This window comes from Mauremys reevesii, linkage group 4 (assembly GCF_016161935.1).
Source record: "Mauremys reevesii isolate NIE-2019 linkage group 4, ASM1616193v1, whole genome shotgun sequence".
Classification (NCBI taxonomy): Eukaryota; Metazoa; Chordata; order Testudines; family Geoemydidae; genus Mauremys; species Mauremys reevesii.
This window is the reverse complement of record NC_052626.1, coordinates 141699247-141839204: the sequence shown is the minus strand read 5'-3', so window position 1 is coordinate 141839204 and position 139958 is coordinate 141699247. Positions and strand designations below refer to the sequence as shown.

Below are 139958 nucleotides of genomic sequence, written 5' to 3'. Positions count from 1 at the left end.
AACAGTGCCCTCCTGCTGGGCTGTACAGAGCAGGGCTGCTCCCGCATTGGTCCCAGCCCACCCTTCACTCTGGAGACTGACCATCCCGCCCTCCTGCACCTTGCCCCATGGGGGCCCACAAATATGTTTGGTGCCAGGCCCTCAAAAAGTTAATCCCGCCCTGGTCATCTCACCCTGAAACTCCCCCAATTGGTCAAATCTCCTCTTGGGGCAGTTCCTACAGGGGCTAAATTGATCCTGATTGGTAGAGGGCGGTGGGAGGAGTTCTTAGAGCGGTCACATGACATACCTCGCTCCCGTTCATGTGTTCGGCTTGACCTCGGAAGTAATACCCCCACGGGTGAAACGTCTGGGTATAGGTTGGTGGGGGCTTAAGTGATTAAGGGGCGGGGTTACTGTTTGATTGACAGTAGGGCCCTTATACTACTGACACAGGCCGGCTCATGATGCAATGTGTAACTCTTGTGTGGTGAAGGTGAGACAGGTGGCATTTATTGGGGAAGGATGTGGAAGGGGACAAGCTCTCTCTCGCCCAAAGGAGGTGTGATGAGCTGGTAGCCCAGCTACACATGATCAGTGATCAAAAGACGGCAGGATGTGGGTTTGGCACAATCGTTTCTGGTGCTGCCCCCCTTCCCCCAAACCCCTTTCCAGGAACCCAATCAGGTTCGGTTTTGATTACTCAGGGTGGTTCTTGCCTCCTCGGGAGGGGAGATGGAGGGGAGGATGTTTCTGTCCTGTGACCCCTTTTGTATGGTGTATGTGTATTGCCTTGATCCCTGTGTGGTGTGGTGCTGACTGGTTTGTGTGTACGTGTACGATCCCTGTGTTGTGGTAGTGGTGGTGGTGGTGGTGTTTGTGTGTATTGTTCTGATCCTTATGGTGTGGTGCTGCTCTGTCTCTTTGTCTATTGCCCTGCTGCATAGCAATCCCAGCCAGCACCAGCCCCCATTACCTGGAGTGAATGCCCCAGCCTCCCCACAAAACCTCACCCTAATTCCTACACACACTCCTTCTGGGGAAACAGAAACCAGCTGGACCCTGGCGCAGACAGAGGCAGTTTCTGTTCCCATTTCTCTAGTCACTTGCAGCAGATCAGGAAATGCCCCAGGGGAGGGCAGAGTCCAAATCCCCCTCCACCCCCCAGCTTTGCTGCTGTTCTCTGTTTGTCCTTTGCTGAGCACAAAAAAGGAGCAGAATTTATTCTTGCTCTTTCCCCTCCCTCCCTCCCTTCCCTGTCATAGCCTGTCCCCTCTGGACCCACACACAGAAGTGCTGCCCTTTACACTGCGCAGAGGGGGCTCCAGGAGTTACCTGGTGTTTCCACATAAGCAGCTGAGAGGCAACAGGTTCAGTGCAGAGAGTGAGAGTGTGGGGAGGGGCAGCTGGTTCACAGCAATCTCCCTACCCCAAATATCCACCTAGAGCAGGATCCCTGCTCCATGCCCCTGGTGAGACATACATGGTGCCCCAGTTCCATGGGGCAACAGCTCAGCACAGATGGCACTTTCGCTCCCTGCCCCCCAGGGGAGCTCTGCCAGCTTTGGATCCCCTCCATAGACCACCCTGAGTCTGCGTGAATTTCCCGTTACCTGCATTGCTTTGGCACAGTCATTCTAATAACCACCAAGAAACAGGGGTTGAGTTTAAGTGGACAGGGGGCTGCAGACAGGGGAGTTTGACAGAGGGAGGCCTACGATGGTGAGGAAGATCCACAACACCTGTGCCAGCACTGCTTCTGTCTCCTCCTCCTGCGCCTGTAGCTAGGTGCTTCTACCCAGATCCTGGTGTGGTTTTGCAGAGACTGTGACTTGCAATTCCCACTTGCTGACATCCAGGCTTGGGGGACCATCCTATGTGAAAGGTGCCTGCTGGTGGAATCTCTCAGGCAGCAGGTGGGAGAGCTACAGGAGGAGGTGGCTAGGTTGAGGAGCATCCAAATCCATGAGCAATTCCTGGACAGTGTCCATGTGGAGACAGCTGAGGTAGCTGTCCCAGTACACAGGACTGCTGACACACCACTGGTGGAGAAGGAGATGGCTCAGGGTGGACACAGGCAGCTGGTTACTTCTGGCAGCAGGCAGTGCTCCACCCCTGCTCCGAACCCTCCCACCGTGGTAATAGGAAACCATTATGCTCTTCTTGATACAGAAGGGAAGGAATCACCCCCTACAGCAGAGGAGGAGAAGCCTCGTACTCCTAAGGTTGGGAGGTCTGCTGCCACCACTGTGAATAGGAAACTTAGGGTAGTGTTGGTCAGAGAATCTCTTCTGAGGGGAATAGAGGCACCCATCTGTCACCCTAACATTGCATCTCGAGAGGTATGCTGCCTGCCAGGGGTCCATATCTGAGACGTTACGGAGGCATTGTCGAGGATTATCCAGCCCTCTGACTACTACCCCATGCTACTCATCCATGTGGGCACAAATGATACTGCAAAGTGTGACACTGAGTGGATCAAGAGTGACTACAGGGCTCTGGGAGTACGGGTGAAGGAGTTTGGAGTGCAAATGGTATTCTCTTCAATCCTTCCTGTCAAAGGTAGGGGCCCGGGCAGAGACAGGTCCATCAGGTGAATGCCTGGCTGCAAAGATGGTGTTGTCTGGGATTCCCTAACTGCGGCGGGCGATAGATGGAATGCATATCCCTATCTTGGCTCTGGCACACCAGGGCGGCCAGTACATAAACCACAAGGGGTACTTTTCCATGGTGCTGTAAGCACTGGTGTTTCACCGACAACAATATGGGATGGCCGGGAAAGGTGCATGAGGCTCGCATCTTCAGGAACTCTGGTCTTTTTGAACAGCTGCAAGAAGGGACTTATGTCTCAAACCAGAAAATTACTGTTGGGAATGTTGAAATGCCTACAATTATTCTCAGGGACCCAGCCTACCCCTTAATGCCATGGCTCATGAAGCCGTACACAGGCTCCCTGGCCAGTAGTAAGGAGCAGTTCAACTATAGGCTGAGCAACTGCAGAACGGTGGTAGAATGTGCTTTTGGATGTTTGAAAGCGCACTGGCGCAATTTACTGACTCAGTTAGTTCTCAGCACAACCGATATTCCAATTGTAATTGCTGCTTGTTGTGTGCTCCACAATATCTGTGAGAGTAAGGGGGAGACGTTTATGGTGGGGTGGGAGGTTGAGACAACTCGCCTGGTGGCCAATTTCGCACAGCCAGACAACAGGGCGATTAAAAGAGCACAGCAGGAGGAGAAAGGAAGGGTAGTATTTTAAAAGATACATTTCAGAGAACAAAGGGGACACTTTGGTGCAGGTAAGCCATCACATATGGCCAGGCCACACAAACCCCGGAGTAATTTCCAACTAAAGCTAAACAGCAAGTCATCACTTTATTCCTCTTTGGAAACAGTTGCCTAGTAAGAATCATCTCCAGTGCACTGGGCTACCTTTGTAAAGTAGGATTCAAATTAAGCGGCCTTCGCCCCATGGATCCTTCTCGGCATGGCTTGATCATTCTAACAGTGACCGTAGAATCAGCTCACACATGGTTTCTCTTGATCTTCGTTTCCACTCTGGGCACTGGGCACTGCACGTGGCTGGAGAGCACCATGAAACAAGAGACTAGAATTCAAAGTTCTCATTGTTCATGTGAATGGCCCAGGCAAATTTATCACGTTGGGCTTCGGTGTAGATTTCCTCCACTGGAACTTCCCATTTTTTACACCATGCCACAATGATCCTTGGGTCTATATAGTACAGTTTGGAGCTGTTCAAGTTTAGCTGTTTGTTTTCCTCCATCCTGCTCTTCACATCCAATTTCCTCAGTTCGTCGTCTTTTCTCTTCACATCATTCTTGAGCTCTTCTGTGTTGATGCCTTGCGTGGCTTGCTCTAGCTTTTTCTTTAACAGAGAAAGTTCCTCTCTGCTGGCCTCAGTTTTGTCTTGTAGCTCAAACCAATGCAGTTCAGTTTTTGTCCGCTGGTGGTTGCAGAGTTCTGCGACTTTTCTGTTGGCTTCGTTGAAGGACAAGACCTTGTTCTTGATGTGATGATGAGTGAGATTTTTCAGCTCCTGTTCCATTGTTATGCAGGCAATGTGTGTTCGAAAGACCTTTGTTGTCAAGCCCTTCATTAAACCTTTAAGATACGTATGCAGCACCTGGGGATTCACTTGATCAAATAGATCCGCTTCATCTTTCTCCCGCTTCTCCTCCTTAAACTGCTGGAGATTCCTAAACACCTTCTCTTCCACTGGCACCATTTTTTTGTATAGGATGGAACTTTTACCCATGAAATTAAACTCAACCTTTTTTGTTCCTCCTTTATGGTCTTCATGTAGTGTCACATGCTTCACTCTGAGGGAGCAGCAACCAAAAGTATTGGCCGTCATCCCTTCTTTAGTTTTATTACCTACTCTGAATGCAAACTTGTCAAGTAAGTAAAGCACAACCCCCCGCTGCCGCAGCGACTTGTCCTCAGAATCCCAGTCCTTGCGGTACTGCTCCTGAATCTGGGCTCTGTGGTGCTTCAGGCTTCGGGCAACTTCATATTTCTTCCAGTCCTTTTCTCCCATGAGTTTAGAGCTGGCATGTGGCATCATGTATTTGAGTTTTCCCGGCGGGCTTTCTTTCCAGGAGGCCAGCCAAATAACTGCAGGGTTATGCTGAACTTGTCCCCAGCGGTGTCCTGGCGGGGGCTCAGGAATCTCTTTCTCACTGCAGTTGATGGTGACATCTTCTGGCAGGATCTTCTTCTTCAGCTTTCCCCGGTTGGGTGAGTTCCTTCCAACTAACAAGCCAGGGGGGCTGATGTTATAGTTCCCAATTCTCTGTTTGTGGCCATCCAAGAAAAAATAGCCAAATTCCTGTTGTACTTTTTCATTGGTTTTCTTTCTTTTGTAGTAGGCAGCCATCTCTCTAAAATCACATTGATTCAAAGAAGCAATGACCTCCTTCACCTCCGGTGACATAGTGTCCTTCCAGTCAGTGAAGAAGTTTTTGCGAAAGGTCTCATCTCTGGTCAGCTCATGGTCCAGCATTTTGGCATAAAGGCTGGCAACCTCTTCTGCTTCCGAATTGAGTGTCACAATCTCCCCATTGTAATAAAACTTGATATTGTTGGGCAGTCGTTCATAGGGGGGAGGAAATGCTGGACCATTGTGTCTCAGGGACGTCCATTTGATGCCATCTTCATACTTCGGCTCCTCCTCCCACCATTTCCATATTTCCTCCTCCGTCATCTCTCTTCTCCGTGCCACAGGCTAGTGTCTGAAGAAACAAAAAAGAAAGGTCCATGATGCAGCTCTGCAGTTTGCAAGAGAGAAATCAAATGGCAAAAATCAAGAGAATAACAACACAAAGTCACTACACAAGAGCCTGAGACCCTGTCTACGGTATAAACATAAGCATGTCAAAGATCCTGGTTCAATCTGTGTAGCAAACACACAAGCCTTTCCACCGGTCATTGTGAAACTCAGGTAAGGTCCTTTGTACAAGAGCTTTCAGGGACTATGGTGATGACTAGAGGTGAGTGAAATGTTTTTTATGAATAGTTTATTTGCCAAATTATGCAGTTTCAGTCAACCTAAAACTCTTTAGGAATTTGACATTAATAGTTCCGGCCATTCACAAAATTGCCAGAAGAGAAGATGTTGATGGTGGAGTCACTGTTTTATCTCTCTCTCTCTCTCTCACACACACACACACACACACACACACACACACACAGTGGTTAGGGCACTCAGCTGGGATGTAGACAACCCAAGTTTGATCTGGAACAGGCTTGCAATGGACTTATTCAATTCACTGACTATGGCAAAAAAAAAAAAGAAAGAGAGAGAGAGATTTCATAGAATCATAAACTTTAATGTCAGAAGGGACCATTATGATCATCTAGTCTGACCTCCTGCACAATGCAGGCCACAGAATCTCACCCACCCACTCCTGTATAGTCTTCAAATCATGGTTTAAAGACTTAGGGCCTCTGCTAATCTGCCCTGGAGGAAAATTCCTTCCCGACCCCAAATATGGTGATCAGCTAAACCCTGAGCATGTGAGCAAGACTCACCAGCCAGACACCCAAGAAAGAATTATCTGTAGTAACTCAGATCCCACCACATCTAACATCCCATCACAGGCCACTGGGCATATTTACCGCTAGTAGTCAAACTACTCCCTTTGGAAGGCTGTTCCAGAACTTCACTCCTCTGATGGTTAGAAACCTTCATCTAATTTCAAGTCTAAACTTCCTGATGGCCAGTTTATATCCATTTTTCTTGTGTCCACATTGGTACTGAGCTTAAATAATTCCTCTTCCTCCCTGTATTTATTCCTCTGATATATTTATAGAGAGCAATCATATCTCCCCTCAGCCTTCTTTTGTTTAGTTTAAACAAGTGAAGCTCTTTGAGTCTCCTTTCATAAGACAGGTTTTCCATTCCTCAGATCATCCTAGTAGCCCTTCTCTGCACCTGTTCCAGTTTGAATTCATCCTTTTTAAACATGGGAGACCAGAACTGAACACAGTATTCCAGATGAGGTCTCACCAGGGCCTTGTATAATGGTACTAACACCTCTTTATTTCTACTGGAAATATCTCACCTGATGCATCCCAAGACTGCATTAGCTTTTTTCATGGCCATATCACATTGGCGACTCATAGTCATCCTGTGATCAACCAATACTCCGAGGTCCTTCTCCTCCTCTGTTACTTCCAACTGATGCGTCCCCAGTTTATAACAATAATTCTTGTTATTAATCCCTAAATGCATGACCTTGCACTTTTCACTATTAAATTTCATCCTATTACTATTACTCCAGTTTACGAGGTCATCTAGATCTTCCTGTAGGATATCCCGGTCCTTCTCTGTGTTAGCAATAGCTCCCACCTTTGTGTCTTCTGCAAACTTTATTAGCACATTCCCACTTTTTGTGCCAAGGTCAGTAATAAAAAGATTAAATAAGATTGGTCACAAAACCGATCCCTGAGGCGCTCCACTGGTAACCTCCCTCCAGTCTGACAGTTCACCTTTCAGTATGACTCGTTGTAGTCTCCCCTTTAACCAGTTCCTTATCCACCTTTCAATTTTCATATTGATCCCTATCTTTTCCAATTTAGCTAATAATTCCCCATGTGGAACCGTATCAAATGCCTTACTGAAATCAAGGTAAATTAGATCCACTATTAAATTTCATCCTATTACTATTACTCCAGTTTACGAGGTCATCTAGATCTTCCTGTAGGATATCCCGGTCCTTCTCTGTGTTAGCAATAGCTCCCACCTTTGTGTCTTCTGCAAACTTTATTAGCACATTCCCACTTTTTGTGCCAAGGTCAGTAATAAAAAGATTAAATAAGATTGGTCACAAAACCGATCCCTGAGGCGCTCCACTGGTAACCTCCCTCCAGTCTGACAGTTCACCTTTCAGTATGACTCGTTGTAGTCTCCCCTTTAACCAGTTCCTTATCCACCTTTCAATTTTCATATTGATCCCTATCTTTTCCAATTTAGTTAATAATTCCCCATGTGGAACCGTATCAAATGCCTTACTGAAATCAAGGTAAATTAGATCCGTTTCCTTTGTCTAAAAAATCTGTTACCTTTTCAAAGAAGGAGATCAGGTTGGTTTGGCACTATCTACCTTTTGAAAAAACGTTGTAATTTGTCCCAATTGCCATTGACCTCAATGTCCTTGACTACTTCTTCCTTCAATTTTTTTTCCAAGACCTTGCATACTACAGATGTCAAACTGGCTGGCCTGTAGTTGCCCAGATCACTTTTTTTTTCTTTCTTAAAGATAGAAACTATGTTAGCAATTCTCCAGTCGTACGGTACAACCCCTGAGTTTACTGATTTCATTAAAAATTCTTGCTAACGGGCTTGCAATTTCATGTGCTAGTTCCTTTAATATTCTTGGATGAAGATTATCTGGGCCCCTCGATGTAGTCCCATGAAGCTGGTCGAGTTTGGCTTCTACCTCGGATGTGGTAATCTCCACCCCCATATCCTCATTCCCATTTGTCATCCTACCATTATCCCTAAACTCCTCATTAAAGACTGAGGCAAAGTATTTGTTTAGATATTGGGCCATGCCTAGATCATCCTTAACCTCCACTCCATCCTCAGTGTTTAGCGGTCCCACTTCTTCTTTCTTTGTTTTCTTATTTATATGGCTATAGAACCTTTTACTATTGGTTTTAATTCCCTTTGCAAGGTCCAACGCTACATGGCTTTTGGCCTTTCTCACTTTATCCCTACATGTTCTGACCTCAATAAGGTAGCTTTCCTTGCTAATCCCTCCCATCTTCTATTCTTTGTAGGCTTTCTGCTTTTTTTTCTTAATCACCTCTCTGAGATGCTTGCTCATCCAGCTTGGTCTACAACTCCTGCCTGTGAATTTTTCCCCCTTTCTTGGGATGCAGGCTTCTGATCGTTTCTGCAACTTTGACTTGAAGTAATTCCAGGCTTCCTCCACCTTTAGTTCCCCACATTCTTCAGTCCAATCCACTTCCCTAACTAATTTCCTTAATTCTTTAAAGTTAGCCCTTTTGAAATAAAAAACCCTAGTCACAGATCTATTTTTGTTTATCCTTCCATCTAGTTTGAACTGAATTAGCTCATGATCACTCAAACCAAGGTTGTCCCCTATAACCATTTCTTCTATGAGGTCCTCACTACTCACCAAAACCAAATCTAAAATGGCATCCCCCCTTGTTGGTTCAGCAACTACTTGGTGAAGGAATCCTTCAGCTATCGCATCCAGGAAAATCTGAGCCCTATTATTATTACTAGCATTTGTCCTCCAGTCTATATCTGAGAAGTTAAAGTCTCCCATGATCACACAATTCCTATTAGTATTTACTTCATTAAAAATATTAAAGAGGTCTCTATCCATATCCAAATCAGATCCCAGCGGTCTATAGCACACCCCAAGCACTATCCCAGGGGAGGCTCTAGTAGCTTTCTTCCCCAATGTGATTTTTGCCCAGACAGACTCTGTCTTATCCATTCCATTCCTTCTTATTTCTTTACAGTCTACCTCATCAGTGATATACAATGCTACTCCGCCACCTTTGCCTTTAATTCTGTCTTTCCTAAACAGCACATACCCTTCAATACCTGTACTCCAGTCATGACAACTATTCCACCATGTTTCTGTTATCCCTATAATATCCGGTTTCACTTCCTGCACCAGTAACTCTATTTCCTCCATTTTGTTACCTAGGCTCCTCACATTGGTGTACAAACATCTTAATTCTTGCTGTTTGGTTTCACTCACATTCTTTACCCAGTTAGGCCCAGACATTCTACCACCAGCATCACCTATTAGACTGGTATCTACACTACCCTTCCCCCGTATGTCCAGTCTCCTACCCACAGCTGTATCCTTTCTTTGTTTTCTTCCCTCTCAATTCCTAGTTTAAAGCTCTCTTAATCAGTTGTGCTAGCCTCCAGCCTAGAAGTCTATTTCCCTCCCTACTCAGGTGAAGTCCATCCAGAGAGAACAGTCCTCTGTCCATGAATGCCACCCAGTGGCCATACATCCCAAAGCCCTCCTTATAGCGCCACTGCCTGAGCCATCTGTTGATCATCAGAATCTTGTCACATCTTTGTTGCCCTTCTCTAGGAACAGGCAGAATCTCACTGAAGATCATCTGTGCCTCGATTTCCTTAAGCGTCTTCCCCAGCCTGGCATAGTCTCCATCATTCATTCCCACATGAAGGACAATCAGTGGATTCTTTCCTGCTCCCATTAGGAGCCTCTTCAGCCTCAGGTCCACATCCCGTATCTTAGCACCCGACAGACAGTACACCCTTCTGTTCTCCGGATCAGCTCTGGTTACAGGTCTGTCTGTTCTTCTGAGTAAGGTGTCTCCAATCATGTAGACCTGCCTTTTCCTGGTGACGGTGCGATTCTCCGGTCTATCCCCTGTTCCCTCTGGCTGCAAGTCCTCTCGATTCCTATTCACCCTTGCAATCCTGCACAACCCATCCCGTATCCTCCTGGGGCTCATGTTTGGTGGTGTTCTCTCCATTGACTCCTCCCCTCTTCTTATAGGACTAGCTGGATTTACTTCAACCCAAACTATTTTTTTTTCAGAACTGCCACTGAACAATCAGTTATTTGCTCCGTTGTAGGCATGAGCACCCACAAGGCCCAGCTAAGACCAGGGACCCCAGTGGGCCAGGCACTATACAAACACAATAAGAGACAGGTCCTGCCCTGAAATACTTATAATCTCTTCAGTTTAACTCTTCCCCTCCCACGCCTGAGCTGCATTCACTGGGTGAGGTATCACTGTATTGAATGATGGAGGGCAGGGCCAGCTTTAAGCTGATTCCCCCGATTCCCCAGAATCGGGCCCTGTGCCTAAGAGGGCCCTGCGCCTAAGGCTTCTGTCATAAACAGATAGTTAAGGGTTAAAGTCTCTTTTACCTGTAAAGGGTTAACAAGCTCAGTAATCTGATGAACACCTGACCAGAGGACCAATCAAGGGACAGGATAATTTCAAATCCCTGTGGAGGGAAGGCTTTGTCTGTGTTCTTTGTTTGAGTTGTGTGCTCTCTTTGGATCTAAGAGAGGCCAGACATGTCTCCAAGTTCTCCTGGAGTATTTCCTACTATCCAGTATAGTGAGTATTAGAAAGGTGAATTAGTCTTATAATTTGATTTCTACATTTGCAATTGTGTGTTTGCTGGAGAAATATCTTTATTTCTGTTTGCTGTTACTTTGATTATTCTGAGAAAGGGGTGGGAGAGCCTCTCCAGGTTTATAAGTTAGACCCTGTATTTTTGCATCCTGGTAATACAGAGATAGTGTACTTTTTTTTTCTTTCTTTAATAAAATATTTTCTTTTTAGAACTTGATTGATTTCTTCCCTTGTTTGAATTTTCAGGGGAAGGGGAGGGGGGAAAAGTGAATCCCTCTTTGTTTGATTCAAGGAGTTTGAATCAAGGTATTTTCTCCAAGGACTAGGGGAAAGGGAGGGGGGGATAGGGAATTCCTCTTTGTTTGATTCAAGGAGTTTGAATCCAGGTATCTCTCCTAAGTACTAGGAGAGGGGGAAAAGTGAATCCTCTTTGTTTGATTCAAGGAATTTGAATCAGGTATCTCTCCTAAGTACTAGGAGAGGAGGGAAATGGATTATTTCCCTTTGTGTTGATATTCAAGGTGTTTGGATCTGTGTTCCCCAGGGGAAGTTTTTGGGGGAACAGGGAGTGTGTCAGACACTTAAAACTTGACTGGTGGCAGCGAGAACCAGATCTAAACTAGGATTTTAGTTTAGAGGAGTCCATGCAGGTCCCCATCTTGTGAACGCTAAAGTTCAAAGTGGGGAATAAACCTATGATAGTCTTTATTTTTTTTATTTTTTTTACTCAACCGGCATTTCGGTGGTGGGGTCCTTGGTGCCACAGAAGAGTCCCAGACCACGAATCGGGCCCTGCCATTCATAAAGCCGGCCCTGATGGAGGGATTAGCTGGAGCAGCTTGGCAGAGCTGTGATTGTGATAGGAGGTGATTGGAGGCTGAGGACCTCTGGGGGTGTATGCGAGTCCCTCTCCCTGCCCCCTGTATATGTGATCAAAGGAAAGTGGGGAATGGGTGCCTTGAAAGATCTCGTATTCCTCATTGCAACACTGTGTGGTATATGTTGTGTCACTAATGGGGGACAGGGGTTTTCTTGCCATGGGGATTGTTAGTAGTGAGCTGGGAGATTGATGCCAACTGACAGGGGGGATGCATAGAGTTTTACAGGCACCCCTTGGAGTGGCCATCTGCTTAATAATTCACTGAAGAATAGCATGTGAGGTCTATACTGAGAGCCTGTAGCCCACTGACCATCATAATCACTGTGAAATGTATGGACAGATAATATTTAAGGAGCTATGTGTCCTTACTAGAACTCATGTTCTTAAGGCAGGTAACCAGGAGATCACATGTCTCGGACACGTTTTTTTCAAGCAGGAGGTAATAGACACTTATCTTCCTATCTGGCCATGTGTGTGTATTGGGCGCTGTGTCTCTCCCCGTGGATACCTGTTTGCAAACTGAGCCAAATGCTAACCCTGAGTTTAATTAAGTCTTGGCTCTAGAATGCATGGTATGATATTATTTTATATGTAACCATTTGTTTCCAATATTTCTACTTGCTGCTACTTGAATCTCTGGGCTTTGTTAAATAAACTTATACTTGATTTCACTACAAACATATCTAAGTGCTGTGTGATCAGAGGTGAAATGGGTCACGTGTGTGTCCTGCTTCTCTAGGAGCAGCAAATTTGTGAATATGGCAAATGTCCAGTGGAGCAGGGGCTCGAGCCTCCAGGGCAGTGGTTCTCAACCTTTCTTGACTACTGTACCCCCTTCCAGGAGTCTGATTTGTCTTGCGTACCCCAAGTTTCACCTCACTGAAAAACTACTTGCTTACAAAATCAGACATAAAAATACAAAAGTGTCACAGCACACTATTACTGACAAATTGCTGACTTTCTTATTATTACCATATAATTATAAAATAAATCATTTGGGATATAAATACTGTACTTACATTTCAATGTATAGTATATAGAGCAGTATAAACAAGTCATTGTATGAAATGTTAGTTTGTACTGACTTCGCTAGTGCTTTTTATGCAGCCTGTTGTAAAACTAGGCAAATAGTTTGATGAGTTGATGTACCCCTTGGAAGACCTCTGCATACCCCCAGGGGTACATGTACCCCTGGTTGAGAACCACTGCTCCAGGGAGATGTTCAGAGGGCTGGACCGTGTCTATCACTAACTTGCAGAGACTGGTGTCTACTGAGGCCTGGAAGGCAAGGTTTGTGTTGCCTGTGGCTTGTGGAGCTGACCCTTTGCAGACACAGACAAGGCTCCCTCACTCAAAGGACAGCTGGTAGCGGGGTGCCTCCCCGCTGTAGGTACCCCCAGGAAGCATCCCAGAGATGAGGGTGGTCTGTGAGGTTAATGATGGCTAAGTGACAGTATCGTGTTAGATGCCATCATGTGCATGAGGGCAAAGGCGCTGTAAAACATAGCAGCTGTACTCTTCTTTCTGGGCAGTAGCCAAAGTGTTAGCATGTAGGGCTGGTGTAGTCTCCCCAGTTCCGTACAAGACACAGGCAGAATAGGTGTATGGGGCCAGCACTCAAAGAGGGCAGAGTTAGGATTACATGGGCGTGTACCTTAATGCTGTATTTCCTTATTTTCACCAGGTTGCGTTTCGCTGAATTCAGTGCCCTGGAAGGGCACAAGATACAACTTGGCAGCCTTCGTTCTTCATTAATGAGGTTTTTCTGCCATTTATTTACCTAGGGTTTTTTTTAACACAAAGTGAAATGTTGTGGGTAGGAGTTCGTAGGCATCTAGGCAGTTGTAATTATCATGTAGCTGTGTAGTTCAGATGCTTCTGTGACCAGGTCATGAGGATAATACCTAGCTCTTACCAGCAGCAGATCGTAAGGAGGAAACATCATTATCCCTATTGTACAGCTGCGGTAAATTAAGGCACAGAGTGGTGAAGTGACTTGACCAAAGACATCCCACAAGACAGTGGCAGAGCCCAGGTTTTCTGGGTCCCAGACAGCTGATAGGGGAGGGAATCGACAAGAGACAAGAGAAAAAGCAAGAAAACAACAAAAGTGATAGGAAGGAATTAAAGAGGACTACACGAGAGCAGTGAAGGGTGGAGCAGAAGACTAGGCAATGGGGCCAGAGTGTGGAGTGGCCTCAGCTGACACTGGGCAGTAGACTGGCCAGTCCATTGCAAGATGGGGAAGGCAGGATCTATTCCACCAGGGGAGGCTGGGAGACCCTCCTGGAGATGCATTTTAATGGAAAACGACAGCAGCTGTTGACTTTGTCGCCCCCTGCTCCAATACATTACAGGTTCCGCCCAGGGATAAGACCCAAACTACAATGATGCGACACACACAAGGCTTAGAGTTTGCAGTGAATCTGTCTGCGATTGAACCTCTTTCATCGGGGTCCAATCCTGCCAAACTCCTGCTGGCCACTGTAGCTAGACCAGGATCTGTTTGCTCTACTAAACGCAAACAGTAGTTTGCTCTACTAAACGCTGTGCTGGGGGACGAGGGGGAGATGTAGACAGAGCTCCAGGGAACTTCCAGTGTTTCAAGCACCCTGGTGTCTAACCTTGCTCAGAGCAGTTCTACTCGACAGCAGGGTGCTTTACATGCCTGTGGGTGCATTGTTACAAGAGGCGGTTGTGGTTAGCCAAGATCGCCGAGTGTAGGCACAACCCTGGATTTCCAGGGAGGTGCTTGCATGGGAAAACACTTCCCCCACCCCCCTGCATAAATCGGGATTTTCAGAATGGGCACCTTCACCTGATAGTCACCAGCCTGCCTCTAACCCTCTGATAGCTCCACCATCTATTGGTGTAAATAGCTCCCTCTTCCTTCCCTCCCGCTCTTCTTCCTAACCCCTCTGGCCTCAGGGTCTTGCCGATAACTAGGGCCCCACCAATTTCACAGCGGTGAAAAATGTGTCACAGCCCGTGAAATAAGCCCTTCCCTGTGAAATCTGATCTCCCCCATGCTGCTGGGAGTGTCCCAGGCGGGGCCTCCTCGCTGCAACTCCCAGCCAGGCTGGGGAGGCGTAGGACTTGTCCTTCCCTTTCATGCCTGTTCTCAGGGGGGGATCAGACTCACCTCCGCTCCAGGTGTCTCCCTTTGCTGCAGGAAGCTCTGGGGCTTCCCTGTTCTGCCCCCTCCCCTGAGCGCACCCCGCCCTCGCTTCTCCCCCTCCGCCCCAGCACCTCCTGCATGCCATGGAACAGCTGATCACAGTGGGCAGGAAGCACTGGGAGGGAGGAGGAGGAGTTGATAGATCGGGGGGGCTGCCTGTGGGTGCTGAGCACCCACCATTTGGAGCACCCACGGAGTTGGCGCCTATGGCTGCACCACTGCAGCACTACAGCGACAGGAGGGGTTTTCCCATCAGCATAAATGATTCACCGCCCTGAGAGATAGTAGCTAGGTGGATGGAGGAATTCTTCCATTGATGTAGCACTGTCTGCATGGGGTGGGGGCAGGATAGGTTAGCTTAACTATGTCACTCAGGGGTGTGGATTTTTCACACCCTGGGTGATGTAGCTGAGTCAACCTGACTTTTCAGTGAAGACTTGGCCTCACTCTTCTCTGCTAAGCTGCACCTGGGAATTTCAGGGATGACGGCTCGCTGGAACCCCGGAATGGGAAGACTGGTTAGTGTAGGCAGAACTTTGCAGATCAGAACAAGAGCTGCAGGGGGACCCTGGCTGGAAACCCTTTGCCAGGGGGAAGCGTTTTGTTTTCAATGGACTAAACTGTGCCTTCACTCCCAGCCACAAGCTAGGAGCGCAAACAGCCACACCCCAGGAGCCGCTGTTTGCTCCCTGCTTCCTCCTTGCTCTGGGAGAGGGAAAAGAGTTTGCTAACTATGCCAGCAGCAACTTAACAACATCCATGGCACAGGCACAACTGTGCTGGCTGGCGGAGGAGAGGGGAGAGGCCGGGGCAGAGCATAGCCTCTGCACATTCCCCACCCACTTCTGGGCCTATTTATCCACTCCACCCAGCCTCAATGGAACCTGAGTAGGGCTGGGTTTACTCTTCAGCTGAGTCACAATCCAGAGTGAAACACTGAACGTGAACTCCCAGGGTGATGCTGTGCCAAAAAGGGCTAATGTGAGCATTGGATATATTAACAGGGAAGTAGTAAGTAGGCAGGTGATTTTAGCTTTGTGTATGGCATTGGTGAGACCAATCCTGGAATACTGCATCCAGTTCTGGGGTCTGCAGTTCAAAAAGGATGTTGACAAACTGGAGAGGTTGCAGAAAAGAACTGCAAAAAAACAAACATATAAGGGCTGGAACGAATACCTGACAGCGAGAGATTCATAGAGCTCAAACTATTTTAGCTGATCAGAAAGAAGAACGAGAGGTGACTTGCTAACAGTAGAGGAACTGACACGGGGTGAAAATACCAGATACTAAAGGGTTCTTTAATCTAACAGGGAAAGGCAGAAGAAGAACCAGTAGCTGGCAGTTAAAGCCAGACAAATTCCAATTAGAAAGTAGGCACCAATGTTTGACAGTGAAGACAATTAGCCATAGGAGAATCCACCACTTTCCTACAGAGATTGTTTCATCTCGTGGTGTCTTCAGATCAAGACTGGATGCTGTTCTGGAAGATCTACTTTCCTTGAATCATAGAATCATGAAAATGTAGGGCTGGAACAGATGTTGAGAGGTCATCTAATCCAGCCCCCTGCGCTGAGGCAGGACCAAGTATCCCTACACTATCCCTGACATATTTGTCCAACCAGCTCTTAAAATGATGGGGATTCTACAACCTCCCTCGGCAACCTGTTCCAATGCTTCACTTATTATTAGCTTCATCCATTATTAGCGCTCCTTCACTGCTAAGTAGTGGACCTACAATTTCCTTCATCATTCTCTTGCTCCTAATGTATTTAAAGACCTCTTGGTACTTTCATTTCCCTTGCTAGGTGTAACTCATTTGTGCCTTAGCCTTTCTGATTTTGACCCTACGTGTTTGGGCTATTCTTTTGTACTCACCTTTAGCAATGTGTCCATGTTTTCACTTTTTGTAGGACTCCTTTCTGGTTTTTAGTTCATTCAAGAGCACCTGTCTTAGCCACACAAGTTATTGGGCTCAATACAGGGGTAACTGGGTGAGGTTCTCTGGCCTGTGTTACACAGAAGGTCAGACCACATGATCTAATGGTCCCTTCTGGCCTTGCAATAAATGAATTGAAGAAGATTTCTCTGAAGCCCTTCACCAGGATATCAGAGTACCTTGCATACACTAGTGGCTACACAAACCTGAGCATTCTTTTCTCCCTCTGTGTAGGAGCAGGTAATCAGACTTGTGCAGATCTCCACATCTTACCACAGAGGGCTTTGGGATGTATGGCCACTGGGAGGCATTCATGGACAGAGGACTGTTCTCTCGGGGTGGACTTCACCTGAGTAGGGAGGGAAATAGACTTCTAGGATGGAGGCTGGCACAACTGACTAAGAGAGCTTTAAACTAGGAATTGGGGGGAGATGGTTGGGAGATGTCCAGGTAATCTCCACGCCGGCAAAGGCAAAGGTGGTGGAGTAACATTGTATATCACTGATGAGGTTAACTGTAAAGAAATAAGAAGGGATGGAATGGATAAGACAGAGTCTGTCTGGGCAAAAATCACATTGGGGAAGAAAGCTACTAGAGCCTCCCCTGAGATAGTGCTTGGGGTGTGCTATAGACCACCGGGATCTGATTTGGATATGGATAGAGACCTCTTTAATGTTTTTAATGAAGTAAACACTAATGGGAATTGTGTGATCATGGGAGACTTTAACTTCCCAGATATAGACTGGAGGACAAGTGCTAGTAACAATAATAGGGCTCAGATTTTCCTAGATGCGATAGCTGATGGATTCCTTCACCGAGTAGTTGCTGAACCAAGAAGAGGGGATGCCATTTTAGATTTGGTTTTGGTGAGTAGCGAGAACCTCATAGAAGGTCCCAGAAGAGAGTTAGGAAGGTGTGACGCATGGCCATAAAGGGTTAAACATCCTGCAAAATAAATAACCCTCAAAAGACAATCATTGGGACCCCGGTCACAGAAGGTTTTGACCTTGATCTCCACTGATCGGGTGCAAATAATGATGCGAGAGGGGGAGGCTTCACAAGGAATTTAGAGGAGTAGAGCTTTGCCCTTGATAACTCTCCTCCTAACTGGAGGAAAACCAAACCTGGCAATGCTGACACACCAAATGTAGCCTACGAGTCATAATTTGTCCAACCCAGCAGCTCCTCAGGAGTGTGGGAAGCAGACTTTTGGGTGTTTCCATTGCTCAGTATAATTCTGATCTCCAGCCAATTCCTTCTATCCCAGGAGGAATGACTCATTTAAGGTGGATAGGTGCTTGTCAAACCAAAGCAAAGCATTGGTGCCTATGCTCTTGGGACCATCTCCAAGAACGGCTGCTATCTGATGTGTCAGTTGAAGGCAAAATGCGTGTGGTCAATTGTATAATGTTCTACATGGCAATGAGGTAAAAATATGTCTGCCAGAGACATCCGCCTCCCACAGTCTGAAGCCTGAGGTTTGGGTCATCCTCAGAGTTGTGGGAATAGCATTGAGGGAAATACTCCTCTGTCCCCTGCAGCCGGGGGACAGGCGCCCTCTTCTGGAAATTGGGGGGGTTGATGGATTGTTCCTGTGTTGATGGGGTCTGTTCCCCTAGGAGGATGCCTGTGTTAGGATCTTCTCCATCGTGCTCGTATCTCTGCCTGGACCAAGTGATGGAATTGCCATTCGTTCCTGGGAACACATGTATGAATGGGTCTTTGCCTCCTAAACCCAAACCACTGTTGTTCCATCCACAGTGCACTCCTGGTAAGTGTACTTCCTTGCACCAGTCCCAGTCTGGCACCATCCCACCTCCATGGGGGTCCTGCCTTCAGAGCCACAAGAGAACAGCACTGAGATGGGAGGGGCATACGGGTCCACCGGGCTGCCTTGGCAGGGGTTATTTCTACTGATCCAGCTGCAGGGAGCGTGTCTTCCTATCTCACAGACGGGCCATAGGCTGAATCATAGGGTCATGCACCAAAGCACAAAGTCACAATTGTCAGCTGGTGCTGAGTGTCACAGCTTTCTGACCATCAGCTGGTGTGATTAGAGGGCAGGCCAGGAAGCGTCTAGCATGTTGGATGTGTAGAGAGGAAGGATGGCTACTGACTGAGGTACTGGCCTGGGGAGTTGGGTTTATGTTCCTGGCTCGGCTCCTTACTCTGGCCTGGGCTTTATCAGCACAATCTAGCCACCAGACAACAACCTGGCCCAGGATTCCCCTTAACCAAAGGGAGGCCCAGAGTGGTACTTCTCTCCTCAAGCAATTTCTACTTAGTGGGGTCTGAAAGCAGCGGAGGAGTGGGGGGGATCAGGCTATCACGGGGGGTCCATGGGAAGGAGCAGGCATGTTTGACATGAAATGTGTTGAATCAGAGAGGAGCACGTGCACAAAGCCTGGAAAATTTCAGCCCCAAAAGTGACTGTTGCAGAAAGTTGTGAATCTCTGAAAATTGGAGGCTTACTATTGAAGCTGCTTTGACTCCCCCTACATTGACCATAACATCCCCATCCATCATCCTAGTGGATTTTCCTGGAAGCTCCCATCACAAACCTCACTGCCCTATATGACGCTTCCTAGGGATACCCAGGGCTGCAAGACACCTCGCTGCCACCTGCCCTTTCGGTCTGTGCCTGCTGGAGGCAAGCTCCCAACTCCACCTGCCATGGGCTACACAAGCACTCCTCCCTCAGCCTACTCCTCTGCAGACCAGCAATAGGTACACTCCAATTTCCACACCCTCTGAGCACCTCCCTGGAGCATCCAGCCCCTGCGCCACTGGACACTCACAGCTTTCCCAGTTTTCTTGCTCCCAAAGAAGCAATACACTCCAGCCTACCAGTTTCACCTCTGATTACTGGTCTGCTTGACACACAGCACTTAGATATGTTTACAGTGAAATCAAGTGAAAATTTATACATACATAACTCCTTAAACATTATCCATACGTACATTTTGCAATGATTATGATGATCAGTGTGCTCTTGGTAGAGATCTCACATGCCACCCTTTGGGAAATTTAATATGCATATACCTGTGAAACTAAGTACCCTTGTAGTCACACCCTGTAATAATCTTTGTACATTGCTATCAGTAAGCATCCATAATTCCTTATAAGGTGTCAATACATACAGCACACATTGATATTAATTACCAGTGTGTTGACATTCCCCTCTAGTGTTATCTGGCCCGGTGATCTGCTAGGTCACCCCAGTCCTTGACTCTGGGAGCCAGCCTTACCCTGCTCTGCTGTGAGAACCCCCACTCCTGGGCTGTTCACACACAGCCTCTGGCATGTCAGCTGCTCCCAGCTACGTGAGTGAGCACTTTTGGCCAGTCACTGCTTAGATTGTGCAACTGAATGACACTAGCCAATATTTCTTGTCCCAGACACAACCCTAGGAACCTCCGTCTTGCAGTGACCGGTCCTGCCCGCCGGATGCTGCAAGCTTCATCAATTTAATAAAGAAATTGATATGAACCAGGCTTGTTCTCCCAAGGGGAATCTCTGACACACTTCAAACCAAACACTCTGCTTCAGGTAGAATAAACAAACAGATTTATTAACTATAAAGGTAGATTTTAAGTGATTATGAGTTAAAGCATAACAAGTCAGAGTGGTTGCCGAAAGAAAAGCACGTAGTCTAAATGCCCAACCCTGTTAGACTGGGCAGCAACTAGATGAAGCAGTTTTTCTCACCCCACTGGATATTGCCGTCCTTTATACGGGCTTGTTCCTTAAAACTGGGCCGATCTCCTGTGTTAGAGTCTTGTCTTCTTCCCAGCGTCTTGGCTGCTTGCAGCAGAGGTGGGGGCAGGAGACAGGCCCCGTATGTGTCCACTCTGCCTGTTTTATACTCTCAGTCCATGGGCTTGTAGAACACACGTCCAGGCAGGTCTGGGTGGCATTGCTGAGTCTCTTTAAGCAAGGTTGAGCAATTCCCCTAATGTGGCCTCATGCAGATGAGTCATTGCGTTGTAGCTCCCTTATCGTGCAATGGCTGCTGTTAGGCTATTTGACACCCCACCCAGGCATTGGTTACTTTCCTTGCTGTTGCCTCTAGGGAGCTAATATCTGGCTGATTCCCCCAACTTACAGCATGTTTTAGTGACAACCGTACAACACAGTTCTCATAACTTCATATGCATTAATGATATACATATATGGAGAGAGAAATCACTTTCAGCAGGTCATAAGCTTTCCCCTGATACCTTACAAGGCCTGCTTTATATGTGAGATCACGATTACATAAAAACAAGGAATATGGGGGTTACAATACGCTCCCCCCAAGGTACAGAATGTCACAGTGTGTCATTAGCTCTCAGAAAAGACCTCACTCTATACACTTTTATAGTGCAGTAATATTCTATACAGTTGATTCAATGGCTTATCACTTGAGGTTCAGACCCTGTGTCTTTATGGACCACTGAACCTTTGCAGTGGATCCTCCTGAGGGTTAGCCCTCCACGTAAAGTTTATTCAAGCTGTGTGAGGAAGGCAACACGGAGTCTGGTAGGGAAGGAAGCGCCGTGCTCCTTCTTCCCCCCTGCGTTAGCATAACAGCTTTGTTTACCTAATGTGTACAAATGCACCTTCATTGTCTTTGCCTGAAGACTGGGCTGGTCAGAGACTCGAATACACATTCCAAGCCAGACCAGCTTACCAACTCCCCCCGCCCGACATGCCTGGCTTGAACACACATTAGTTCTCATTCCAGCCTGTATCCATGACTCTTACTCCATGGACATACATCACACATGGTTATTAGTGAGCAGTGAGTTATTCGTTTTCCAGTGATATCTCATGAGGCATATTTTGGTCAAAGATTATTACAATGGTGTGTAGGACGTGAATACAGGGGTGCTGAGTGTCACATCAGACCCAGCCCCTACACACCCCTTGTGCCCTCTGGCAAGAGGTTCCCAGGTCACACACTGCCGTAACAATGGCTAATTATTACAACAGCAACTAACCATTTGCTATTCACCCTCCCCACTCAGGCTTCATCTACGCTGGAGCAGCTGGTGTCATTTCTAGCTTTCCGTGCTATCTCTGATCGCGCCAGTGTGTTCAAAATAGCAGTGTAGCCACTGCAGCACAAGCGACGGGAGGGGCTAGCCACCCAAGTATGTACCTATGGTTTCAAATGGATCGTTCTCGGACAGCTCCCCCACCACCACCGCCACAACACACACCGGCGCGCACACATCCTGTGACGGAGCATCCGGAGGGAGAGATACTCAAAGAAAAAGTGTCTTGCCTTGCTCTCGGCTCGTCAGGCACAAGTAACGATGTGTGAGAGGGGAGGCTTCAGAGGGCATTTTAGAGGGACACGGAGCCCCACCATCCCCTGAGAGCTATCCCCACAAAACCACTTATAGAGACTTCAGAACGTTACCACATAAACTGCAGCCCATCTGCTGGAACTGCTGTCGCCCGGGAGCAGCTCAGAACCAGAGCTTCCTCTTTACCTTCCTGGGGAACCAGAGAATCAAAAGTTTCTACCCGTCTGTACAATTCTTATCTCTGACTATTAAACGCTGGGCTGGATGGGCACCAACGTCCCCTTTACCCCAGGGGTCCTCGCCCCACCCCCACCCCAGGCCCCTTCCCCACTCCACCCCTTTCCCCCAGCCCCTGCCCTGCCTCTTCCCGCCCCTGCTCCGCCAACACCCCGCCTCTTCCCACCCCCTCCCCGAGCGCGACCCATCCCCACTCCTCCCCTTCCCTCCCAGAGCCGCCCTGCACACCGTGAAACAGCTGTTGGCTGCGGGCAGGAGGCGCTGGGAGGGATTTGACTCTGCAACTTTCTTTTTAGAGGAAGAGCTGCCCAGAGCTCCTGTGCCTGTTTATTTCCCTTTCCTGCCTGCAGTGGCCCTGAGAGACCTCAGAAGTCTCCACTTTTTTTCTCAACTTTAAAATATAGAATTTTCTTGGTGTTTGGTTTTAATATTCTCCTGTGAGAACTGCAACCCAATTGCACAGGGCAGATGCAAGGAAGTTTCGTGCCCTAGGCAAAACTTCCACCTTGCGCCTCCCCTCCAGCCCTGCGGCAGCTCCCTCTCCCATCTGCCTTGAGGCGCCTCCCCCCACGGCAGCTCCCCACCCCAGCTCACCTCTGCTCCGCCTCCTCGCTGCCCCCGCTTTAATTCTCCTCCCCTCCCAGGCTTGCGGCGCCAAACAGCTGATTGGAGCTGCAAGCCTGGGAGGCGGGAGATGTGGAGCAGCAACTGCGCATTCGGGGAGGGGGTGTAGGAACGCTGTTAAAAAAAATTGAGGGCATCGCTTTTTAGCGCCCCCAAATCTTGGCGCCCTAGGCAACCGCCTAGTTTGCCTAAATGGTAGCACCGGCCCTGCAGGGACATATCAACACCTTTGACTCTGGGTCCATATATTCCATCAAGATTAATACAACAGGTATCGTGTTTGGCCTCCTTGAACTCTTCCTCTGTCGGGGTCTTTTGCTCTTTATACAACAACATGAGGAAAGCACACAGGCACAGCTGGGTCCCAGAAACCAGACCTGCCAAGCCTGCCGACTAACACCAGCGATTCTGGCAGGTTTGTGGCCACTAGAGGGCTCACCTCTTATTGAAAGGGACACCACCCTATCCTTGTACACCATACACACCTCCTCCCTTGAAAGACGTATTTCAAAGAGTTACAACCCCATTGCTGTCACTCATTGCACAACTTCAGTCTGAGAGGGGGCTGACGAGCTCCCTGGACAGCATCTCGTAGGCATCTCCACAGCATCTGGAGCAGCGTCTGCACTTTCTGCAGCAGCTGTAGGAGCAACAGCTCCCTGCTCCATGGCGTCAGGACCACTTGTAGCAGCATCAGGGACGAAGATCACCGGTGTGATCACACGTTACCGGCTTGGCTCTGTTGAAGACTTGGTATGTTCAATAGCTATCACTGGTGTGGAACGTCCTGCGGATCGGGTGTCCAGATGGCAAGAATAAAATACTGGGACCCATGGGGTGGGGGCAGTCACAGGCACACAGCCCCTATCAGAGCCATGGGGGAGGGGGGCGCACAGCCCAAGGAAGCCACAGGTCAGGGGTGCACGGCCCCAACAGCAGCCCCTATGCTGGGTTTACAATGGCACCAGTGGTGCCATGGAGCCAGGCCTATGCTCAGAAGGGGTCCTGGCCTGCTCCGCTTACACTGCACCCTGAGACCCCGCCAGCCCCCCAGCTTCTCCCCCGCCCATCATTTGCTCCTCTCGGCCTGCCCCCCGGCCACACCCACCGGCTTCTCTCTGCCTCCTGGCCAGACCCCAGTGCACCTCTGGCTCGGGGCAGTCTCTGCTTCCCACCACCTGTCTCCCCGGAGCTGAGCTGCCTGGGACTGGTGCAGAAGCCTGACCAGTCTCGGCCAGGTGGGGGAAGAGGGGGACGGTGTGTGTGGGGGGGCTTACCCTCCAGGGAAGTGGGTCCTGAGGGAGCCCAGCCAGGGCAGGCCCTGGCCTGGCTGATTGCACCATACACGAGGGGCTGGAGCGATTCTCTGCCCTGGGATCAGCTATGGCTGAGCTACCAACTCAGCCCGGCAGACACAGGCACCGCCCAGCGGGGCTGGTGAGTGTGGCTGGGAGGCAGGGCGTGGAGGAGTGGGTCTCTGGGGGGCCTGAGAGGGGGCGGTGAAGAGCTCTGTGTGTTGGGGCACTAGGGAATGGGGCTCCGTGTGGGATGCTAGGCAGTTAGGGTGGCGCTGTGGGCAGAGAGGTGCTGGGTGGGGTGGTGTTGTGCAAGGGGCTGTGCATTTGTAGCAGGGTCTGGGGGGCTCTGGCTATAGGTGAATCAGGGGGGTGTTCTGGTATTGGGAGGGGAGGCTGGGTGGCACAGCATAGGCCTGCCCCAATGGGAAGGGGCATGCTGACAGCACAGGGCCAGGCAGGCCATTGTGCATCTGGCAACTGCTGGTTTGTGTAAATAGTACCCTCACACTGGGCTGGGCAGAGCGGGGCCGGGCCTGGCCGGGACCTGGTCTTGTTCTGTAGTGCCCCAGAGGAGAATCTCATCTATGCACACCAGGACACCTTCAGTGCCATCCAATCAGTGTTGCAGGGTTCTGTGGAATACTTCAGGTGCAGAGCAAATTCCAAAAGGTAGGGGTCTGAGCGAGCCTCCACCAAAAGGAACATTAAAAGTACATAACCGTGAACTCTCATGTCCAGGGAACTTGCCAAAATGGTGAAAATTTGCACACACACACACACACCCCTCCCCGAGCTTTCATGTCTGGTCAGTATGTAATAATGCTCCCTGCTGTTAGCATTTAATTAATTGGGATTGAGACACAAGCGCAAAGATCCACATTTCTTTTGGACTATCACCTGTGAGTGCCCCAACTCTGTAGGTTCCTCAACACTTTAGTTCCATGGCTAGGAGATGCAGTGCTCACTGGAGTCTGCCGCTTAGGGCCACACCTACCTTCCTGGTGGTGTGTGTAACAGAGTTCGCACCCTTCTTCAAAGTGACTTTATGCCTGACTAGCCCTTTTCCCAAGCCTTTGAACACATCAGTATGTTTCTTCTCTAAGGTTCTGATGCCTTGCGGCAAGTTGTGTTCTATAGTCAACTGCTTGCACGTTAGTCCTAATTTTTTACTTGCATCCCAGCCCAATACAGGCATTCCTGTAACAATAACAAAGATGTGCTTAGTCTTCTCTTTATGGGTCAGACTGAGCTGGCCTCTGCCCCCCACAGGAATAGGGATCCCATTGCAAGCTGTTAAGACATTTGCCTGTTTCTCCTGGAGGGACTTAAATTTTAATGTTTGCCAGAGTTGTGCTGGGAGTACATTGGTGTCAGCACCTGTATCTACTTTATACGTGATTTGTGAGCCATGAGTGATGAACCAGTTCTTGGCTACTGGCAGGCATTGCTGTATGGCATCAACAGACGCTGGCTTCTCGGTGGAGGTCTCACCCTATTCCTGCATTGCATCCATGGTTTCCTGGTGTCTGCTGTGGTTAGCAAAATGGTTGTACTTGAAACATACTCTGCACTTTTGCCCAAATGCTGGGCATTGTCTGTCTGCAGGCTTGGGTCCACACTTGCCCCATGTGGGTTTGGGCTGGCCCTGCCAGAGAATGTTTTTTCCCACCCTCCCTTATATTGACTGTTGTCAGTGTATTGCTTTTTCATGTGGGTTTCCTTCTTGCCTTATTGTGCAGTGCAGTGACCCATGTGTCTTTGCTTAAATCCTGCACTTGCAGTTTTGCCTGGTCTGCTGATGTGCAGAGCTTGATGGCTTGTTCCAAAGTTAAGTCACTGTGTCTCAGCAGCTGCTCCTAGAGCTTTAGAATTACAGAACCACAGGGTTAGAAGGGACCACAAGGGCAGCCCTGGGGGCTACGCAATGGTCTTCCAGGGGGTACATCACCTCATCTAGATATTTGCCTAGATTTACAACAGGCTACATAAAAAGCACTAGCAAAGTCAATACAAACTAAAACTTCATACAGATGACTTGTGTAGAGGGCTCTATGTACTATACTCTGAAATGTAGGTATAATACTCCAATTGCTTTATTTTATAATTATACAGTTAAAATGAGAAAGTACATTTTTCAGTAATAGTAGGGCTATGACACTTGTATTTTTATATCTGATTCTGTGAGCAAGAGCTGAAACTTAGGGTACAGAAGACAAATGAGACTCCTGAAAGGGGTACAGTCAGCTGGAAAGGTTCAGCCACTGATCTAGTCTAACCCCCGCCCAAGAAGCAGGATTTATTGCGTCTATTTGCATCACTAGAGCCTGACATCAACCTACCTCTAATCAAGGAATCTCTTACAGGCCCTAAGGTGCAAGAATGATTCAAGTCTGTGATGTAATCCTCAATGCCGGTGTGTTCCTTGGGCATGGAAAAGAACTCTCTCTAGAAACGCAATGAGGCTCAGAGTGTGTTAAGACCTGTCCTCAGGGGAGAGCTGGAAGATGCTAAAAAGATCTAGAGCTTGCGCACCAGCTCCAGTTAGCCGTAAGGCTACGTTCTGGACTCTGCCCTCAAAGAGCAACAAGGGGGAAGAGGGAAAGAGGTGAATAAAACTTTTATTATAAAGGAACAAAAAGAAACCCAAAGGAAACTAAGTAAAAGCACCAAAATAAACTAAAAGAAATGATTAACAAGTATTCAGTGCATTACCGAAACAATGCTAGCTGGAGCAGCAGATGTTCCAGCACCCTCACTGGCAGCAAGAAGGAACCGAGGTTAGGGAGAGCCAGCAGCGTCCCTTATACTGTGCCATGTGGGCACCATTGCAGAGGATGCCAGAGCCAGTCCCCTACAGCTACTGGTGAGGGAAAAACTTCCAGCACCGCTGCAGGTGGGGAGTACACACCCCTAACATGGAATAGACATGAGCAAGCACGTCCTGATGGCCTGACCACTCGTGGCCGAGAAACGACCTGCTGAGACAGTCTGCAATCTCATTCTGCAGGCCTGGGAGACAGGATGCCTCCAGGTGAATAGAGTTGGCTATACAGAGATACCAAAGCTGAATCCACGCTGGTTGTTTATGTAAAACATGGCAGTGGTATTTGTTAGTCAACACGGCCACAGAGTGACCCTGAAGTCTGCCCTTGAAGGTCTGGCAGCCTCGTCTCAGCACTCTGAGTTCAGACCGCAACCACCTGCCCTGTATCTGTAGATGTCCTAGGTGGGCCCCCACAACCCATGGCTGATGCGTCCATGACCAAGGTCATGGACAGCTGAGGAGTACTAAATGGGACTCCTTTGCAAACCATGCGAGGGTCCAGCCACCAGCGTTAAGGTGTCTAGGACTCATCCCAGCACTGTTACTACCAAGTCCAAACTGTATCAGCCTGGGTGATAAACTGAGGTGAGCCAAGTCTGGCGTGGCCTGAGTCTCAGTCTGGCATGTCTGACTGCATAGGTGCAGGCTGCCATGTGACCAAGGAGACTCAGGCAAACCCTTGCAGTCATGGTGGGGTATCGCTTGAGAGGCTGAATGATTCCTGTTCGTGCTTGGAATTTGGACCCTGATAGGATCACTCTCACATGAGCCAAGGCTAGCACTGCCCCAATTAATTCTATTCTTTGGGTCGGTGACAGCGTCAACTTGTCCACATTGAGGAGGAGACCTAGTCTCTGGCAGGGTCTCTCTGACTAACCAGACCCTGGGACTCTACCTGCTCCCTGGAGCACCTCCACAGCAGCCAGTCATCATGGTAGTGATACACCTGTACCTGCCTCTTGCGGAGAAAGGCAACATACACTTGGTGAACTGGCAGCGCTTGTGATCGGCCACAAATCTCAGGAAACTTCTGTGGGCCAGACAAATGGCTACGTGGAAGTACACATCTGTCATGTCAAGGGCAGCATACCAGGGCCCCAGATCCAGTGAACAAATGATCGAGCTCAGGGAGACCATGCAGAACTTCAACTTTACCATAAAGAGTTGCGTCCTCACACGTCTAAGATGGGTCTGAGACCCCCCCTTGGCCTTGGGGATTTGGAAATAATGGGAGAAGAACCCCTTCCCCCTTAGCTCCTGAGGAATCTCCTCCACTGCCCCTAAGGGGAGGAGCAATTGCACCTTATGTGCAAGGAGTTGCTTGTGAGAAGGGTCCCTGAAGAGGGACGGGGAAGGGGGCTGGGAGGAAAGGGAGGAGCAGAATTGGAGAGAAAAGATGGTTACTCACCTGTGTAACTGTTGTTCTTCGAGATGCGCTGCTCATATCCATGCCAATTAGGTGTGCGCGCACCGCGTGCACGATCGTCAGAGAACTTTTACCCTAGCAACACTCGGTGGGTCAGCTGTGGAGCCCCCTGGAGTGGAACCTTCATGGCGCTGGATATATACACCCCAGTCCACCCAGCGCCCCCTCAGTTCCTTCTTGCCAGCTACTTAGAGAGGGGAAGGAGGGGAGGGTTGGAATGGATAGGAGCAACACATCTTTAAGAACAACAGTTACAAAGGTGAGTAACCATCTGTTCTGCTTCGAGTGCTTGCTCATATCGATTCCAATTAGGTGACTCCCAAGCCTTACCAAGGCAGTGGGGTCGGAGTGAGATATCGCTGAGTGCGGCACCGCTGACCCAAATGCAGCAGCATCTCTGGACTATCGCATAGGTGAGAGGCACAAGTGTGCACTGAAGACCAAGTGGCAGCGCTACAGATCTCCTGTATTGGAACCTGTGCCAGGAAAACAGCCAATGGAGGCTCGAGCCCTTGTGGAATGGGAGGTGAGGGGCTTGGCCAGGATGCCAGCCAGGTCGTAGCAAGCATGGATACAGGACATGATCCAAGAGGAGATGTGCTGTAAGGAGACCGGGAGGCCTTTCATCCAGTCAGCCACGGCAAAGAAGAGCTGGGTCGTCTTTCTGAACGGCTTTGTATGCTCAGTATAGAAGGCGAGGGCCCTACGAACGTCGAGGGAGTGAAGCCGTTGCTCCCGCCAAATAGCATGTGGCTTCAGATAGAAGACTGGGAGGAAAATATCCTGGTTGACATGAAAAGTTGATACCACCTTGGGAAGGAAAGCAGGGTGAGGGCGTAGCTGCACCTTGTCTTTATGGAAGACCATGTACAGTGGCTCCGAAGTGAGGGCTCCGATCTCGGATACGCACCTTGCCGAAGTGATAGCCACAAGGAAGGCTGTCTTCAAAAGAGGTACAGACGGGAGCACATGGCCATCGGCTCAAACGGGGCCCTCATAAGTTTGGAGAGGATCAGGTTAAGGTCCCAAGTGGGGACCAGTTGCCGCATCTGTGGGTAGAGACTGTCCAGTCCCTTAAGAAACCTACCGACCATAGGGTTTGGAGAAGACCGAGTGTCCATGTTCTCCTGGGTGGAAAGTCGAAATGGTTGCCAGGTGTACCCTAACAGAGGATATCGCCAGACCTTGCTGTTTTAGGGATAGGAGATAGTCCAAGATGAAAGGCACAGATGCATGCAGGGGGGACATGCCATGCTGGGCACACCAGCAGGAGAAGCGCTTCCATTTGGCCAGGTACATGGCTCGAGTGGAGGGTTTTTTGCTACCTAGTAGTACCTGGTGCGCCAAATGAGTTAGCCATGCAGCATCCATGCCATGAGGTGGAGGGATTGCAGGTCGGGGTGACAAAGACGGCCATGGTCTTGTGAGATCAGATCTGGCCAAAACAGGAGTGGAATCAGAGAGTCTATCGATATTTCCAGCAGTGTGGTGCACCAGTGTTGTCTGGGCCACACCAGGGTGACCAGAATCAGATGTGCTCTGTCCCTGCGCACCTTGAGCAGGGCCTTGTGGACCAGCGGGAATGGAGGGAAGGTGTAGAACAGCTGGCCCTTCCATGGGAACAGGAAGGCATCAGAGAGAACCCGGCGAGCATCCCTGGAGAGAGCAAAATATCTGGCACTTCCACTTGCTGCATGAGGCAAACAGGTCGACCTGGGGAAATCCTCACCTCAGGAAGATGGAGTGGATGACATCAGAACGAATCAACCACTCGTGGGACTGGAAGGACCTGATGGGGTGATCTGACAGTGTGTTTTGGACCCATTGGGAGGAAGGACACCACCAGATGGATAGAGTGGGCTATACAAAACTCAGAGGCGAATGGCTTCCTGACAGAGAGGGGAGGAGAGGGCTCCCCCTTGCTTGTTGATGTAAAACATGGCCGTGGTGTTGGCTGTGAGGACCGCCACGCAAGAGCCATGTAGTTGCTCCTGGAACATTTGGCACGCCAGGCGCACCGCCATCAGCTTTTGTACATTGATGTGTAGAGACAGTTCGGCTGCTGTCCATAGACCCTTTGTGCGGAAGTTCCCAAGATGGGTGCCTCATCCTAGGGATGAAACATCCGTGACCAGAGACAAGGAGGGTCGAGGAGTGTGGAATGGTACCCCTTCACATACTGTCCTGGGGTCTAACCACCAGCGGAGAGAGGTTAGGATTGTTTCCGGGATTGGGACCACCATGTTTAAGCTGTCTCGACCTGGGTGATAGACTGTTGTCAGCCAGGCCTGAAGTGGGTGGAGGCGCAGTCTGGCATGCAGGAGGCCAGGGGCCCCAGAAGGCTCAAGCATGTTCTCACCATTGAGGCTGGAAAACTTTGAAGGCTGCGGATAAGGTTCACCAACGAATGGAAGCGGGCGTCTGGTAGGAGAGCTCGGGCGAGTCTGGAGTTTAAGACTGCCCCAATGAACTCTATTCTCTGAATTGATTCCAGAGACGACTTTTCCACGTTGAAGAGGAGGCCTAATCGATGAAAAAGAGCCATGGTCGCTTGAACGTGGGACTGCCCCTGTTCTCTGGTGCAACCTCAAATAAGCCAAATCATTGAGATACGGGAATACTTGGATCCATTGTCAACAGAGGGAGGCTGCCATGACAGCCATACATTTGGTAAATACCCGGGGAGCCGTAGAAAGGCTGAAAGGAAGGACCGTGAACTGATAGTGTTCACAGTTGATCACAAAGCAAAGGAAACATCTGTGCGCCAGAAGAATTGCTACGTGGAAAGACACGTCCTTCATGTCGAGGGCAGCGTACCAGTCTCCAGGATCCAGGGAAGGTATGATGATCCCTAAGGACACCTTGCGGAACTTTAGCTTGATCATGAATTTGTTGAGTCCGCGTAGGTCCAGGATAGGCCGAAGCCCGCCCTTTGCTTTGGGGATTGGGACGTAACAGGAGTAAAAACCCCTACCCCTTAGCGCCTTTGGAATCTCCTCGATTGCTTCCATGGTTAAGAGCATCTGCACTTCCTGCATAAGGAGTTGCTCGTGAGAAGGGTCCCTGAAGAGGGACGGGGAGAGAGGAAGGGAGGGAGAGGAGAAAGAAAATTGGAGAGAATATCCCCTTTCCACTGTGCGAAGAATCCAACGGTCTGTAGTTACGAGAAACGATGCACAGTGGAACCGGGACAGACGATCCCAAAATAGAGGGGAAGGATCCCGGTTGGTGACTGGTATGTCTTCCTCGGCCGTACCTTCAAAAGTTTTGTTTGGGTCCTGCTGGTGGTTTAGCTGGGCCTTGGTTCTGCCTGGGCTGGTGGTTGGTGGATTTGCGCTGTGTGACCAGCGTGTGCATTCCTAGGAAGCGCATTATGGCCCTGGAATCTTTAAGACTTTGGAGCCTGGAATCAGTTTTATCTGAAAACAGGCCTTGCCCTTCAAATGGAAGATACTGTAGAGTTTGCTGCGTTCTGGCAGTAGGCCAGACACCTAAAGCCACGATGTGTGCATGGCTATTCCCAATGCAAGGGTCCGGGCAGCGAGTCTGCAGCATCTAATGAGGCCTGTAAGGAGTTCCTGGCCACCTTTTTGCCTTCCTCTACCAGGGCCCCCCCAACGCCTCTCTGGACTCTGGAGGTACTAGCGCCTTAAATTTTAACATGGAGTTCCATGAATTGTAGTCATAGCGGCTCAGGAGCACCTGCTGGTTCACGACCCTGAGCTGCAGCTCCCTGGAAAAGTATATCTTGTGCTCAAACAAATCAAGATGCCGGAGCCCGTTGCCCATGTCACTCCTTCTCATTCACCGAGGCCACCACTAGTGAACAGGGCTGAGGGCGAGTATACAGGTACTCATACTCCTTGGAGGGGACAAAGTATTGCCTCTTCACCCCCTTTAGCAGTTGGAGGGATGGATGCAGGCGTTTGCCAGATCATTATGGCTGTATAGTACAAATGAGTGGTAAAGCCACTCAGGATGGTGTCTCCACTGATAAAATGTCTACCAGTGGGTCCTCCAACTATCACCTCCTCTGCTTGGAGGTTCATGTTTCATGCCACTCTACGCAGGAGGCCCTGGTGGGCACGGAGGTCTATTGGAGGGGGACCCGAGATCGTTGTCCCCGCCATTGCCTCATCTGGGGAAGATGAGGAGGATGCCTCATCTGGGCTAGATGAGGAGGCGGCCACGGTGGTATCTCCTGCTGAGATGGATCGCGTCGCCCGGGGTCCATAACACCAGGGTCTGGGACCTGTCCAGAAGTTGGGGCTGCAGTTTCCTTTCCCCCTGGAGCAGGATGGCTTAAGGTGGCCTCTGGCACCCGAGGCTCTGAATGGGCTGAGCGGGAGACCTGACGGGGCACCTTGGGCTTGGTGGTACACCCACCGTGTCCAAAAGGGCCATTGGGAAGACCCTTGCACAGACTCATGGCCTTCTTCCTGCCAGGGGCCGGTATCACCCTCGCCGCGGCCAGGAGCTAAATAGCTGTGACGTGAGCCCACATCAGATTGCAACGAACGCGAGGCAGATCGTGAAGGCCAAGGTGGCGCCAAACCACCCAGGCGCGGTGGAGATCGGTAGCGGGCCGCCGGTGATCGGTGCCATGACTGTACTACTAAAAGGTTACAAGATGGAGGGAGAAAAATTGTTCTTAACCTCTGAGGATAGGACAAAGCAGCAATGGGCTTAGGTTGGTCATTATGAAAAGCTTTTGGTCAGGGTGGTTAAGCACTGGAATAAATGGCCTAGGGCGGTTGTGGAATCTCCATCATTGGAGATTTTTAAGAGCAGGTTAGACAAACACCTGTCGGAGATGGTCTAGATAATACTAAGGGTACGTCTATACTAGCTGCCAGATCGGCAGGTAGTAATTGATCTATTGGGGATCGATTTATCGCATCCAGATGAGATGCGATAAATCGCTCCATGAATCGACGCCTGTACGCCACCTCAGCAGGAGTAAGCAGCGTCGACGGGGGAGCCGTGGCAGTCGACTCGCCGCCATGAGGACAGCCAGGTAAATCGATCTAAGATATGCAACTTCAGCTATGCTATTCACATAGCTGAAGTCAGAGTATCTTAGATCGATTCCTCCCCCCAGTGTAGACCAGCCCTTAGTCCTACCACGAGTGCAGGGAACTGGACTAGCTGACCTCTCAAGGCCCCAGTCTAGACAAACATTTAAGAAGTTTCAGCATTGTCAAAATGCCTCCATTTAACATTTTCAAAACAAAAACCAAAAAAAATCAAGTTTCTGATTTAAAATGACTTAAAAAAACAGAGTAAAAATGTCAGAAGCCATGGTCAATAATTTTAGAAAATCATCAAAACAATGTTTTGGTTGATCCAAACCAAGTTTGTTTGTTTTTTAAATCCAAAACAGATTGACTCCATCCCAATATGGAATGAGAGGAGGAAGTTTTTCACACCCAGCTCTAATTACAAATGAACTGGAAAGTAGTATCCTCACTTTTGATGACACCTCCTTTCCAAATACAGACCAGAAATATATAGCGATGCAGAAAAGGCAGACATGTTCAATAACCATTTACTGTCTCCATCTGGAAATAGACATTTAAAAGGACCACTAAGATTCCCATTGTTCTCCACCTCCAGTATTTTAGCCCCCTCCAAATATCAATTGTCTACACTTTTGCCATCCACATCACTTTCCCCCCAGGCGCCATCTGTTATATAGAAATAATAATTTTACTTGCGGTCTTCAGTTCCCAACATGGAAGGGTTGTTCTCCGACTATTGTGACTTTTTGGACAGCTAGTAAATTCTTAACTCCCAATTTTGATTCACCTTTTTCCCATCTGAATTTTTGTTCACAAAGCCCATAGCCTTCTGCTTGGGGAAGCTGGCTCTTTGGCAGCACCAAGTATGTTAGCGGTTGGGACTGTCTGCAGTTCATCCATAATGAACGTAATCAGGTCACAATCACTCCTATCAGCAACCACCAGCTTCCAGGCCAGTGAGCAAGGCCTGTGTTTGAGAGTGGAGGCTGGACGCGTGCCACCACCTGTTGTGCTCTGTAACATGTTGTTAGACAAGGAGGAACCGTAACTGCTGAGGCCAAACCTTGAGTTCTGCAGTGTTACCTTCCATACTCAGCATGTCACTGCTCTCCAAGGTATTACAATGCAGCTGCAAAGCTAGCCCTTGCTTTTTGCTCCCCCACCCTATCAGTTCAATGACACCTTACCCACTGAAGCAGCTCTAAGTTAAATATTTTACCATGGAAGTTGATGATGGAGCCAGCTAAGAGACTCGGGGTCTGGCTCCTTGTTAACTCACATCACAGAAGAGGTCAACACAGTTGCTACAGGGCAGCAAGGTCAAGGACCCCCAACTGGATTTAAAACAGTGTCTTTCATAATGTTGGTTTTCCAACAGAGGCCATTGCAGAAGCCCACTGCACATTAACAGCATTGTGACTGCAAATGACATTTTTGTAATAGCTTTGTTTAAACAACCCCCTGGGGGCAGTTGCCTGCTATTCAGAGACTTGGGGGGCTTAAGAGCAACTGAGTTGGGCTGTTCAGAACTCCAGTTACTATATTGCTCCTGTGCATGGACGTGGTCGCCCCACCTAGGGGCAGCCTGTGGAAATTGGAGAGCAGAAGGGTTGTGGACAGAGAAAGAGGCATAGTGAGCCAAGAATTGGGACTGGCACTAGAGTCACTCATGGAAAGAGCCTGGACCTCACCCGTATGAGAGGGAGGGGACTGCGATAGGAGCTTTGCCATTAGCTAGTGGCCAGGCCCTTAAGAACAAGTCCAGGTAAGAGCTGTCTAGGAGGTCATGAAGTGCAGTTCCTTCTGTGATGTAAAGAGCTGGCTGCACCCAGCCCTGTGTGCGTGCAGAGTAAACATTTACTTAACAGCCAGCCAGCCAAACTAGCCCAGCTACCCCACAACTGACCCAGGAGTCAGGGGCGTGATACCGGTCCAAGGAATACTCCCCTGGGGAAGAGCTCCACCAACCCCTGCCTCACTGCCCCCCGGGGGAGGATTACAGGGGCCAGCTTGTGGTCAAGACTGCTGGTCACCAAAGGCCTCAGATCATGGGCACTGCCACTATTGGCAAGGGGACTCGCCCCAGCAGGCTAGATTACAGGGTTGAGGGTGAAACAAGGAGTAGCGTAAGCGGGATGTAGTGGGATGGTCTGCTGCTATGGGAATCTGGGATTAAAAAACCCATGCTGCTGAGCTAGGCTGACAAGTGCTTCTTTTGTAGCCAAGAGGGAGTGTTCTTATGGTGCTCAAAGTAGTGGCAACACACTGGCCTATGCTTCCCTAGAGGGCTCATACACCCTAGAAGGCAACATAAATTCTCTCTCACTCACCCCCCCCCGAGTAGATCCTAGCTGAGAATCGCTCAACAATGCATGGAAAGCAAGCTCAGGGGTGACCGAGCAGCAAGTGATCCATTGTTGGGCAAACTCAACTCTCTTCTGCCGAGGGTGCACGACTGGAGAGGACACTAGCAATGTAGCCCCTACTACACTCAGGGCAGGGCCAGACTGAACAGGGGAATGGTGCAGCTCTGGTTATGTGCCCAGCTCTAATTAATGCTGCACCTTTGGGCAGGTCTGTCTGCCTCTGGGCCTCAGTTTCTCCATCTGTAACAGGAAGATATTTCCCCACCTATATGAAGAGCTTGAGCTCAAATGGATGTGAAATGTTAAGGGTTGCTTTTAGCAATACTCCTGCCTGGCTCACCAGCAGTTTTGAATCAGGACCCCAAGCACCAAAGCCCGGTTTTCTAGCAGATCTCAGAAGTAGAGTCCATCCATGCTGCTAGGAGCAGTAGCAGAGAGATTTGTGAATTAGGAACATTCCACGCCAGCTAGGCCTACGGCCAAAGCAGTGTTGATGTGCACGGCTGTGCTATGTTGCCACCATTAGGTGACGAGTGGTGGGGACTGGACCTAGGACCTCTGCTATAAAGGTCTCTATTCCTTGGCATCCATTAATCCAGTAGCAGCTACAAGCAAAGCATAGGCCCAGTGTTTAGGGCACTAGCCGAGGACTTGAAGGAGTTGAATCGGGGGGGGGGGGGGTCCTCCACCTGCCACAGCCTCCTCATATGATCTTAGGCAAGTCCCTTAGTCCATGCCTCAGTTCCCCCCACCTGTACAATAGGGATAAACAGCATGGCCCTACCTCACAGGACTGCGTGAGGATCAAATACTGTAGCATCTGAGCTTCTCAGTCAGTTTTAATTGGGAGTCAGAATACTGGGTAAACCCCTTCCGTGGTCCTACCAGAGGACCAGCCCCACACTGGTTTGTCTTACCCTGGCACATGCCTCCAGCCAGTTCTGAAGGAGCAACTCCACTTTTCCCAGATACACACTTTAAAAACTTTATTTATATAAAAAATCATTTTGTTTTAAAAGCATTACAAGAGCGCGCGCAGGAATCAGACAAAGAACAGGTTCCCCGCACCCCAGAACAAGGGGTGCAGAAGAGAGCAAAATAGTCAGTTATTGGTTCCCCGCTGCAGGTGCTGAAGCAGTCTGTGGGGGAAAGGAGGAGTTTTTGGTTCATCTGGAATTAAAAAGGAATTAGTGTTTTACATACATACGAGTTAGACCCCAGAAAGACAGCTCGGATTTGTACTTCAGTCCCTTCCAAAGGAAAGAGGCTGGAAGCGACGAAGGTGGGGTTAGAGAGGCACAGATCTCCCAGCCCAGACCTTCTCCCTTGTGTAGTGCATGCACAGTGGGGGGAAAATGAGAATCCCATTTGACACACAAAACTAGAGCGATCCAGGTCCAGTTTGCGGCCTTAAGGGGAGGCTTACAGTTGCACTGTATGCAGAAGAGGGGCTAGGAACGTCTTCCATGGGGAGGCAAAGACACACCCCCTTCATCAGAGCACCCATGGTTTCCCCTTCCACCTGGCTGAATGGGGTGGGAAAGCCAAGACCACTTGGTGTTCCCATCCAAGTCCCTGAAGCTTCCCAGTCTCAGCAGGCAATCCCATTATGTGCAGGTTGACAATGCTCTTCCTTCCCTACCTCACTCCACTGAGGCTTTAGGTAGGACAGAGAAGGCCTTACTTATCCCCACAACCCAAACATTCCTGGGAATCCAGCTACCCCTTGTGTCCAGGGGAGGTAAGGCCAGAACCCCAAGTGGAGAGGAGAGCAGAAGCTAGTCTATGTCAGAGATCCCCAACTCCTTGACTCCAAAAACACACTCCTCCTCTACCAGGCAAGAGAGCCTACAACTTGGAAGAAACTGTTTCACAGTGGCAAAGAAAGGCACGTGTCGAGAGACCGACAGACACTGCTGCATTCACCCGATGTGTTATGGGATGGGGATAGTAGTTACAAGCCAGTTTTTGCTTCCTATCACCACCCCTCTCAACCCATCACCCCCCTCCTCCCTGCATACCCTATGCCATGGCACCTCTCAGACTTAGGACAGTTAATGAAACAGTGCATCTCTTAAAAAAACCCGACATCTTTTTCCCATCAGAGAGCCAGCTCTGCCCCTGCTACATACCAGGATCTTTTCCCCTCACATCCCTCGCCACTTTCTCCCAAGCTGGCTCCTCTCTCAAATACCTGCTCCTGAACAACCCATCCGGATGAACACTCACCCAGGCCCCACTAGAGAGTGGGAAGCAAAGTGATCCAATCCCCACCCTTGCACATCCATTTACACACCTCTCCTTCCCGGTATAAGAGGCGATAGGCCAACCAAACAGAAGTCTGCTCAGGACAGACCTCCCCTCCCCAACAACTAGCTGGCATCCAAATGCAAATCAATCAATCATGAGACAGGAGTATTGTGATTTCCCCCTCCAGCAACTGCCAGTCCCGACCCCTCCCATCACCACTGCCTGGAATGTTCCCGTATTCCCAGCATCCTTTGTTGCAAAGTGATCACACACAAAAATATATTCTATAGGCTAAGAGGCGGCCGTGGGCTTTGACCCCTGCCTCCAGGAGCAGAGCTGATGTCTCTTAAAGGAAAAGCAGTCCCAGTATAACAGGGCTCCACTGAGATCCACCCTGCGCTGTGAGTGCAGCAGGAGATTGAGGCGTCAGAGGAGGAGTTCCTTGAAGAGCCTGCCTTAGTTGCTCCAGTGAGATCCCTCAGAAGTATTTGGTCTGCAGGAGTTGCTCTTGGAAGGAAAGATAAAAGGCGTCCAAGGATCGAGGGGCAGCTGTCTACAGAAGGGAGTGAGGGGGCCCTGTCCGGATGTCCCCCACCCCCAGGCAGAAGGGGTGCAGAGGGCCAATCATTTGGCTGGGTAGTTGGCACAAAGAGTCCAGCAAAAGTAAGGTAAAAATCAGTCCATTCCACCACAAAGAAAGAGTTGTATATAACATACTATAAACCCAAACTGAGCGGAGGCAGGGAGGAGACTAGATCTTCTGCTGTGGAGAGAGAGATGAGAACAGGTTAGCACCGGGCGGGAGGAGTTGTCATCAAGCAGGAGCACAATGCACACCAAGCAAAACAAAACAAATCAAGGTAGATTATGGTCACGGATCAGCTAGTGATTGGGATCTGGAATAGAGTATGATTTGACTGGCCAAGCACCACCAGAATGCCCAAGAAGGTTATCTTCCAGCTTCCTGGTGTACATGAGCAGGAGACTCAAAGCGAGTCTGGAACATACCATAGGGGGATAAGCCAACAGGTCGTCATCCTCCTCATACAGGGATTTCTGCCTTTCATCCTCCTGCAGACACACATTGTTAGTGGGGTGTGGGGAAGGATGCAAGACACAGGAAGGGGAAAAGGGACGCTGAGCTTGATGGGTTGAGGGGAAAGACAGGGACTGTCCAGTCAGCAGATAGGGCAGAGCAGTAAAGCAGAGTCATCTGACACAGCCTGGGTCCTCTCCGTGGCGCCTTCCAACACAGAGGCCAACAAGTATCCCTCTTCCAGTTTGCCTGTCCTGACCCCCTAGGTCCAGAGCCCTTCCCTCCCCACCTGCCCCAGGTTTCCGGGATTCAGGCGAGCAGAGCAGAGGTAGCAGGGGACTAAGGAGACTCAAAAGGGGTAGCAGGTCTTACCATCAACGGTGCTCCCTTCAGCGGCTCCACATCGCTCAGGTCTCCAGACCTGTCTAGGGTCCTATTGTGGTCTCTCTCCTCCAGTGTGGTGTAGTTGTTGTCTGGATTAGGAGGACACACGGCAAGTGAGACAGACCCCTCCAACTACCAGCTTCATGTGGCCTAAGCTCCCAGCTGCTAGTGTGGGTCAGGAGCTATTTACAATGACTTTCCTGACCCTTTACACATTCCCTCCCTCTCCAGTGTTAGCTCAGGTCTAAGCAGCAGGACATGTTCTAGGCAGATCCCCACATACTCTAGTCTGTGTGTCTGTGCCATAAGCCAGCTGCCAGTTTCTCACCTGGTCCCATGTTGCTCATCTGGATCTCCTCTCGGGAGGATTTCTTATCTAGAGGAAAAGGATGGGAGTTTCAGACACCAGACCTCAAGGGTACTCACTCAGCCAGGCAAACTCTCAGGTGAAGTCAGCTGGCTCACAAACCCAATGCAAGATGCTACAGGGCCTTTACAAACACCACCTACATTCTCAGTCTAATCCATGGACTCTTAAAAGTTTGCTCAACACCTCTGGCAATGTCTGTGCTCCAAACAGCTCCCAGTGAAACCACCAAGAGTGAGGTGCAGAGGCAGCTCTTGGAACATGGAGCCCACTAACTGCACTGGACAACATGTTGGGTTTTGCAGCAAAAGCAACTGAAGCAATCTGAACATAGGGGGTCAGCAGGTATGACTGGACTTGTGAGGGCTGCACAGCTGTCTACAGGGCATGACATACCTGCTTTTTGGTTCCTGTCAATGAGGGGCAAGGTGCTGTCATCGAACGAGTTACCTCCCTGGCTCCGAGAGGCATTGTTTAGATTCACCTGAAACAGGAGAGGGGCCTGTAACATCCATGACCCCGCACATCCCAGTTGCTAGATCACACAGACATAGGTCCCTTAGCCTGCCACACCAAGACACCTAGGCCTCTACTGTTGGAGCCCAGCAAAAGCAGAATCTGGACTGATCCAAGTGTGCTCCCCTCTAGCATCTGAAGGCCTGAAGAGAGGTCAAGCCCATGCCAGGGAAGGCTGCATGCCACTGACAGGAGAGATTCAATATGCAGTGGAAGATAGGATTTGGCCTGGTGAATAAGCTTCTCTGCATTTTGACTCTTCTCCAAGTTGTGAGAACAGCTGTCTATCAAGGGAGAAGTTTAGTGCCATCTAGGAACTTGCTCAGATACTGGATCCCACATACACATGAACCTCAGATACTGATCTCACACTTATGAAGCTCTGCGGAAAGGCAGGAAGTGCCCATCCCCATCTATCAAATGGGAACCAGACAGGGATTAAAGCTAGATTTCTAAAATCTGTTCCTAGAAAAGTAACCACATTGTCTGGAGTTCTCAGCACCCAACAGTATCTATTGAAAATAAGAACCTTCCCAGCCGCACTGAAAATGGGAGCTGCTGGCTTCCAAGTATCTGGCCCCACAACTTGCCCAAGGTCACACAAGGAGAGCTGGGAACTGAACCCAGATGTCCAGAGTCCCAGTCCCGTGCCTTAGCCACAGGATGGCCTTCCTCTACAGGATTTCATATAAACACAGCTAGGATTCAGCAGGGCTACTGGGGACACCAGGAGAGCAGGACCAGCTTGTGTCCAGAAGGCTGGCCACTGCTTATCAGCAACAGGGAAGGAGTCTAAACATGAAGCATTGTTAGAAACATGCTAAAAAGGTCCAGGGGAGTTTCCCTCCCCAAATACGAACCTTGTCTCTCCCCACCCTCTGAAAGCCGATGACCCCTCCTCACCAACAACCTCCCAGTCACCTCAGGTACCTGGAAGTCAGATTTCTTCCATCCTTCTTTCTCCAGTGGCTTCCGCAGTTCTTTATACCCCCAAATTGTCTGCAAGACAAGGGCAGCGGCTCGGACTTCCCTCTCTGATCTGTTCCTGGAAAGAGCAAGACAAGACTGTGAAGATGCAGTACAGGGTAATATCCAGTCCCCTCTAAGTCAACCATGAAAAGACAGAGGGTGGGGAGAAAGGGGGGAGGAAGTCTCAGGCAAGATTCCAGCATACCCTTCCCCTAGGACACACCTACCCAGATTTGTTGATCAGCACCAGCTTCTCAATGCCTTGAGTCTCACGCAGTTTTTTGGCGGCCTCTAGATTGTCCACAATGACCTCGTTGATCGTGTTCAGGATTGACACCACTGTGTCCTCAGACAGGTTCTTGGCTGGGGTCTGCTGCCCACCTGGCAGGTTCTTCACTAGGTTGGGGATGGCATGTTTACCTGGAGTGGGGGCAGATGGGAGAATCAGGTCAGTCAGAAGTGGATCAGAAGGCATGAGGAACACTAAGCAGCCAAATGAATTGGGGGAGCCACGCAGGAGGAAAGATGAGTCCAGAGGATCATCATGGATGGACTGAAGTGTTTGGTCCTTCTTGGTTCTGATGTTTTTCCCCCCTCCCTCCACAAAGCCTGCTGGAGGCATTCTGAAAGTTAGCACAGCACCCCCTGCCTCATGTTAGATGTGACTGGGGCCAGAGGAATGGAGGGGCAGTTTCCAGAGGAATGAGGGGCATCACAGTACCCTTGAGGAGGCAAGGGCAACAAGCAAGAATAATGACAACTCCCGGCTGATGCAGAGACAAGACATGCCCTCTGAGTGGAGGGCAGCTACAGAGCAAACATGCCTCCACAGCTCTTACCTATCAGTTCTTTGTTGCGAGAGTCCACTGCCAGGTTACGCAAGGCTCCAGATGCTGCTTTCACCACCCGCTCACTGTCGTGCGTCAGGAGGTCAGCGACAGCAGAGAGCCCCTTTTCCTGGCGCAGAGCCGAACGGATGTACCGGCCATACTGCAGGAGGACGAGAGCAGGGTGCCATGGGGTTACAAGAGAAGGCAGGTGACAGGTCCCCATTGACAGCATTATGCCTTCCCCTCTTCCATCTCTAGGGCTGGCACCCAGCCCCATACATGCTTCCACTGAACCACTCCCCCCAACACCATGCAAGGAGGGACCTCCCCAGGAGGCCTACAGGAATCATCCCACCCAAGCAGTCTGGTATTGAAAAGCCAACACTAGATGCTACCAAGGTGGGCAATGCCCCTTAACAGCCCTAATCAATGCAATACTACAGCAGAACAGAAGTGTCCATTATGGCGCTTCTCACACCTTCATCTGACACAGCTAGCCTGATCACATCAGAGACAGGATACACTGCTGGAGAGACCACTGCCTGACATTTGTATTGCAAGAGCATGGCAGAGACCTCAACCAACTCAGGAGTCCACTGTGCTAGACATGTGGCAAGGGACATATCTGTCCCAGAGAGTTTGAGCCAAGAATACAATGGCTTCGTTAATGGGGAGAGAAATCTTGGCTGAGGCGGATGGTTGGAGGATTTGTAGCACTTTGTGCTGCTTCTCTTGTACCTCCTCTAGTGTGATCTCCTGGCTGACTGCCACCCTGTTTCGGGAAGTCAAAGCTCACTTCCTTGAGGTTTTGGAAGGCTGAGGATTCACTTTGCCAGAAGTTCTGCTGGTCTGTGACGAGTTGTTGGTGTCTCCTGAGACGGCTGCAGGGACTTTTCCATCATAATCATTTTAATGTGGAGATCTGTCTCACCATGACCTTGCTTTTAAATTGTACAATGATTACATTTCTGGGGGATATGAGTTTCCGCCAGGCAGCAGACACAAGATGCGTGGCCATCAGAGACGGGGATTGCTTTGTGGTAGGAGTAGCATCTCTGAAAACCAGGTGAGCCAGGCATATTGTGTCAATGATTTTTCCCCACAACTAGGATGTGAAATTTGAAGAAAAAAAATGTAGAAATTGGTTAAACGAAAACTATTTCTACTGCTAATCTAAGAAACTAAAACTGAAGGGAATGAAAAAGAAAAATCTCCCCTGCACCTCCAGCCGCCCAAAATAACTGGCTAAGTAAACTCAAATCAAACTATCAAAGCTACAACTACCATGTAAACTATTTTCTTTTCTAAAGATTTTCAAAGCAGCAGCACTGCCACTGAGCTGCATCTGCAGCTGAGCACTGAAGAGAAGGAACTGAAGGGGTCAGGTTGTGCACACGCTACAAGAGGCGCCACCACCAAGAGACAGCTGCTGCGCGCGCACACCACAACCAAGCACTGCTATCTAAAATCTCCAATTTCCAGCACAGGGATGCACCGACACCAAAAGCAGAGCACCCACAGGGACACTACTAGAAGAAATAAGAGCTCCTGATTGGTTTTCCCTGCAACATCACTCAGTCACATCTTCGGTCTCTCTCTTCCTACAGCAGGAACTGCTTAGCATTCCTGCATGAGGCTTAACCTCAGAGAGAACCCACCACCAGGTTGTGCAACCAGTTATATTGCACACTAATGCAGAGTTGATGCCAAGAGCACAGATGCCTGAAGACATTGGGCAGAAGGGGAGACGCTGACATTTATGCTGAAGGAGTGCACAGGCATGGCTCTGGAGGGAGAGGTATATGCTAGAATTAGTGTTAGTCTCTCTCCATGAGATTACCAGTGTCTTTGAGTGGGACATGGCTCCTACAGCAGCATTGATGCCATGGTAATGCTGGAAATCATCAGTTACACCAATGCCCAGGGGCCCCCAAAAAACTACACACCCCCACCCCATACAGTGGAAATCTGCTGCGGAAGGGGAAGCCCCAACAGCAGCGCCCACCCCTGGTCCCCAGAAGTGCCAGGCAGCCCCCAGCACCCCTCCCACACACACACTCAAGCCCCCACACCCCCCACCCATGCCTCATGGGCAGAAGCCTTGGGGCAGCAGGGGTGATGGGGGAAGCCCCAGCACATGGACACCCCTTGCAGAGCTCCTCCAGGGCTGCTCTCACCGCTGCAGCTGTAGGGCCAATGCACAAGGATAGAGCTTCTTGGGGCTGAAGTGGGGGGTGGACCCTGGGTGGAACAGGGGTTGGCCCTGGGAAGGGGCAGAAACGCCCCCCCCCCCCACACACACACACACACTTGCTCTGGCCCAGGAAACCTTAATCTGCCTCTGGGTGCCTGGACCCCCTATACCAGTACAAGATGGATGATCCCTCCTTTCTGATGTGCCCTTGCCCCAGCCAGCTCCAAGGCTTCATTCACTTCTCATTTTTAAGATCAGGTTCCCAGTCTGTCTCTCCTTGGAAGTGACTCACTGTCCAGCGACCAGCACACAGGTTCTGGATGGCTCCTGCTGAGGCCTCTAGGATGGCAGGGGTCTTGCTCTCCTTCAGCAGCGAGATATATATCCGGACTACTTCTGGTTGGAAGAGGAGCTCATACCCTAGAAAGTGAGACAGAGTAACAGGTAGGGCTTATCCGAGAGGTTCATTAAGTAACCGAGTAAACAATGGCCTATCCAGTAGGTTAGACAATTGAAACAAGATGTAGGTTTTGCCTCTCCCTTTCCCAAGTGACTAGAAGTATAAGAACTAGATCAAAACAGTTTAGCTTTTAAACCATTGCCCCATAGCACTGGAAACCCGGACAGCACAGCGGCTGCCACTCCTGCACTAGCCCAGACAGTTACTTCAGTCAATGAAGTGGTGTGACTGCAATTCAGGCAGCAGAGCACTGACAGGTGCTAGAATAATTTTTAAATCTAAGGTGTTACTAATAAAGGGTAAGGTTTAGCCATTTGATATGGCATTCCCCTTTAAGCCAGCGCTCTTACACCAGGCCAGATTTAGGCGAGGTAATGGTCACAGCAGCCAACCACAGCAGTGTCTGAAAGCTTGATACAGGGAAAACAGGGAGGACTCAAGCCTAATCATCAGTACATACTCTTGGCACCTACAGAGCTAGTTCAAGCAACTGTAATGTTTACAAAAGCCTTTCCTGCCTACACATGAGCACAGCAGGGACACTTCAACAGTGTTCACAGCCACAACTGCACAGAACAGGTCTTCAAGCCAGATCAGCTGGAAGTGCTGGTGTTGCAGTGACATCAGGCAGAGGGGTTTGGTCTCCGGTCCTGTGAAGCGCTTTACTGAAAAAGACTCTGCACCCTTACTAGTGGGTAGACAAGTCTCATGAGAATCTGTTGAGTAGGGCTGATGACATTTAATTTGAAATTCTTTTTTTAAAATGGCCTTTTTGAAAGCCAAAGTTTCTGCAAAAAAAAAATTCTGAATTTTCTCATTTTGTCAAAAATGGAGTTTAGGTTTATTTCTCCTCCACACCTCATTTTCCAGTGGGGAACGGAGAGAGAAAGCCAAAAATTCACATGTTTGAAGAGAGTTCTTCGAATTTTTCAAAGAGTTTTCATTCCGTGGGTTTCAAACCCTCCACCTTTCCCAACCAGTTCTAGTTCTGAATGCCTGCAGCTCCTGGAGTTTAACACTCACTATTTGTTTTACCAAAAAGGTGTAATGTGCACAGTGTCTTCCTGGTTTCAAAAGAATCCAGAACGTTTGCCAATACCACTACTGCACTTGTTTTGCACAGCAGGAAAGTTAAAAGTTAACAGTAGCTACTGGACACTTGCCATGACAGAGGTATACCTGTTATCGCCCTTACCTTACCTAAGTCATGTGTAGCTCCAGTCACCCATGGTGCTTTCCGTTTCCCCCACACACCCCAAATCACCATAGTATCTGAGCACCTCATACTCTAATATATTTATGCTCAACACCCCTGGGGAGGCAGGGTAGTGTTATCCCTGTACAGATTGGGAACTGAGGCCAAGTTACTTTCCCAAGGTCACAGTATGGCATAGCAAGAAATTACCGCAAGTCCTAGGCAGTGCCCTGACCACTGCACCATCCTGCTTCTTATAAGCTAAGTAGGGGCTCTTCCCAGAACTGGTGTGTGTCATGGCTTTATTACACTACATCTCCACCCCTCGTAAAACCAGTCTTTATTTAACTGGCTTCTATTTAATGGAGTTTGAGATAAGATCACCCAGAGCTGGAGGAGGAGAGAAGGGTAGAGCAAATGCACCAGGGAATATACCTTTTGCAGGGCTTGTTCTTTTGGGAAAGTCCACTGTATCAGCACCAGGCTCTTCTAGAGGCTTTTTGCCTTCAAAAGGAATGAAAAGTAGTGAATACAAGGTATTAGCATAGCTTATTCCACCACCTCCCAGCCAGATTCCTCATTACAGTTGCTCCAATTAGTGAGAGAACCAGAATAAATCTAGAGGTGCTGTTGGGATAGAGTGGGCATCTCCTACAGAGAGCATTCCTTAGCCAGTGTTGTGAACATCCACCCCACATGCACCCACTGGGAAGTGGGCAGAGGAGAGAACCCAAACTAACATGTAAGAGGGAAAAAGACAAGAGAGTGTACTCACCTCTGGAGAACCACTCGTCTATTGGTGAAGCAGAGAGAAGGACAGGAGAGAGAGGAAGCAGGAGAGGAGAGATACCAACAGGATCACAGGGTGGTTTGGCAGGAAAGCAAAGGGGCGGGGGGGGAGAGAGAGAGATGGAAAAGGCCTGAAATTAGTGGCAATCCTTCTGTCATTTCCCTGACAACACAGCATATCAACCCACCACAGGGCCCTGAAGACCAAGGGCTAGAGATACAGGCAGGGAGTCTCACTGCTGTCACAAGAGGTCTTGAGGAAAGCAGTGATTTAGCTTTCTTGCCAGGATTGTTAGTGCATGATAAGAAGCTTCATTTTCCTCCCGACTAAGACAGGCATTACCTTTGCCTTTCTTGGCACCAAAGCAGCTGGCAGCGTGGGGCCCAGCATTGTTGGCGGGGTTAAGAGGCGTCTCCTGGTAGCGCTCGGCATGCGGGATCTCACGGTGGACTTGATACGATAGGTTCCGCAGCAGGCAGACACAGTTCTCGACCAGCTGAAGGGGGGGAGCGGGAGAGAGGAAGAGCATCATTTACAGTGAGACACAGCTGGCTTACCGATCACCTGATACTTCATAGCCATAAGGGATGGTGTGAAGGTTCAGAGGTCACAGGGAAGAAGGGGCAACTGTTACTTGGCTTAGGGCAGTAGCTCTCCAGCACTTCCATGCTTCAGGCTACTGCTTAAGATAACTCCATCATTACCTCCCCTCCCCAGCCTCAGATCCCCCACCCCACTGCTTGATCCTCAGATTGTGCTTTGCTCTGTGAGCACCAAGGGCTCCCTCACCTGCTGGTAATCAACCCATGGACCAGTGTTTGGATACCATTAATTCAGAGCAGCCTCTACTTCCAAGCATAGAAATATCAATCCAGGTTTCAAACCATTCTGAAACTCCACCCCCCCATTCAAAACATCAGGTGGCTCCAGAATCTCTCCTCCCCTCCTGGCCCTAGAAGGAAGCGGATGCTGAAAAGGAGGAAGAAGAGTCACAGGAAGGAAAGGCAGCGACTGAAGACAGGTCAGTATTACATCTCTTCCTATAGGTACTGTCAGAAACAAAAGCAGAGCCAGATGCCAGCACAGGCACTGCTTTGGCTCCCGCAGCATGCTCCCATCTATTGGGGATGGGACAGTGTTGCTCCATTACCTTGCTGTTGCAGTCTTTCTGGCCAATCTCCGACTGGACAATGTATATCAAGGCATCCACCAAACCATCGCACTCACGCAGTTTCCGACGAGCCTCGCTCCGTTCAGAGCTCACGTTTCTAGAGGGGAAGAGAGCACTGGAGGGTGAGACAGCCACAGTGGCAGCACTTCAGAGAATCAGAAGGACTAGATTGCTCTCATGTTCCTTCTCCCCACCAAGCTGAACCACCCAAGTCTCTCCCTGACCTGGAGAAGAGCTGAGCTAGACAAGCCATAAGAGGCACACCAGGGACTGATCATGCATTGGAGAGGCGATGAATACCTTCTCATCACCAGCACTACCACTGCCATGCAATTCTGCCTCTAATCGCCCAGATACCAAGTCTAGGAATCACCCTCTCCCCAAAGAGCTGTGGTGAAGAAGAAGCAGCCACCAGCCTCCTGAGGGTGGGAGGGGAATTCCAGTTACAGCACAAGCTCAGCCTGATGTGCCACAGGCTCAGATGCCACCTTCCCATCCCAGCTCCCGCAAATACCTAAGGCAGCCAGCGGTGTTGGTGAGCACCGACCCCCACTCTATGTGGCGCGGCTTGGAGTCCTCGTTGGGCTCTCTTTCCCAGCCGGAGCATGGGATGATGACCTCGTCAGTGAGAGCATGCAGCGCGTGGTCCACAATGGCCATCTTTATAGAGTCATGAGAGGAGAGATTCCACAACGTCCCTGAGACGGAGCACATGCAGCCAGTGAGACCAAGGCACTACACAGGTCCCCTTCCCCAGCAACCACTCCCAGACCACCCATTACCTGTGATGACCTCAGTGAGGTCCATGTCACGGGCCTTGCGCAGCAGCCGCACCAGGGCAGGGACACCATCGCAGTTCTTGATAGCAATCTTGTTGTCCTGGTCTCGACCAAAGGAGATGTTCTTGAGGGCCCCACAGGCCCCATAGTGTACCTCTTTCTTGGGGTGGTCCAGCAGCCCCACCAGCACCGGGATGCCCTTCAGCTTTCGCACCTCTGTCTTCACTTTGTCATTGCGGTAGCACAGGTGCTGCAGGTAAGCCGCCGCGTTGGATTTAACCGCGTCCAGACGGAAATTCAGCATGGCAATCACCTCAGGCAGCTCTGGCTGGCGCCAGTTGGCTGGCAGGGGCCCTCCCTTCCGCAGGCTGTCCAGGCTCGCCAGGCTGCCGCGCTCATGCTGGGCCAGTGGGGCCCAGTAGTACTGATCAGGGGCCACCTCATCCACCAGCATATCCTCATAACTCCTGCAGAGAAGAGAGGAAGGAGTTAGAAAGAGGAACAGGGCATAAGCTCCATGAAGGGGAGCAGACCTCAGTCTCCAACCCCTAGCACTAGGAAAACAGCAGAACCAGAGAGGTTAACAACAGAAGTTCTACTGAGACACTGGGACTCTGAGAACGCTAGAAACCATATGCCTCTGCACAGGTAGTATCAGCATCACCTCATACAGGCCCCCAAGACTAGAGAGCTCCTTCCCTCTATCTTCATGGTTCTTGGCTTCTACAATGAAGCCTTTCTACTGACAATTGCTGTGAAGGGGGCCAGATGTGGGTTTTTGTCTGCTAGATGCTGGACTATGGCCAGACAGGTCCACGCCCTCTTCCCTTCAACATAAGCCATGTGATGGGAGAAGCTTCCTTTGCCTGGACGGATAAGTGTACAATAGCAGGACACATTGCCCAGGGCAATGGCAGCTACTCTTTCCTCTCTGCCCTTTGGGGCAGCATCTTACTAGGCTTATGGTGCCTGACTCAGAGCCCTAATCTCAGTCAGGGCACCTGGGTGTTACATCAGTATGTCATGACTAACCTCAGAGACCCTAGAAACACAGATGCAGCAGCTTTACTTTCTTAAGCCAGGGAAGGGTCTGATGAACAGTTCCATCCTCTGGCCATTAGAGGGCAATGTAAATCCAGATAAGTCAGAGACTGAAACAACCTATCAGGTCATTAAGCCTGCTCTCCCCACACTAGGGAAGGATCACACTTGTTTAGTATTCTCCAGAGCCTCGGCAGGCTGGTTCTAAATGTTTCATGCAAAGAGGACTACAGTATTAGAGAGTCATTAAGTGGGTACAGACTCCTGTTAGGTAGCTGAGTCAGATTTCAAGGGTACCCAATTCCTATGGGACACAATAAATAGTAATAGCGATGACTGTTTTGATCCAGCAGCAGCATCAAAACAATCAATTCCTCCCTTTCCCAGGAGTCATTATGTAATGACTTTGAAGATACCAACACGCACCGCTTAAGCGCAAAATTGCTTTTGACAAAATACTTTCAGAAGCCAAATATGGACAGAGATGTTTTCACATAACTAATGTTGAAGTGTTCACCCCATCATCTGGGGTGGGGGGAGACTTACAAAGCAAAAACAAACATTCTCTCTGAACAGAATGTGGCTCTGATCCTGGCCCAGGTGCTAACGCAATACAAAACAAAAATTACAGTGTTCCTACATGGGGACTAGCAAAGGAAAAGCCTATACGAATGTCAGCACTGGAGTGGGACTCTGGAGATTTCATGTCATTTCCCAGTCTTGACACAGACACGGTCACCCTGGCCAAGTCTCTGCACATCTGGGCTACCCCTGTTCTGCAGAGTGGAGAAAGAATACTTTTCTCCCATACTTTGACTTGGTCTGTTTAATCACACGACAGCCCTAGTTTGTTTCAATCCCTACAATGCTGAAATTAAATTTATCATCCCAAGCACAAAAATAGACTCCTACTTGCCTGCCCTTTATTATGAGAACAGAAAAGGTATTTGTCAAAAAAAGACAAATGGACAAAAATGATTTGCCCATTCGTAACCTGGATTGCAGATCTAAGAAGCCTAGTTTAAAAGTAAAGCCAGTCTTAAGAGGCATTGCAGTAAGAGGCTGCTTAAAATGCCTTGCACATGCAGTACCCATACAAAGCAGTGTTCACACAGGTGTCGACCAGGCCTGAAACATACCAGCACAGTTACGTTTGTATAAGCACTAGCATAGACATATCTATACTGACAAGAACTTTTACACCAGTATAGTTTGTCAGAGAACTAGTGTAAGCTATGCCAGTACACACTATTTTATGCCATGCTGTACAAGCTGCACCTACACTAGGAGGGCTTACCCGCAAAACTTTTCTAGTATACACAAGACCCCAGCTAGGTCCTGTACCTTGAATCAGCTTTGCCTAGAGGAGTATTTGACTGATCGTGCAATTGTCTCTTTGCATCTGATCAAGCATAGGACATGCCCACTCTTACATTACAACCATGGATTATCTGAAGGGTTTCTGATTCCACTCACTGGTAAGCATGCTAGATATGTATTAGCCAGAAGGAGTAACAGTCTGATCAGTGGTACAGCTTCATGTCAGGCCACTTACTCCTGTTGGGGTGGCAATTCTGTTTGAGAGTCACCCTCAGAAGCCATTTTGATTGGCAAGTTCTGGTCAATGGAGATTTTGCTGCTTCGCTACCATCAATGGTTACCCTGCAATCCTGTGCCCCACAGCCATGTGACACGGTGACAAGGTGTACAGAGACTGCAGAGGGTGACGTGGCAGGCAGTGACAAAAGGCTGAAGCTCTAGCACCGCAACACCTGATCTCAGTAACAAGCCACGCTGTAGACAGTTTGTTCCTATGCCATGGCTGTGGTCAAGATTGAGTACTCCTTAACTGTTCCATCTGCTAACTCCAGTTCAGCTGAGTATTAAGCATCCACCCTCAGTTGGGCTGCATCAGGACACTGGCAGTTCTGAATGCCTCTTGCTACTGTGAAAGGTCAACTTGTTTCTATTGACTCAGGACAGTCCAAGCGTTTCCATGGGAAAGCGAAGGAGGAAAGAATTCATCATCTACAGTGCTTTGATCTCATTCAGTTTTGCATGCCGAGGTTTTGTGCGTGCTTAACAAGTTGCAACTAGACATGCAAGATGAACCCATGTCCGTCATGGCTGATTATAGCCAGCAAAAGGGGGGGGGGGGAGGGAGGGCAGGAGAAGAGAAGGGATTGTTAATGACTTCCTTCAGGAGGGCAATTCGCCAAGTACGTGTCAACGTAAGTAACGTTTAGGACCTTCCTCAAAACAAACATCTTGGGGCTGTTAATCTTGCCAGGTACCATCCCCAAAAGTGGGAGATTTGAGACAAAAAGGTAATTGAGATAGTGGTGATGAGCCAACTCCAACAATGCTTGGATTCCATGGATTTCTGTGATCTTTATCAGCCAGTCTGTGGATAAAACAGAGCCTGTTCCACAGCTGGGGAGCTGGAGGACAAGGGCATGGCAGCCATACAGATTCTGCAGTTTGACACACCAGTGATGACAGTACTGCTAGCTGCCAGGTTCAAGGATGCAGACATGAAGCGACCCTTCAGTGAGTTCAGTCCTTCCCAGCTGAGAGCCCATGTGGCTGTGCTAGGAGATTGGGGCATGCTCTGGGGAGAGGAAGCAGAGTTCATCTAGTGCCCATTCCTGTTTGGTGTCTGCATGAAGCCACCAGGGAGCTTGAGAGCCCTTTGCAAGTGCTGCAGCAACCGCAGAACACCTGTCTGTATCATTCCTTTCACTGAGTATGGATCTTACAGCCTCCCACTCCTTCCAGACTGACGGACCTGACTAGAAGAGAGGCTGCTGCTCAGCCAGGTAAGACATCAAGATGCCAGAGGCCAGAATGGCTGCAGACAAGGTTACTCAGAAGAGGTTTCTCATTCCCAGTCCAGGCTCAGGACTAGCAAGTTTGATCCCTCTGTGCTGAGTGGCAGGGCTTCTAGCTTTTGGAATTCATTCCCCCTGGCAGCCCAGAGCCAGAGCTAAAAGACCTTCAGGGCTCAAAGAGATGCGAGCGCGGTGAACTGGATGCTGAACCAGGCCTTTATAGTTTCATTCTCTGCAATCAAAGACCAGCTCTACAACAACAAGCATGCTAGGAATTTTACTGAGCATTCAGCTTTGGGGCTCAGATCCCCTCAGACACAGCAGCACCAAGTAAACCTAGAGCTTCTCAGCTAAAAGGAGACAAGAGCACTTGCACAAAGCCAAAGCCTTTCCACAGTTCCCCCTCCTCCCCCCCCAGCAGGTTGGAGCATCAAATACTTAGATATTATCTAAGTGCAGGCAACAACTTCCTGTGGGGATGTTCCTGTCTGGTTCCCTTCCTCACATTCGCGCCTCAGTTTATTCTGTGTAATAGTACATTAGCAGCCCTCCTAGGGCAATACCGTCTCACAGAAGAAGCAATGCCAAACTTTTATAGGACCCCAGAGTGCAGTCAGCCAGTCAAAGCAACACTTGGCTAATCAGCTAGGGAAGGGACTGATCTGCACAAGGAACAGGGGAACCGACTGCTATTGTCAGATTTGACACCTTCTCCCCAACAGGGTGTGCCTTCAAGGGGCTGTGCACCCCAAGTCAGCCATCTGCGCAAGAATCAATCCTCCTCCAGCCTGAAACCTCACATCCTAGACTCCCAGCTCAGTGGTAGCTGCAAGTTTAAGCCAACGCTGCGCTGACAAGTTCGCATCTACATCGATGCACTGAAACAATGGCTTTGGTGCTGTTGTGCATGAACCAAAACGCAGTCTTTACTATCAAACTATTATTTTGTTCAACCCAAGCAGACTCAGGTATAGGGCCAGGCTCAGAGGAACAGAAACCCCTGCCAAACTGGCAGGTGGCATCTTGACACAACGCGGGGGAGGTGGGGGGGGTGCGCCAAGGAGTCGCAAGACTCAATCAATCCCTGTCTCTCTTATTAAACTTTGCCCACCAACATCAAAACCATGGGGCAAGCTATCAAGAGACAGTACATCCAGAACAAAAGCCTCTGGACAGTGCACAATAGCTCTGTAGAACTCATTGCTGCAGGAGGTTAATGCTGCAACTGTATAATTTAGGGTCAACTAGATGCCAATTGGGCAACCTCTGACAATTAGGCTCAGACACAGGAGTAACAACCACAGCCCCAACAAATACACAAAGCTATTAGTAGTTGCCTCATGGAGGTACACACCTTTGTTGGAATCACCCACTGCTGGGCACTAACGGGGGTGAGAGGAGGGGGCGCATAATACTCAGAGGACAAGTGGTCTGCTACAGTGCATAAAGCCTGCTGTTCCTACCTGAGTCGCCGCCTGGGGTCTGAGGGAGTCCCTGCCCGCCTGGCAGTGCCATAGTCTGGCATCATCCCATAGTCCATGTCTTCGTAGCCAATGCTGCGCTGGTCGTCTTCCAGCCCATACGGCTCTGGGTGAAAGCGGTTCAGGTCCGCGTTGCTCCCCCCTACCCGCACCTGTGGCTGGGGACCGTAGATATCCTGACGGCTCGGGGCCCGGTAGCCATCCATGGCGGGGCGGTAACGTTCATCGATACGGGTCACACGGGACAGGCTGCCATAGCTGTGGTCGCTGCCAGGGTAGCCGTCCTCATAGGGACGACCATAGCCATCTGGGTAGTGATAGTTGCGGGGGAGTGTGGCGGTGCCAGGCTGGCTCATGTAGCTCCCAGGTCCCCCATTGCCATTTTTACGGAAGTTCCTGTCCACTGTCTGGATGTAGTTATTGGAGACAGGAGAACCCTCCACAGGCAACCCATCTGGTCCAACGGGGACCTGCTGTACTGTCCGCGTGGTCACAGTCTTCACCACCTTCTTCACCTGAAGAGATGGGGGAAAGGATATGCTCTCAGATCACAAATGCAAGGGCTGCTGATGTCCCCTAATCATCCCAACTCCCCTGCTATCTCAGGCCTGGACTCCCCGACTCGGCTTGTGCCCCTCCATCTCAACCAGTAGCCCTCATCCCCAGCCTTAGTTAACAGTGCTACAGAAACATGCTGGATAGAAAGTTTAGTGCATATTCCATCTCACCAACCCCAGGGGAGGGCAGGCCAGATCAACACTACTGAATAAAAGAAAGGGGACTGTCTTGTCCGTCCCTCACCGTGGTCTCTGTGCGCCGGGTGGTCCCATCATCAGATGTCTCCACTGAGACAACAGACATGGCGCCCTCTGGGTCCTCCTCCATGGTATACGTCTCCTCCACAATCTGGCCTGGATCCTGCATCCTGGGGATCGTGCTGTAGAGGAGGTGGCTGCGGTCCTGGCATGAGGGAAGAGCACACCAAGTCAGCCCAGATTGCAAACAGTGCCAGATCCCACCCCCAGGAAACAGCATTTCTGTGACCTTAGCTCTAACTGTACTGTCTAGGCAAGGATGAGCCATCTCCTGGCTAGAGCAGCATTTCCAAAACAGTGGGTTGTGGGAAGAATTTAGGTGGGTCACCTGTCATTGCCCCCCGCACCCTCACAGGCCCCAGAAGCTCCCCCAACCCCATTCTCACTGTTGCTAGGCTGGCACTATAGGCAGTAGCATCTGGGGAGCAGCAGCCTGGAAGCAACGGTGGCCAGACCAGGTGGGGGTAGGGGGAAGCCAAGCAGGATGCTCTCCTCAGCTTGATGCGGGGGGAAGACTGAGTGCACGGTTCCCTTGTTGGGAGGGAGATGTGTGTCATTTGGGAGGTGGTGGATAAAGGAAATAGGAGGATCTCAGAGCCTGGAGGGCTGTTCTGTGTTTCCTGTTGGATCCGGTCTTCCATTCTCATTTAAAAGGAGTGATGACTGAACTACAAGGGTGTAGCAGGAGACCTTAGAGTTATCTATCCACAACATGGTCAGGGCAGGGAGGGGGTCCCCCCCCCCGCACTTTAAATGGAAACCACTGGCTACAAGAGGAGACTGGTCCTGTGCTGCTGCTGCCCCCCACCTCCATGTATGTGGTTGACCAGAGAGCCCAGCTCTCCAGCACACAGGCCAAGCCCCATCCCTCCAGCTGCCACTACCTGGGAGGAGTGCCCATGATGGAGGGATTTGTGGTAGGGTTTTCTGCCGAAAGTCAGAAAGCATCTATCCAAAGGAGAGAGGTTTCCCTGGTACCACTCTTGCTTGCTGGTAGCTGCAGAGAATGTACCACGGCACAGAGAGGGGTGGGGAAGCTTTGCCAACAACACCTAGAAAGATGGTCCCTTCCACAAGGAGGAAAGGTCAGTCACTAAACCCCTGAACTCAGGCCTTGCCCCCTCACCCCCAACAAGAGGTCCCAGCTCCTCCCAGAAGTCCCTTTACCGGTGGTCCGTTGAGTTTCAGATCTGGAAATTTCTGCCTCTCCAGGTCAGCATCGCCCAGGAAACGGCCGTTCTGAAACAAGCCACATCAGCTCATTATAATGCTTCCTAGTCCATTGCCTCAGATGCATCGTCCTCTTGCCTCCAAGCAAGGCCAGGCCCCATGCCCTTGAGGTTAGTGCCCCATTCCACCGTGTGAAGACTGTGCTGACTGTCTCATACTCTAGTCTCAGTTCCAGACTCCGCAGCGGCCAATTCCAGTGCCCCAGAGGTTAGCTGCAGGTAGAGGTGGTAAGAGCAGCCAGGACGATTCCATGCCCCGAGATCTCAATGCCCTTGGTGAAGTGACAAGATCTGGGCATGGTGCTGCAAAGGTTGGAGCTACACAGCCAAGCAAGAGACTGATGCTGTTCCCCAGTGCAGTCTGGGGAGTCCCCAGGAGGAGTTAATAAGCAGCCATCTCTAGTGCTCCACCCTCCAGACATCCCAGTGCTCCACATGGCTGCTAGACTATTCAGAACTCCATGTACCTCCTACCAGAAGGGCTAACGCTCCCTTCTGGGCACGCACACCCCAACTCCACCAGAGAGAGAAGAGACAAGACATTTCACATCTTCTTTTGATGTGGAAGCCACAGGCCACCAGATAACACATCCCAGGATCTCAGGGAGATTAGAGGGAACAGCATGGGGAGTAAAAAGCAGACCACAGAGTGTAATGGCTTTTCACTGCCTATGATCTTCACACACACTCACTTCTCCTCCTCCCACTTACGGCCCAGGGAACTGTTCCCCTCCCTCCCCCCACCTCTGAAGAATATAAATCCACTTGTTTAACTCCAGTGTGGCCTGGGAAGTTTCTCTCAGTAGCACCAGTATCCTCAGCCAGACAACCAAACCATCTATGCCCGACATCGCCAGTGCAGCTGTCCTCTGGCCCTTTAAAACAGAGCACAGAGGCTCTTGACTTCTACCTCTTAACAAAACCCAACAGAAGATAGCCACAAGAGCAGAAAAAAGATCAAGCCAGATCCACCGCAGCAAGAAGTACAAGTTAAGAGCCCTGGTGACTCAGGCAGACTCTCCCTTCATCCCCTCCTGGCACCTGCCCTGTCCCATTTGACTACTCCACATTTAAAGGTGGAGCCTGAGACTTCAGAGTAGGGTACTGAACCCCTAGGTCTCTGCCACAGACACCTGCATGACCCTGGGAAAGTCATTTGATCTCTTGGTCTCAGTCCCCCATCTGGAGCGATGGGGATAACAGCAGCTCTGCCTGCCACACAAGGCTAGGGGGGTGGATAAATACATTGAAGATTATGAGGTACCCAGCTACTTAGACAGTGGGGGCCACAATCACAACATGGCCTCTACATTGGTGCAGCAGCAGATTCGGGGGGGGGGCGAGGGGGGGAGTGTCTCACACTTAACTAGAGCCCAGAGTGCCACTCAAACCCCGCTGTGAGTTCCTGGACTCTGCCAGCCACATCCCCAGGGTGGCACGTTGCAAAACAGGCATCACATCACCAAGTTAGAAAGGATACCAGGCAAGCACCCCAGCAGAGCAGAGATGCCAATACCTCCTGCCTCACAACTAGTTACAGGGCTTTTGGGGCAAGGGAGCCGGAGGCCCCTGGTTTTCTGGGTAGGGCTGCACCTGTCATGGAGTCCCGATTGACAAGTCTACAGCACTATGGAGACTGGCCCATGTATCTGTTCCCTAGCACGCTAATCCGACACTCAGATGTATGGGGAGCCCTCCATGAATCAGTGAGGGTCAAGCACCCCCAGACCTGCAGTTCATCTGGTAAATTCTTACAGCAAACCCCTTAGGTGCGGAGACAGCTCCTCGGTGAGGGGTGCCAGTTGGGAGAGGGAAGGCCAGACGCTCCTCCCGCATCCACCATAGTTCATGCAGGAGCAGCCATAAGGGCTCTGCCGAGCCCCACGTGCCCACCTCTCCCCGGGGGTGGGGTTACCTGATGCCGGCGGGTGAGGGTGCCGTTGGCCATCGTCTGGCTGGCGTCCTGCGGGGAGACCCGGACGCGCTCCAGCTGCGCCGAGACGTGGCGCCGCTCCTCCTCCAGCGCTCGGGTCAGCTTCTCAAACTGCGCCTCCTGCTCCTTGACGGAGGCCAGGATGCTGGCAGTTGACTCCACTTCCGAGTCGTCCATGGTGATGAGGGCCCCACGCAGTGGGGGAGGGAGGGTGTAGGGCACGGGGTGTGTGAGAGAACCAGGGTCAGATGGGTGAGGGTGGGGAGAAAGAGGGGAAAGGAGCCCCTCACTTCATGACACACAGTTGAGGGAAGGAAGGAGAAAAGAGATCAGAGGAGACAGATGAAATATCAATCCCAAGGCCAAGTTCTCTCAGCACTCAAAGAAAGAACAAGCATCATTTCTGCCACCCTCCCCAGTGGACAATAGCAGCAGCTGGCCCAGGGCAACTGTCCTGCCATACATGGCAGAGTGTCACCTCTACTACTGGTTTCAGAGTAGGAGCCATGTTAGTCTGTGTCAGCAAAAACAACAAGGAATCCTTGTGGCACCTTAGAAACTAACAGATTTATTTGGGGATAAACTTTTGTGGGCTATAACCCACTTCATCAGAGGCATGGAGTGGAAAATACAGTAGGCAGGTATAAATACACAGCACATGAAAAGATGGGAGTTGCCTTACCAAGTGTGGCGGGGTCAGTGCTAACGAGCTAACTCAATTAAGGTGGAAGTGGCCTATTCTCAACAGTTGACAAAAAGGGGTGAATACCAAGGGAGGGGAAATCACATTTGTAGTGCTAATGAGGCTAATGCAATCAAGGTGACCCATTTCAAACAGTTGACAAAAAGGAGAGAGAGTATCAGCAGAGGGAAATTCATTTTTGTAGTGACCCATCCACTCCCAGGCTTTATTCAGGCCTACTTTGATGGTGTCCAGTTTGCAAATTAATTCCAGTTCTGCAGTTTCTCGTTGGAATCTGTTTTTGAAGTTTTTTTTGTTGAAGAACTGCCATTTTTAAGTCTGTTATTGAGTGTCCAGGGAGATTGAAGTGTTCTCTTACTGGTTTTTGAAGTTTATAATTCTTGATGTCTGATGTGTCTTTTTTTTTTTTTTTTTGCATAGAGACTGTCCGGTTTGGCTCGTTAGCACTTAAACACACGGTAAGGCAACTCCCATCTTTCCATATGCTGTGTATTTATACCTGCCTACTGTATGTTCCACTCCATGCATCTGATGAAGTGGGTTTTAGCCCACGAAAACTTATGCCCAAATAAATTTGTTAAGTCTCTAAAGGTGCCACAAGGACTCCTCGTTGTATTTGTCTCTACTACAGGAAACCCTGATCTGCGCACTCCGCTGCTCCTGCTCTCAAGTCTAGGAATGAGGCTTTTCAGTTTTCCTTCTTTGACGAAGGCCTCACCAGAATAGGATCTGTACAGGCAAGGCAGTTCTCTATGCCCCTGCCCCAGTCCTACCAGAGCCAATCTTTCACCCATGAAAGCTCATGCTCCAAAATGTCTGTTAGTCTATAAGGTGTCACAGGATTCTTTGCTGCTTTTGTAGTGCTTAAAACACTCACATTTTATTTGAGGGGCATCTAACACTTCCCTCTCATGAACTGGAGGAAGGAAGGGCGAGTGACACCGTCATAGGACAGGTGGTGATAAGTCCGTCTGGAAGGGAGAGAGGAATCATAGGCCCCTCCACCAGCTCCAGGTGAGAAGAGGCCCTCTAGGGAGGTGTTTTGACTAGAGTTTTGGTGGGTATGTGCGCTGGTAAGGGGAGAGGCTTCTTGCCACCCCATTCAGTGATGGAGGCAGAGTGCTGTAGTTTAGAGGATTACCTACTTGCCAGTCTATGCTAATTCAGGCAAGAGTTTCATAAACCCCATTAGAGACACTGTTCCCCTAATGGGTCTCTCCCCCATGAGGAACATTCATTCAGCTTCCACATTAACTTTAGCTGCTTTTACAGATCCAGGCTAACACGGCTACCCCTCTGATACTTTAGGCAATATGAATCTCAATCCAGTGAAACCTATGACACTAGGACAACCTGTGAGGAAGGTCTGTGACCCTAAATCCTAAAAGGGCAGGTGTCGCACTGCCCTCTGACCCACCGTCTGTATTTGAGAATTACATACATTGAAAAAAAAGGAAAAAAAAACCAAAAGATTTTAATTAAATATTAAAATAAATAGTTTTCCATACACACCTGTAAGGAAGGAAGGTCGGATTTGATTGGCTAAGGCACAGCACAGCCAGGTCTAGACGAAAAAAATCATGGGAGAAGCAGCCCAGCCACCACCAGTGAGGAAGCAGGAGGGAAGAGAGCTGTAGGCAGAGTCAGGGAAAACCAGAGTGAATATAATGAAGGGAAGGAGGGAGGCAGGCAACAGAGGGCAGGCTGGAACTAAACAGGAGTGAAGGGGATTTTGGGAGGGGACATGGAATTGCTCAATGTGACTTTCAAGTACCATTTCCACCCCCTTCTACAAGGGATTGGGATGGTCATGGGAAAAAAACGCCTCATCAGGGGGGGCTCCTCAGGGCCAGTATCCAACACAGCAGATCTTTACTTCCTGCTGCAAACTGGCTCTGACCAGACCTGCCCCAGTGCTGCCTACCCAATTCCAAAGGTCACCAGTCCCCACTACCTCATACCGTCGTCCAGATGCACACCCACCAGCTCACCAGGCACTGGCACCCTCAGCACCCACTCTCCTGAGAAACCTACATTGAAGTCAAGGGGTGGGCCCCCCTCCTTCACCCATGTCAGAGCCACTATGTCCCAGCATATCTGCTAAGATATTTTAGCAACAGATTCAGCCATGGCAGGGAGGGAGGGCGGGCGGGCATGCGGGGACTAGTCTGGCCTCTGCACCAGCTGCCTTGGCTCACTTTCCCACGCTCCCCAGCAAGAAACCAGCCTGTGGAGAGTGGGCTGTACGCAGGCTGCGCACCCAACGTTACAAGGAAGATCTAAGCACTGTTTGAAGAACAGACACGGGGTGCAGGGACAGGAAGTCTGTGCTGTATTTCTTCCTCCTGCTGATGTCCCCCAACCCATTGCAGCCTGCTATTCCAACCCTGGGCTCTACATATGCCCCTCAAACCCCATATACAGCAAACCCAGTTACTCCAATGCACGGATCTCTAAAGCAGAGGCCTTCCAGTCATTTCACTTGTGACAGTAAAACCAAGCCAGGCTTGCTCGTTTTAGCAGGTCTTATTCCTTCATCATCCAAGACCTCTTCAGACATGCAATAGCTTCCTTGGCTTCAGTTCTTATCAAGCACTACAGCACAGAGAGGACTTTGAGCCCAGCAAGAGATTTTCAGTTTGCTTTGGAGACTGTCTGAATTGCATTTTAACATTTGGTGGCCTCCGCCCTGTAATCTTCCTTCACCAATAAAAAAAATCCAGTTCTACTGCTGGGCATATGCTAAGCATGAGCAGACGAGACAACGATATGCATGCACACACCCATTCCCACCAGCACTTGCCTCCTCTCTCAACACACAAATCAGTTTGCTTTATCTTCCAGCACTCATCCTAGTCCAGTTGGGTTGCAATACAGCAAGCTGATCGGTACCTGCAAAACCTAACAGGCCTGCTGGGCTTTTGCAAGAGTGTGAGAGGGAGAGATCCCAGGATAAGCTAGAAAGTACCCAGAGCCCAGCTGCTGGCATCACGCAATATCAAGATCTTTAAAAAAAAAAAAAAAAGCGTAAACTAAAGTCTTATTTTTCAAGCCTTCATGATTAAGAAGGCCTTTGAGCTGTATCTTGATGCTGCGACACCTGTCTGAGTCCACAGAGAGCCTGACACAGCTTGGGAGCATGCAACAGTTTTCTTATGGCTTGCCAGAGTGGTCTTAGTGCCCCCACCCACCTCAGTGGGGGAATACTACCTCCTCCAGGATGGACCCCTTTTCCACATGTAAACTGGGTCATGGTTTTGGGGGTAAGAAAGAGGCCCCAGTCTGCCCAGAGATGAGTGATTGCAGGCAGCCTGCAAGCCCCAAATGGTTGGTGTGAGTGACTTTCCACAGCCACTCTAAGCAAGGGTGAGGGCTAGGCCCCAGCATTTATGGGATACTGGGGCAAACGGGGGTGGGGGGGGCATAGAGCTGTACTTAGAGAGACTGCAAGTCAAAACTTTGAGACAGGGCAGTGCTGCTAACTTGACAAACCTCCCCCCCTTCGCTATCTAATGGGCGAGGACTGCCCTGAGGTGCTAGCCAGTGAAACACAGGGAACCAGCTCCTTCTCCAAGGACTGAGCATAATCACACCCCGTGGGTCCCCATAAGCAAAGGGGCTTCTCAAAGCCACTGCCAGAACTTCTAACCTATTTGTTTTGCTTCTCCAGTGTTAGTTTCCTGAGCAGAATTTTGCCCTGTGCTCCATCCTGGAGAAAAAGCCACCCCATCCCCAGAGGCCATATATTTAGGGGTCTGCCACCCAATCCCAGAAGTGTCATTATTAGACAGCTACTCCTTGTCTTTTTATAGCAAATTTGTGACAACAGCTCCGCACCTTTCCTCCCTTGGCATCAGCTGCCCTGTTAGCCATGTGTAAGAGGTAGTTTTCAAAGCAGAAAGAAGGACAGTCCAGTAGTCAAGGGATGAGCCTAGGCTTGGGAGCCCTGCATTCGAGTCCCTCCTCTGCTACAGCCTTCCCGTCCAGACCTTGGGTGAGATTTATCTTTATTGTACAGGAGGGAACGGAGGCAGAGCAGCTAACAGTGCCAGTCTGCATCAGAGGAGTTGCAAGGATGACGTATGTAAAAGATTGTGAGGTGCACAAAATACTATGGTAAGAGGTACCTAAAAGATATTGCAGCCTTCTGCCTAGCTGCCATGTTAGGCCCAACCGGACAGGCATCTGTCGTCACTGGCATGACCTGCACAAGAGCATCCTTAGCAAGCCCAAGTCCTTTGGGAATCTGGTTTTAACAGATGTATTTAGCCTGTTCTTTAGTTCCTAACTTAATGCAGTGAACAGAATGGTTACGAGTAGGTTGTACAAGTTATGGGAATGTAGCAGTATCTGTTGGGTTTCCGGGAAACGGGGCAGGCAGAAGCCCGCCCCATGCTAACGGAACCCCCCCTCAGCCTAAGGGGAGGATCCACAGGGCCTCAGAAACCCACTAATTGCGGGGGACAACTAATAAAAGAACAGGGACAGGAGTGCGGTCAAAGGGTCATAAGAAGGGAGCCTGACGGGGACACCGAGCAGAGAACTCCGGACAGCGCCCCCTGCTCCTCGAAGGCGTCAAGGGAGCCAGCGGACGCCGCCCAGAGGAACTCTGCCCGGAGATGTGAACGGACTAAGGACCGGAAACAAGCCCCACAGTCGCAGGAGTCTCCATTGGCCAACCGCCTCTCCCTGGTCGCGTAGATGGCCATTTTAGCCAGGGCGAGGAGGAGGTTGACCAGGAGGTCCCGCGACTTCATGGGGCCACGGATAGGGAGTGCATGGAGAAGGAGGTGAGGGGAAAAGCGCAGCCAGAAGCAGTTTCCTTCCTGTCTCCTTCACCTTAGAGCCTGCGAGACACAAAGAAAAGGAGGGCGAAAATTCAGTTCCTCGCCCAGTGTCCTTATTCCTGTGCTATACCCAGTCATGTTGGGCTTCTCCAAGACTCAGCCAGGCACCCTTCTGACCAAAATGACAATCCCAGTGTTTTCCATGCAGTAGCCCACCCAAGGGTCAGACCTGCCATTACATTGAAGGAAAGGGATGGGGCTGTGACACCCTGAAAGCTAGGATCCCACCTCCGCTCAGGGGGAGAACCAGCACTGCAGAGAGATCAGCGTTCCCAGTCAGCCAGAGGGCACTTAACAAGATGGTGCCTTTGCTTCCCTCTACCCACGGTGGAATACATCTGTATGAGCAGCACTCCAGACGACAGACACCCACATGTCAGTCTGGTTCACTTGTTCAGGCTCAGCCTTGAGGACCAGACTGCATCAAACACACAGTCCACCAGATCAGGCCTGTCAAGTATCCATGACTAATGGATATAAACAGCCTCATGCTGGCACAAGTACTCCCCAATCAGAAACAAGGTACAATCTTCCTCCAGATGAGTGTGTGTAACATGGAACCTTGGCAGACCAAGTGTTCATGGCTATTACCCCTTTATCACAGTAGCACCTTGGAGCCCTGTTGTGCTAGGTCAGGGGTGGGCAAACTTCTTAGCCTGAGGACCACATCTCGGTATGGAAATTGTATGGCGGGCCATGAATGCTCACAAAATTGGGGGTTGTGTGCAGGAGGGGCTGAGGGCTCTGGAGTGGTGCTACAAACGAGGAGTTCAGGGTGTGGGAGCAGGCTCCAGGCTGGGGCTGGGATGCAGGAGGGGGTGAGGGCTCTAGGGTGGAGCCAGTAACGAGGGATTTGGGGTGTAGGAGGGTGCTCCAGGCTAGGCCTGAGGCTTGGAGGGCGGGGGAGAGATCAGGACTGGGGCAGAGGGTTGGGCGTGGGCTCCAGCTGGGGATGCAAGCTCTGGGGATGGGGGTGTAGAAGGGCGCTCCAGGCTGGGATCAAAGGGTTCAGAGGGCAGATGGAGGGGGAGGGAAGAGATCAGGGCTGGGGCATAGAGGGGAGCCTCAGGGGTGCAGGCTCCAGGTGGCACTTACCTTAAGCAGTTCCCAAAAACAGCAGCAGGTCCCCCACCCAGCTCCTACACAGAGGCATGGACAGGTGGTTCTGCGTGCTGCCCCATCTGCAGACACTGTCCCTGCAGCTCCCATTAGCTGTGGCTCCTGCTTCCAGAGCCCCCCGGAGCCACAGCACACACAGAACAGGGAAAGCCCCTAACCCCACCCCTTGGCTTGAGTGCTGGAGTGGGGCAAGCCCCCGATTCCACTCCCCAGCAGGAGCTTGAGTGCTGAAGTAAAAGGTCTGACAGGCCAGATGCGGCCCGTAGTTTGCCCACCTTGTGCTAGAATGTGGTTTAGAGTAGAATACCAGGAGAAAGATATCCTGATTGATGTGAAATTGCTTTCCTCCCGAAGGTTGTTTTGCAGGGTGGGGCCTGAGCTTAACCTTGTCCTTATAGAAATGGTGTAAGGAGGCTCTGATGTTCGGACCCTGAGCTCAGACACCCTCCTGGCCAAGGTTATTGCTACCGGGAGCACCACCGTGTAAGAAAGGTAGAAGAAGCAGCATGTCACTAACGGTTCAAAGTGCGGGGCCCATGAGTCTAGAGAGGACCAGGTTGAGGTCCCAGGCAGGGACAGGCTGATGGACATTAGGGTAGAGCCTGTCGAGTCCTTTTAAGAACTGGCTGACCATCTGGTTAGCGAACACAGAGCAGCTCTCCTCGTCTGGGTAAAAGGCCGAGATGGCGGCTAAGTGCACCCTTACTGAGGATAACTGAAGCCCCTGCTGCTTCAGATGGAGGAGGTAGTCCTGAATAAGCGTCACTGAGGCTAGCATCGGGGGCAAATGGTGCTGCGCTGACCAGATTGAAAATCTCTTCCACTTGGCAAGGTATGCGTCTCATAGAGGGTTTTCTGCTGCTAAGAAGTACTTGCCTAACCTGACAAGGAAAGCTCCATCGGGTTTAACCATGGCACTTCCATACCATGAGGTGAAGCGACTTGAGGTTTGGATGTTGAAGACAACCACGATCTTGTGATAGAAGGTCTGGGCAGAGTGATCGGGGTGTCTATAGACGACATGTCTAGAAGAGATGTGTACCAGTGCTGACGGGGCCAGGCTAGTGCTATCAATATGACCTGAGCTCGTTCCCTCTGGATTTTGAGTACCCTGTAAACGAGCGGTATGGGCAGAAAGGTGTAGACGAGGCAACCTCCCCAATGGAGGAGGAACGCATCTGCGCTGGAGCCCGAGCTGCAATTTTGCAAGGAGCAGAACTGCTGGCACTTCCTGTGGTATCAAGGGGCGAATAGGTCTATCTGGGGAAAGCCCCACCTCTGGAAGATTGAAATCTCAACGTCCAGGCGAAGGGACCACTTGTGGCTGTGAAATGACCTGCTGAGGTGGTCTGCCAGCTTGTTCCGTACCCTGGGGCGGTACAACGCCTGCAGGTATATTGAATGTTCTACACAGAAGTCCCACAGCTTGAGGGCTTCCTAGCATAGGGGAGAGGAGCGTGCACCCCACCCCTGTTTGTTAATATAGAACATTGCTGTAGCTTTGTCCGTCATGGATGATACATATTGTCCCATTAAGTATGCTCGGAAGGTCTGGCACGCCAGGCGCACAGTTCTCAGGTGTTGATGTGGAGAGCCAGATCCACCTGAGGCCCTGAGTCCCTGTGGTTTCCCAGATGTGCACCCCAGCCAAGTCTGATGCATCTGTCACTAGCAACAGAGATGGCTGGGGACTGGTGAAGGAGATGCCTGAGCATACCTCCCGAGGATCAAGCCACCAGAGGAGGGAGTTGAGGACCAGGTGAGGCAGGGTCACTACACAGGTATAGGCAGCTACAATGACTGAAAAACCTCAGGCAGTTTCTTGCTGTGGTAGTGGGAAATCAGTCAGGGCCTGAAATCTTGCTTGCGATAGGTATGCCCTGGCCTGGGTCGAGTCCAATATTGCCCCTATAAATTCTATCCTCTGGACCGGGGACAGAGTGGATTTTGCTTTATTTAGAAAACCCAGGTTGTCAAAGGTGGCTCAGATTCATCAGACTTGAGTTTCTACTTGGGTCTTGGAGCAGCCCCTGATCAGCCAGTCATCGAGGTAAGGATACACCTGTTCCTGGTGCCTTTGCAGAAATGCCATGCATGTGGTGAAGACATGAGGTGCTGCTGACAGGCCAAACGGAAGGACTGTAAATTGGTAGTGGGTATTGTTCACCACAAACCTGAGGTACTCTCTGTGGGATTGGGTGATCACGATATGAAAGTACACGTCCTTCAAGTCGAGGGTGGCATACCAGTCTGCTGGATCCAATGAGGGAAATGATGGAGGCCAGAGAGACCATGCAGAACTTGAGTTTCTTCACAAACTTGTTGAGTTCTAGGATGGGTCTGAGGCCACCTTTAGCTTTTGCTATTAGGAAGTACTGGGAATAGAAGCCCTCACCCCTGTGCTCCTGAGGAACCACAGAATTGGATGGCGTATCCCCCTCTCTACCGTGCAGAGCACCCATCGGTCCAAGGTGATACTGGACCATGCACAGTAGAAAGGGGATTTTCGGGACGAGATGGTAAGGTGGGATGGATCCATTGTTAGATGTGCTACACTGCCCTCGACCGTGCCTTCAAAAAGCCGGCTTAGACCTTGAAGATGGCTTGGGCTGTCCCAAGCCCTGTCCAGAAGGTTGGTGCTGCCTTCTCCTGCCATTACCATTCCTCCTTCTGGACCTGCCTTGGTTGTGTTGCTGAACGAACCGCTGCTGGGGCTATGGGCTATGTCTCTGCTGTGTTGATGGAGTATAGAGGTCCAGGGACCTGAGGGTGGCTCTGGAATCTTTAAGGCTGTTCAGCCTTTTGTCAGACTTTTCTGAGAAGAGTCTCACCCTCAAAAGGGCAGGTCTTAAATAGTTTGCTGTACTTCATAGGAGAGGCCAGAAACCTGGAGCCATGAGCCCCTTCTCCTGGCCACACCAGTAGCCATAACCCTGGTTGCTGCATCTGCCCCATCCAGTGTCGTTTGGAGAGGCTCTGGAGATCAGTCTCCCTTCCTCAACCAAAGCCGAAAATTCAGTGCAGGAGTCCGGGGGGAATAACTCCATAAATTTAGCCATTGCCGAGCAGGCACTGTAGGCGTATCTGCTGACAATGGCCTGTTGATTAGATATATGGAGTTGCAGTCCCCCTGTGGGGTAAACCTTTCACCCGAAAAGATCTAACTTTTTGGTGCCCCTATTCTTGGGCAAAGAGCCTTGAAATCCTTGTCTCTCCCGCTGGTTAGCGGCGTCCACCACCAGGGAATCAGGCTAGGGGTGAAAAGAGATGTTCATAGCCCTTGGAGGGCACAAAGTACTCATTGTGCTTGGCTGTAGGTGGCAGTGAGACTGGGGTGTGCCAAAGGGTCTTGTTCATGCCCGTATTGCTTTACAACTAACAAACAATAATGGACGAGGCCAGAGGGAGCCAGGATGTCCACCATAGGGTCCACATCATCCACAACTTCCTCTGAATTAATGCCCAGAACCTGGGTGACCCAGCACAGCAGCTCCTGCAACACTTTGGAGTCTTCCAGAGCTGGGGCAACTCATGTGCCCACTAGGGCCTCATCTGGTGAGGAGAAAGAGGAGACCACCAGGGTAGGTGGTTGCTCCCTACTGGACCCACCCGGGGGGATCTCTTGACCCAGGGGGAAAAGCAGATGTCTGGCCTGGTCCCACAGATGCAAAAGGCATGGGTGTCTGTGCCGGCATCTGGTGCAGCATGAGGTTCCTGTGAGCGCTGTGGCAGCTGGCACCAATGACAGAGGTGGTATCTGTGCTAGTGCCGGGGCTGCGTCTTGCGCCGAGGCTGTGATGGGGGCCACTGACACCTCCAGTGCTGAAGCGGTCGGTTGTGGTACTGCAGATGGCACCGGTGCCAAGAACAGTGCTGCAGGTGTCAGCGTTAATGCCTGAGGCACTAGTTCTGGTGCCAACCGTGGCGGGATGAACATCACGGAGGCCATTGATGCTGCACCTGAGCGGGATCCCTGGCTCCGACCCCAGGCTTGATGGAAGGCCCACGAAGTCCAAAAAGGCCACTGCTGTGGATTCTGCCACTGAGAGGCCCACTGCATTGGGCAGGACCACCTATGGTGCCATGAGGATCTTCTGCTCCTGCTATAGTCAGAGTGGTACGAGTCCAACACCAACTAGGACGACCAGGGTGGCGCTGCTCCTCTAGAAGTAGAGCATCGAGAAGCAGGGGACCGACTACACTCTCTGGATGGTGGAGCTGGCCAAAGTGATGGGGATCAGTGTGCCACCATCACTGGCTCTCTCTCAAAGAAATCACGGGGGTGTCAAGAGGAGACCTGCGGTGCCAGGACACACTCTCTTATTGGCTAGAACAGCACCGTGAGCCTCAACAGGTCCTGTGCTGCCTCAAAACCCTCAGGGGTGGACAGGAGCAGTAGATGCTCCAATGGGTGTGGTCAGCAAGATGGGCCTGGACTAGACTGCCTCACTTGGGCAGGAGTCAACGTGGCCCCGCTTTGAGTCCCTGAGTCATGGCCCAACTGATGTATCACTGGTGGCTGGTCCCTGGGTTTTGCCGAGAGAGATCGACCTCTTTCCGAACTTTCTTCTGCGCCAGCGATTGGGACTGGTGCCAAAGGCTCAAATGACCCGAAGAAGTTGCGGGACAGTGCCTAGTTTCCCTGCTAGCATCTTTCTTCAGCGCTGGATCTTTTGAAGACGGCGCTGGAGTGCTCTGCACCAAAGACAACTTGCTGAGAGCAGGATCCACGGTGCCTGGGTCTGACTGAGATCAGAGAGCTGCCTCCATAAGGAAGATTTTGAGATGCTGTTCCTTCTCCTTGATGGTTCTCGGTCAGAGCTCCTGACAGACCTTGCAAAGGTCTTTCTGGTGACCCTCACCAAGGCACCTTAAGCAGGTGGTGTGGGGGTCATTTTTCAGCATGCGCTTAGGAACTAAAACTTCTAATGAAACTACTGAAGTAAATATACTAACTAGTAAAAGCAAAGAGTCCTGTGGCACCTTATAGACTAACAGACGTTTTGGAGCATGAGCTTTCGTGGGTGAATACCCACTTAGTCGGATGCAACTTGCTCATGCTCCAAAACATCTGTTAGTCTATAAGGTGCCACAGGACTCTTTGCTGCTTTTACAGATCCAGACTAACACGGCTACCCCTCTGATACTATATTAACTAGTGGAAACTAACTATGCACAGCATACAGAGTACTGCTAATCCACTTGCCGAAGCAAGAGCAGAGCAAGGGGAAGTTCCAGCAACTGTCACTGGTGGCAAGAAGGAACTGGGAGGGGGGGGTGCACGGCATTGGCAGGGGTCTATATTGGATGTCATGAAGACGCGACTCCAGGTAGTGCCCAGCCCAACCCTACGGTCATTGCTGGAGGGGAGGGAAAAATAATCTTCCAGCTACCGTGCACACACCTGATTGGAACTGACATGAACAAGCACTCTTAGAATAACCTGTGTTTCAGAGGAATAACTAAAAAGAGATAAGCCTCGTCACTCAGACTCCAGCGCAAATTGCTGGAAGGAGTGAGTTCCAGAACTCAGGCCCTCCAGAGAATGCTTCACTACCAGCAGTGGAGAGTCTAAACCCAAGAATTTACAGATTAACCTAGCAGATTGTGGTTTACACAACAAGCCAGGAGAAGGGTGAATTAGAGAGATCTGTCAGATAACCAGGTCCCACAACACACAAAAGGCTCTACATGTGAAAACAAGCCCGTGTTCTAAAGCCGATCTACAGTGCCCCTGCCACTTGAGTTGGATGAACTGGTCCGAGCACACAAGTTGGGGTGTTCATTGTGTTCTAGAGATGAAGCTTCTAGGTTCCCTGAGGGTAGGGCCCCCAAGCCTTGAACCCCCAAAGGCAGCAATCTCTCGGACAAGGTCTGACTCAGAGGAAAATAGTCTAAAGCTGGCCTGAAAGCTGCAAGATGAGAACTACTGCACAACTGCTACCTGAGAACTGAGATGCAGCAATGGGGTCAGTGACCAAGAACCACAGTGGCAAAATGTTTGTCATACACAGCAGTGGGAGATGACCTCACCAACTCCCCTCCATGAACATCAACTTCCCCACTTCAGCACTCAGAGAGCACAAAAACAGCTCCACCCCAACTAAAGGAGACTGACACCTGGACAAGATGATGTTCTGTCATCCAAGGACCAGGACACCAGACACCCCTACAAAACCTCATGTCACAACCCTGGGGGTTTCTCCAAAGGAAGGAGAAATTCTCCTTCAAAGACCCCCAGGCAAGTTAGAAGAGCTTATTCTATCAGTGGCTTTCAACACCATAAGCAAGAATGGACACCTCACACACGCACAGCAATGGACTTCATAGATCAAGAATCCTTTATGTTACACCCCAACACCTGAAGCCAGGCTGGTGAGGCAGGAGACACCCATGATATCAACTTGAGACTGAGCTCTTTCCAAATAACCTCCTCCAGTGGTTTGAGACATGGTGTTTACTGGTTGAGTGTTATCAAGCAATAATTTTTAAAACAGCTGGTACAAGGTCAACCGCCACCCCATCTTCCCAAAAGAGATAACCCTCAGATTAGTGATAATGGAGCCCAGACCTTCCCTTTAATAACAGAAGCATCATGTTACCAAGATTCAAATCATGCTATGGTGCATTTTGTAAAAATTAAGCATAAATAATTAAAAACTGCATTTGTCAGTAAATTGAATACATGGTGGCACATTACTCTTGCTTACTTTGCACTGGCTCACCTCTGCTAATCCGGCAAAGTACCTAGTCATCAGGAGGTTGTCTTTTAAAAACCACACACAGAGAACTCCTTGGGACTTCTACCCATTTCCAAAACAGAGGCTCTGAAGAGGATTTTTTTTTTTTAAACAGACAGACAACATGAATCAATCATCACTCCCCTATGAGGGAAGTATTAACCCTAGCATACCACTGGGACACTACAGGCAAGTCTTATCTTACGCGGGGGTTTCATTCCACGGTTAGCGCGTAAAGCGAAAACCGCGTATACTCAAAATTACATCCAAGCCCTTTAAATCCCAGCCCGCAGCTGCGGCAGCCAGGCCAGGGCTGGCATTTAAAGGGCTCCTCCGGCGGGAGCTGCGGCCGCCGGAGCTGCGGGCTGGGATTTAAAGGGCTCCACCAGGCTTCCCACTGCAGCAGAGAGGCCGGAGGAGCCCTTTAAATGCCAGCCCCAGCCCGGCTGCCAAAGCTGCAGGCGGGATTTAAAGGGCTCCTTGGGTTCCGCACCGAGCCCCAGGAGCCCTTTAAATCCCACCCGCAGCTTTGGCAGCCGGGCTGGGGCTGGCATTTAAAAGGGCCCAGAGCTCCACGGTGGCTGGAGCCTCAGGCCCTTTAGTTTGCCCCAGGGGCTACCAGCCACTTCTGCAGCTGGGAGCCCCCGGGTGATTTAAAGGCCCTGGGACTCCCAGCCACAGCTGGTGCCCCAGGGCCTTTAAATCTTGAGACCATGCCCCCCAGGACTCTGGCCGTATAGCGTAAAGCTGAAATTGCACATGTTAAATGCGCGTAAGTTGCGACAGACCTGTAGTACCAAGAGGCAAACTGACTTGTGCAAGTCACACTGAATCAGTAAGAGAGCCTAGGAGTCCTGACCCGGTTCCAGTCTATAGAGTAATAGTAGATGGAGGGGGGGGGGGGGAAATCAACCTAATTTCCACACACTCAGTTCACAGTAGCACATGAAGTCAGTTTGTTTTGCCCCAACCCATCTGAAAGATCTAGAGACCCTCAATTCTGGTCCCCACTGATCTGATCAGGATTGGGGGGGCAGGGGAGGTGCACAACAAAATGTCTGACAAAACTCAATTTGTCACAAAAAATGTTTAACAGACAAAATTTCAGGTTAAGAAAGGTTAAGAAAAAAGTGTCAATTTCATAAGGGGAGGGGGACCAACTAGCAGCATAGCCCCACCCCAAAATGCAGAACAGACAACAAGCACCACCAGATCAGAAGCTTTGATTCACCAACACACTCTCAAAGTCTGGAACCAGCCAAGTTGCTAGAATAGGAACATTTTTGGCTTCAAATCTGACTGTTCAGTCTAGAAGTGACTCAGCACCCAGATACCAAGTGCCCATGAGGGAGTATGCACCTCAGAACACTACTTGCCTTTAGCTCTCTCCCTCCTAAAGGAGATTCTGGAATAGCCTGGAGGAAGAGAGCGGTAGATAATAATGGCATGTCTGTCAGCACAAAACTATTACCACATTACACCATGGCTGTTTGGTGGTCTGAGTGAAGTGAGCTGGGGCTCTGAGCTCAGTTCTCAGTGGACAGATGCTGCCACCAACACCTTCTTGTTTGCACTATCAGGAGCCATGCCAGGGAGAGCCTAGGCCATGGAAATGTCAAGGATTTTGGTCTCCACGGCTGCTGCTTTGACAGCTTTCAGATTCTCCAAGTGAACTTTGGTGCTTCTGGAACTCATCTTTGCTTTCTGTTTCATTCACTTGTTTCTCTGCTTCCCACTGTTTTTTTTTTTATTTTTTTTTTTTTTTTTTTTTTTTAAATTTTAAAAAAATTTTGCCACAGCAGCCGCTGGGTTCTCTGCACGAAACTACTGGTGTGGGTCTTAGCCAGAGATGATCAGTGAATTTGATGAGGAGACTTGGTGGTGACAACACTCTTCCCACAGAGAGGTCAGGTCAGTATAACTGTTGGTCTTGGAGATGCGTGGGCTTTTTTTGCAGTTGCCCAGTAGTAGTAGCACCCCTAGCTGAAGTATATAGATAGCATCATCATCAGCCCATCATCATCATCTTTTTTTCAGGGGGGCAGATATACTTCCTGTGTACGGGTGCTGGGATCAGACGCACCAGAACAGATCCACAACGACCAGTAACCTTGCAAGGTACTTGAGGCCTCACACCCTCCCCTAGTAAAGTAAAAAGGACTTTCCTAGGAAAGCTGTTCCAAAAAAACCACAACCAGTTTTTAAACACAACATGGGCTTTGCACTCCCTGATACCCCCCAGTCAGCTGCTTCCCCACTGGGAGGGCTGGATCCTCCACATGCAGGCATTTTAGACACTATGTACTCGTGCAAACGCTACAGAGCCCAGCCTCCTTGGAATGAGCCACACTTCAGCAATGACTAGATACAGGGCGTATCTCATGCTGAGCGGAGCACTGGCCTAGGACTGAAAGAGAAAGCTACTCCCTAGCGTGTGTCACACAACCAGGACTGGTCTAACTAGTCACACTGATATCAGAATGGTCTGGCTACCTCCCTCTCCCACACTCCCCGTCCCCTCCCAGAAATGATTACATACCTAAATGAGGAAGGCCTCCTGTGAGAGTTACCTGCATCCCTGCTTGCGCCCACACCACAGCCTCACCTTGCCTTATATGGGGAAGGCTCAGCGACTAGGAGAGGCTGATAAGAAAGGAGAGATAAGAAGGGCAGGGCACTTGGGGGGGGGGCTGAAGAAAAAGGGAGGGGGAGGAGGAAATAGATGCAACCCCTCCTCCCCCAAGAGGGAGAGACTCAAGAATGGGACTTTACTCTCCTGAAGTAGTCCGGTCTAGAGGATAAAGTTTCTACATGCAGGGGATTGAGCAGTCAGGCAAGGAATTGGAAGTAGAGATCACAGGAGAGAGGGAACAAATGACTAGACCAGTGGAGATCTCTGCTTCTCAGGGGAGGTTGTGGGAAGTGGAATGGGAGAGTCTGAGCCAGTTTGCTGCAGGTCCCTAAATCTGTCTCTGTTGCAGAGGGGAAACCCCTTTCAGTATCAGAGGGGTAGCCCCGTTAGTCCAACGAAGTGGGTATTCACCCACGAAAGCTCATGCTCCAATACATCTGTTAGTCTATAAGGTGCCACAGGACTCTTTGCTGCCCTTTCAGTAGTTCCCAAACTTTAGTACTGGTGACCCCTTTCACATAGGAAGCCTCTGCCCCCGCCCCCCCTTATAAATTAAAAAAACAAACAAAACAAAACAAACCCACTTTTATATATTTAAACACCATTATAAATGCTGGAGGCAAAGCAGGGTTAGGGTGGAGGCTGACAGCTTGCGACACTCCCCCTCCCCCCCACCATGCAATACCCTCACAACCTCCTGAAGGGTCCTGACCCCCAGTTTGAGAGTCGCTGCTTTAGACACACAAGAGACCCACCAAGTAACAGCGGGGATTCCCCCACACTATTGGGGTGCCCAGGAAATTCAATCTCTGCATTCATTCCACATGAAGCTTCTACAAACCTCTCCTCCGCCCCCATTTTCCTATCCCTCCAGGCCAAGGCAGTTCAGTCACCTTGCTCAGAAACACCATTGCAACAGGAGCACAACGGAGCGCTGACCTGTCCAGGCTGTAACTCAGTTACACCTCCTCTCGACTTGCAGGGGGAAGAGAAAACCAAGTGGGGCGGCAGAAGGGAAGGAAGCCAGGCGGGTCGGCAGCAGAACAGAGGGAAAAGATTGTTCCTCTGGTATGTCAGCAATCTGGCTCCAGGGCAGCTGTCCTCTCCGGCAGTGAAAGGCGGATTTGTATGCGTGTGTTCAAGGGCTGCCCTCCTTGGCAAGAGGCTGTGGGCTCAGCTACGCAAAACGCCTGAGATGCCCCCATTCCCTGCACAGCTGGGGACCCATACAGAGTGGGAGGGAAAAAAATGCAGAATAAAAAAAAGTTATTTATTCCATTTCTGTCTAGACAGAGATGAATTATCCTTGTGCAGGCACTTCCTGACTCCCCTCAGATATCGGAGAGCAAGCTCCTCTCCACATTCGGATTTGAGAGTAGCTATGCAGCAGAGAACTGGAGCGGGGCCTCACTGGCCATGGCAGGGCAGCCTGTCACAGGTTTCATGCTAACTGCTACTTGTTTCTCCCTGTACCCTCCTCCTGAAGGGCTCAATGCAGCTGTGAACAGAGTATATTAAGAGCTCCCGACTTGGAGAGGAAAGAGCAGTACCATACCGAAAGTGGCTCTGTGAGTAGCCAAACCACTACATTCTAGATATTATAGCCACAGGAAGTAGCCTCAGCTCCCCACTTCCTGCAGTACAGCCAGATCTATCCCCAGCCCCTAGAGGGCATGTGGATCCCATTGCACAATATCCACCCAGCCAGATCCTCCTCTACTTAAAATGCCACAGTGGAATACACCTTCCAACCTGAGCCATGTCCCAGGACACTAATGCCAGAGTCCATGTCCCAGCAGGAGCCATGTACCAGAGTGCTGGATTGATACCCCAGAGCTGCCTGCCCGCCCCACACCAGCAACCATGCACCCCGGCCTTCCTTCCAAGCGTAGCAGGATCCACAGAGCAGGCCATGGGCACCCACATCAAGAGTCACATGCCCAGCCCCCACCCAGCACAGGAGTTTCACATGTTGGAAACACTTTAGCAGCACAAAGGCAGCTCTCTCCTCTGTGGGAATGTGCAGCTGAGGCTGAGCTGCTCTCTGGGGACAAAGGGATTTCACAGGCACACACGCAGCCGTCTCCCGTCTCCCCCTCCCTCCCAGCTTTTCCACTTCCTGTCACAGTAGCACCAGACCTATGGCTCAGAAACAAACACAAAGTGCTAGATTCTGGGAAGTGGGCCAGAGCATTCCAGAGTGGCCCATCCGCCAATCACCAGCCAGAACTCCCACTTCGCCCAGTGCAGCTCCCTGTCAGGGAAAACAGCCCTTCCCTCCCCACTGCACTGCCCGCCACCCACACCCCTAGGGCCAGCCTGAGATGAGGCCATTTCACAACAAGCACAGCAGGTGAAGAATCAGGGACCCTGGGGTTGGGGGTGGGGAGAAGGTTACAGATTTACAGTTCAGCCCAACAGCTCCTGACACTGTGCCTACTCCTTATGAGACAGGAGAGAAGATAAGCTAGTTAAAACCCCAGATCCCATACTCCAACTCCTCCTCCCACCATGGCTCTGGGTCAGAGCCCTGTCCCATAGCAGCCTCAAAGCTTCTTGCCCCTTTTCCTCCTATAGCCTAAAAAAAACCATCACACCCCACACATTTCCATCTTCCTACAGCAGGGGTTCTCAAACTGGGGGTTGGGACCCCTCAGGGGGTCATGAGGTTATTACGGGGGGGGGGGGGGTCACGAGCTGTCAGCCTCCACTCCCAACTCTGCTTTGCCTCAAGCATTTAGAATGGTGTTAAATATATACACAAGTGTTTTTAATTTATAAGGGGGGGGTGTCACACTGAGGCTTGCTACGTGAAAGGGGTCACCAGTACAAAAGTTTGAGAACCATTGTCCTACAGGTTAGGATGTCCCTGGCCTTCATTCCCTGCTCTCCCCACTCCTCAAAAGATGCTCAATAGAGAAGTCCACACAGCCTCTCTAGCACAGCTTTATAGCAAACAGAGGCCCCCACATTCCTAGAGATAAGGCCTCTCCTATCAACTGCATGGGAGCAAAGTCCCTCAGGGTGAGGAGGGCTGATCCCTGGTGACGTTGCCAGTCAGGAGTGTGGCCTTCTCACACAGAGGAAGAGTGCAGCAGATGGGGAGGGCTAGCAGAGCCACAGCATCTAAGAGGGGATTTAGAGCAGCATATCACACTGGAAATAACAGTTAATGAGGGCTGTCTAGTTTAAGGGACATCTGCAGTCAAGGGACTGCACCGGACAAGCAGTGCCACCGGACAGCACGCACCAAGATGTCCCCATGGCACCAGCATCCCAAGACTATAGCTCTGCCAGTCACAACTGCCACCTAGCACTGCACCATGGGGAGAATATGGGAAGTCTGAGCAAAGCAACCAGAAGAGAAAGCAATTCAGCTGGTGGGCAGATGCCAAAGTTACATGGACTTCACTCCTGCCCCATTCACCTGCCATCACTAGACTTCAACCCTCCGTGCTCCCCACATCTCACCTACTGGGTTCAGGCCATTTCCTCTTTGGCCGCATGACATAAGGGAAACCACACAGCTATGGGGCAGAATAAGGTGCTGCAGCACAGGAGTGCTAATCTGACCAACTATTGTAGCCTGTATGCTGAGAGCTACCCTGCATCTGGTATGATGAGGGATCAGAGAACGTATGAAGGCACACGGGGAAATAGGATGAACCAGGAGTCGATTTGCAAGGGGCACTGCACAGCATGCGATGCACTGGCAAACTCCCTCATAGAGTAAAGCTTCCAAAGCTCCTGTCCGCCTTTAAGGGCCATATCAGACACCCAGAAGAGGGGTTTTGAATTACTGATGATCCTAAGCTAAATCAAAGAGATTCCAGAAGAACAGCAGTTGCAGGAATTGGACCACATGTTTCTGCCACCATCCCACTGACTGAAGAATGACTGATCCTCTCGGAAAGCCCTGCAGTTTTACTTTCCATTTACAAACTTCAGTCACGGAGGGACACCCTCCACTGCTGAACAGCTAGAAAAATAAGATTTTCAAAATTGATTTCTATCCATTCCCTCACCCAGACATGCACCTCCTCCTCTGAGCCTACCCCCCTCAAATGAAACCCTGCCAGTTAATTCACAAAGCTCCTGTTTCACCACTCTGAACAAACAGGCAGGTGTTTTAGAGAGGCTGAAGTCATCTTTTGTGTGGGAGTGGTGGGTAGGGAGTTGCTGAAATCAGTCTTATACAGCATTTCCAGGAAGGGGGAATCTGCAAAGTGAGGTGGTAATCGCCTTCCACACAAACCATGCCGCTGTGCTTGATACAAGCAAGGATGTGCTGTGGGTTGCCAAATCTCTGCCTCTCCTTCCCCCACCCCCCATATTCAGGTATGCTCACAAGCTGACTCAGCTCCAGTCACACAGGGTATCAGAAAGAGATGGTACAAGAAACCTAGCTCAATTCAGCATGACCTCATCAGAGGCTCCTTGTTCCAACTGTGTGCACTCGCATGCTCAGAGACAGATTTAGAAATCCTGATGAAAGACATGATTGGGTAAGGAAAGCAATTGGAGGAGCAGGATACAAGAGTCAAAGACTGAATCACCACTAAAGGGGAAGATTCACTTCACCACTTGGAACAGTAACCACCTTCCCTTAGGGGTGTGGAGCTGTAGTGGGCACTCTCAGCTCCTCACACCATGGATGTACCATCAGATATACCACCATCCTGGGGTCCTGCCGAGATCCACAACCGCTCACACACACACACACACACACACCCTCCCATAGAGGAGAGGAAAAACAGAACGGTCTTGGTGAACAGATTATCTGGCACAGTATTTGAGACCAGATCTCACAATTACATGTAACTGACTGTGAGCAAGGAGAAGGACTGGAACAACAGGATGTCATAGGTCAGGATTAAAGTGCATCAGCAAACTGGGATGAGGACAGAAGGAAGGAGACCTGCACAGCACCTGTCTATCCTATTCAAATAAGGACTGAACGGCATCATTATGGATGCCAGAGAACAAAAATACAATGCAAACAGGACAGAGAGTTTCCCGTCCCTTCAACAGCATTGGCACTGCCCTACCTCTACCTGCCCCAGGGCCCATGGCAAATGGGCTCTTGCTCTAGCACCTTTCCCCAGCCCTGCATCTGTATATCCATCCCCTCCCCCCCCCCCCCCCAACAGCTTTCCCTGCCCTCTGTAGAGGCAGAAGGGAAGGAAACCAGTATTTCCTGATCAGACAGGAAGTGACATTGTGCCTTTCCTTTCCCGCAAGGTTCTAAACACAACGTCCTGCCAAGCGCTGCTCCCTGCATCCTTCGAAGTGCAGAGAGGAGACCCCCTGGAGCCAATACAACAGAATGCTAGGCTTACCCACCCATTGCCCAGGCAGGCTATGCCCTCCCTTCCACAGGGCTGGAGACAGATATTGAACTATAAACCAAGGCTGCAACACAGACACTGCCATCTCTGCCACGAGGTATCCGCACAAGGGGAGAAGGAGCAAGAGTGAACCCTTAAGTCACCCACTACATCAGGTGCCAACAAAAAGATTCAGCTCTTCACTAAAAACTTACCCAACTCTCCACCCATCCCCTCAGAACAACGGGCAGCCAGCCCAGGCTACCTCCCCCTGCTGGAGAATGTCCCCTCTCCAAAGGGCATGCTAAATAGCCACCTTGCATTGCTAGGGCAGTGCACTCACACCTGAAACAGGAGTATCCTCTCTGGCACCACGCCCCCACATGGTTTTAGTGCCAGGGTATGTGTCAATGGAGTTACACTCCCCACTTGCGGCTATGTCCCACTTCCACCCACTACTGGCCTCCTTAAGCCTCTCACTTTATTGAAGCTAAAAGAATCTTTCAGGTGTGCAGCCCCTCATGTCTATCCATCATTGATGGATGACCCCAAATTTGGGGACACCTCCCCCTTAACCTCCCAAGCACCCCTTGGGGGGGGGGGGAACGGAGGAGAATTCCCACACTAGGCATAGTAGGAAATACTAGCAATGAAGCACTATTAGTTGTAACCTGGGATGCTGATCAGCTGCTAGAAGTGAATGCCTATGCTTGTTCCCAACAGCGTAAATCTGGGGAGCAAGAGCACCATGGAGACCCTCCTCCTTCCACCCTCTCCCCACCTGGCTTGTAGCCACATCTCCTGTTTTGCACACAAAGGTGAGCCCTTCTCAGACTGGCCACAGCAAGTGTTTGTGCACCAGCAGAGTGGCCTTCCAACCAGGCCATTTACTGGAGACAAACAGGGCGAGGCTTCAGGGGAGGGAGAGAAGGTTTCCTGTTTGTCACTCTCTGATGTAATCTCCCAAGGACCACATCCAGTAACAGGACACTGGTAATTAAAGGGACAAGAGGGAGTATTCAAAGGAGGTGGGGCTTGGGGTCCAAGCCTGTTTCCACAGAGGATCCCTCCAGGGAGTAGGCCCCTGATATGGGATTTTAGTTCATAAAAGGAAAAAAAAAAAAAGTGTCGCTCGCTTCACCCTCCCCCTTCCCTTCTAGACAAAAATCAACCTGCCTGACATCACATAGCTAGGTCGTAGCAGCAGCTTTGCATGCAGTAACACGCTCTGAAGAATGCACTCCTCCTACAGGGCACGGGCATGCCAGAAACACATGCAAACGAGATCAGTGAACTACTGATCTAATGAAGGAAAGAGGCCTTTGCGGTTATGTATTTTCTCAGGTTGATGTGACCCACCCACCCACCTGCAGAAGTTATCCATACAGTGTTGTTCTGGCTGAGAGAACCAGAGAGCCTGTCCAACTAAGGAGAGGAGTAGGGATGGCAGTGGAGAAGAAGACAGGGTGCAGAGGTTCCCCACTTAAGGGTTCAAGATGAGACAAGAGTCTCATCAAGGCCCACCAAGATTTGTTTTGCCACTTGCATTGATTAGAGAGACCCAAGGATTAGACGGAAAGCAGCGTGAGATGAGGTTGGTGAAGAATCCTCCCCAAGTTCTGGGGTTAGAGGCACTTCCCTGCTCCTATTCAGGATGGGAATTCAGCCTCCATGTTGTTAGTGTAGTCCTGGGCCACACACAGCTCCTCTTCTAGAGGCCACCTAAGATCTTGGGGGTGGGGAAGGACACCACATGCTGCAGGAGCTGGTATGTATCTGTTCACAATAACCCTTCTGCAGTTGCAACAGCCACAAGAAGCAGAAGAGACATCTGAAGGGAAGGAAGCGGGCAGAGAAGTGGTGTCCAGGCCACTTCTTCCCAACCCCCACTTTTATGAAATAGCTGCTTGCTGAAAGAGCATGCTAGGGAATGATATATGCCAGCAGGCTTCAGTCAGCATCTCATTCAGCTTCCAGATTCCTACAGCTAGGATTTGCTGATGCAGGGAAGCCAGTAAACTCTGAGCAGGGTTTGCCACAATGGGCTTTGCTTTTACTAAGGGTAGAGCAGCCAGGGCTGGGAAAGGAGAGATGGAGATAAGTCTTGTCCAAATGTGTTTAGCCAACGGACTGACACCAACATCCTCCATTTCCCATCCAAACATGTGGGCTACCAAATTAAGTCCACTGGATACAGATAAGCATGAAGCCAGCAGCTGTTTTTTAACCTATTCTGGAACATTAACAGCCATTTTAAAAGAGGTGCAAAAAACTGCCTCACTGCAGCTTTGGTAAATGCTGCTTGGTTTCCTAGTGTGCTACCTTCTCTCAGGGAAACCCCAGAAATCCCTCCAATTCCCACGTTTTTGCCAGACTGCTCTAGTTGCTGGAGGAGAGGCTATTCCTTCCCACCACATCATCAAGGCTGTGCTACATCACCACTCCAGTCTTTGATACACAAGCAGCAATAGTTTCTGCACCACACAGGACGCATCTACACCAGCCATCATGGTGGAGGATATGGTTAACAGTTGTTTTTAACAGCATGACAGTGTTGGAGCCAGATCTGCCTACACTACTAAGACAACTGTACAAGCAGGGAAAAGATACCTCCCACCATTCTTGCTCAGACATATACACCCTTAGTTTGTAGGTCTACATACACGTGCTTACAACAGCACCACTGTAGCACAGACACTTGCTACAGCAATGGAAGAGCCTCTTTCATCGCTGTAGTAAATCCACCACCTCGAAAGGCTGTTCTTCCATCAACCTAGTGGTATCTAATTTGGGGTTCAGGTCGGCTTAGCTACAGCTTCTCAGGAGGGGTGAATTTTTACACATACACACATGTACGTGTGACATAGCTAGATCAACCTAAGTTGTAGGTTGAGACCAGGCCTAAGAGGTCAATGACCAAGGTCACATTTGGCTTTCAGGGTTCACACCTGGAATTTCTGCTGTGAGCATCACGGTTCAGACACCTGTCCATATTCCTTGCTCACAAGCAAGGGCAGGAGCACAGATGGCACCCCATTAAAAGCTCAAGTGTCTCTTCCTCTCTCCTGACACACTGCCTGATAATTAAGCAGCACAAGCTTCCTTTACAGCCAGCCCCTCAGTTCCCTCCCTCTTTGTTGTGTGGTTTGATACAGACCACTAAAGAAGAAATGATATCACCAATGGGAAAATTCATCTCTTCCTTTAAGAGGAACAGAAAGCTGTTGTCCAAGATTTGATGACAATGTGGTGTCAATAACCACATCTAACCCCAGGCCTTGTCCCCACCCAAGACACAAGGGAACACAAGAAACTTAGTAAATTATTTGGTTAACAAGATCAGCAATTCTACTCAGGACAAGTCTCCCTGGCAGTAAAATTCAACAGAAACATCAACCGTCTTCACTAAATCACTACTTGCAAGTGAATCACTGGTGGAAGAGGCAAAAAAGTCTGTTGGAGCCCTGGTTCCAATCTGGCTACAGGTTGGTAGTGGCTGAAAGTAGATACCACTGGTGGCCTATGTGAAAACAGGTGGGAGTCAGCCCATTTCCTAGTGAGACAGGTATCCACACAAATTGGTCAGCATTGCCCCAGTTATTGTGGGTCTTCTAACCAAGGACTAGCTGAGCCAAGAATTCCCGCTTCACATGTAGGGGGATTGTCCACACTAGGCCCAGAATTGAGACACAAAGGCAGAAGCTTTTACTGCTATGCTAGGCCCATGTCTGCTGTGTGGATCCAGAAGACTTTGGTTATAAGGGGCTATAAATCCAGACCTTTCTCAACAGCATTATGCTTACAGAAAACATTCGTGTCCTCCAAGCAACAGTTGAGGTAGCTCAGACAGTCAAGCCCTATGAAAGGCACAGAGCGGTTTCCCAGGACAACTGAGAATACCCATTGGGTTTGAGTTTTATCATCCCATTAGCTAACATACCTGTACATTTATAAACCCAAACTGTTGGCTGATTCCACCTACCCCTGTTAGCAAGAGAGGCTGTTAAAGAAATTATATGGGAAAAGATGTCATTTTCTTCCCAGATAAAGGCTCACTGAAGCTATCAAGCTTCACATCTCCTGATGCAGCCACAAATGGTACTTGTTGTCCAAGGATCTTAACACTGAGTTAAACCTCACAACTCCTCTAAAGTAGGGATCTACCCCTCTTTTACCGATTGTGCCTCAATTTCCCTTAGGGGAGGCTACACAAGCGAGAAGTAACACTCAAATCTCATGACTGAGCCCTGTCCTCTGGATCAATCTTCCTGAGCTCCACAACTACTGCACCAAGGCCTAGCATCCGAGCCAGAAGGGAGGCAGCTAGTCATATAATAGAAAACCTGCATGAATCAAGCAAAGTTGTCCAGCACACACCAAGCCAGCTGTTTTCCTCTTCCTATCCTTCTAGAAAGGCTCCTTATAAGATTTCAGCAAGAATACACCGCACAAGGAAAGGTTAGTCATCTGCATGCACAGGGTCCCAACCAAGGTCAATCAGACATTGAGAGGACAAGGTTCAAAACTGCTTTTAAGCATGTGACCAAACAGTGTTTGAGAGAGTCTCCCCTACTTTGCTATCTGCTTAGAATCAGGACTGCATGCAGGGCGTACAGCATGCAGGCTTCCCCACTCTTCCCTAAAGCGCTCCTGTTATTCCAGTCCAGCTCCTATCTCACCCACCAACAGTTCTTTCAACGCACCTCAGTTCTGCCTTGCATCATCCTTTGCTATTCCAGACTTGTGCCTCTGAGCAAAAAGCTGGTCACACCAGGTTTTGTGGTTTGTCTATGTTCATAACCATGTGCATTAGGGAGCAGGGGGTGAAATGAACAGGATGATCCCAAAGTTCATCTTTGTGCCCAATCTGAATTTGAAAGAGGACCTGGAAACTAGAGAGTCTGCATCAGTTCTAATCCCCTGCTCCACCATAAACAGGCAAGCAGCAACTTCATTGGGGAGCTGAAGGACAGGACAATACAGAAAATGTATAATCCTATAGTTAGCAGGGATTGGAATTCAAGACCCCCATAACCTGTTCCCAGCTCTGCCACCACCTCACCATGTGATCTAGGTGAAATCACTATACTTCAAGTTTCTCCATCAGTAAATTTGGGACAATCTTGTTTTCTTGCCACTGAGGAGGGGCTGAGACTAAGTTTAGTGTCTCTATAATGCTTTGAGTGCCTCAGGTGGAAGACACTGGGGAAAGGCTAAGTATTATTACAGCCACATCTAGTCCTGTTCCAAGTGATAATGGGAAGCACAGAAAGGATCCAAGAATCCCCCTCCCAGTTGGGCTCAGTGAGGTGCCCAGTGATGCTCCAATCCTATCAACAGCCAAAGAACTACAAGCAAAGCAAGAGAGGGGGATGGAAGAAGCATTCAAGGCCTCTGTCCTACTATTAAGGCACCCATGGAATTCAAGATATTTAGACATGATCAAGCCTGAATGCTGAATCCTGGCACCTCAGAGGACCCACAACTCCTTCCTGGAGGGGAAGGATGGTCCTGTGGGTAGAGCACAAGCCTGGGATTTTGAAGACCAGGATTCAAGTCCCTGCTCTGCCAAAGACTTAGGAAGCTGAGGCACAGAGAGACTGTAAAATAGAGATAACAGAATTGCCATACCTCACACTGGGAGTGAGGGGAAAAAAATACATTGAAAATTGGAAGGTGCTCAGATATATGGTGATGGGGGCCATATAAATACCTGACAGAATCCCTTCAAGACTACTCCCCCCCCAAAAAAATGACAACCCCAATTCTATAAGAGGGCTTTGTAAGATAAAGGGCAGCAGTCCCTCAGGACAAGAGGCACAGAAGGGGCAGGGTAGGGACGGGAGAGATGCACTGCTATTTGACAAGAATGCTGCCAATGAAAGCGGGGGGGGGGAAGAGAATGAGGAGGCTGGTGACACCTTAAAAAACTAACAGTCTTTAAGGTGCCACCAGATTCCCCATTGTTTTTGTGGATACAGACTAACACCGCTATCCCCTGATACTAGGGAAAAAAATAGCCTGCTGCACCCAGCACCCCTGGGAGTGGGCTGCTGTGGGATTATTCCTTCACTGGAGACATTTCAATGTCACTTGTTGGCCTGAGCCAGAGAAAAAGGATTTTTTTTGTTTTTTTTTTTAATTATTATAATTATAATAAATAGCTGCCACATTACCAGGAGTCTGTTTTGGAGTTGGTTTTTTTGGTTTTGTTTTTTAGGGGTGGGGGAGAAATAGATGGGCTCCACCCAGCAGTCCCTTCCCTGCAAGAACAAAGGAGGAGGCAAATTAGATAACAGGAGAGTCTAGAAAGAGAGAGTTTTAGATCTGCCCTGGCCAGCTTCAGTCTAGTCTGCATAGGGTTCCTCTCACACACCTAATCCCAATTCCCAACTCTTTCTCCCCTTCCACATGCCAAAATTTTAGGGTGGAATCACTGAAAAGATTTACAGCACACAACCTTGGGCCCAGATACCCCCCAGGAAAGGCCTGCACACCCAAAAACACTCCCTGCTTCCAACACACATAAGCAACTTCCCTTACTCCAACACAAAGGGAACTATGTTGCAGAGGGGAAAGAGCAGGATACCATTTGCAATGCCAGACACTCCTTACTCCAACATTGAATGCCTGTCCAAAGAGAGATGCACTCTCTCTCCTGCTCCATGTGCCAATTGGGAGGTTGGCACAGCAAGGTAGCTTTTTTGTTGGGGGGGGAGGCAACACCACAAGAGGTCAAGATTACATGCTTCACTCAAAGCACAGACACCCCAGAACCCAGCCACATAACTCCTAGCATGGGGGGGAGGAGGAGGTTCGACAATGCTGTACAGCAATAAGCAAGCCCAAGGCCACACGCCAGGCCCTATGTACACTGTGCTACTGATAGACCACAAGATTGATCACAGGAACAAGGTATTGCAATCAGCTTTGGGGGTGGAAAGTGCTACAACCTACAAAGAATCGCACCACTCACAGCCACCCAGCAGAGACATCAAGTCATTCTGAATCTAGAAGTGCCTGTGTTCTTTCCCCAGCTGTCAGAGCACTTCCTCTGGGCTCCTTGGCTGTGAAAGGCTACTACAGCCAACACCATGAGTTGTTCACAGCAGCTACCCTCTTACACCAACCTTTTATGTCCAGACAGGGAAGGGGTGGAGAGAGAAGATTTAGGAGGGGTACTAAATAGAACATGAGCCATCACTGAAACCCACTGACCATTTCCAAACCCTGCTCTAGCCACTCTCTAAACAGAACACCCTCTTTTCTTGCTCTGATGCACCCAAGACCAAAACCGGGGTGGGGGGTGGAGAAGAGAGACAGGTGCTTAGATGCAGAACGTGGGTCTTAACAAGTTTGCAGAAATAAGAGTGCTGGCTGCTTTTTTCCCCACCCAGAAAATTCCCCCAGGATCTCTGGCCACAAGAGCCTTAAGTCTAACATAAGGCATCACAACCTGTGCACAGCAAAGTGAAGGAAAGAGAAGAGAAAGTATGTTCTTAAAATTATGCTTGGAGACAAATTAGCCTTCCTATAATAATTTTAGACAGTAGCACAGACTCTCTCTCTCTCTGCCCCCGTTTGTTGCAATTAGTGCCGTATCGAATTCCAGGCTTTTGTTTTGTTTTGAATGGAGGAGTTAAATTTACAGATGACGACTCTCAGGACTAGAAACTAGCCCAACATCCTGGTTCCCAATGAGCTGGCTACACAAGTACATTCTTAGCAGCGTCTAAAAACCCCCAATCCTCAGCACACTTCCAAGAGACTGAACATAAGAGCTTAAGGAAAGTTACAGGGAAACAACTTAAAAAAAAAGTACAATACAAGTCTGTTAGACTCGGAGTTCCTAAAGTACTGCTTCAAAATAAGTTTGCTTAAAGCCTTTTTTAATTTTGCTTTCTTCCCTAGTAAGTTTTAAAATAAGCAAAGTCTCGGGCGCAGAATGTGGGCCGGGTTTAGATTGCTACACTTAACAGAGGCGTTAAGACGGTCATTCCTCACCCACTTCAAACTGTTGATTTTCACAGATTCTAAGTTCTAAAGAGCCCTGTTTCCCAAATCTTTGTAATACCCCTCCAATTAAGAATTAAAAAGAGGTTCTAGCTCAACATGGATTCGTTTTAGAAGACTAGGAGGAGAAAGGCCCCCACCCAACTGCACCTGGGGAAAAAAAATGGGATCCACCCAAGCAGAAAGTGTGGATCTGAAACATAAAGAATAGACCGCAACACTCCCAACCAGAATACAACTTCATAAAAATACTTTATCAACTGCAAAATCTCCCTACAACTTAGTTTCCCAAAAAGCTTTAAAATAAATATCTTAAATGGCGCAAATAAAACCAAAAACCCACTTTCCAAACCCAATCACATTCCTCCCCCAGCCTGCACAGAAGACACCACAAAAAAAAAAAAAAAGGCAACAGCTTCCCAACAGCTCAACCCAGGAGGCGTTGTTAGTTTGCAGCACAAAAGGAACAAAAATCCAAAGTGAACAACAAGAGCTAAAACAAGAGAGGAAATGAATTTACCAACCTCTCCCAGCCCCCCAAAACAAAAAAACCACACGATTCTTACCCTGGCTTTCTCCCTTCTCAGGAGCTGCACTCGCGAGATCTATAAGTTTGTTTCTCCTCCTTGTGAGTTTTTGTAAGTACCGGGGGAAGAAATAAAAGCAAAAATAAATAAAAAAAAGTTGTCAGTGTGGCTGTTCCTCTGTCCTATAACTTCCCTTCTAATCTCTCATGGTGACAATGTCTCCAACAAAATTTCCCTCCGTGAGATCCTTTGCAAACAAACACACACACCCAGAACTCTAATGTGGACTTTTCCAACAAATCTCTAAAGGAAATGTAAGAGGCAAAATATGTGGCAAACCCTGCCAAAATGTATTGGTTTAAAAAAAAAAAAAAAAGCAAAGCAGCCAATGTAGTGATTTTTTTTCTCCACCTTTCTCCCTCTGGGATCTGCTACTGCTACTGCTACTTCTTCCTTTCTGGCTTTTTTTCCCCTCGCCTCCTCTTTCAGATCCAACACCTAAAATGGAAGTTGCACCCGACCCAGCCAAAGACAAGCTGGCGGGGTTGGTGGTAACAAACTAAGCCTTCCAACCAAGCCCAACGCCCAACCCCTCTTTCCCTAAGTGATGTCAGCTTCTGCGAAGCTCCAATGGGAAGCAGACATCAATGAGGGACCCGGCACTATCCAATAGAAAACTTTATTGTAGAAAATAAAAAAAAATAAAAAAAAGGAAAAAAGAAAAAAGGGAAAAAACAACAAAAGGATGAGGACAGAAATTAACTTTTGGGGGGGACAAAATAAATACAAATATATTATAAAAACCAATTGCAAGAAAGAAGTTTAAAACAGGCTTGGCAGGATGATAAATGTATTGATGTGATCTGCAATTCACAGTCCAGTTTCTTTTGATCTGTATGTTTCTTTCTCCCACTCACCTCCTCTGCCTGTTTGCAAATGAGAGTAAATATCTTCATTTTTATTTGTCTCCTGTGCTTTTTATTGATATGTTTCCCATCTTTGCAAGTATAGTGAAATGGAGGAAGGACAATGGTACAAAAGATGTGTGGGGAAATATTTGGATCTGGGGAGAATTTCAGATTTGAAATTCAACCTTGATTCTGCTGTTTTTGTTTTAATTATATGAGCCCAGATTGCCGGAGTTGCAATCAGCTCTTGTTTTATTTCAGTCAATGACTTTTGCTGGCAATTAAGCAACTGAATTTAAAAGTCTAGAGTGGATAAGGAATTTACTTCCCTCCTTTTCTTCTCAAATCACTGAAGAAAATAGCTCTTTTGCTTTGTATTACTAATTTAATCCAATTCACAGTTTGTAAATTCCAACCCACCAATCAAGAGAGAGAGACAAAAGCTTCAACAAGTTTTCTTTCATCAGGGCCCTAAAGGATATTTACTCTGATTATGTTTGCAAAAGAGTGATAACCTGGAAGATATCTAGAGCTATTTGCTGCACCAGGTTCAGTGGGGGAGTTGCTGGGAGGGTGGTATTATCTGGATATTTTCTATAAAAATACGTTTTAAACTGATTTTTTTTCTTTATTAGGCACTCAGTTTTTGTTTGAGCAGGTACAAAGTTGGGGTGTGATGCTGGTCTCACTGAAGTCAATGACAAAACTCGTATTGACTTCTGCTAGAGCAGAATCAGGCCTTGATATGCATCTTGTTGATTCAAAATGTATGCTTGATGTTGAGGTTTTTGATACTCCAAAAGTTCCACATGTAGAGAGCACATTGGCCCAGACCTTCACAGGTATTTAGGTGCCTAACTCCCATTGATTTCAATTAAAGTTAGGTGCCTAAATACTTTTGAGAAAGATCAGGTCATATATCTGAATCAATGGGCAAATTGTACACATTTGTCATTTTAGAGCAAATTCTTTCATTCTGTTTTTTAAACCAAGGGAGTTCTCCACATTCCCTTCTGAGCCCGGTAGCACTGCTTTCTGCCAGAAAACCCCATCAGTGCCAACTGGGATTCCAGAAGCAAGAGCTTCCTTGCAGCAGTGCCATATCAACACCCAGGGACCTGATACTCCTCTCGTTTTACCTCATCTTCACTGCAGTAGTGGTATAAAATTGGTATTAGTCAGAGGAGACTCAGGCCACAGCAATATGAGCTTCCTTATAGCAGTGCCCTGTCCGTATCAGCTACTGCTCCTGCAGTGTGATCTTTTTCCTGTTAGCCGGGCTAAGGAACACCAATCTCATGGGCTGTCTTTACACAGAGGATTTCCTGAAATTCTCCCACCAAGGCTAGCAACAGTGGGTGCAGAACAGTGAATGGAAATGGAGAAAGAGGGTCAGGTTTCAGGAATAACTGAGTTTGGTGTAAACATTACGAGGAGTCCTCGTGGCACCTTAAAAACTAACAAATGTATTTGGTGTGACACAGGGGCTCAGGCATGCAAGCTGGGCCAATCTGCTGCCAGACAAACACAGGCCTTTTAGCACCTAACCCTGGCCACTGCCCATGCTCAATAAAGATCTCCTTCCTACAGCTCTGGCTGCCTGCTGCAACATATATCAGCGGTTCTCAACCAGGTGTCTGAGGGGGCCGCAAGCAGGTTTCAGGGGGGCGCCAAGCAGGGCCAGCATTAGATTTTCTGGGGCCCAGGGCAGAAAGATGAAACCCCTCCGCATGGGGCTGAAACCCAGGGCCCTGAGCCCTGCCACTCAGAGCTGAAGCTAAAGCCTGAGCAACTTAGCTTTGTGGGTTCCCCAGTGGCATGGGACCCAGGCAGTTGCCCTGCTTGCTACCCCCTAATGCCAGCCTTGGGTTTTATATGCAGAAAAACAGTTGTTGTGGCAGAGATGGGCCATGGAGTTTTTACAGTATGTTGGGGGGGCATCAGAGAGAAAACGGTTGAGAACCCCGGACATATATTGCTTATGAAACATCAAAGCACCTGTGTAGACTGGCCATCTGCTACATGTTCATCACTGTTCTGTCTGATGTTGCTCAGAGCAGGTCTAGAAGACACAGTGGTAAAATCACTGGTGGCTGGCCTACACTGGCACGCCCACCCTGCCTAGTAGAGGTCACCAGCAGTAGGCACAATGATGGAAGGATTTCAGAAAATCCCCACTGTGGCAAGGCCACGTACATTGAAGGACTGTAAGCAAAGGAAATGATAAACAATTGAGTATCAGTTTATGGGGAGGCATCTAATGGGATGCTGCAGGGATCTCTGTTATGCCCTGTGCAAATTATATCTTTCATGCAGATCTGGAAGGGGTCAGATGTAAACAGTATGCCAATTAAATCAACAGATGACACAAAGGGGTCTGATCCTGGTCCCATTGACTTCAAGGGAAGTAGGACTAGGCACTAAATGGAGAGTGTTTAAAACAGCATTGAGTGTAGAGAAATACTACAAAGGGATCTAGAGAGACAAGAGACATTGGCAGGAAAAAACAACAGGTTGTTTGGAAAACTATAGCTAATCCATCTGAAGACACCTATTTCCAAAAAGACGGTTACTCACCTTCTTGTAACTGTTGTTCTTCGAGATGTGTTGTTCACCTCCTTTCCAATCAGGTGTGCGAGCGCCGCATGCACGGTGGTCAAAACTTTTTCCCTCAGAAGCCCCCGTTGGTTCGGGTACGGAGCCCCCTGGAGTGGTGCCCTCATGGTGCTCAGTATATAACCTGGCCGACCCAACCCTCCTTCAGTTCCTTCTTGCAGGCTACTCCAACAGAGGGGAAGCAGGGTGGGTATTGGAATGGACGTGAACAACACATCTCGAAGAACAACAGTTACAAGAAGGTGAGTAACTGTCTTTTCTTCTTTGAGTGCTTGTTCACGTCGATTCCAATCAGGTGATTCACAAGTTCTCCCATGGGGGTGAGGTTGGAGTTTGAGGAATCACTGATTGGATTGGATCACTGCTGAACCACTCTCGTCCTCTCTAGCATGCTGGGTGATGGCATAGTGGGTGGTAAACGTGTGCACCGAGGACCAGGCTGCCGCTCTGCGGATCTCCTGGATGGGCACCTGGGCCAGGAAAGTGGCGGACGAGGCTTGAGCTCGTGTCGAGTGAGCTGTAATAGCTGGGTCTGGGACCTTGGCGAGGTCATAACAGGTATGGATGCTGTCCGTGATCCAGGAAGAAATGCGGTGTGAGGAGACCAGAAGTCCCTTCATTTGGTCTGCCACCACTACAAACAATTGGTTCAACTTCCTGAAAGGCTTTGTGCGCTCAATGTAGAATGCTAGTGCTCTCCGGACATCTAGTGAGTGAAGCCTCTGCTCCTGGGCATTAGCATGTCGCTTGGGATAGAAAACAGGTATAAAAATGTCTTGGCCATTTGGGATACCACCTTGGGCAGGAAGGCCGGGTACAGCCTGAGCTGTACTTTGTCCTTGTGGAAGACTGGGGGGGGGGTGTCGGAGGTTAATTCTTTTAACTCTGACACCCTCCTGGCCAATGTGATGGCAACCAGAAATGCCACCTTCCAAGAGAGGAGGGCGCATGTAGCCAGTGGCTCGAATGGGACCCCCATTAGCCTAGCTAGGACCAGATTGAGGTCCCAAGCAGGTACCGGTGGTCGAGACTGGGCTATAGCCATTCCATGCCTTTAAGGAAACGGCCCACCATAGGGTTGGTGAATACCAAGCGCCCCAACTCTCCCGGCTGGAACACTGAGATGGTTGTGAGGTGTACTTTGATGGATGATCCGGCCATACCTTGCTGCTTCAGATGCAGTAGATACACCAGGATGAATGGTATAGATGCCTGAAGTAGAGGTACGTGACTGCGCTCACACCAGCACAAGAACCTTTTCCACTTAGCTAGGTAAGTGGCCCTGGTGGAAGGTTTCCTGCTGCCAAGCAGCACCTCCCTCAACGACTCCGTGCATTGGAGCTCCATTGGGTTTAAGCATGAAGCTTCCAAGCCATGAGATGGAGGGACTGGAGGTCCGGATAAAGGAGGCAGCCATGGTCCTGTGTGATCAGATTGGGGAGGAACAGCAGCACGATCGGGGTGTCCACTGTCAGCTCCAGAAGCATGGTGTACCAATGTTGGTGTGTCCATGCAGGGGCCAGCAAAATTACCTCTGCCTTGTCTCTGTGGATCTTGAGCAGTACCTTGTGGACAAGTCGTATCGGTGGGAAGGCATACAATAGATGGTCCCCACAGGGTAGCATGAACGCATCCGAGATAGAGCCCGACTGTGCTTTTGGAAAGAGCAGAACATTGGACACTTCCTGTTGCTTCTGGTGGCGAATAGGTCTACTTGGGGAAACCCCACCTTTGGAAGATGGAATGTATGACATCTGTCTAGATGGACCATTCGTACTTGCGGAACGACCTGCTGAGGTGGTCCGCAAGCTCATTCCATACTCCCGGGAGATAGGACGCCTCCAAGTGAATGGAGTGGGCTATACAAAAATCCCACAGCTGGACAGCCACCACTACGCACTAACCCTGTCATCATGGAAGGTCTGGCAGGCTAGTCTCACTGCTCAGAGCTCCTTTATAGTCATGTGGAGCTGGATTTCAGACTGCAACCACCTGTCCTGCGTCTTTAGATCTCCCAGGTGGGCCCCACAACCTAGGTCTGACGCATCCGTTACTAAGGTCATGGATGGTTGAGGGGTGTTGAATGGGACTCCTTCGCAGAGTGTGCGAGGGTCCAATCACCAGACTAGGGTATCTAAGACTCGCACCGGTACTGTTACTACCAAGTCCAAAGTGTCTCGACCTGGGTGATAAGCTGAGGTGAGCCATGCCTGGAGTGGTCTGAGCCTCCACCTGGCATGCCTGACCACATAGGTGCATGCTGCCATGTATCCACGGAGACTGAGGCATGTCCTCATGGTTGTGGTGGGGTATCGTCTGAGAGTCTGAATGATGCCTGACAATGTTTGGAATCTGGACTCTGGTAGTATGGCTCTTGTCTGAACTGAGTCCAGCACCGCTCTAATGAATTCTATTAGTTGGGTTGGTGACAACTTCAACTTGTCCACATTGAGGAGGAGACCTAGTCTCTGGAAGGTCTCTCTGACTAACCAGACCTTGAGACTCCATCTGCTCCCTGGAATGCCCCCACAGTAGCCAGTCATCGAGGTAGGGATACACCTGTACCTGCCTCTTGCGGAGAAAGGCCGCGACCACGGACATGCACTTGGTGAACACTCGGGGGGCTGTTGATAAACCAAATGGGAGCACCGTGAACTGATAGTGTATTCAGTTGACAACAAACCTCAGGAAATGTCTGTGGGCCAGCCAAATGGCTATATGAAAGTATGTGTCTTTCATGTCGAGGGCAGCATACCAGTCCCCCGGATCCAGGGAAGGAATAATTGTGCCTAGGGAGACCAAGCGGAACTTCAACCGTACCATGAACTGGTTGAGTCCTCGCAGATCTAAGATGGGTCTGAGACCCCCCTTTGCCTTGGAGATTTGGAAATAATGGGAGTAGAATCCCTTGCCCCATAGCTCCTGAGGAACCTCCTCCACTGCCCCTATGGCGAGGAACAATTGCAGCTCCTGGATAAGGAGTTGCTTGTGAGAGGGGTCCCTGAAGAGAGATGGGCGAGGGAGTTGGGAGGGAGGGGAGGAGCAGAATTGGAGAGAATATCCCACTTCTACCATGCGAAGAACCCAGCAATCTGATGCTATATAGGACCACGCATGGTAGAAGTGAGATAGACAGTTCAGAAAGCGTGGGGAAGGATCTGGAATAGTGGCTGGTATGCTGTCCTTGGGCATCCCTTCAAAATCCTTGCTTGGATCCCAACGATGGCTTGGTCAGGCCCTGCCCTTGGCCTGAGAGAGGGTTTGAAGGTCTACCCCTATTGTTCCTGCCCCTAAGACGGTATGTATCCTGCCTCGGGCGGGGCTGGTATTGCATCTGCTGCTGTTGGGGTTGAGGCTTGAAGGGCTTTCTCTGGGTAGCAGGAGTGTGCATCCCCAGAGATTTCATAGTTGCCCTCAAGTCTTTGTGAAGTTGTGAAGCCTTGAGTTTGTCTGGTCCGAAAACAGGCCTGAGCCCTCAAAGGGAAGGTCCTGCAGGTTCTGTTGAACTTCCGGGGGAAGCCCGGAAGCTTGGAGACAGGCAGTTCTCCTCACGACCACCCCAAAGGAGATGGTACATGCTGCAGAGTCAGCCGAGTCAAGAGAGGCCTGTAGGGATGTCCTGGCCACTGCCTTCCCCTCCTCAACTGGAGCTGAGAACTCTGCTTTTGACTCAGTGGGGAGCAACTCCTTGTATTGGACATAGAGTCCCAAGAGTTAAAGTTATACCTGCTGAGGATAGCTTGTTGGTTGGCTATCCTCAGCTGTAGGCCCCTCCGCAGCATACACTTTCCTGCCAAAGAGGTCCATACGTTTGACCTCTTTAGCCTTGGGTGCCGGCACCTGCTGCCCCTTGTGCTCCTTCTCATTCACCACCGAGACCCCCAGGGAGCAAGGGTGTGGGTGGGAGAATAAAAACTCATATCCTTGGAGGGAACAAAGTACTTTCTCTGTATACCTCTGGCGGTGGGCAGAATGGAGGCTGGAGTCTGCCACAGGGTATTATAATTGTTGTGAATAGTTTTAATGACCAGCAACGCCACTCTGGAAGGACCTACTGGGGCGAGAATGTCCACCATCGGGTCCTCTGACTCAATGACTTCCTGCGCCTGTAGGCCTATGTTACAGGAAATGCGGTGGAGCAGGTCCTGGAGTGCCCTGTGGTCAATAGGTGGAGGACTGAAGGTGACGCTCCTGCCACTGCCTCATTAGGCAAGGATGACAAGGAAGCGAGTGGTGGTACGGGGTCCTCATGGCCCTCTATCTGCCCGGGTTGCTCCTGGGTTGCATTGGACTTGTCCAGTGGTTCGACACAGTCAGATGTGACCTGGGCTACAGATGGGTCTGGAGCCGGTTCCGCTGTCTCCTCAGTAGCATGAGAGGGCAGTCTGGAGAGGGTTGCTTCTGTAACCCGAGGGGCAGGTCTATCCATTGGTGACTGGGAAGGGTGACATCCCGATTCCACCGACCTAGAAACCCTCGAAGGGGTACCCTGGGCCTGATGGTAAGCCTAAGGGGTCCAAAAGGGCCATTGCATGGCAGGCGGCCACTGTGGCTGCCAGGGCAGCTGTACGTGTCTCCGGCACTTATCTGACCTATGTCTACTGCATCTCAAGTAATAGGAGTCTACCTCAAAGTCCAAGGATCCCGGTGCCCACAACCCCTGATCCGGCGGTCAGTGCCATGAAGAGGAAGTCAGGGATCGGTGCCACGATGATCGTGTTGAGGATCGGCACTGGCTGTCTGACGACTGAGACCGGTGTCGTGTGTCCGGTGCTGGACAACGGCTGCTGTGCTCCGGTGCCGTGTCTCGGTGCCAGCCCAGCAAGTGTGTTCACGATCAGTGCTGACCCCTCAGGGCCGGACACATAGATCATCGCGCTCCTGGCCCTGGGCAATCTTGTACTGAGGCCGGTGCCAGGGAGTGTTGCGGTGATGGAAACCAGGAACAATGCCAGGAACGGTGCTGGTCTGGTGACAAGGAGTCTCATCATTGTGGGCTTGCCTCTAGACAGCACCCATCTAGGCAGTGCCAGAGGCTTCTCTCTAACAGTAAGGAGCTGAGGCGCAATAATTTCTATAAGCTCCTTGGCAGCCTCGAAAGTGTCCTGGGTGGAGAGGGGCTCCAACGCCTCCACCAGGCACTGCCCAGCCAGAGAGTCACTGAGTGCCGGGCTCAATGGTGCCAACTGGGGCGCCAGAGTTGATGGCACAAGCTCTTGCTGCTTGGAAGCCGAGTCCTTCCTCTGGAGCAGCAAAGCCTCCCCCGATGGTCTTGCTCTCTGAGAAGAGCATCCTCTGTCCGCCTGCGGTGCTGGCAATCTTAGGTACCAAGGGTCTCTTGCACCAGACTCCTTCCTCGGTACCAGCTTGTGGACTGACACTGGGGTGCTCCACACTGAGCTCAGGCCCAGGCCCTGGCAGTCAGGTGCTGCTGGACGGAGTGCAGTTTCCATTAACAACTGCTTTAAATGGAAGTCACGTTCCTTCCTAGTTCTGGGCTTGAAAGCCTTGCAGCACTCACACTGATGCACCTCGCTAGACACCTCAGGCATGAGTCATGGGGATCACTATGGGGCATAGGCTTTCTGCATACACCACAAGATTTAAATCCTTGGGCTTGAGGCATGCGCCGAAGCCCAAGGCGGGATGAGGGGAGAAATGATTCCACTCACCAAGTCTATACTAACTACAGATAACCATAAACTAACTACTAAAACAAAAACTGGGTAGAACTGGGTAATAGCCTAAGGGAACACTTGCAAGCAAGCAAAACACAGTTCCAACGCAGCCACAGATGGTAAAAAGGAACTGAAGGGGGGTCGGGTTAGCAGGGTCATATATTGAGCACCATGAGTGTGCCACTCCAGGGGGCTCCCTAGCCAACCCGATGGGGGCTGCTAAGGGGAAAAGTTTCTGACAACCGTGCACACACCTGATTGGAATCAACATGAACAAGCACTCAAAGAAGAAGTCTAATATTCCATGAAGGGGAGACATGAGCTGGAAGCAAAAGAGGCTGGAGTTATTTGGGGCTGAGTACATCACCTCACAAGACAGGAAGGTGACAGCCTTATCTGTGGAGATGGGTGTAACCACATCTGGAATATTGGAGCTGATTCTTGGATCCACAGCACAAAAGGGTTGTAATACTGGATTAAATAGCTGCCTAGGAATTCGGAATTCCCCAAGCCTAGGGGGAATCCCAAGTGATGTAGAGTCTACATAGCTCAATGTCACACCCTGCCCTCTTCCCAGCTGGCCTCAGAATCTAGACATAAAGGTGACATAAAAGCCACTTTGTCCCCCACCCTCCGGATTCCAAGAATCAGGGGTGAATGTATTCTGTTCTGAGCACCATGTTACCAGAAAGATATTGACAAGCTGGAGGAGATGAGGAATGAAGAGGAGACTGATTTATGGGGAAAGATTAAAAGAGATAAATATGTATAGCTTGGTTAAGCAAGGAGTAAGTGATAACAATAACAGCCTGCAAACATTTGAAGAGAGTAATCCCCAATGAGGGAGAGAAAGAGGGTGGTACTAGCAAAGGGGAATGGGATGACATTAAAAAAGGAAGCATTTAGGATGATTATCTGGAAAAACCTCCCTACAGTGAGCTTATGAAATCAACACTCCGATCTGCTGCAGATTCACAAACTTCCATGAGGATCTGGGCCTTGGAGCCTGTGAATTCCTCCCCATCCCACTATGGAGGGGAACTAAAAACACCCTTCTCCTCCTTTTCTTCCAGCACCAAATCAAAGGGCTACCGAGAGGGGAGTGCAGCAGGCCATCGTTAGCTCTGCAGCAGCAAGGAGCTGGGCATCACTGCCCTTCACATCAAGCTGCGAGCTACAAGTGGAAATAGGACCAAGACTCCTGGACCTGGTGCCCAGTCAGCCCTCAGAGCTCTAGCTTGTTCTGGAATGAAGATTGGGCACATTGCGGATGTCACCCCCATCCCCTCTGACAGCACTCGCAGAAAGAGTGGTCTCCCGGGTCGTTGTCTGTAAACAGTGGCTGGCTTTTGTTTCATCATTACACCTTTCACAGGGAAAAAAAACAAGAGGGAGCATGCAGGGAACAACACATCAGGGACTGGATTAGTACAGCTCTCCCATGCAGTGCTATCCACCCTGTCCATCTTCCTTGGCAGGAGGCTTCTCCACCTCACTTCCAATTTCTTATGCGGGGGAGCAGGGGATAACAAATGCTCCTCCCTCCCCCCACCTCAAGTTGTGGATCCCATTCAGAGGGGAGGGATATTTCTCCCCCTGCTCCCCCAATTTACTGTAAATCCCTTGGTGGTGGGGGAGGATAGGTGCTCCTGGCCACACACACTCCCGCCCCATGCCTTTCCTTAGAAGAGGGAGGTTTCTCATTTCTCCCCACCTCCAGTGCCTTAGGACTGCTGCACTGGAGCTGTTGCTCCTCTAGTTGGCCCCAGCACCCTGTGATAATGTAAGACTCTATCTGGGTGGAGCTTCTGCCTGAACCAGGTAGAGCAGGGGTTCCCAACCCTTTTCTTTCTGAGGCCACCCCAACTTTCTATAAAAACTCCATGGCCCACCTGTGCCACAACTGTTTTTCTGCATATCCAGTAGATTAAAAGCCAGGGGCAACATTGCGGGTAGCAAAGCAGGGCAATTGCCCAAGACCCCAACTCACAGAGTGCCCTGCGAAGCTAAGTTGCTTGGGCTTCAGCCCGGCATGGCAAGGCTTGGGCTTTCTGCCCTGAGCCCCAGCAAGTCTAATGCCAGCATTGCTCTCTGATTTATTTTAGAAGACCACCTGAATCCTGCTCATGGCCCCCCATGTTTCAGCCCAGTTATACTTTTGGCCTTCACAACATCCCCTGGTAACGAGTTCCATAGGTTGACTGTGTGTTGTGTGAAGTACTTCCATATGATCAGGGCCAGCTCCAGGCACTGGCACAGGAAGCAGCTGCTTGGGACAGCCAATGGAAAGGGGCGGCACGTCCAGATCTTCAGTGGCAATTTGGCGGCAGGAAGGACTGGCCGCCGAATTGCCGCAGAAGAATGAAGCGGCGCGGTACTGCAGCCGCCGAAGTGCTGCCAATTGCGGCTTTTTTTTTCTCTCTTCGCCGCTTGGGGCAGCAAAAAAGCTGGAGCCGGCCCTGCTTATGATTGTTTTAAACTTGCTGCCTATTAATTTTATTGGGTTGCCCCTAGTTCTTATGTTACATGAAGGGGAAACTAACACTCCCTATCCGCTTTTTCCCTGCCTTTCATAATTGTATAGCCCTCTAACATATCCCCCTCTTAGTTGTCTCTTTTCTAGACTGAGCAGTCCCAGTCTTTTAATCTGTTTTCACAGGGAAGCTGTTCCATATCCCTACTCATTTTCATTGCCTTTCTATATACCATTTTCAATTCTAATATATCTTTATTTTTGGGATGAGGTGACCAAAACTGCATGCAGTATTCACGGTGTGGGCGTACCATGAATTTATATAGTGGCATTATGATATTTTCTGTCTTATTATCTATCCTTTTCCTAGTGGTTCCCAATATTCTGTTAGCTTTTTTGGCTGTCGCAACACATTGAGCATATGTTTTCAGAGAACTATCATCATGGCAGACAACTACCATCCCACTGCAGTCTGGAAATGTTGGAAGAAATGTGGTTAGTATCATGGGAAAATTTTACATCTTTTTGTAGTAATACTATTTAATAACAATTAATAAAATTTTACATTTACATAGCATTATTCATCACCACTGAAATGCAGCCACCTCTGGAAAGGAGCAAGGCAACTGTTTATAGAACAGAGCAATGCTATATAACAGTTTAGGACAGGAAGTAAAGAAGAATCCTGTATCCCCTCAAGAGGGCAGGCGGGATTTAGGAAGATGAAAGTACTAATAAATAATAATAATAACTTTGCACTTCTGTAGCACCTTTCAGGGTGATGTATGGTGTGTAATATTATTTTCATTTTGCAGATGAAGAAACTGTGGCACAGAGAGGTTAAAAGACCTGTCCAGCAGCATCACAAAAGTCAATGCTAGACTAAGGAATAGAATCCAGGTTACCTGACTCCCAGTCCTCTCTGCTAAACTCTAGATCCACATTGCCATTCTGAGCTGGAATTTTGCTAGAACACCAAAGTCAACACCACTACCTTGTCAAGTATCAGAGGGGTAGCCGTGTTAGTTTGTAGCCACAAAAACAATGTAAATAGAAAACACTACCTTCATGTCTTACCAGAAAGACCACATTTCCAGCAGCCCAGCAGCCCCAATGAGGGCTGCCCAGAGGATTCAGGGGGCCCGGGGCAAAGCAATTTCAGGGGCCCCTTCCATTAAAAAAAAGTGGCAATACTATAGAATACTATATTCCCCACTTGCTCAATTTCCCCACAAATTGCCCCACTTGCTCCCCCCTCTGGGCAGCCCTGGCCCCAATCCCTGTTTTGAGGCATAGGGGCCAATATTAACTCAGTTTCAGAGGGAACAGTGCCACCTACAGAACTACCAGTGCCACCTCCTGCTGTACCTCGGTTTTCTTAGTACACAGCCGTGTCTGTACTAACCCTTTGAAATCTGACAATCAGATTGTAGTAGCTGCTTATATGGGACCTCGAGTTTCTATTAAACTTTCACATACCTTTAGCTGAAATGCCCGACTGACTGCAGGACTGACAGAAATCTCTTCCCCTTTCTGTTCCACTCCACTATAATGCATCCTCTTTTTCATTCAACTCGTCTTCCTCTTTCCAGGTCCCCCTACCCATGGGTCTGATTCCCAGCCCCGTCCTTCTTTCCCGCCCTCACTCTTCCCTTTGCAACAGAGGAAGGGAGGCTGCAAAATAAAAAATTGAAATATTCCAAGAATGGAGAGGCTGAGGAACCCCCTCCTTCTGCAATCTCCTTCCTTCTCCAGGAGCAGGATGGGGGAGTCTAGTGATAAAGAACAAAGAGACCATTGCTGGAAAAATCAAGGTTCTAAGAGAGAGCAAAGACAACAGTTTAAACAATAAAAAAGAGAGGAAGTGTCTTGTCTCCAGACAAGTCATTGTTTTTCAGGCTGCATAATAATGTTAATAACCCCTCTAGGCCTGGAAGCTAGCACAATAGAAGAGAGAGAGGGGAGGTGTAGTTTACACCTTGACTATTGCTTCTGTTGTTAAGCAGGCGTTATCCCCCGGGGTTTGGGATAAGGAGAATTAGAACTGCATATTGTTGGAAATATCAAAGACTCCTTCAACCAAAGGGTCCACCATTTGTTTTGCACCCAGGATTTTCAGTGGAGGCTGTTGTCACCTAGAAGGGGACATGTGAAACTGACATGTTAAAAGGCTGCTCTAAGTCACTTTCCAGCAGGGGACAAAGATCGTAATGAATCTGATTCCAAAGTGGCCCACTCTGCCAGCCTGCCCAGAAGGGATTCCAGGGAGGATTTTTGACTTGGGAATAGAGTGACCACCTTTTCAAAATGCAAAAACGGGACACATGCAGGAGCCCCGCTCCCCTCTGTGGCCCCACTCCCTGACCAGGCCGGAAGCGAGAACCGGGCAGTGGTAAGAGCCGCCCAGTGAGCCAAGGCTGCTATGGAGAGCCCTTCACCTGCTCTGAGTGGGGTGCCCAAGAGCAGCCCCTGGCCCTGGCCCCTATGGCCAGCTGTCCATGGCAGGTGGAGGGTCTGGGGCTCCCATGTCACATGTCCCAGGCTCTCTGAGTGCCTGGCTCCAGCTTCTGGCCTGGCCAGGGGCAAGGCCTCGGGGGGAAGAGGAGGAGCAGGGGGTGGGGCCTGGTGGTGAGGCAGGGCTAAGGCCCACCTCAGCGCTCACCACCCCCTACTGAGAAGAGCCTGGCACTGCCCCTGAGCCTTGGGCAGATGTGGAATGGCGCCACAGGGAATCCAGGACATATGCTATCTCGGAGTCATTCAGCCCAGGACCGGGACCTGAAATGCATTTTGGGACTGTCCCACCCAATGAGGGATGGGTGGTCACCCTACTTAGAGCCCTGACCTCTTCACAAACAGAGTAACATGAGATGTACTCCTACTCTCTCTTTGAGCCTGTTCCTCCACAGCAGCTGATGGACTTCCTGTCTTAGTAACCATCATAAGATGTGTTGAACATTTTTTCATGTGATACAGTGATCTTCATGGTGCCATGTCCCACAGAATGTCTGGACAATATAACTCAAAACCTCTGCTAAGAATACACTCATGGCCTTTCATCTTTACACTGCCACAGAATATCTAAGCAGAGGAAAAGGAATGTTTGTGAACTGTGCCACATAGGAGGTGCATTTCCCAAGATGTGGCTGTAGGCTACAAGGAGTTAATGCAATGAGAACAGTCTGCTAACTCTAGGCTCCAGTCTTTAACCCTGGCCTTCTGGCTCACTGGCCTACAGGACCATGAAGACGAGCAATAGCATGAATGAGAAGAAATGCAGAGCATGGTATCTGCTTTGGTAATTATGTCCTCTGCACTTTTGGTCCCGAGAGACTTCAACCTCCATGTGTGGACAACAGCACATCTTTGTCAGCACATGAGTCTACAGAGCCTCAGGCCTCCAAAACATTTGTGCCAAGTGGCTACAGGGAGCACACAGAAAGATGCATAGATGCTTTTAATCTCTATTTTGATTGTGATGATCTGTCTGATTATCTGACCAGTACATTATGCAGACAAAAATGAGGGAACTCCAGCTGCTTGGAGGTGGAGGACCAATTGTAAGGGTGTGCCCTAGGAAATTGATGGTGTCAGATCAGTTCCACTGGACTCTTAGTGATCCCTTTCCTGACTAACCATATTATTCATTATTATTATTACAACTTCTAGTACTACTGCTTGAGTGGCAACAGTGTGCAGCTCTGTGCTATATAAAACAAAGCAGAGAAATGAGCCATGCCTCACCCTGGGACCATTTCCAAGATGGGTGAATGCAGTGATATAACTGGTTTGCTGTCCATTGCCATCGACAAAATGGTTTCCAAGCGTGGCACTGGGCTAGGTGACATACAGAGCATCTATTCTAGCAGCCCTCCGCAGTTACACTGGAACAGAACTTCTTAAACCTAGACACATGCAAAGGGAGAACATTCTTATTTCATAGAGCGAGGAGAAAAGATTCAGGGGAATCTTAATTACAGCCGTTGTATAATAAAATAATAATAATAATAAGAAGAAGTGACTTAGGAGCCTAATTCCTACTATCAAAAGCTCCTGAAGTCACATAGGAGGCTAAATCCTGCTGAAAGTCAATCTGGGACAGACTGGAACTAGTGTCCTAGCAGTGAAATGATAACAATTAATACCTAGCTCTTCTGTAGTGCTTGTCATGAGTAGATCTCAAAGTGCTTTACAAAGAAGGGCAATATTTTTATTCCCATTTTGCAGATGGGGAAACTGAGGCACATAGAGGAGACATGATTTGCCCATAGTCCCCCAGCAGGGCAATGCCAGAGCCAAAAATGGGACCGAGGTCTTCAGAGTCCTAGTCCGGTGCTATAACCATTATGTCACCTTTAACACTACCCTGACTTCCCCTCCCTCAAAACTAGCCAATCTCACTTAATTTGGGATTACATTATAATTGTTGCCTTATAGGTGAAAATAACCCCAGTGTAAGGCATTGGTATATAGTTTGTGGATGGCTTTATGCCAGAAAATACAGGTGATGTGCTGGTTCATGTCTCATTATTCTCAGCTGTTCACAGTCCCTAGGAGACCATGGGCAGGTTGACTGTGAATCAGAGCAGCCCTGAGGTGATTCTAATTTATACTGAGAGCTGGAGAAGCCCAGACTACTGGGAGGTGCAAATGTGGTTTAAATCTTAAAGCCATGTTTCCTCTCTCCCCCGCCAACCTGGAGTGAGAAATGGGCCCAGAGTCAGGCAGTGGGAGGACCCAACTCGAGATTCCTGACCCATAGGGTTGCCAACTTTCTAATTGTGCAAAACCAAACACCCTTGCCCTGCCCTGCTGCAATGCCCCTGCCCCACCCCTTTTCTGAGGCCCCACCCCCACTCATTCCAGCCCCCCCGCCCATGCTTGCTCTCCCCACCCTCACTCACTTTTACTGGGATGAGGCAGAGGTTTGGGGTGTGGGAGGAGGTGAGGGCTCCAGCTGGGGGTGTGGGCTCTGGGGTCAGGCCAGAAATGAGGGGTTCAGGGTGCAGGAGGGGGCTCTAGGCTGAAGCAGGGAGTTGGGGTATGGGAAGGGGTGCAGGCTCTGGGAGGGAGTTTGGGTGCAGCAGGGGGCTCAGGGCTGGGGTAGGGGTTGAGGTGCGGGAGGGGATTCAGGGTGCGGGCTCTGGCTGGGTGGCACTTACCTCAGGCAGCTCCCGGTCAGTGGTGCAGTTGGGCTAAGGCAGGCTCCCTACCTGCCCTGGCTCCGCACTGCTCCTGGAAGCAGCTAGCATGTCTGGCCCCTAGGCAGACGGGCCAGGGGGCTCAGTGCCGGGCACGCTTCCTGTGCCCACAGGCATCACCCCCACAACTCCCATTCAGGGCCAGTGTAACCACTAGGTGATGCTCCGGGGGGAGGTGGAGGAGGGGTGCAAGGTGGAAGTTAGCCTAGGGCACAAAATATCCTTGCACCGGCCCTGTTCCCATTGGCTGTGGTTCCCGGCCAATGGGAGCTGCGGAGCTGGCGCTCGAGGTGGGAGCAGTGCACGGAGCTTCCTGGCCACCCCTGTGCCTAGGGGCCAGACATGCTGGCCACTTCCAGGAGCTGTGCCTGGACTACCAACTGGACTTTTACCGGCCCAGTCAGCAGTGCTGACTGGAGCCACCAGGGTCCCTTTTTGACCGGTTGTTCCAGTCGAAAATCAGACGCCTGGCAACTCAAGACCCATCTTGTCAGAGTCACAAATAGAGCCATGCTCAGCAAGTGCGAGGGGTGGGGGGTCTGGGGGTCTGTAAGGGAAATGTTGTGCTCCTTCTGTATGGGCACTGATGGAACCGGTCCAGCGATTAAGTTTTGGGACAGGGGCAAGGAATTCCCCATGTGCTTGATTGTGTATTGACATGGTGGTGATGGCCAGAGTGGGCGCTGCCTGGCAGGCATAAGAACGGCCATACTGAGTCAGACCAAAGGTCCATCCAGCCCAGTAGCCAGTCTACCGACAGTGACCAATGCCAGGTGTCCCAGAAGGAGTGAACCTGACAGGCTCAGTGATTGGGATGGCTCAGGGATCCCCTTTGTACTATTGACATGGTGGTGGTGGCGGCCAGGGTGGGCTCTGACTGGCCAGGACCAGTGACTAGACTCTGGATCTGCAGCATCATAAGCCCCAAGCGTTCAAACGCCATTAGTCAGGGTCTCCAAAATCATAAGATTGACCTAAAAATCCTGAGTTGTAGATTTTAAATCCACACAGTTTGGTTTAATTTTCTCTGCTTTTAGGTGTCGGAGCCCTTGCAAGTGGGAGTCACATTTTCGAGCATTTGTGCACAACCATAAGGGCTAGAAATGAAATGTGAACTGAGAGTCTTGTAAAAATCACGGGACTCCAGGAGCTGGGTCTTTAAGTGAGACACCCAAGTGCTGGTGGGTTGGGGCTGGCCTGGAGCAGGAAGTCCTCATTTGGCTTCAGGGGACTGGGGACAAGTGGTTTTGGGTGCCAGGGTGGGCACTGACTGGCAGGGGCTGAGATATGGGCGGGGCCTGGAGCTCCCCGGCTCCCTGGGCTGAGATGCAACAAACTCCCCCTCTCCCACCCGCCATTCTCCTCAGAGGCAACGGCGCTTTTCGAACTCCTCCCGCCAAAACACCTCCTCCGCTGTGATTGGCCGGAGGTCCTGGCCAATGAAAGGGCTGTTACTGGCGTCGGCGGGGAGGAGGAGCCACGTTCGTTCCCCGGGAAGGTTCTATCGGAGGCGTGGCGCGCGCGTGCAGGCGCTAGGGAGGGGCTCGTGCTGAGTGTTGCAGGAGCTGGAGTTTGCAGCAGCAGCAGTAAAGGGGTGCTGCAGAGAGGGGTCGGTGGGCACCCCGGGCACTGTTCAGGAGGCAATTGATTGGGGTGCAGGGAATAGAGCATGTCTCAGTCCGGGGAGGGAAATGGAGCCCCCCCTTAGTGGGGGGGACTGGTGGGGGAAAGGAGCCTCCCCCTTACTGTGTGAGGGGAAATGGAGCTCTCCTTAGTACGTGTGTGAGGGGGCAACTATGGGGGAATGGAGTCCTCCCTTGTGTATGAGAGGCAGCTGTGGGGGGAATTGAGCTCCCTTAGTGTGTGTGCGCCAATAATGAAGAGGGAATGGACCCCCTTCAATGCAGGATCTGGGTGGTGTACTGGAATAGAGAAGGAATATGGATCTTTTTGGAGTAGCTGGGAATAGTTGTGAGGGGAAGCCCCTTGCATAGATTGCAACTCTCTGAGCAATGTGTTGTGTATTTGGAGGAGGGAGGGAGGGGTGTGTGGCCAAAAGAATGTCAGGATCCTTTTGCCTCTTATGCTGAAACATCCATGTTTCTTATCTGTGTCTTGGCAGCACCTGTCTCGTCTCTGGCTGGCTCCCATCCTCAATGCTGCCACCACACCCGGGTGGCTCCTAAGATTCCTAGTGTTTGGCAGCCTGCCCCCAGCTTTCCAACATCCCTGTGCACACTCCATTAACCTAAATAACAGGTACCCCATTACTGTTGCTCCCTTCCTCAGCAGCAGAAGAGGTGGGGATCTGGGTGAGGCAATTTATCCCCTAAAGAAAACAAGCAGGGGTTGGTGGTAACAAACCAGTGACTAATTACATCTCAGCACTGAAGGTGTCTGACACTAAAATGTGAGGGGAGCTTAGGACTTCTCTGTGTTAGAGATTTGCTCCAATTACAGATATGGGGGTAGTTGCACTGGTAAAGCCATGAGAGGAAGGATTCTCTAGTGGTTAGGACACTAAGTTCCCTGCTCAGCCACAAACCCCCTGTGTGACCTTGGGCAAGTGACTGAGGCTTTGTTTACACTACAGTGCTACTGCAGTACAGCTGTGCTGCTGTAGTGTAGATGCTTACTACAGCAACAGAAGGGGGTTTTTCATCGCTGTAGTAAATCCACTTCCTCAAGAGGCGGTAGGTAGGGTGATGGAAAATTTCTTAAGATTGGCTTAACTATATCTGTGGGGTGTGAATTTTTTTATATCTCTGAGTGACATAGCTAGATCTACCTAAGTTTTAGGTGTAACCTCTGCCTCAGTTTGCCGTCTGTACAATGGGATAACCTCACAGGTATATTGGGAGGCTGAATACAATAAAGATTGTGAAGCAATCAGATATTGCTGTGATGAGGGCCATGTGAGTACTGGGGATAAATAGTTTGTATGGGTAGAGCTTATCCCTGTTTTGAGACCAGGGGAAGCTGAACCAGCAACAATGGAGGCTTATAGTGGTTCGCCCTACCTACAATATTTACACTATCGATCAATCTATCCAGGGCTTGTCTATGTGGGAAAGGCTTACCAGTTATACTGATATAGTTATATTGATGATGTGCCCTGTGTAGACTCTTATTCCTGCATAAAAGTGACTTTTTTTTGGTTTAAGCAGGAAAACCTTCCTAAACAACATAAGCTAAACTGAACAAAGGGCACCCTCGCACCAGAATAAGCCATTGTCCACACACAAAAGTATCAGTTTAACAATACCGGTATAGTTAAAGTAATACAGACCCCTTGTATGGATGCCTTTATGCGTAGTGGATAGAGCACTGGACTGAAACTTGAGAAATCTGGGTTCTATTCCTGGTTCTGCCACTAGCCTGCTGGGTGACCTTGGACAAGTCGCTTCACCCCTCCGTGTCTGTTTCCCCATCTGTAAAATGGGGTTAATGATATTGACCTCCTTTGAGATCTACTGATGAAAAGCCCTGTATAAGACTACCCATTAGTATACCAGTATAAAGTGCTTGTGGCTATTCCTGTATGGGAAAGAGAATAAGCTATACAGGGAGAACTGCATCCACGCTAGGTATTGCCTCGGTATAACGCTGCCAGTTTTAAAAAAAAAAATGACAACCCTGCCATGTACAAAAACTTTAGAGCAGCCCTTAAAGTGCCCTCGTGTGCACCAGCTGTAATTATATAACTGGTATAACTGCTGGTTTAAATTCACACCTTAGGATACAGCAGAAAACTTTCCCTTGTAGTCAAGGCCTTAGTTAATTGCACAGTGTCCAATACTCTAGTATCTGAGCACCTTTAATGTATTTGTTCTCACAACACCCATGTGAGGCTGGGCAGCGCTGCTGTCCCCATTGCATCGATGGGGAACTGATGCACAGAAAGGCTAAGTGATTTGCCCAAGGTCACACCAGGTGTCTGGTAAAGAAGGGAATTGAACTGGGTCTCCTCTTTTCATCTGGATCTGCACTGTTGGCAGCAGCAGGGGCATTATTGTAGACCTGCTTGTGTTTTTACCCCTGAACCATCTGACTTACTTCAGAACAGAGTCATGATGGTGGCCGACCTTAGTGCTCCCACCGCTGCTAGGGTTGGTGGAGCAGTGGTGGTGAGACAATTGAGCATTGCAGTGATGGAGCCATTCTCCCTGTCCCGTTCCCTGAAGCCAGCTGTTCCTTGCCCCAACCTGGGGCTGGTTTGGAATCGGCTCTAGTCAGATTTTTGGTTCCCGGGTAGTTCTCATAACCTGCGATCAAGCCACCCTTTAACCTTCTCTTTGTTAAGATAAATAGATTTTGCTCCTTGAGTCATTCACTCTAAGGTGTATTTTTCCAATCCCTCCTTCCCGATTTATCATTGAGCCAGGAATAAAATGGTTTATAACAGTCACTGTCCTTCCAGGGGGAGATGATTTGGCAGAAGCTTGCGTAGGCTCACTTCCTGCTTCCAGTCTTTCACTTTTAGGAGTACCAAATCCACCAAGGGAGCTCTGCTAGATAGAGCCTACTGCGTTCCCAGGGCTGTGTTCCGTTTGCAGGGAATCTGGTGTCTGGTAACAAGAGAGAGGCTCTGCTGACATGTGCTCCCCTGTGGCCGGTTCTAAGATTCTCTATCGGAACTCCCGCCTCCTGCGCATGGCGTTCCTGCAGCTCCATCGCCAGCAGAGGGCAGATGTATTCTGTGATGTCATCCTGCAGGCAGAAGGTAACCTGAAAGAGGGCAGCGGATGGGTACCCACCGTTCTTGTATCTGGGGCTGAATTGTCACCTTGCCCGTGCTCGTAATGATGTGATTTGATGTACATTTCCATAGACTATTCGTTATCCATAAGTATGTTGTTACATTTTAACATAAAGGGGGCTGTATGTTCGCTCAGCCCTTAGCGTTGCCGTTTGCAGTGGCTGTTGTATCATTGGGTCCGTGATACTGATGCGGCCTGATGTGATAGGCGGCTCTGATGGGCTTGATCTGTTTGGGAATCATAAGTAGAAAAAGGTCTGCACAAAAGTGGAAGTACTTCCAAAGAGGTTTTGCAAATAGCAGCCTGCCTACATGGCGCCAGATATCTGTCAGCAGACATATGGAAATTAAGTGTACATCCTTGATCGGAGCATTGCGAGACCATTTTATATGAACTTTGCCCTCAGCTGCTTCATGTTCAGCTGACAACTTGAGCATATTTTGGTCTGTGACTCATTAATCAAACTAATCTTGAAGCTTCCTGATTTGTTAAGTGTGGGGGCGATGGTCTCACTAATATTTTGTTAGTGTCTTGTTATTCTGTTGAAACTTTTATTGGGTGAGGGGAAGTTTCAAGCAACAGCCTCCTGTCTCATTGCATCTATAAGCAAGGTCCCCGCTGCTCTACAAAGTTTAATTCTTTTAATATTCCCTGGAAGTACTGTCTTTGTCTGCTGCTAAGAAGTGTCTTGGGAGTGGCATCCTTCGAATTAGTGAGGCTTCCATATGCTTCCCTGGCTCTTTGTTTCAGAATCTGACTTTTAGCAGATGGTGCACGTAGAGTGTGAACCAAGACCCAGGACTCTAGTTATGGACACGAGAGAGCGTGTGTGTTTGGGGAACGTGGCCATGCATCTCACGGTCTTGCTCATACGGTATATTGTTTGTTTCTGTATGTAAGGAAGCTTTTATTTCTTGCTGGCTGGTAGCTTTGGCTGCGTCCAAATGGAACTCCAGAGACACATAAACCAGCTGTTCTGTAGCTAGAGACATGCCTGTCAGTCTCTCACTGAAATAACATTTGCCTTGATGTGCCGGTGCTCAATGTCCTCTTTCTTAGGTGGTTTTTGAAAGAGGAAATTAAATGAAAAATAAAATCCCTCCTTTACGATAACATCCTGGTTGAAGTCTGAAATACTGAAAACTCTGGCAGCATTGAACCTTTCCCTATAGTTCTCTGCCCCTTTTGGAGGGGAGGGTTTGGAGCAATTTCATGGCTGCATGTCCTTGCTGCTAGCTGTCTCCTAAAGAACCAAAGAGGGGTGCAGCCAAGGTGGCCATCCTTACAGTATTCCAAGCTGCTCTGAGTAGCAGTGCTAGGGAGAGGCTGGGTTAGGGTGCTGGCTGTGTTCAAGGCAGCAGGAGAGGCACCCAGAAAAGTGGATACATTCTCAATAAAATCCCTGCGCCTCCAGGGCACACGTCTGTCTGAGTCTCCCCTTTGTGGATAGTCACGAGACTGCTGGATTGGACCCAAATCTTTGGACCCCCACATGCTTTCCAGTCCACTGGGTCTGGGCAGAGTCCAGACACTCTAGGTCTGGCCTCTTAGGCACAATCCTGGGACCCCGATCTCATCCAGAATTCCTCCTTGGGATGTGGGACCCCGCAGCTGAACCCCGGGACCACTGCTGAACCACCCAGGCCTCCCTAGTAGCTTATGCATGCTCTCCCCAAAGCCCCACCCTCACGGTGGCTTCCTTGTGTAGTTTCTCTTCAGGGACCATGTGTCATGGGATAGAAAAGGGATAGGGAGAAAAGTGGGGGTGGCTTGTTTTTTTAAAGGAAGCAGACAGCTTAATTTTATTTCGAGTGGGGTTTGTTAGTTTTATTTGGCTGTCGATGCAGGTAACTGGAGCAGTGGAAGGAACCTCAGAAATAAAAGCATCCCCTTGAATTACCCTCCGCATAGTATTAAATGGAAGCATGGTCTTTGCTAATAAGAAGCCACTCGGGGAGTGGCATCCTTTGCTGGAGGCGGGGAGGAAAGGCTGGAGAGGGGGCCATGGAGATATGATCTCTCCACAGACAAAAATGAAACCAAATCCCAGCATAAGCAGGCTGAGTTAGAGCTGCCTCAGGAACCATAATGAAGTGTTGCCAACTCATGGGATTTTTATCATGAGTCTTGCAATATTTGGTGTTTTTCTTATAGCCCTGGCTGCGAGAATTGGAAGACAGTAAGAGAATCTTTGCTTTAATTTTTTTTAAAGTGTATTTCTAGCGTTCCTTGTGCTTGTGGAAGAAAGCTTGAAAAAGTGAAGCAAGGACCCCCGAAAGGTTCTGGAATCAGAAGGCAAATAAAAATAACTATTTTAAGCCAATATCATGATTTCTGGGGTGGGGTCCAACTCCTGATTTTTTGCATTTTTGTGGGTTGGCGATACCACGGCTTTGGGGTAGTTAAAATGCGAACTGCCCTTCTGCATAAGTGAGGTTTATTAATACTGAATAGAGAGGAGCCGAGCCCCACACAAAGCAGGGTTCTTGAGAGGATGCATATTCGGGGACTGGAGCAGCACAAAGCAGGCCAACCCAAACCTAATAAAGCACCATTGTTAAAGGGTAGTAATAGCTAATGCTGTAGCTGAGCCCAGCTAACCTATGACACTGATGGTCCACTCCTTTGTTTGCAGGAGAGGCTGTACCGGCTCACTGCTGCATTCTCTCCGCCTGCAGTCCCTTCTTCATGGAGTGCCTGGAGAGGCAGATGCCCTCCAAGGGGTGCAAAGTGGTGCTGGAGCTGCGGGGTCTGAAGATCGGGACGCTGCGGAAGCTGGTGGATTTCCTATACACCTCGGAGATGGAAGTGTCCCGGGAGGAGGCCCGGGATATCCTGGCTGCCGCCCGGCAGTTCCAAGTGGCAGAACTGGAGTCACTGCAGCTGGAGGGCGGGAAGCTGGTGAAACAGGTGCTGGGTCGGCGCTTGAACCGGAAGTGCCTGCAGCCGCCCAGCCTGGCTCCTATCTCTGCTAGGGTCGTGCCGCAGGCCTGTCCGCCAGCTCCCACCACCCCACAGACATTCCACCCCCTGGTGGCAGGCAAGCAACTTACGGCAAAGCCCCCAGGTGATGGTGGGGTTTGTGCCAGCAGCACCACCTGTCAGGCGGAGAGCGCCAAGTATCGGGCGGCTGTAGTACCTCAGAACGGGGGAGCCCAGCCGGGGATGCAGGGGGCAGTGACTCCTGTGCAGCCCGTGGAGACTGGGAACGTGAGCACCAAGAGCCGCTCCTTGGGCTCACACAGGAGCCTCAGTGTGGGGCGCACACTGGGCGAGGCTGAAGGGTCACAGGGCGAGAGGAGCGCTGAGCAGGCCTTTCCCAGCGAGGGTTGCGCCACAGACTGCTCACCACAGCCAAGGAAGATCAAGCTCAGCCGCCTGAAACTGCCCCCTCCCCACAACGCCGGTGCCACGAAGGCGCCCCCCACTGCAGCACCTAGCAAGACCCCCACGTCCATCCGGCGCCTCTGGCAGCAGAAGACCCCAGGCTGGGATGAAGCAGGTGGGCTAGAGCAGGGCGGCCCCTCTTGCCCTGCTGGGAGCCTTCCTGTGCCTCCAAAGACCAGCAACAGGAAGCGAAGCTCCAGTGCATCGGCTTCTGGCTCAGACACTACCCCAGAGGAGGGGCATGTGGGTAGCGTGAAGCTCAGGAAGGTCGTCAACGGGAGTTGCTGGGAGGTGGTACAAGAGCCACCAGCCAGGGAGCCCCAAGGAGCCCCAGTGACCATGGGAGAGACAGGCACCTCCCGTGTGGCTTCCCCGCCCAGCGCCAGACCGCACAACTTTACGCGCAGGCCAGAGCTGCCAGAGACGCGGGCAGCCAGCTCCACTGAGCTGCTGGCTGGAAGGCTGGAGGCTGCGCCGCTTCCTGAGCAGGTGACGGTAGAACAGGGGCCCTCAGCTGGGAGAGGAGGCTGCAGGGACCCTTACGAGCTGGACATGGCGGCATTGGAGCCCTTGAGTGAGAATGAGGAGTTTGGGGACTCAGCACCGCTGGAGCAGATGCTGGACCTGCTGCTATCAGGCAGTGGCGTGGAGGGCCTGGGCACTGCTGGGCCAGGAGGGACGGCAGGCTGTGCCCCTTCCATGGGCCCCTCACGTGGGCCAAATACGACACCCGTGGGTGCTGAGGCAGCAGGTGAGGAGTGGCATCCCCCAGAGGTGCAGCTGTGGCCAGAGTGGGATGACCCAGGGAAGGGCCCCCTGCCAGGATGGGAGGTGGGGGGTGGTCACTCCGCCCTTAGCACTGCAGATGGGGATCCCCTGGGGCAGCCTGTGGGTGGCCATCTTGCACCCAGGAGGGCTCTCTCCAGTGGTGGTCACCCCTCCTCATGGAGCCCAGTGCCCCTGGCACCCGCCAGCCCCCAGACTCCTCAGCACCCGCAGCTGGCAGCAGGCAGCAGGGAGGTTCAGTCGGCTCATGTTCCTGCGGAAGACAGTACGGGGAAAGGGCAGGGACTCTGCACCACCCAGGCTGCTGGGATGGAGACAAGGCCCCAGTTTCAGGCACCCTGGGGGCTGCCCCGAAGCAGCCCAAAGCATGGCCCTTTGGACCATCAGCCCCCGGACAGTCCGGAGGGCGATGAGATTGACATCATGGCTGGCGCTGAGGAGGCTCTGGTACCTGCTGGCATCACCTGCGTCAGGCCTGACCCCTCCTCGGAGTCTGATGAAGAGGTGGACATTCTGAACTAGTCTGTAGCAGAGCGGGAGGGAGTCTAGCTTATGGGAGCCATCACAGCCAGCTGGCCACCGAGGTGTAGCTGTCAGAGCTGAGACTGACTATGGGAAGCTGCTAGTGACAAAATGAATCAGGTGGTTGGAGTGGGGAGCTCTGCGGAGCCTGATAGTGGGAAGAGCTCTCCCACCGCTGAAGGACTCTGCAAGTGGGGGTCAGGGATCAGTTGGAGGGCACAGCTGGGTTGAAGCCAGGATGGAGGTGCAGCATCCCCCTCCCCCCCCATTAATTCTGGGATGGGGCTGAGTCATACACAGGGATGTCACCGGGATTTATACAAGAAATGCGCTGGTCGCTCGAGAACGGGGTGGCCCCAGTGTTACCTACTTTTGTTGTTGGAGCTCTGCTGACCTCTCTGGTTGAATAATCTTATACCACTGCTTCAGTTCTGCTGAGCAGCCTGTGTTTGGAGGGGAGGGGGCTGGAAAGGGATGGAAAGAGAACAGCCCTTCCCAGTCATCTGGGCCCTTCCTCCCCCCCGCCCATTGTGCTGGGACAGAGGGCTGAGGGGGTGCACATGTTGAAGCAGCTTTTCCTGCTGTCACAGCCACTATCAGACGCACTGACATTTTGTTGATGTACAAGGCCGAGTTGTGTGGGTGCAGCGAGAGAAGGGAATGAAGGGACCCAACATGGATCAAACGGTGGAAGTATCAATTGCGGGTGGTAGTCAGCACCCCTGTGTGTTGTAGAATCTCTTTAAAGCTGATGCCACCCGTGCTCTCAGCTCACACTCCCACCTCCCAGTGCTGGCACCCAGGAGAGGCCTTGCCTAATTGTCTTAATCTTCTTTCCTGCCCCTGTTGTGCATTTAGCTTAAGCTTTTCCCTCTACGTTTATGTATGTAAACATCTTAACCTTCCTAAGCCCGGCCATGGGGACACAGGCCACGGATGCTGGTGGAGCACTGTTGGGAGCTCTTAAGGCTGCAGCCAGGACTCTAGTTTTGCAAAATATCTGGCCAGCAGTGGTACCTGCCTCAGCCATGGAGTCATGGCTATTTCAGGAGCAAACGCCGCTCCTGCCTGGCAATGCCATAGCACAAGCCCCCGTCCCTCATTTCCCATGATCACATTGCTGCCCCATTGACCTGTTGTGCATCTCATCCAGAGTTGATGTTCTTCTGTAATGACCCAGCTCCCCTTTCTTCCCTGCTGCTTTCCTCAGCACGTCTCTCTCCACTGACAAAGAACCACCGGCTCCATAGTTACTTAATGCTCATCTTCACGTATCACTGACCTAATGAGAACATCTGTTACCCTTATCAGCATGTATTTTCATCCCCCGTCCAGGAACCATGTGGGCTCTGTGCCATGCTCCCTCCACTTCTCTCACTGCAGGGATTGACCAGCAGCCCCTTTGGCAATAGACAAGACAGGTGATAGCAAGGAGAGGGTGGGGCTTGTTTGAAATAAAGAGTTTGTTGTATTTGCCTCTTGTTTGTTCTGCTGCATTTGCCGTTACATGGACTGCACCACCCTGCTTTCCTAGCCGTGCAGTGCAAGCTGCCAGGAGCTATTTCCTCCCTCCTGCAGGGAGCAGGACACCTGGCAAGACTCCTAACTGAATGCAAGAGCATGTCCTTGAGTGGGGTCTCCACTGATGGCTGCAAGCTGTGCAACATAGTGGGAGGAGGAGAAGGTGCAGTCCAGCTGACCAGCCTGCAGCGTGACCTCTGAGCCATTGCCCCACCTTACTGCCACTTACAAATAAGTTTTTTTAGAAGCTTTATTACAAAAAAAAGTCTAACCACAAACCAGTGAAAGATCATCTGCTAAGGAAGGCCAGAGGATGGTTGTAGGAGCAGAGCAGAAGCGAAGGACAGAGTGGCATCATCTGGCCCACCGCTCCCCATGGGAAGAGCTGCAGCATCAGAGACATGACTGAGGTTTGGCCATTGGCACCTACCCCACTTCATCATGCCTCATCATGGATGCTCCGGTCCACACAAGGAATGGATGGGTCCTAGACCCAGCTGCCGGGATGAGAAAGAGGTGTCAGCCTTGGCTGTTCACACAGGAAATGACATGCAGCCCCCTCACTCCTGCACTAAGCATCCAGTCATTTGGGCCCAAAACACTGACCTGCATTAGCCTTGTTGGCTAGAGGTAGTTGCCACACTGAGGTCACCCTTAAGCCAGTGACAAACCTGCTGACTTAAGGGGTGACAGCTCCTTGGGAGGAAGGATGGGCCAGAGGCCAGTGTACGAGCCCAGCACTTGGATTCTCAGGTGTGTTGTGATACACTCATATTACCTTAGCCCCCCCGATAAAGGGCTCCCACCATGAGGGAGAGACCATGCAGGGTCTGGATGAGGTGGATGGGGATTCTGCTCAGCAGCTGGAATACAGAGCATGGTGCTGAAGCACCAGCCATGCCCTCTCTACTTACAGGTACCTGCTTCCTCCTCCCCACCACAGGGCATTTTTGATGGATCCAGCCCTGCTTCCAATGCCAGGAAAGGAGACACTTTCCCCTCACAGGAATAGCCAACACAGCCTGGACTAGGTTTTACTCTCTAGGTGTTCTGGGCTTGGAATAGGCCGAGGCTCCAACAACAGCCACGTTCTCGCATCCCTAGCACTAGCCTGCTGACAAGTTCAGCATGTCCAGTTAAGGCAACCATGCCCCATAGCAGGTATTGGATTAGACACGGGTGCAGAAGCGACCCCAGGTGCATGGAGTCAGATCTGCTGTCTTTAGTGACAACCGTGTGCTTCAGCTCCCATTAGCCCTGCAGAGACACCACTGCTTGGGAGCACAAGCTCTATTCCTCCTCATGCATCATGTGCTGGCCCTGACGCGAGGGCAAGGAGGTAGCACAGGTAGTTCAGAGTGTAGTTTGCTCTGCAAGACCTTTATGACTTGCCATGGTACAGGAGAAGGAAAGAGCCCAGCTTGACTTGTGGAGCCCAGGTGGTGCTGGCAATTAAAGCGCAAGCTGAGGGGGTTTGTGCTGGAGTCAGACAGACACACAGATCTCAACCATACTAGTTACAGTCACTTCTCCCCTCCTCCCTCTGATTTACAGCAGCCAGCCCTTCTGCTGGGCCAGTCTTGGAGCAGGAATAACTCACCTCTGTGCAGCTCTGCTTTAGCCCAAGCTGCTCTTCAGCATGTCAGCCACCTTCTGTGGCTCAGGGAACTTGAGCTTGCGAGGTGGCCCTTTCTTAATGCCGCTCCATAGCTCCACTGCTGAAACCCCAACAACAAGGCAGGGGTGGTTATGTGTGGGATGCTACCCATTGGTTTGTATTGCAGTAGACCCTAGAGACCCCCCCCCCCCACTGAGCGAGATCAGGGGCCCCAACTGTGCTAGGTGCTGCACAGACACACCCCCAAGTGAGTTCAGGGCCCCCCCAATATACCAGGTGCTGCATAGACCCCCACTGACCAAGTTCAGGGCCCCCGCAATGTACCAGGAGCTGCACAGACCCTCCCCACCACAACTAGAATTGGGCCCGCATGGCACAGGCACCTAGTGAGGCACAATATCTGCCCCCCAGAGCTCTGAACAGGGTGGGAGGAAGGGATGCAACATATGCATTTGGGAACCTAATCATGAAGTAGCTCACTGCATGAGGAGCTCACCATGTCAGCCTGTCCCAAATTGGGGAATCTCACGAAGCAGCGTGTGAGCATCCCTACCCCAGTGTGCAGTCACCCAGGCACTGCCCTGCCCTGCCCCCCCAATCATTGCACCCTGACTGAGCACTGCTCTACAGAAACGGCAGCACTTACTACTTCCATCCTCCTTCACCAGGGACACCTCAAAGCTGTTCCTGCGTGGTGTCTCAGGGTTGATCTCCACCACCACGTTGGCGACGGTGCGGCGCAGCGCCTGGCTCACGGCATCGGCGTTGCGCCCGTAGACTCGTCAGCTCTTACTGCGGGGGAGGCAGGGGGTGATGGGGGTCAGCAGGGCTGGGGATCCTGCTAGCAGGCCTCCTGCAGAGGCCCCCCACGTCGAGCAGTGCCACGCTCCCAGCAGAGCCCTGCCTGATCCATGACCACATCCCCCAATCCAGTGCCTGCTCCCCCTCTGGAGGTGTGTCAGACTGATTCCCCCCCAAGGTAATCCTCCCTTTCCTCTCCACAGACAGGCCCCCTCCTGCCAGCTACTGGCACCCATCCACCACCTGAGCATTCCTGGTGCCTTCCACAAGGACATGAGCCTGCTGGGGCTTAAAAAACACCCACTCTCTTGCACTGGCCAGTACTCACCAATGCTCAATAACCACACGTGGTCCCGGGCCCTGACGTCCCTCAACCCGTGACCTCTTTGGCAGCGTATTGGCACCGCCATTCGCCTTCAGGTCCTCAGAGTTCACAGCCTTTGCCTTCCTCTTCCTCGCTTTGGGGGCCATCGTGCTCTGGGAGAATAAACAAGAGCTCCTTACCAGGTATCTCTGGGTAGTTTTCAATGGGCTGGTTTTGGAACAGATCTGCTCTGGCTCAAACAGGAGTTAATCCAGGGAAGTTCTCTGGCCTGGGTTATTCAGAGGGGGGTCGGGATACATAATCACAGTGGTGCCTTCTACCCTCAGAGGCAGGACCACAGGCCCCTTCCACCCAGGTACAGAAATCACTGAGAGCGTGGCAGGAAGTGGAGAGACTTTCAAGGGACAATGAAAACCAAGAGGCAGGGGGGCAAGAGGACCAGAACAGCAAGGGCGGGTGGGGGAGATAATACAGGGCAGGGGCAACGGGCACCAGCATGTTTGCAGGGCAGGATGGAGGAGCACCAACAAAGCGAAAGAGGCGGGGGACTAGATGGACGGGGGCACCGCTGGGATTACAGGGCAGGCTCGAGGCGCGCTATCAGCGCGGCGTGGGTAAAGCCCCCACTTCCTGCACTGGGTACCAGCAGCGTTTCGCTCCTGAGCATCCCAGCGCTGGGGGTCCCGGCGGAGCAGCCCCTCCCCCAGCAGCGGAGCCCCCAGGCCCATACACCAGCCCCACGGAGGGCAGCACAGACACAGGCCCTGCCCAGAGACAGCCCCACAACCTACCGCCTCCTCCCCAGCGAGGGCCCAACGGGGAAGCCCGGCGCAGCCACGCGGACCAGCCGGCCGCAGGAAATTTCCCTGCTCCCAACCATGTGGCACCACAGAGGGGGGACGGGGAAATAAAGGTGGGGAAAGGCATCACCTGAGCCAGCCCGGCCTTTGCCCCCGGTGCAGCTGAGCGTGATCGGAGCCGCTTTCAGGCTCCCGCCAGGGCAGCGTTGTAATGAAAACACGTGCAGCGGCTTTTACCGCACAGCCTCCCCCCCGCCTTTCTGCAGGATGGTTCCTGCCCGACTTTGTTACACAACGTTCTGAATATTAATGAGGCTTCTTTGCAGCCAATCAGAGCTCAACCTGGGTTACTGCGACAGGTCTGGGCCCAGCTGAGTTTCCCCGCACAGTGGCGTGACCAGCGGTCCCGACTTTATAGGGACAGGCCTGATATTTGGGGTGTTGTATTATATAGGCTCCTATTACTCCTCACCACCATCCCATTTTTTCACACTTGCTGTCTAGTCACCTTACATCACAGGGCAGATCCCAAGGGCTCAGCTGGGACTCCAGCAACCTGAGCAAGCAGGGCTGCAAGTGTCCTGCAGGGACCTTGGTGCTGCAAGCTTCCTTACAGCAGTGCCCCACAGGGAGCTCAGCGCTGCGAGCGTCTCCACAGCAGTGCCCCACAGGGAGCTCAGCGCTGCGAGCGTCTCCACAGCAGTACCCCACCAGGACCCAAGGAACATCAGCTTCCTTACAGCAGCGTCCAGTAGAACCCTCAGTGCTGCCCTGCCATCTCCAGCAGCGTAAGTTTCTTCACAGTAGCATGCAGGCACATGCTGCGGCCATGCAAGCTTCCTCCCAGCGGCCATTAAGCGCCTGTGAGCAGCAGGGGGCACTGGGGCCTTCCAGGTGTATTGGACCTGACTTGTAGGAACAGGCAGCATTGGCCTGTCACCCCCGCTGGTGGTTCTCAGCACTGAGCTGCCAGTACAGCCCTCCCACCGTACCAGCCAGAGAGTCCTGATGCAGACCTTTCAGACCAGTTTGCAGCCTAGCCCCAACACTCCCTTCCTCCCACCCCCAGGCACTGAGATCAGAGCAGGGCTAACCCCCCAGGATAGGAACTCTAGAACATATTCTTTAAGTGGGCTGCAGCTACCACCACAGCTCACCTGCAGCTGGAGGCAGCTCCCTGGAGCCAGGGCTGGTCTGCTGAGACCAGCAATGGCTCAGTGAATATCCACCCTTTCCCAGGAGCCAGGACACAGCAAAATGGGAAGGGAGGGTTCATTCTTAGCTTGGTTTATTACAGACACTGGCACAGGAAGAGATGATTAACAGAAGCATGGAGTGTTTGTCCTAGGAGCCCCAGCTGCTCAGCCACCACAAATTCCTCTCCTCTTCAGGGCTGGCATGAAGAGCCCCTGGCTGTGATTCAGGAAGGGTGGTGCCCCAGGCAGCTGCAGGCACAGAAACAGGGAGCCCTTCTAGGGCCATCCAGTCACTTCCCCCCCTCCAGCTCGCAAGGAGACCAGGTGCTACGCTCAGCCTGGCACCACCACCTGCCCTCCTTGCCCCACGAGCTGACTTTTGGCACTTGAAGAGTTAAACCAAGACCAGCTGGAAGGAAGGGAAAGGAAACTAGTAGAGGTCAGGCTCCTCAGCGGGGAAGGGGCAGAAGTCAGGCACTGGCCAGGAGTCCTCCAGAGCAGCAGATTCCAGTTCCCACCAGCCCCAGGCTGGGATGAGAGTTACATGCTCAGGCTGCTCTGCCGCCCCCAGAGCGGCACATACTCTCCAGCTCCTCCCGCCCAGCCACTGGGTTAGCCAACAGCCCTCCCAAGCGAGCCCTGGGGGAGAACGGGGACCTGACCTACCCCCCCCCCCCCCATGCACCATACGGCGGGGAGGAGTCCCATGCACCTCCTTACCCCCACACAGAAAGCGGGAGAGGAGAGACTATCTTCCAGGAAGAAGTGGTTAGGCCCATCAGCAATACACCCCCCACCCCAAGTCAATACTCCCCACCCACACCCCCATTGGTTCCATTCAACCAGGAGAGGGGGCACCCTCAAACTCAGCTGCTCCAAAGGCCTAGGGGAATTCTACCCCCAGCCCCTGCTGGACCAATCACTGCCTCCCCCCCCGCAGCCTGCAGCCAGTTCTTGCAGTGATGCCAGAGAGGAACAGGAACAAATAAGATGCCACAGAGACATGAACAGTCCAGCATGGCCCACTGGGGAGCTGGGGCATGGCTAAGCCCCAGGGGGAGGGTGGTGACTCCCTGATGCAGCTCCCCTCGTCACCATGGCACCGTCTTCGAGACAGGTTGTGCTGGGCACCATGGAACAGCTGCCGGGAGAGGGCGGGGGTGGCAACTACAGGGAACGAGGCAGGTCTATTTGTCCTTCTTGCTCTCGCCGTTGGGGAGCTCTGTGCTGGCCGCCAGGGGATCCTGCTGCTCCAGTGGCTCCTTGGGCCCCTCATCTCGCTGCTTCGACAGTTTCTTGGCCTTCTGGTACAGCTCGTTCAGGCTGAACTCCCGGATTACGTTCTCCTGCGGCACAGAAACAGACCTCAGCGCATGCTCTGCCACTGCCAGGGCCTGCTGCAGGCAACACAGGAGGAAGGGGGCAGCACCATAGGTCTGGCCAGCGGCTGGCAGCTCGGGGTGAGGGGATCCCTCAATGCCCTGCAGGCTGGGTACAGATTGCCCAGAGTCATGTTGCAGTGGGGAACAGGGAGCTCCAGGGGGGCATTGTCCTGATGGTGGGTGGGAAATGGGTTAAGAGGCGAATTCTGCCCTGTAGCCAGTAACACTGGCCCAGGCCAGGAGCTCAGCAGGGGAAGGACCCAGCAGAGGATGGCCCTATCCAGCCCATGGCTGGGGCAACGGAGCCAATGCCCCAATGCTCAGGGAAGAGCCCGATTGAACAGGCAGAGCTGACGCTACACAGCTCCTGCAGCAGCCCAGGAAGGGCCATGGATTACACATGCCCCTCACCCTACAGGGTGCCCCCATGCATCCCACCTCGGAGAAGGTCCAGGAGACGGCCCGGCCCTTCTTGTCGATCTGCGGCCGGCGCATCACCTCCTTCCCGCCCTGGAAGAGGATCAGGGTGGGCAGCTGCTTGGTGAGGGGTGAGGTGCTCACTTTGTACCTGTGGGGACGGACGGACAGGAGTGACCCCTTGGAGCACCAAGCGATCCCAACCCCTCTCCCCACTCACTCCTCAGGCTCTGCATTGCTCCTTCCCAGCCCCTAGACACAGCCACGTCCCAGCCCCCCAGGAAAGGGGGAGACTCTGCTTCCCAGGCAACAACCCCCACCTCAATCCAAGCTAACAGGACGGTCTTGGTGGCTGCACACGGGGGTCAGCAACATCCCCACTGCTCGGAGCCAGCAAGGAGGGACCTCTCTGAAGCAGGGCTAGGCGGGGAGCAGACTACCCAGGGCCACTGGTTCCCAACACAGCCATAGCCCTCCAGGGGATCCCAGCAGAGAGGAGACGCCCGGCGTGAAGCAACGACCTTCAGCATCCTCATGGCTGGGCTGCTGCTGAATCGGCCGGGGCGGGATGGGCAGTGGTGGGGCAGTGGAACTAGCCCACTTCTGCCCACCTTGCGGAGGCATGAGACTGAGCTAGTTACTCACGGCGTCTGGACCCGCTCACCTGGTGCTGACATCAGGGTAGCGGCCCACGTCCACCTTGCCGAAGCTGAGCCCTGTGCAGTTGTACCTGGGGGGGGGGGGGGGGGAGAAGAGGCAGTTAGCGCAGGGAGATCCCAGTGCATGGGAGGGGAGCGTGGGGGCAAGAGCATGTGGCTGGGCTCAATCCTCCCCCACAACCCCCAGCTGGGTCAGCTCCATTCCCTGCCCCCGGGGCAGTCTCAGCCCAGGGGGTGACAGGGGTTCCCCCTCCCCTACTCACCGAATCACAGCCTGGGCACCACTCACTTGAGAGACAGGTCAGCGTAGATGGGCGCGAACGACTGGCATTCATTGGACCAGTTGGCAAAGAACTCCACAATCCAGGTCACCCGCTTGTCCCGCTCCAGTTCCTCCTGCGGCACAGGCAGAAGGGTCATGCCCCACCTGCGACCACAGGTACCACAGCCCCAACACCGCCAGCCCAGCGCCCCCTCCCTGGGCTGCAGGTCAGGGCAGAGATCGGCAACTGCAGCGGAAGCTGGTCCCCAAGCCACAGCTGCCCATGTGTGAATGGCGGCCTGGGGGCTATGGGGCAGCCGATACTCACGTCAATGGTTTTATCGCTGAAGTATTTGATATACTCTGGGCCCAGGTAGAGAGGCGGCTTGCAGGTCATCAGGAACACTGAAAGTACACACACATCACAGCATGAGTCACTGCACCCTGTACAAACCCCCACACCAGCAGCTATTTACTCATCAACCCTAAACCCGGGCTTAAAATAGACTCACCCTCAGGTGAGGAGTTGGGCCTGCTGTGACTGGCTGCACTTTGGAGGCTTGGACACACATTTGAGGAGAGGGGGCAGGGAGCCCAGGCAGGCATAGAAATCAAACGTTCGGTTTCCAGGACTAGGCTGCTTGCTGGGTGGCCTTACGGGAAGGTTAGCTAAAGCATCTCACGCTGGGTTCCTGCCCTAGTGGATGGGGGAAGCTATAGAGGTGATGCACCTGGATTTTAATCTGGCTTTTGACAGTCTCACATGATGTTCTCCTAAGCAAACTAGGGAAATGTGGGCTAGATGAAATTGTAATAAGGTGGGTGGCCAGCTGGTTGAAAGCGCGCACTCAAAGAACGATCATCAATGGTTCGCTGTCAAACGGGGAGAGCCTACCTAGGGGGGTCCCGCAGGGGTCAGTCCTGGGTACCGCCGTACACAACACTCTCACTAATGCCTTGGAAATGGAGCGGAGCGTATGCGTATAAAATCTGCAGTCGGAACCAAGCTGGGAGGGACTGCAAGCATGTTGGAGGACGGGATTAGAATTCAAAATGACTGTGGCAAATTGGAGAACTGGTCTGAATTCAACAAGGTGAAATTCAATAGACAAGTATTACACACAGGAAGGAGAAAAAAAACAAAAACGGATGCACAACTACACACTGGGGAATAACTGGCTAGGAGGCAGCACTGCTGAAAAGGATCTAGGGGTTACAGTGGATCACAAATGGAACACGAGCCAACAATGGGATGCAGTGCACAAAAGGCTAATCTTATTCTGGGGTGATACTAGGGTATCAGATGTAAGACACGGCAGGTAACTGTCCTGCTCTGCTTGGCACTGGTGAGACCGCAGCTGGAGTCCTGTGTCCAGTTCTGGGTGCCACATTTTCAGAATAAGGACAAATTGGAGAAAGTCCAGAGGAGAGCAACAAAACTGGTAAAAGGTTTAGAAAACCTGAGAAACTGGGCATGTTTAACGTTGCGAAAAGATGACTGGAGGAGGTGGGGGACCTAATAACAGTCTTCAAATACACTGAGGGTTGTTATAAAGAGGATGGGGATCAACTGTTCTCCATGTCCACTGAAGGTAGGACAAGACGCAATGGGCTTAATTTGCAGCAAGGGAGATTTAGATTAGCTATCACGAAAAAACAAACTCTAAGGATCGGTAAGCTATGCAACTGGCTTCCAAGGGAGGCTGTGGCATCACCATCACTGGAGGTGTTTAAGAACAGATGGGTCAAACACCTGTCACGGACGGTCTAGGCTTACATGGTCCTGCCTCAGCACTGGGACTGGATTTGATGACTTCTCAAGGACCCTTCCAGCCCTACATTTCTATAATACTAGGTTGTTTTTCTATAGTGCTTTGCATCAGTGGATCTCAAAGCACTTTACAATGGAAGTCAGTAGCAGTCTCTCCATTGTGCACATAGGGAAACCAAGGCCCAGAGCAAGGAAGTGACTTGTGCAAGGCCCCACAGCAGGCCAGCCGCCAAGCAGGGGAGCAGGGAACAGAACTGAGGTCTGCTCCAGTGCTCTATCTAGTAGGCAACACTGCCTCCTTACAGCCTGAGCTCTCCAAATGCGGGTGGTTAAGCCAGACAGGAGACACATGCGTTAGCAGGTGGGGAACAAAGGGATGACATTGAAGGGCTGGAGGCTAGGGAGCAGTGGAAATGCACAAGGCTGCCAGTGGCTCCAATACTCATGATTGAGGCAAAGCTTAGCACACAAGCTCACACCCTGGCAAAGCAGGGAGAGCGGCTGAGACGCAGGGGGGGAGGTGGCTGTTTTATGGGTAATGGTGTAACGTGTGGTACGTCGAGATAGGAAGCAATGTGTTTGCGTGGCAACACGGCTGTCCGAGTGGACACCACAGAGCACGGGGAAGAGCTGGGCCCGCCGGGAACAACACTCGGAGATCTCAAAGTACTGAAAAGGGAAGCGACTCGGCAGAGCTCCCAGCCTAGCACTGAACCCACCAAGCCAGCCTGGCTCCCAACTGCCTGCAGTCACTAAAAGGCCCCCATGTCCAGCAGGTCAGGGGGCTGGTTCTCACCCAGAGGAAGGCTGGAGGGAGAGGGAGCTCACCATAGTGAAGGTTGACGCGAGTCTCCATTAGAAAGTGGGTATTGTTCACCCCCATCCCCCACAGGAGACCTGGGCACATCGCATCTGCCCTGGGGGTATTACCGGGGATTTCCCCAAGCTGTTCCAGAGTCAGGAGTACAGGATGGAAAGAGGCTGAATGCACTCACACAGGAAGGGATGGTGCATCTCAGAAGGCAGGGCTGAGCCAAGGGACGACAGCTGGGTTTCACTCTAAGGCACACAGGGACACGGACTGTATAATGTGTGTGCTAACAGTCCAGTCATGGCCCAGGACCTTGTGCTAGGGGCTGTGCAAACCCAGAACCAGACAACAATCCCTCTCCCACAGAGCTTGTGATCTAAGACGAGGCCTGGGTCGAGGCAGGGAGCAATGAGTCAGAACCAGCCAGCATGGTCGGCAGCGGTCTCTGCACACCAGCCACCCAGCCTACGGCAAGTTGTGTGTGGGTTTCGTAGCAAAGGGGAAGCCTGAGGCGGGAGCTCTGTGAATGCTGATGGGGGGCTCCTCCCAAGCGGGAGAGGCAGCAGGGGAGAAAGCATGAAGGAGCCTGTTTGAAAATGGAACAGCTAAGTGATGAAGGCTGGGACCACGGGCTGACTGGGGGGCGGAACACCATGATCGCCTGTGAGAGGATAGGTGGGTGGGGACAGGTTCTGAAGGACCCTGAAAGGGGAGACCAGGTGTGTGTGCCTGGGGTGCTGGGGAAAGGGGAGCCAAGAAGACATGCAAGGAGGGGGGTGAAGCAGCCAGAGCGACAAGCCAGGAACATGGTTTTAGCAGCAGCGATGTACACAGGCCCCTATTGCAGAGGTGGGACCGCGGCCTCGGCAGTTACTCCTCTCTGGGACAGGGGAGCACGAACAGCTTCCAGCCAAACAGTGCAGCAAGAGGGAGCCCGAGACCTTCCCCTGGGAAGTGACAGGGACTTGCCAGCCTAAAAGGGTGCGGCATTTAAAGAGCTGGTACATTCAGTGTCAAGGCTACACTTAACCCCCACCCTTGACATACGCAAGGAGGCTCAGAGACCGTGCCCCTTATCTGAGATGAGACTGTTTGGCTCTGGCTGCTCAGCACCATAGGGCGTGTGGGATCGGAGATGTGGATGCGGGGACGGATAGCTCAGTGGTTTGAGCATTGGCCTGCTAAACCCAGGGTTGTAAGTTTAATCCCTGAGGGGGCCACTTAGGGATCTGGGGCAAAAATCAGCACTTGGTCCTGCTAGTGAAGGCAGGGGGCTGGACTCGATGACCTTTCAGGGTCCCTTCCAGCTCGATGAGATAGGTATAGATTATGCAGAAACTGGGTAGGCACAGCGATGTCTCAGTAACAATCCTCTCTCCCATCGTGTCTGGCTGGTCTACTTAGATAGGCAGGGACTGTCCCTCACTGCACAGGCAGCACCTAGCACCATGGAACAGCGACAGACTCGATTCTGTTCAGAACCAGCCGCGTGTCCCCGAGGTGGCATCTCACCTATGCAGAGTGTCAGGTAGAGCAGCCCCATGCGCACATCCAGCCGGAAGAAGAGGATTACGTTGGCCACTTTACTGAACATGAAGATGTTCCCCAGGTGCTGATCCACGGTGACTGGGGGAGAGAGATGGGGGTGATGGTCAGCCCCGGTCTAGGGAGAAGCTGAGGTGCATGTGAAATGTCCAACACAAACTGCCCCCCACCTCTCCTGTACCTGCCCCCTGGATTGACGCCAACACACACTGACCCCATAACTTCATCGCACTCGCTGCGGGACAGAGCTGCCTGAGGATCTCCCCAATCCTGCCATGTGATCTCCTCAGCCAGACCCCCTCCAGACCTCCCCCCATGCTTCCCAAACCAGAATCCTTGCTGGGGTCTGACATGGAGACGAAGCCTGCCCAGCCCTCCGTGCCAGCCTAAGAACAGTCCTCAGAATGTCCGTCCCCTCATCTCCTGCTTGCAGAATAGTTCCAGCGAGGGGTGGAGGGGACTCACTGGATCTGCGGTTCTTCATCATCACGATGGCGCTGAGGAACATGAGGATCTCCACCTCCCGCTGAAAGAAAGGATGGAGTGAGCGCGGGGGGGGGGCAGAGTTAACATGGCTCAGGGAGGGGATACCAACCGAACCAATAAAAGTACAGGGGGGAGAGCTAGGCAGAGCCACCAGGGCACAGAAAGGGGGATCCCAACCACAAGCAATAGCAGACTGAACCAATGCAACATGGAGAGGCCATGGTACCTGAGAGGGGCTGGCTCTAGCCTTGTCTGTTGTACAGATTGTCCTGTGCAGCCAAAATGCTCTTGACTCAGCCTGGCACTAAGACCAACAGCAGCTGCGGCAAGGGGCAGCAGAAACTCCCCTCCACCCCATGGATCTCCATGCAAAGCCACTGGGGCCTGTGAGTAGCTATGGGAGCTCCCAGATACTCAGCTGGAGCACAGGAATGCCAACCCATTGTCTACACTGTCTCCCTCCCCTGCCCCCCCCCCATCCGCATTGCCTGCACTCTCCTCCCTTGCCCCCAGCCCCACCCCAGGAAAGGGAACTGCCAGGGGAACACTGGGAGTAGGTGTGGTGTGAACCTTGCATGAAGGACTTGAGCCCACCCCTGGGAGTTGGCTAAGGTGGGGCGAGTCAGCCAGAAGCTGAGCTGGGGCATACCAACAGCACGTGGGGGAGCTGAGTGCAGGAGTAATGGAATCACAAAGCGCTGCAGGAAGGAAAGGGAAATTACACCTCACCCTAGGCCAGCGGTTCCACAACTTTTTACCTTGCAGTCCCCACCGCCCTAGGTCTGTCTGTCTATGCCACAGCTCCAGGAGGCTGGGACACAGAGAGGGGTTAGGGGGCCAGGGATGGAGCTGGGGGGCACTCCCTCCTGGGGCTGGCCCAGGCCCCAGCTGCACCCCCCCTGCACATTCCTCCACAGTTTGGGGACCTCTGCCCTAGGCCATATCAGGACATTACTGGGATGCATGTGGAGGAGGGCGATGAAAGTACAGTGGAAAATCCTTAGTCTGGGCTGTCCCACCACAGCATGAGCATGGAGACCCTGACCCCAGGCCATACCAGCCGCATCACTAGGGAAAAGGGGGTGAATTTGGGTGCAAGGCTGGAAAAAAATCTCCCCAGCAGCTACTAGTCCAATGACTTGCCTGGATGGACTATCTCAGTGCTCCAAGCCATAGCCCCCCACAGCTTGGGCCTGAAGACCCATCTCCTGCTGGCTGGGCTCCGACACCCCATTGGAACCCACCAAACCAAACGCTACCACGCCCAACCCAGCATCCTCGCCTGGGGGCAGAGCTGTTTCCTTCTCCCTCCTCCAGAGTAAAGGAGAACACCACCCAGTTGCAGGGATCCGAGGGGGGAGGGGGGTGTCCCTGGGACTCACCCAGTCAAAGTCGCAGGGGGTGTGTGTCGGGACTCACCCAGTGGCGGGGTGAGCGGGGGCAGCGCCAGAGCGGGTAGTAGGGTCCCCGAGGGGGTCAGGACTCACCCAGTGGCGGGGGTCCCCGAGGGGTCGGGACTCACCCAGTGGCGGGGGTCCCCGAGGGGGTCGGGACTCACCCAGTGGCGGGGTCCCCGAGGGGGTCGGGACTCACCCAGTGGCGGGGTCCCCGAGGGGGTCAGGACTCACCCAGTGGCGGGGGTCCCCGAGGGGGTCGGGACTCACCCAGTCGCGGGGTCCCCGAGGGGGTCGGGACTCACCCAGTCGCGGGGGTCCCCGAGGGGGGTCGGGACTCACCCAGTCGCGGGGGGTCCCCGAGGGGGTCGGGACTCACCCAGTCGCGGGGGGGTCGGGACTCACCCAGTCGCGGGGGTCCCCGAGGGGGTCGGGACTCACCCAGTCGCGGGGTCCCCGAGGGGGTCAGGACTCACCCAGTCGCGGGGAGGTCCCCGAGGGGGTCAGGACTCACCCAGTCGCGGGGGTCCCCGAGGGGTCAGGACTCACCCAGTCGCGGGGTCCCCGAGGGGTCAGGACTCACCCAGTCGCGGGGTCCCCGAGGGGGTCGGGACTCCCCCAGTCGCGGGGTCCCCGAGGGGGTCGGGACTCACCCAGTCGCGGGGTCCCCGAGGGGGTCGGGACTCCCCCAGTCGCGGGGGGGGGTCCCCGAGGGGGGGTCGGGACTCACCCAGTCGAAGTCGCAGGGGTTCCCGTCCTCGCGCTGCGTGGGCAGCCCCTGGCAGAGCGGCGGCAGCTTGCGCACCAGCAGGAAGGCAGCGGAGAGCAGCGCCGAGAGCGGGTAGTAGGGCCGCGCCAGCCAGCGGCAGAGCCCGGGCACCGAGTAGAACAGCGCCAAGAGCGGGGCCAGGACCGCCATCTTCACCTACACCGACCGGCCAGCCGCCGCGGGGACAACCGCGCACGCACCACCACTTCCTATTGGGCAACCGCGACGCCAATCATGATGAGGGCGAGGACTGATGGGAGACCTCCATTCTCATTGGTCTTAGCCACTGCCACTCACTATCAGACACATCCGATTGGATATAGAGATCGCAACGGAGACGGGATCGCTAGAGCAAGGGAGCAATCAGATATCGAGAATTGGAAAGACGTGATTGCCAGACCTGGTTGTCATCATAGTGCGCAAGGGAGAAAACCAATTTCCTCAGGGCTGAGTCCATGTACCTTTTTGTCCAATCAGAGACACGCAGGGACGTGAGATTGGGCGGAGTAAAAAAGAGATTAACCAATCAGAGACATGTGTACGATGGGCCGCCCTCCAATGAGGACGAGGCGGATGGTCACGTCCCCGAGGGACCAGGCCAATGGGAGGAGAGCGCGTGGGGCATGCTGGGATGATGGAGAATTTCTCGGCTCTCTTCGGAGGGGCCGAGCCGCCGCCTCCTGCCGCGGCTACCGCGCTGGGCTTCGGGCCGGGGAAGCCGGGGGGTCCCGGCGCCGGGCCTCCCCCGGCAGCCGCCGCGCCCCAGACCGCGGAGGACGCCGCCCGCAAGGCCGCGGCTGCCAGCGGCCCCTTCTACCTGATGCGGGAGCTACCAGGTACCTGGCCAATGGGGCTCGTGGGGGCGGCCCTGAGGGGGCTGGCCAATCGCGTCGCTCAGACGCCTCTGATTGGCCTTTCTCTCCGCCTATCTATGGCTGGGGCTGCTTTCCCAGCCCAAGAGGCAAAACAGACGGGCCAGCGGAGGCGGGACTTGAGGGGCCTGTTTGGATTGTTAGTCCCTTCTGCCAATGGGGAAGGCAGAGACCTACGGGGGGCGGGGACAGTGTGTATGAATGCGTGGATTGGCAGCTCTGCGAGCCAATAAGGATGGAATAAGACGTTTGTGAAGAGTCGGGGAGATGGGAGTCTCGTAGCCAATGGGAGGATAAAGTTCGTGGGGGATGCGGGGGGGCGCGAGCCTGCTCCCAACAGGGTCCGCATTAGCCATTTCCCAGAATCCTCTGCCCCCGAGCCAGTGCTGCTGGTGGGGAGGACGGGGAAGGGGCCGAGTGGGGGCGGGGGCGTGTTACGGTCTCACTGACAGACCCACGGCCCTGGCTGCTCCTTCAGGCTCCCCCGGGGGCTGGGCCGTGATCTGTGGGGTTAAATCCCGGCTCCTCTCCCCCGTTGCCAGCTGGGCACGCGAGGCTCCGTTGCCCACCGTGGTGCTGCCATGCCCCGACCCCAGCCGGCCTTAGCGGAGGGGATCGCCACCCGGGCTTGAGCAGTGCGGGCTCAGTTGTGCTCTGCCTGTAGCCAGTGCACCACAGACATTAACAGAGCCTCACGGCCGTGCTGGGCCAGGCAAGTGCCAAGGAGAGAGAGTTGAAGTGACTTTGCCCAAGGCCAGAGGGGAAGTCAGTGGCAGAGCTGGGCAGGGAAGGCAGGATCCTGGCTCCCAGTCCTGTGTGCAGACAGCCCCATTTCGCTGCCTTCAGCAAGGCTGGGTGTCTTTAAAGCGCTGCTCTCCTGGTTCCTTCCCAGGCAACATGGAACTGACGGGCAGCACCAACCTGATCACACACTACAACCTAGAACATTCCTACAACAAATTCTGCGGCAAGAAGGTGAAGGAGAAGCTGAGCAACTTTCTGCCTGACCTGCCAGGGATGATCGACTTGCCGGGCTCGCATGACAACAGCAGCCTGCGCTCCCTTATTGAGAAGCCTCCCATCTGCAGCAGCTCCTTCAACCCCATCACTGGCACCATGTTGACTGGATTCCGCCTGCATGCCGGCCCGGTGAGCTTCCCCGAGAGTTGCTGGGAGTGGGAGGGTAGCTTTGGGGTTAGAGTCAGGGAAGGGGGGGAAGTCTGAGGTTTGGGTTGGGGGAGATGATGCAGAGAGGTCTGCTGAGAAAACAAAAGACAATTGCTGGTTGACAGGTGATATGTAGCGGGAAGGGAGGTGACGTTTGGAAAAACTCCATCACCCCCACCTACCCTGATCTTTGTCTTTTCCAGTTGCCAGAACAGTGTCGCTTGATGCACATCCAGCCACCCAAGAAGAAAAATAAACACAAGCACAAGCAGAGCCGCACCCAGGATCCTGTTCCCCCAGGTAAAGGCTGCACTCCACAAATCCAGCAATCCCCTCTCCCAGACATATTGCAGCAGGCCCCAGTAACATCATAGCTAGGCCAACCATCCCCCATCTCCCAGGAGGGGACTCACTTGAATGCAGATCTACGTCTCTCTTTGCAGAAACCCCCTCAGACTCTGACCACAAGAAGAAGAAGAAGAAAAAGGAGGAGGATCCGGAGCGGAAGAGGAAGAAGAAAGAGAAGAAGAAAAAGAAGGTAGGTGGCAGCAAGGGGGAAGAACTCCTGGTTCACTTCCCCACCAGCCTGGCTATGCTCACCTTACTGGGGAGGGACAGGACTTGAAATGTATCCAACTCCCTCCTGGTTATCCCCCTGCTCTGGAGCCTCTGTCCTAATGTAACGGCCCTGGAGAGATGGGGTCTGATGCCACCGGTGATCCATGTGGTCCCACCTAGAGTGGGCAGAAAAATAGGCTTTTGCCCTCTGAAAAAGTGTGTGTGTGTGTGTGTGTGAGAGAGAGACCCCCTCAGAGGTGGGTGAGCACTGAGTGTGGGTGTGATCCCTCCCTGGGGAGAGTGGGGGGTAGGGACTGTGTGGGTGTGACCCCTCCTTGGAGGGCAGGAGGTAGGTTTTTTTGGAAACTCAAGACTCAAATATTTTTGATTTAGAAATGCTGGTGTGGTGGCTCCTGGGAGTTGTAGTTCAGGTGCCTCATGCCCCCTCTTCTATAGGGCAGGATTCTTGGTCAGTCTACATCTCCCATGATGCACCACTCTCTCACTCCATGAGAGTCCCTGGCCATGGTGCACCATGGGAGATTTAGTCTGGCTGGGAGTCTGGAGACATGAGACACCAAAGCTGAAATATTGGGGGTGTTTGATTTTTATTAGGAAACTGACATTTGCTGTGGAAATCGCATGCTGTTGGGGGACAAGTGGGTACATATAGAAACCCCACTCGGGGGCTGGAAAACACTTGAGGCCAAAAATTCTGAGTCTTTCCCCCCTTGTTCTGATTGGTCCCTGGGCTGAGGAATACTGTCCTGACTCACAACCCCCATAGCCCCACTGTGAATCCTCACAGGGGTCGGTCTGTCTGTCTGTCTGACTTAGAACCGGCACAGCCCAGAGCACCCAGGCGTGGGCAGCTCCCAAGCCAGCAGCAGCAGCAGCCTCCGGTGAGCCGCCAACTCTGACCGTGGCACTGGGATCACTCCAGGGAGACGCCCATCATCAACTTGCTGAGTGCTGGGGAGAGCGGCGCTGGAGGCGACATTAGGAATACCCCAGAGCGGCTCGCAGGGGGGAACTGGGCTGCCCCACCGGGGGCCCCGGTGTGTACAGATATCCCAGGGCATCAGCCTGGTGGGAGCACAGACTCAGCTGGAGAGGGGGCACTGGCTGCTGCCTTTAAGGCTTGCTCGTCCCTTTTATACCAAATAATCCTCTCAGTAGCAGAGGCTCTTTTTTATTCATGTTTTAATTAAATCTCTGCTTGGAGGAGACGCCGGTAGCTCTGTTTGAAAGTGCCCTGCACACTGCCTGTGCCTGGCTAGGCCTTGGCTCCCCACCCCTGGGCCAGGGCAGCAGGGCGGGGCAGAGCGGGTGCTGGCCCAGCCACCAGCAGAGTGAGCCTTGAGGACATAGATTTCAGCAGGGGCCTGGGCTGTGGGAAGCAGGTAACAGGCCAGATGGGCAGAGCTCAGCCTCCTGGCTGTGTGGAGCAGGGGGGAGGAAGGGGCCGCGTCTATTTCCTAAGGGGGCAGGTGTCCAGCTCACAAGTCTCCAGGGCATTAATTAGACCCCAGCCTGACCGGGCAATGGGGAGCAGACTCCTGGGTTCAGGCGGGCAGTTCTGCTGCAGGGCTCTGGCTCTAGTATGGCTGCCAGGAGCTAACAGCCCAAGTCTCACAGCAGTAGGAGGGGACAGAGACAGCCTGTTGTTTTCTGCTGCCCTGGCCAGCTGGGCTCACTGGCCTAACAGGCCAGCAGGGGGCACTACCTTCCCTAAATAAACCACATGGTGCTGCAGTGCCCAGGGCCGGAGGATGCTGTTCCTGCTCTGCTGCTGAAGGTAGTGAATGCCCAGCTGCCCCAGTCAGTTTGGCTCCAGGTGCAGCCCCTGGGAACCCTCCCACCCTAGCCAGGCTTTGAGCTGCTTCTCTTCCTGTTAAGGGGGCAAAGTGGCTGGGGCCTTAAGCGGTGGTTGTAGTTCCCTTCCTCCTCCTGCAGGGAACTGCTGCACAGTGGAGGCCTGGCAGCTCTGTGCTGCTTCTCAGGGCTTGACTCCCAGCAGTTCCCAGGGGCCATGTGTTTTACATCAGTGGGAGGTGGACTAGCCTGAAGCAGAACAAGCTCACAACACCCTCTGCATGGAGCATCTTGCATGCACAGGGGTCAGGGGGAACTCTCCTGTGGTGGGGATCCCCTGTCCCAGCAGGTTTTGGGCCCCTTCTCTCTGGACTGGGCTTCCTAGCTGTTCCTCAAAGCTGCCTGTGCCTCTCTTCTGTGCCAGCTACAGGGTGGGGGCAGGGGGCGGTGTCACCACTGCTGCACCTGGGTTTTTGGTGGGGGAGGGAGAATGCACCCTCAGCCTGTGCTTGGCTCACACCTACAGGGCCATCTCCATGGGGTAGCAACTGCTGCCTTCCTGCAGGAACCATGGGCCCTGCCATGCATGGGGCGTTCAAGCAGGAGGAGCGCCAGCCCTTTCCTGTGGTCCTCTCCTCCGTGGTGGCTCCACCCACCCTGTCCCTGCACAGCCTGCAGGGTTAAGCTGGATGCATGCAGGGGTAGGGCAGTGCAGTGCACACCTGCTTCCCAGGGGTGATGATAGACTGGGGCCAGCTGTGAGCCACTCCCGCTGTGAGCCAACTGCTGCAACCTCAGAAGGCAGCAGTGGCCAGAAATCCACCCCAGGTGGCAGCTCAGCCTCACCCCAGCAGCTATGGGGTGGCCTTTGCCTCCACTCCCTTGAATCAGATGCTGTCTGACCCAGACAGCTGTGTTCATCAGGCACCCTGCAAAATACTACAGTGCAGCCTGGATCCAATTCCTTCATGCAGACCCAAGGCTCCAGGGCCTGGCTGAACTGACTGCCGCTGTCTTGGAGGAGGGTAGCGGGGGGCTTGAGCCTTTGCCGTCCCTCCACTGCAGGATCTAGGCGATGGCGAACAGCTTCCCCTGGCAAGAGAGGGTAGCTGGGGAATTGCCTAGCTAACTGCATAGATGGGAGAGGCCCAAAGAAACAGCAAGCTCCACTTACTGTTGGGCAGTGCCCCAGAGCAATGCAACAACCCTTCTCCCGTGAGACCCATAAGGCCAATGCACCCCCGGCCCTTTGCTCCCAAGTATTAAAGTGTGCTTGCTTGGGAAACTGAGGCACAATGATAACATGGCTAAAGTCACACAGGCCAGCACAGAACCCAGGAGTCCTGACTTCCACTCCCTGGCTGTAGTTACCATCCCACACAGCTGTAGGCAATAGGGTCACCCTTGCCTTGCCCCAGCCCTGTTCAAGCAGGGAGCAGAGCTGCTCAGGAGATTCCAGCCTCCTACCCCAAGTGGAACTGGATTGGGGGTGGGGCACAGCTGGGTTCCTCTCCTGCTTTTACAGTGGAAGAAGGGGTACAGCCTGGGGCCCAGGTGCAAAGGGGCCAGCTGCTGCCCCCTGCTCTGTCTGTCCCCCCACCCCTGGTAGGGCATCCTTTCTATTCCTGCTGAGGCTAGACATTATCTCTGCCTGTTCCCCCTCCCCCAGCACCCACTGAGGTACCCTATTTCCATCCCTAGGGTCCAGCCCCCTTTTCTCTCCCCCTACAGTCCTAGTTTGAGGAAGCTGTTCCGGCACCTCCCTGGCTGAAATATCCACAGGCACAGGAGAGCCGAGCTTTGGTTACAGACAGGCCAATACATAGATGCCCAGCTGGCCACCACCCACGAGGACACTCAGCAGGGTTAATGAGCTGGGTGGAGCTCTCCCAGTAGCAGCCATGGCATCCTGCTGTCTCATGCACTGTATGGGGGCTCTCTCGCTACCTATGCTCTGCCTGACCCTCACTGGATCCTGGCTACCACCTGGCATGGCAGCAGCTTTGGGGAGAGGCAGCTTTGCACCATTACCCTGCAGTCCCACCAGACAGAGTTGGGAACTGACTGCCTTTCCCTGCCCCGGGAGGCTCCTCTAGCACTTACCCATCTCTGCTCCTTAGGGCTGGCTTATGCACCTGTCATCCCTGTTCTGCCAAGGGAGAGGGGTGCACTTTCAGAGCTGCCAACCCCCCGGCCCATTTCTGACTCAGCTTCAGCCACTAGGCATGGACACAGATGAGAGGGAGGGATGCAGGTGGAGCCCCGTTCTGCCACATCCTACCCTGCCTGTAGACCTGGGCTAGAGCTGTCTCCCCTCCTGTTGGGAGGGTTAATTGGAGGGGTGACCATAGGTGCAGTGACCAGGTTTCCTTTGCTTGGGAAGTAACGCCCACCCCAATCATTAGCGTGTTGTGTTTCTCTCTTGCTATTTGCATGGTGCTCAGCTTGGCTGTGGCTACTTTGCTTTCGCTTGCTCATTGCCAGTTTCACTCAGGTTCCTGACAGCACACGGTGGGGATAGTCGGGTTGCAACAATTGCTGGGAAAAGGTTGTTTGCTTTAGTGAATAGCAGAAAGGTTTCCTTTACTTGGCTACGCACGTGTGGGAGCAGATTTGACCCTGACACTCAGGTTTCCAAACTGCCTGGAAGTTCTAACACTCTTGTAATGTGACAGCCAAAAATCCTAACATCCCCCCCGCACACACACCCTAAGGAGCAGGTGGGAAAGCACAAGGGTGGTTTTAGTCAGTTCCTACTACAAACAATGAATGAATGAGGAAGTTGTTCTCCTGCATCGAGCCCGCCAGCTTTTCACAGCAGAAACGAGGGTGTGAGCCGTAGTGATCAAAAGGGGGCACAGATCTGAGCCTAGGAACATTTATATGTTTACTGCAAACAGCCACTCCTATCGCAGAGCAGCAATTCACACGGAATAAAGTCAATGTTCGGGAGAGGGCAAACAAAGGGTGTGTCCAGTGTTTTCTGCTTGTCTTATCCTCCACTTGTATCTCAATCTCTTTTGGTATCTTGCTTCAACCTCATTTTCATAGCTGTTGCTCCTTTCTGAACAGTTGCCATCAAAGTGCAGTGGTTTCTCCCAGCCACAGTGAGCCTGTGCCTTGGTTTCAGATGCCACCTGCATACAGAAGTTACCTACCTAAGCTGAATCCACTCATTTGTATGGAAAGATCCTCCCCAGTGGGCCTGGACAGGCAATAGGCCCTTCTAAAATGTTTAGCATAGACTGCACCACATCACAAGTGAGGGGCCCTTTGCTATTAATTTGTGGAGAAGGACCTCACCGAGATGGGAACAACACTGCAGGACAAGCCACAGAGGTGAAGTGGTCACTGCTGCAAGAAGGAATATTGGAGGAGGCCAGGATAGCAGCATCTCCATGGAGTCCAGTGTAGGGGAGGAAGATCCCTATGATCCAAGGAGATTGACACTGAAGAAAACTTACCCCATGAGACATTTGAGTTGTGACGTATCAAGAGCTTTCAGACACTTTGCAAAGGCTGCATCCATATCCCCATCACACTTCTCTCCAATAAGCACCTTACAATCCGATGACAAGTAGCTGGGCAATCAGGGCTGGCTGGCGGGCTACAGTATGGAAAGTTGAAATAGTAGCCAGACATCACAGTGGGGCGGGGGGGGTTACCATTGACTTCAATAAGGGCAGCCCTATTAGCCCTCACAGCCAAAAGGCAACCCAATCACATGGGAGGGATGTGTTACAGCTGCTTCACACCAGCTCACAAGCTTTATTCCCAACCTCTGACCATTTCTAAGCAGGCAAGAGGTTTTGATGCACATTGACCCTAAACCAAGCTCCAACTCCAAGCCTGAGAACAAGACTGGTTGTTGCTAAACATCCTAGATAGGAATAGTGCACAGAGCATTGGAAATTAGTTCATAGACTTAAGAAGAAAACTCTGTGCTCCTCTGGGATACTCTGCTTGGACTGCGCTAGTAACATGAGTCCAGTCACAGAACAGCCAGGACTGATGACCTTATACAGATAACTTATGTGAGGACCAGTCCCCCAGAGATAGTGAGCTGGGGTCAGAATGCACAGAATAGTCCACCTGATGGAATGGGCTCTGGCCATCTCTAACGTGAGTGCACCCAGCCTTGTCCTGACCCATGTGGGGACATGAAGACCCTGGAGTCTGTCTCTCTCCAAAGATTTGTCAGGGTCCTACCAGAGGAGAATACATGATAGTCCTTTCCCAGAGGATGGGAAAGACCTCCATCGCCAAAGGGCTGCAGAAAGAGCAGCGGTGTTCAGAGGCATGGCAGCCAGAGTCCTTAGGGTGATCCACAGAGTGATTTGCTTCGCCACCTGCTTGACCTAGATGCCACACCTGGGGGGTATCACCACTGGGCTGGGCTTGGCTGGGTTCATGTTCTTCCTTCTCCTTCAGGTTGACACTTAGGACCTACTGGGGGAGCCAGGTTCCAGTGCCCCACCACCATCGCTTCTCAACACAGAAGAGAACCTATCCCTCACAGGTTGTCTATGAGACTCTGACCTGACTGAATCAGGACTTCTGGCACACCTATGCCCAAAGCACAGACAGGAGCCACCTCTGTGCCAGGATGCTTGGATTCCTGCAGAGATCCTGCACCCCAAGAGTAGGCTCCTAATTCCCAGGGCAGGTGCATCTGTGGTCACTACAGTTTGGACTGGTGGAATTTAGGCAGTAATTCCATATCTCAAGTGCTCCCAAGTCAGTGCATGTCCAAGGGTCTGCTAAAGGCATGGGGAGCTGTGTGGTCTGGAGCCACTGAGGATGGCCTCTTGTACAGATATGCCATAGCTCCCATAAAAAGTTACAGCCATGGGCTGCAACCTTCCTGGGGTCGTCCCTGCTGCTAATTCTGCCATGCCTACAACCAACAGAGTCACATGACACCCACAATTTGAAACAGAGGTGGACTGACGCTGGCTTATGAAAGAGGCAAGTTTTCAAGGGCAGAATAGTTAAGAGTTTAAGAAACTGCCACCTATTTGAAAACTCGGACACAATTCTGTCAATGAAAGCAGGGAGAAAACCAGGTGAGAGAATATTCTTAGCAGCCTCCAACCCAAGCTGAGATACTTGCCTCCTACGTTCGCTGTTGGCCGAACGGGAATGTGCACGAGTCCACTTTCCAGATGGGATAAACAAAAAATAAATGACTGAAAAGATCACTGAGGAGGTTTGTGGTAGAGCCCTGATCTTTGCTGTTAGACCCATGGCTTATCCACTCAACCATAGAAACACACATTATTATTTTACACAGTGTTGTTGTAGCTGTGTTGGACCCAGGATATCAGAGACATGTTGGGTGAAGTAATATCTTTGATTGGACCAGCTTCTGCTGGTGAGAGAGCTTTCAAGCTTACACTGAGCTGAAGAAGAGCTCTGTGGCACTCAAAAGCTTGTCTCACCCACAGAAGTTGGGCCAATACAAGACAGCACCGCATCCACAATCTTGTCTTGGTTTGTATTACCAAGATCGGAGCCCCTAGGAATGCTAATCCTTTGAGCTACAGATGAAAAAATGAAGGTTACTTGTAACCGGAGCTTT

The 139958-nt window shown here is 51.3% G+C and overlaps 6 protein-coding genes across 34 annotated transcripts; 2 read left to right on the top strand and 4 right to left on the bottom strand.

Moving 5' to 3' along the window:
• Positions 1 to 3235: 3235 nt before the first annotated feature.
• Positions 3236 to 20635, bottom strand: LOC120402938 (DNA topoisomerase 1-like). Of its 3 annotated transcripts, none has more exons than XM_039533537.1 (2): positions 19569 to 19631; positions 3236 to 5231 (listed from the first exon to the last, which is right to left on the bottom strand). In XM_039533537.1, exon 2 carries the CDS (start codon positions 5201 to 5203, stop codon positions 3587 to 3589), a length of 1617 nt encoding a protein of 538 aa, XP_039389471.1. In that variant the 5' UTR covers positions 5204 to 5231; positions 19569 to 19631; the 3' UTR covers positions 3236 to 3586. The 3 variants fall into 3 exon arrangements, with proteins under 3 accessions (XP_039389471.1, XP_039389472.1, XP_039389470.1); XM_039533538.1 differs by lacking the exon at positions 19569 to 19631 and adding an exon at positions 16815 to 16936; XM_039533536.1 differs by lacking the exon at positions 19569 to 19631 and adding an exon at positions 20317 to 20635 and having other exon boundaries at positions 3237 to 5231.
• Positions 20636 to 36669: 16034 nt separating this feature from the next.
• CTNND1 (catenin delta 1) lies at positions 36670 to 88490 on the bottom strand. Of its 9 annotated transcripts, XM_039535397.1 has the most exons (22): positions 88289 to 88488; positions 87917 to 87975; positions 60185 to 60303; positions 57952 to 58258; positions 55975 to 56046; positions 54794 to 54952; positions 53975 to 54507; positions 48643 to 49106; positions 48375 to 48558; positions 47840 to 47957; positions 47032 to 47185; positions 46675 to 46692; positions 46335 to 46403; positions 44537 to 44664; positions 42060 to 42210; positions 41448 to 41640; positions 41182 to 41296; positions 40132 to 40219; positions 39697 to 39744; positions 39357 to 39457; positions 38957 to 39019; positions 36670 to 38711 (listed from the first exon to the last, which is right to left on the bottom strand). In XM_039535397.1, the coding sequence occupies exons 4-22, from the start codon at positions 58144 to 58146 to the stop codon at positions 38700 to 38702; spliced, it is 2865 nt and encodes a 954-aa protein (XP_039391331.1). In that variant the 5' UTR covers positions 58147 to 58258; positions 60185 to 60303; positions 87917 to 87975; positions 88289 to 88488; the 3' UTR covers positions 36670 to 38699. The 9 variants fall into 9 exon arrangements, with proteins under 9 accessions (XP_039391331.1, XP_039391334.1, XP_039391332.1 ...); XM_039535400.1 differs by lacking the exon at positions 38957 to 39019 and having other exon boundaries at positions 36670 to 38708; XM_039535398.1 differs by lacking the exon at positions 46675 to 46692.
• A 17424-nt stretch (positions 88491 to 105914) lies between these two features.
• On the top strand, positions 105915 to 115610 carry BTBD18 (BTB domain containing 18). Of its 12 annotated transcripts, none has more exons than XM_039535413.1 (4): positions 105915 to 105934; positions 106876 to 107012; positions 109174 to 109476; positions 112149 to 115610. In XM_039535413.1, the coding sequence occupies exons 3-4, from the start codon at positions 109350 to 109352 to the stop codon at positions 114206 to 114208; spliced, it is 2187 nt and encodes a 728-aa protein (XP_039391347.1). In that variant the 5' UTR covers positions 105915 to 105934; positions 106876 to 107012; positions 109174 to 109349; the 3' UTR covers positions 114209 to 115610. The 12 variants fall into 12 exon arrangements, with proteins under 12 accessions (XP_039391347.1, XP_039391343.1, XP_039391340.1 ...); XM_039535409.1 differs by lacking the exon at positions 105915 to 105934 and adding an exon at positions 106104 to 106251; XM_039535406.1 differs by lacking the exon at positions 105915 to 105934 and adding an exon at positions 106212 to 106362 and having other exon boundaries at positions 109310 to 109476.
• A 19-nt stretch (positions 115611 to 115629) lies between these two features.
• On the bottom strand, positions 115630 to 119558 carry SELENOH (selenoprotein H). 3 transcript variants are annotated; one of them, XM_039535428.1, is made up of 5 exons: positions 119265 to 119390; positions 118477 to 118625; positions 117994 to 118139; positions 117330 to 117444; positions 115630 to 116226 (listed from the first exon to the last, which is right to left on the bottom strand). In XM_039535428.1, the coding sequence occupies exons 2-4, from the start codon at positions 118617 to 118619 to the stop codon at positions 117347 to 117349; spliced, it is 387 nt and encodes a 128-aa protein (XP_039391362.1). In that variant the 5' UTR covers positions 118620 to 118625; positions 119265 to 119390; the 3' UTR covers positions 115630 to 116226; positions 117330 to 117346. The 3 variants fall into 3 exon arrangements, with proteins under 3 accessions (XP_039391362.1, XP_039391361.1, XP_039391360.1); XM_039535427.1 differs by lacking the exon at positions 119265 to 119390 and adding an exon at positions 119404 to 119558 and having other exon boundaries at positions 115952 to 116226; positions 117330 to 117447; XM_039535426.1 differs by having other exon boundaries at positions 115952 to 116226; positions 117330 to 117447.
• A 910-nt stretch (positions 119559 to 120468) lies between these two features.
• On the bottom strand, positions 120469 to 130115 carry TMX2 (thioredoxin related transmembrane protein 2). Its single transcript, XM_039535419.1, has 8 exons — positions 129927 to 130115; positions 127782 to 127842; positions 127284 to 127397; positions 123518 to 123594; positions 123217 to 123323; positions 122933 to 122998; positions 122290 to 122419; positions 120469 to 121815 (listed from the first exon to the last, which is right to left on the bottom strand). Exons 1-8 carry the CDS (start codon positions 130113 to 130115, stop codon positions 121657 to 121659), a joined length of 903 nt encoding a protein of 300 aa, XP_039391353.1. The 3' UTR covers positions 120469 to 121656.
• Positions 130116 to 130545: 430 nt separating this feature from the next.
• MED19 (mediator complex subunit 19) lies at positions 130546 to 135153 on the top strand. 6 transcript variants are annotated; one of them, XM_039535420.1, is made up of 5 exons: positions 130546 to 130801; positions 131730 to 131986; positions 132208 to 132304; positions 132428 to 132542; positions 133400 to 135153. In XM_039535420.1, the coding sequence occupies exons 1-5, from the start codon at positions 130567 to 130569 to the stop codon at positions 133563 to 133565; spliced, it is 870 nt and encodes a 289-aa protein (XP_039391354.1). In that variant the 5' UTR covers positions 130546 to 130566; the 3' UTR covers positions 133566 to 135153. The 6 variants fall into 6 exon arrangements, with proteins under 6 accessions (XP_039391354.1, XP_039391355.1, XP_039391356.1 ...); XM_039535421.1 differs by having other exon boundaries at positions 130551 to 130801; positions 132448 to 132542; XM_039535422.1 differs by lacking the exon at positions 130546 to 130801 and adding an exon at positions 131077 to 131178.
• The last annotated feature ends 4805 nt before the right edge of the window (positions 135154 to 139958 follow it).

Excerpts from the sequence above, each read along its gene's own strand:
- MED19 (XM_039535420.1), top strand. The coding sequence starts at position 130,567 with ATGGGAGGAGAGCGCGTGGGGCATGCTGGGATGATGGAGAATTTCTCG. Across the intron at positions 132,305-132,427 it reads CCAGGATCCTGTTCCCCCAG|ATCTACGTCTCTCTTTGCAG; the intron begins GTAAAGGCTGCA and ends ACTTGAATGCAG. Across the intron at positions 132,543-133,399 it reads AAGAGAAGAAGAAAAAGAAG|AACCGGCACAGCCCAGAGCA; the intron begins GTAGGTGGCAGC and ends TGTCTGACTTAG.
- LOC120402938 (XM_039533536.1), bottom strand. The coding sequence starts at position 5,203 with ATGACGGAGGAGGAAATATGGAAATGGTGGGAGGAGGAGCCGAAGTAT.
- TMX2 (XM_039535419.1), bottom strand. The coding sequence starts at position 130,115 with ATGGCGGTCCTGGCCCCGCTCTTGGCGCTGTTCTACTCGGTGCCCGGG. Across the intron at positions 127,843-129,926 it reads ACCCCTGCGACTTCGACTGG|CGGGAGGTGGAGATCCTCAT; the intron begins GTGAGTCCCGAC and ends CCTTTCTTTCAG. Across the intron at positions 122,999-123,216 it reads TACGCTGACCTGTCTCTCAA|GTACAACTGCACAGGGCTCA; the intron begins GTGAGTGGTGCC and ends CCCCCCCCCCAG.
- BTBD18 (XM_039535413.1), top strand. The coding sequence starts at position 109,350 with ATGTGCTCCCCTGTGGCCGGTTCTAAGATTCTCTATCGGAACTCCCGC. Across the intron at positions 109,477-112,148 it reads TGTCATCCTGCAGGCAGAAG|GAGAGGCTGTACCGGCTCAC; the intron begins GTAACCTGAAAG and ends CTTTGTTTGCAG.
- CTNND1 (XM_039535395.1), bottom strand. The coding sequence starts at position 58,146 with ATGGACGACTCGGAAGTGGAGTCAACTGCCAGCATCCTGGCCTCCGTC. Across the intron at positions 39,745-40,131 it reads TGACAGGAACCAAAAAGCAG|ATAAGAAATCCTCCCGAGAG; the intron begins GTATGTCATGCC and ends CTTTTCCTCTAG. Across the intron at positions 39,020-39,356 it reads TGAAGGGAGCACCGTTGATG|GAGGATGAAAGGCAGAAATC; the intron begins GTAAGACCTGCT and ends GTGTGTCTGCAG.